The sequence below is a fragment of the Oncorhynchus tshawytscha genome, linkage group LG08 (genome assembly GCF_018296145.1).
Source record: "Oncorhynchus tshawytscha isolate Ot180627B linkage group LG08, Otsh_v2.0, whole genome shotgun sequence".
Lineage (NCBI taxonomy): Eukaryota > Metazoa > Chordata > Actinopteri > Salmoniformes > Salmonidae > Oncorhynchus > Oncorhynchus tshawytscha.
Window position 1 is genome coordinate 42,829,137 of NC_056436.1, and position 144,179 is coordinate 42,973,315.

The 144,179-nt window shown below is 42.9% G+C and overlaps 3 protein-coding genes across 4 annotated transcripts in view; 1 reads left to right on the forward strand and 2 right to left on the reverse strand.

Moving 5' to 3' along the window:
* rps6ka1 (ribosomal protein S6 kinase a, polypeptide 1) overlaps positions 1-1,104 on the reverse strand; it is a 110,955-nt gene extending 109,851 nt beyond the window's left edge. Inside the window, exon 1 of the mRNA XM_024429724.2 lies at positions 427-1,104. Within this exon, the coding sequence (XP_024285492.2) occupies positions 427-489 (63 nt within the window). The 5' untranslated portion in view covers positions 490-1,104. The remainder of the gene's footprint in view (positions 1-426) is intronic.
* A 33,100-nt stretch (positions 1,105-34,204) lies between these two features.
* Positions 34,205-117,485, forward strand: cnksr1 (connector enhancer of kinase suppressor of Ras 1). Of its 2 annotated transcripts, XM_042325564.1 has the most exons (22): positions 34,205-34,474; positions 38,294-38,451; positions 57,956-58,158; positions 58,291-58,375; positions 74,813-74,854; positions 78,207-78,326; positions 88,584-88,643; positions 91,255-91,323; positions 91,402-91,530; positions 93,183-93,280; positions 94,442-94,584; positions 95,312-95,463; positions 95,641-95,674; positions 95,833-96,008; positions 96,934-97,007; positions 102,198-102,269; positions 111,166-111,239; positions 114,527-114,597; positions 114,726-114,740; positions 115,021-115,138; positions 115,818-115,999; positions 116,461-117,485. In XM_042325564.1, the coding sequence occupies exons 1-22, from the start codon at positions 34,423-34,425 to the stop codon at positions 116,896-116,898; spliced, it is 2,565 nt and encodes an 854-aa protein (XP_042181498.1). In that variant the 5' UTR covers positions 34,205-34,422; the 3' UTR covers positions 116,899-117,485. The 2 variants fall into 2 exon arrangements, with proteins under 2 accessions (XP_042181498.1, XP_042181499.1); XM_042325565.1 differs by lacking the exon at positions 114,726-114,740 and having other exon boundaries at positions 34,207-34,474.
* Positions 117,486-127,695: 10,210 nt separating this feature from the next.
* On the reverse strand, positions 127,696-129,744 carry cldn23l (claudin 23-like). Its single transcript, XM_024430682.2, has one exon. The coding sequence runs from the start codon at positions 129,357-129,359 to the stop codon at positions 128,703-128,705; it is 657 nt and encodes a 218-aa protein (XP_024286450.1). The 5' UTR covers positions 129,360-129,744; the 3' UTR covers positions 127,696-128,702.
* Positions 129,745-144,179: the final 14,435 nt, after the last annotated feature.

The following is a 144,179-nucleotide window of genomic DNA, read 5'->3' on the forward strand; positions in this document are numbered from 1 at the left end:
CAAACACTTAATTGAAGAATCCCATCCATGGTTCTCACTCCTACTAGTACTGTTGACCGAACACCGACGGGGCACTACCGAACTTCGACTTGTCTCAACAAAAAATGTAGTGTGCAACCTCACAGGAAAAAAACAACCTTGCCGAACACAAACGTCATAATATATGCGCGAACTGTTTATACTACGAACCATGCGACAGGCTTTGCAAGCAAGTACACCATCCCCAATTTAACCACCAGATTAATGAACAACTGGTCATAATAGTATGTTGCAATTGCCCGTCAAAAACATATTGCATTTTGTGCATTCATTGGCAAATGTATTTCCACGAGCAACAATAATCAGAATGGAAAAGTTTAGCCTACGGATATTTTTGGCACGCGGAATGAAAAGTCATTTTAACAAACTGTTCAATAATGTCCTTACCTCGGAGTCCAGTGTAACTAGCTCCATTTGGGGCCAGGGTTCCGCAAGGTGTGCAAGAGGCATTCTGCAGGTTTTTAGTTTCTCCCTCTGTTGCCGAAATACAAGTTGAGTTTGCCCAGATTTATTGGGTTTTAGATTGAGGTGGCGTTGCCCTGGACAAGGTCTTGTTTATTCACAATTTGAAGTCTGGTCCGTTGAGATGTAGCCTATCACGTCAATCCCCGATGCAAGACATGCATCCAGTCGCACTCCGCAGCCGTCGACTCCAAACTAATATAATCGCTTCAAAATGACGTCGTATAATGACCACCTCTTCAGAAACAAGCAATTCCAACAGCAATAAGCACGATAATAACAAGTTGAGGCTTTGAGTAAAAACGAACCCCTTTTACACGGGTAGCCTACGTTCAGATTTGAAGAGAGGTGCTGGCTGTAGCGCTTAAGCTCCAAGCCGCTTAATAGGCTATCGCTATGCAATTATATTCCTCCGCCGAAATAATTAGCCTTCTCTTGTGTCCATGTAACCTAATTAATCGACGATGCAGCCTATTATATTATAGGCATACAGCTTCTCTTTTCCTCTGTGTTTCTGAGAGATTCTTCGGAGCGGGACTTCGTTCTGTCCGCTGGTTCATCCTCCAGAATGTAGCGTATCAACTCGACCAATTATTGTCAGACTCCAGCCGGATTTCATCCAGCCCCTTCTCGGTCGGTCCGCCCAACCGTATTTTCGCCATCCCCTGGATGCTGGTTGAACTGCAAATTATGCATAGGCCTACGTAATGCGCCAAAAGCCCACCATTTGCGCTTGTTTACATTAATCAAATAAAATGTTGGTAGCGTAATAAGACCTTGAAGAGAATTTTGTTCAGTATGATGCTAAAAAAAAGAAGGGAAAGAAGAGGAAGAGAACAAGAAGAAGAGGGCGATGATGGTGATACATTGTTATGCACAGAGGTATCATGCCAAAAAAATAACCCCAAAACCTAACCTTAATCCTAAACCTAACCCTAATTCTAACCCTAAACGTTGCTTCTCAATTTTACTCATTTATAGCGTCATATAATGAGTTTAAAGATATTGAATTTGTGTATCAATGTCCCTTCAAAAATACATGGTACATGATGCATTTGGGTTTGAAGGAAACCAGATCGATACTTTACATTTAAACATAAAAATTCAATACAATTTCTTTGAGTGTGGTGTATCAATTGATCTGTGCATCGTCGAGGGCCATTGTGTTAATGTATAGGCCTATGTCCATTTGTTTAGGTCTTTGTTTCCCACTGGGCACACTGGTTGAATCAACATTGTTTCCACGTTAATTCAATGAAATTCCGTTGAACCAACGTGGAATAGATGTTGACTTGACTTCTGTGCCCTGTGGGTTCTTTGGAAACCACCAACATTTGCCACAAAGCGTTTTCATACAGAGTGCAGGTCGGAGAGAATAGTGCTCTGCTGTGTTTCCCTTTCCATCTACTCCATTGACTGCTGAGTGGATATTGTTCCTGGTTGAATTTGGTTACTATTGGCAACCAGACAACATCTACCATAGAGGCAGGTGCTGGCTAGATCTACAGTATGACAGAAATTAGGATGAATACTTGCACTATTAATATATTCTCAATTTAAGCCATTCACACACACACACACACACACACACAAACACAGGCTTGTTTTAACTAACCTTGTGGGTACACACAATGAATTCCCATTCAAAATCCTAAAATGCTAGCTTGCCTAATTAAAGTTTGTGAAAAAACAAGGAAGTATAGTGTAGAGAATAATTGAACCATCTAAACCGCTGTGAAATACAGTGGGGAGAACAAATATTTGATACACTGCCGATTTTGCGGGTTTTCCTACTTACAAAGCATGTAGAGGTCTGTAATTTTTATCATAGATACACTTCAACTGTGAGAGACGTAATCTAAAACAAAAATCCAGAAATCACATTGTATGAATTTTATGTAATTAATTAGCATTTTATTGCAGATTGTCCAGTTCTGTTCTGTTATGTCTCAAGAGGCAGCCTAAATGTACAAAACCATTGAACTATAGTTTCCAAAGGATTTTCTTGTATTCAACTCTTTTTACTCTAAGATGTGTCGGAGAGCTTTGGAAGGAAAAAATCACAACAATTGATACAGCATGGTACAAATTATTCAATCATTTGTCAAGGCCTCCTAAATATGACAATCCCCTCCAGGGTTTCCCAAACTCGGTCCTTGGGACCCCAAAGGGGTGCACATCAGAGATGGAAAAGGTAGCAAGACATCTCACTGGCCCCCTTTTTCTGGTTCATATACAGTCAATTAACTAAGTGGATCAGAACCAGCTGCTATCGCATTGGTGTCTGTGGGAGAGCTACCCCTTACAGTTAGTAGACCGGAACTGTGACCATTTCTACCAATAAGTAAGCCATCTTCATTCATCCAACATCTTTGGTGATTGTAATGGATCTGTCTTGTTGGAAGAAAAACAAATTGCTCTTAGCCGGGTTAGGGCACACTAACGCCACTTAGGGGGTGGTCATTCATCACACAGGCTGTATCATATTCAACTTTTTCCCCAAACTCTTATGAACTCATTTGTCCTAGTGATTGATACAGAGCAGAAACAGACGTCAAGGGAATCCCACAGGCACTCCCTCAGTGGTCTACCTTTCCCTTACTACACAACTCTGTTGAAACGGTTACTGTATCAGTCTTTATTTCCCCCTGGTCTGGCATCCAAAGTGCAACACACATGCACACACCTGCCTAAAGGGAGGTGAAGCTGAATGTCACGTCTTGCTCTATGACAACAAGCCAGATAACACCCACTAATCTAATCAAATAAAGTGTCAGTGTGGTTGTGCATTGAGAAGCACACTTTGTAATGAAAAAGAAGTAGGTTTGATTCTTTGATCTATCAGTCTTTACAGTATGAACCAGCAGAGACTATGGCTTTCAATCTCAGAGCTAATCCTAATAAAAAATGCAATTAATTTTCCCGATTAAATTTTGGCTAATTATACATTTTTGTATAACAGCTCGATGAAGGTCATGGTTCATTTTAAAGCAGCATATCTGTGTACAGTGGTAGTAGCCATAAGGGACTATGGGGCCGATTCACACGTAGAAAATCTATTCCTTTAATACATATTTTGATTTAAGCACTTATCAGTATTTGGTATTCAGACTTACCGTATACAGGTGCGTCATGAACTCTTTGGGTGTTGCTCCCTTATGCACACTGAATAAAATGTTATTCAACCTCCGAAAACCTTCCCACCTTTTGGCCGACAGATTTCCTCATAGAGTTTTCATTCAATAGGGGTTTCAGTACATCTTAACCCATCCCTTTAAATATGGTGTATTTATTTTTCTGGAATTTTCTTGACAGATTCACAAGAATATCCTACAGTATATCAAGAGAACAGGTTCTGAATATTAGGGATCAATGAACAATGTATCACCTCTTTTTGTTAGATCAAAAAATGATCTGATATTGTAGATTATCAAGGGTTAGGAAAGTATTTATGAACCTACTTAATAAAAAAACAGGTTTGGAGAGCCATTATGGATTAAATATGTTGGTAAATAATAAATAAAAGTGGTTTAACTCATCCTGAAAGTTGCCATATTCAGCTGTTCAATCCATTACATTTTGGAAGGGGAGAAACGTGTACAATAGTGGTTGAACAATAGTCCTATAAATCTACCCTAATCTGGTCTGATTATGGAACTGTGATGACAACAGTCCAGTCATCGTGAGCCGTGCGCCAGGCTCCAAGTTTAAACTGCCGGGTTTGGTCTGTGTTCCATAATGATTCAAATAAACTACACGTCCCAAATTATTGCACAACTTGTAATGAAATATTATCCCATTTTGCTACCGACCCTCAGCAACAACCACACGGACAAGTCAAAGGAAAGAAAGTTCAACAAAATGAAATGGAAGGATGCAAAACGTAGGCTACAAATTGAAAGAAACCAACACTAAAGTGACAGTTATAAATGTGTGTGGGTATTTCTGAGGGTGGCTACCAATAGTGGCTAATATTAAACATGATACAAATTGTAAAAAACAGAGAAAAGTCCAGGCATATACAGTTGAAGTCGGAAGTTTACATACACTTCATTAAAACTCGTTTTTCAACCACTCCACAAATTTCTTGTTAACAAACTATAGTTTTGGCAAGTCGGTTAGGACATCTACTTTGTGCATGACACAAGTCATTTTTCCAACAATTGTTTACAGGCAGATTATTTTACTTATAATTCACTGTATCACAATTCCAGTGGGTCAGAAGTTTACATACACTAAGTTGACTGTGCCTTTAAACAGCTTGGAAAATTCCAGAAAATTATGTCATGGCTTTAGAAGCTTCTGACAGGCTAATTGACATCATTTGAGTCAATTGGAGTTGTACCTGTGGATGTATTTCAAGGCCTACCTTGAAACAGTGCCTCTTTGCTTGACATCATGGGAAAATCAAAAGAAATCAGCCAAGACCTCAGAAAAAAGTCTGGAAATTGCTCCCAAGGATGAACCAAACGCCTGAAGGTACCACGTTCATCTGTACAAACAATAGTACGCAAGTATGAACACAATGGGATCACGCAGCCGTCATACCGCTCTGGAAGGAGATGAGTTCTTTGGTGCGAAAAGTACAAATCAATCCCAGAACAACAGCAAAGGACCCCGTGAAGATGCTGGAGGAAACAAAAGTACAAAGGTACAAAAGTATCTATATCCACAGTAAAACAAGTCCTATATCAACATAACCTCAAAGGCCGCTCAGCAAGGAAGAAGTCACTGCTCCAAAACCGCCATAAAAAAGCCAGACTACGGTTTGCAACTGCACATGGGGACAAAGATCGTACTTTTTGGAGAAATGTCCTCTGATCTGATGAACCAAAAAAAGAACTGTTTAGCCATAATGACCATCCTTATGTTTGGATGAAAAAGGGGGAGGCTTGTAAGCAGAAGAACACCATCCCACGGGGGTGGCAGCATCATGTTGTGGGGGTTCTTTGCTGCAGGAGGGACTGGTGCACTTCACAAAATATATGGCATCATGAGGAGGGAAAATTGTTGATATTGAAGCAACATCTCAATACATCAGTCAGGAAGTTAAAGCTTGGTCGCAAATGGGTCTTCCAAATGAACAATGACCCTAAGCATTCTTCCAGAGTTGTGACAAAATGGCTTAGGGACAACAAAGTCAAGATATTGGAGTGGCCATCACAAAGCCCTGAACTCAATCCTATAGAAAATGTGTGGGCAGAACTGAAAAAGCATGTGTGAGCAAGGAGGCCTACAAACCTGACTCAGTTACACCAGCTCTGTCAGGAGGAATGGGCCAAAATTCACCCAATTTATTGTGGGAAGCCTGTGGAAGGCTACCCAAAATGTTTGACCCAAGTTAAACAATTTAATGGCAATGCTACCAAATACTAATTGAGTGTATGTAAACTTCTGACCCACTGGGAATGTGATGAACGAAATAAAAGCTGAAGTAAATCATTCTCTCTACTATTATTTTGACATTTCACATTCTTAAAATAAAGTGGTGATCCTAACTGTCCTAAGACAGGGAATTTGGCTAAGGTGTATGTAAGCTTCCAACTTCAACTGTATATAATTAAAACATTCTAGAGCGCACAAATCAACTCAGTAGGTTCGGATGATCATTGCGCAAGGCTTTCCACAGTAGCAAATTTAGCTTGGGTCTCCAAATTCCATCCCCTCAAATTTAGAAGGTCATACAATTACAATTCAGAATAACAGCACAGCTATTTATAGCCTACTTCACTGTGGAAAAGAAGCCGACATATTTACCTGTCATGTTGATAAAATGTTCAGTTTTCTTCCATATGACTGGTTTCACATTCATCTCCATGAATGTGAAAGATAAAGGTTAAAAAAAATGATCATAAGATAATCTAAAGCAATCGCTATGCTTTCTCAGTGTTTCTGAGTATTATCATCCCTGTCGCCAAACTGATTAGAACTAACCATTTACCTAATAGCTCTGATCAAATTATAAATTCTAGTGAATAATGGTGTCATTCTTATCGGACAAAATACGTAGCTCAACCTTATTCATAGTCCCCTCATGTGTAAAGGTGGTGGAATCATGAGGGAATTAAGTCACGGTCAGAATACAACTCTGCCTCACCTCGATTTCTGTGATCTCCACCCCAAACGTATGGCTGGCACGTCTTCCCCATGCTTAAGATCAAGGTCAGAATATGCATAGAAAGAAAACTGCATAAAAAGGGAATTAAGTTCCATTTACTCACACAACTTAGGTCTGAATTGCCCCCCATTGGGATTTCTGTCTCTGCATAGCGGTGGTGACATCACAAGGTGAAGGCCAGTTGTGGCAACCCAGGGGAAACCCTGGTAGGAGGGAGCAGGGGTTGTGTGTGTGTGTGCCTGTGTGTGTTGCTGTGTGTGCATGTGTGAAACAGTGAGAGAGTGTGTGGGTGGCATGTGTGTGTGGATGCGTGTTTGTGTTTGAGATAGTGTGTTTGTGTGCATGCATGTGTGTGTGTGAGAGAGAGAGAGTGTGGCTGCCTTTAGCCCAGATTCTCTGAGACGGGATTAGTGCGTGATGTCTGGACTGAGTACTGAGACAGACTAAAAGTGGCAGGTTTGAGTCCAAAAACAGCGGTCTGCAAATTAGATAGAATGGTAACCGGGACAAAGCTGACATTGTTATTTAACTTCATTTTCAATTGGAGTTGACATTGATGAAAAGCATGGTGGATAGAGACACAGTGATGGGTAGAATAGCAAGAGATAGGAGGAGAGATAGGAGAGAGAGGGTCACTTAAAATGATTGCCAAACAAACACCATTGATTTCAAAGTTTATCGAACCATACAACTCTATGCACAAGAACTACGTTTAACAATTTACACTGACAATTTTTCTGGAAGAACTGTTCAGATGCAAAGTTCGGTAACAGAATTTCACTAAATCACCCTAAATGTTTTGTGTCCACATTTTCCAAAAGCTCTGTTAAATATCTGCTCCAAATTAAGATTCAATGATGTATGCAGAAAGAATGGAGTGACTTCTACGACATGACACATTGACTCTGAAAAAAAAAAAACACTTTTGGTTATTAAACTACAGTAAGTGAAGTTCTTTTTACACCTGGTAACGGAATTGCGGTAACTGAATTTCATCATGGGTCCTTGATCTGTACTACACAGAAATGCATAAATATGGATATAAACGTTATTCTCTTCATAGGGATGTATCCTAAATAAGTACATAAAGGAATAAATATGCAAAATCCTCCTTTGCATACTTGGGTATTATTCTACACACTGGTTATTATTTGAATGACCAAATCTGAACCAATCATAGACGTCTATGTTTCACGTTTGGACATCAATGTACAGCACAATAGAGCTCAGTACAGTACATTATCCCCAGCTTCCAACTGGCCCATTCATCCCCCATCCTCACCCCTGTAACTATTCCCAAGGTTGTTGCTGTAAATGATAAAGTGTTCTCAGTCAACTTACCTAGTAATATAAAAAAATACGTTGTTCTGTGCAGCACAGCACAGTATAGTTTAGTACATACATTACAGTAGAGTTCAGTGTAGGACAGCTGTGGCCAAAAGTTTTGAGAATGACACAAATATTAATTTCCAAAAAGTCTGCTGCTTCAGTGTCTTTAGATATTTTTGTCAGATGCTACTATGGAACACTGAAGTATAATTACAAGCATTTCATAAGTGTCAAAGGCATTTATTGACAATTACATGACGTTGATGCAAAGAGTCAATACTTGCAGTGTTGACCCTTCTTTTTCAAGACCTCCGCAATCCGCCCTGGCATGCTGTCAATTAACTTCCGAACCACAAGTTCTCAATGGGATTAAGGTCTGGGGAGTTTCCTGGCCATGGACCCAAAAAATCAATGTTTTATTCTGAGCCCCTTAGTTATCACTTGTGCCTTATGACAAAGTACTCCATCATGCTGGAAAAGGCATTGTTCGTCACCAAACTGTTCCTGGATGGTTAGGAGAAGTTGCTCTCCGAGGATGTGTTGGTATCATTCTTTATTCATGGCTGTGTTGTACATACAGTGACTGTATATACATACCCCAACCAGAAGCCATGGATTACAGGCAACATTCGCTAAAAGGTAGAGCTGTCTCTTTCAAGGTGCGGGACTCTAAGTTTACAAGAAATCCCGCTCTGCCCTGCGATGAACCATCAAACAGGCAAAGCGTCAATACAGGCCTAAGATTGAATCATACTACACCGGCTCCGACGCTCGTCGGATGTGGCAGGGCTTGCAAACTATTACAGACTACAAAAGGGAAGCACAGCCGCGAGCTGCCCAGTGACACGAGCCTACCAGACGTGCTAAATCACTTCTATGCTCGCTTCGAGGCAAGCAACACTGAGGCATGCATGAGAGCATCAGCTATTCCAGACGACTGTGTGATCACGCTCTCCGTAGCCGACATGAGTAAGACATTTAAACAGGTCAACATACACAAGGCTGCGGGGCTAGATGCATTACCAGGATGTGTGCTCCGGGCATGTGCTGACCAACTGGCAGGTGTCTTTACTGACATTTTCAACATGTCCCTGTTTGAGTCTGTAATACCAACATGCTTCAAGCAGACCACCATAGTCCCTTTGCCCAAGAACACAAAGGAAACCTGCCCAAATGACTACAGACCCATAGCACTCACATCCGTAGCCATGAAGTGCTTTGAAAGGCTGGTAATGGCTCACATCAACACCATTATCCCAGAAACCCTAGACCCACTCCAATTTGCATACCGCCCAAACAGATCCACAGATGATGCAATCTCTATTGCACTACACACTTCCCTTTCCCACCTGGACAAAAGGAACACCTATGTGAGGATGCTATTCATTGACTTCAGCTCAGCGTTCAACATCATAGTACCCTCAAAGCTCATCACCAAGCTAAGGATCCTGGGACTAAATACCTCCCTCTGCAACTGGATCCTGGACTTCCTGACAGGCCGCCCCCAGGTGGTGAGGGTAGGAAGCAACACATCTGCCACGCTGATCCTCAACACTGGAGCTCCCCAGGGGTGCGTGCTCAGTCCCCTCCTGTACTCCCTGTTCACCCACGACTGCATAGCCAGGCACGACTCCAACACCATCATTAAGTTTGCTGACGACACAACAGTGGTAGACCTGATCACCGACAACGATGAGACAGCCTACAGGGAGGAGGTCAGAGACCTGGCCGCGTGGTGCCAGAATGACAACCTATCCCTCAATGTAACCAAGACTAAGGAGCTGATTGTGCACTACAGGAAAAGGAGCACCGAGCACGTCCCCATTCTCATCGACGGGGCTGTAGTGGAGCAGGTTGAGAGCTTCAAATTCCTTGGTGTTCACATCAACAACAAACTAGATTGGTCCGAACACACGAAGACAGTCGTGAAGAGGGCACGACAAAGCCTATTCCCCCTCAGGAAACTAAAAAGATTTGGCATGGGTCCTGAGATCCTCAAAAGGTTCTACAGCTGCAACACCGAGAGCATCCTGACCGTTTGCATCACTGCCTGGTACGGCAATTGCTCGGCCTCCGACCGCAAGGCACATCACTGGGGCAAAGCTGCCTGCCATCCAGAACCTCCACACCAGGCGGTGTCAGAGGAAGGCCCTAAAAATTGTCAATGACCCCAGCCACCCCAGTCATAGACTATTCTCTCTACTACCGCATGGCAAGCGGTACCGGAGTGCCAAGTCTAGGATAAAAAGGTTTCTCAACAGTTTTTACCCCCAAGCCATAAGACTCCTGAACAGGTAACCAATGGTTACCCGGACTATTTGCATTGTGTACCCCCTCCCAACCCCTCTTTTACGCTGCTGCTACTCTCTGTTTATCTTATATGCTTAGTCACTTTAACTATACATTCATGTGCATACCTACATGTACATACTACTTTAATAAGCCTGACTAACAGGTGTCTGTATATAGCCTGACTAACAGCTACTCTTTTTTTCAAATGTCTTTCTACTGTTGTTTTATTTCTTTACTTACACCCCCCCACCTGTTGTATTCGGCGCACGTGACAAATACACTTTGATTTGATTTGTTCTGAGGCAAAATTGTGAGTGGGCCCACTCCCTTGGCTGAGAAGCAACCCCACACATGAATGGTCTCAGGATGCTTTACTGTTGGCATGACACAGAACTGATGGTAGCACTCACCTTGTCTTCTCTGGAAAATATTTTTTCAGGATGCCCCAAACAATCGGAAAGGGGATTCATCAGAGAAAATGACTTTACCCCAGTCCTCAGCAGTCCAATCCCTGTACCTTTTGCAGAATATCAGTCTGTCCCTGATGTTTTTGCTGCCCTTCTTGACACCAGGCCATCCTCCAAAAGTCTTTGCCTCACTGTGCGTGCAGATGCACTCACACCTGCATGCTGCCATTCCTGAGCAAGCTCTGTACTGGTGGTGCCCCGATCATGCAGCTGAATCAACTTTAGGAGACGGTCCTGGCGCTTGCTGGACTTTCTTGGGCGCCCTGAAGCCTTCTTCACAACAATTGAACCACTCCTTAAAGTTCTTGATGATCCGATAAATGGTTGATTTAGGTGCAATCTTACTGGCAGCAATATCCTTGCCTGTGAAGCCCTTTTTGTGCAAAGCAATGATGACGGCACGTGTTTCTTTGCAGGTAACCATGGTTGACAGAGGAAGAACAATGATTCCAAGCACCACCCTCCTTTTGAAGCTTCCAGTCTGTTATTTGAACTCAATCAGCATGACAGAGTGATCTCCAGCCTTGTCCTAGTCAACAGTCACACCTGTGTCAACAAGAGAATCACTGACATGATGTCAGCTGGTCCTTTTGTGGCAGGGCTGAAATGTAGTGGAAATGTTTTTGGGGGATTCAGTTCCTTGCATGGCAAAGAGGGACTTTGGAATTAATTGCAATTCATCTGATCACTCTTCATAACATTCTGGAGCAATATGCAAATTGCCATCATACAAACTGAGGCAGCAGACTTTGTGAAAATGTATATTTGTGTCATTCTCAAAACTTTTGGCCACAACTGTACAGTACAGTCAAGTACAGTAAAGTAGAATATAGTTCAGTACAGTACATTAGTGTACTCAACTATAGTGTCCTCTACTGTGTACTACTCTACATTACTGTACTATACTCTACTTTTCTTTACTGTACTGTACTCTGCTGTGCTGTCCAAACTTGTGAACCCAACTGTGGTTTGTGACTACTGTGATTCCCCATTGTAGCCAATGCAATTGCAGCAATTCCATTACTGATTTTTGGGAAAATACGTTACAGAGGACAACTTGTTGAATAAAATAGAATGATCAACCGTATCAAATGCTTTTGAGAGGTTCACAAACAAGGCAGCACAATTCATTTAACTTCTAAAGCATTGACAATATTATTAACAACTAATGTGGTTGCTGTGATAGTGCTGTGCCCTGGCCAAAACCCAGATTGTTTTATATAACAAATACCATGCTTAAATAAAAATAAAAAGAGTGAAGTTGCCTATTTACCAAAGATTTGAGAATCTTAGCAAGACATGACATCCTGGAGATGGGACGATAATTATCAAGCTCACTATCAGTGGTGACACCAGCACCCCACACCATCACACCTCCTCCTCCATGCTTCACAGTGGGACCTACACGTGCAGAGATCATCTGTTCACCTACTCTGCGTCTCACAAAGACAGCAGTTGGAACCAAAAATCTCAAATTTGGACTCATCAGACCAAAGGACAGATTTCCACCGGTCTAATGTCCATTGCTTGTGTTTCTTGGCCCAAGCAAGTCTCTTCTTCTTATTGGTGTCCTTTAGTGGTTTCTTTGCAGCAATTTGACCATGAAGGCCTGATTCATGCAGTCTCCCCTGAACAGTTGATGTTGAGATGTGTTTGTTACTTGAACTCTGTGAAGCATTTATTTGGGCTGCAATTTCTCAGGTGCAGTTAACTCAAATGAACGTATCCTCTGCAGCAGAGGTAACTGTGAGTCTTCCTTTCCTGTGGCGGTCCTCATGAGAGCCAATTTCATCATAGCGCTGGATGATTTTTGAGGCTGCACTTGAAGAAACTTTCAAAGTTCTTGAAATTTCTGGATTGACTGACCTTCATGTCTTAAAGTAATGATGGACTGTTTCTCTTTGCTTATTTGAGCTGTTCTTACCATAATATTGACTTGGTATTTTACCAAATAGGGCTATGTTCTGTATACCACCCCTACCTTGTCACTGATTGGCTCAATTCCACTATTTGACCTTTAACAAGGCACAACGGTCAATTGAAATGCGTTCCAGGTGACTACCTCATCATTATACCTTTATTTCAACAAGGAACACAGACCAAGGTCTCTTTTAAAGTTGGGCCCTGTGTATACATGTTTACACATACAGTTTAGGTACAATGATTAAGAAATTACACAAGATCACAGATAACACACAAAAATACAGCAGCAGATTGTTACATTTACACACAGGTTATTCCCCTAATTGCACAAGAACTTGCATTACCCAAAGCAGTTACAAGCAATACAAAAATAAAAATCCTCCAAAAAAGTTTTAAAATGGGCGACAAGGGGACAAGAGTCTCAAGTTTAAATTTGGGCTGCAGGCTATTCCATAAGTATGGAGCATAACAGGAACAGGCAGCCATACCCAACTCTTACCTCAACACCAATATTGTTTATGTAGAGAGTGAACAGTAACGGACCAAGTATAGAACCTTGTGGGACTCCTTTAACCAACTCCAACTGGATGCCGTCGACTCGAACAGCCTGACTTCTGTCCTTCAGATGGTTTCATGACTAACGACAGGCATCCGATCCCAGTCCTATTAACGACAGCTTACCCAAAAGTATCGCATGGTCTACAGTGTCAAAAGATTCAGACAAATCTATGAACAAGGCGGCACAGTACTTTCTATTATCTGGGGCATTAGTAATATAATTTACAACACGTACAGTGGTCGTAGTGGTACTGTGTTTAGGTCTGAAGCCATATTGATTGCTAGAAAGAGTATTGTTAACAGTTAAAAATGATTGTGGTTGCCTATTCACCAATGACTAGAATTTTAGCCAAACCGGAGAGCATAGAGATGGGCCAATAACTATCCAAATCACTACCATCACCTCCCTTGAGGAGTGGTAAAACAAAGCTGTTTTCCAAGCTTTAGGAATCTTTCCTTCGACGAATGCTTGATTGAAGATGTGCGTCACTGCACTAGCAATGATAGGTGCCGCACACTTGAGTAAATATGGATCCAGTTTGTCAGCGCCTAACGATTTCTGTGACGTTTTGGAAATTAAAAAACGGCTTACTATTTTCCACATCAGCTGAAGGCCGAGGGGCTGAAACAATCGACCTGTCAGGATCATGTTGGCCATTTTTTCTTTCAAAAAGAAAACCAGCAGAAATAAAGTGCTTATTTAAAAACATCACAAATTTCAGTTCGGTCCCTGATGATCCCAGATTCTGATGTAATTTGCGTCGGCAGGGACGTCGATGAGTGTCCTCATTTAAGTGAGTTAACAGTTTTCCATAATTTAGAGGGATCACCAGCAGACTCTGTCATAGCACTAAGAAAATACCTAGATTTTGCCATTTTTGTTCCTCCGGTCCATTTTTCTCAATTGCCTAAAAAACAGCCAATCAGCTGTTTCACCAAGCTTGATTATTTTGCAGGAAAAGTATTTTCAAATCAGAGGAGAACCAAGGATTAGTTCGATTTTTTTGCCTGTCGCTTTAAACGGGGCGTGTTTATCAGCCGTGGAGGTAAAAATGTATGAAAAGAAAGAACGCTAAAACTGGGTCCATTATGCTGTTCATGGATAAAAGCTCTGAGTAATAAAGGTCATGGATAAAGGCTTGCTCTGAGAAGTGTGTCACGTCGTGTATGTAGGTGGCAGGGAAGTCAGGCGCAGGAGAATCAAACTTGGTATAAATGGAGTATTTTAATAACTTAAAACAAACTCCAAAACCAAAGTCCATAATAAAATAAATGTGGGTACAAGAAACCGTCGCACACCAATCCATGAAACACTAACATAACAATAACCAATCTCTGACAAGGACTTGAGGGGAAACAGAAGGTTAAATAGACAAAATGTAATGAATGGGATTGGAACCAGGTGTGTAAGAAGACGAGACAAAACCAATAGAAAATGAAACATAGATCAATGATGGCTAGAAGACCGGTGACGTCGACCGCGGAGCACCGCCCGAACAAGGAGAGGCATCGACTTCGGAAGAAGTCGTGACAAAGTGTTTATAGTTTCTATTTAGAATTATATGGGGGTCAGGTTTTTTTAGCCTAGTGTCTCTGATACATGCAATAGGGCAGTGGTCACTGATGTAACTTGCAAATAACCCTCGAGCTATATATAGTGGGGAGAACAAGTATTTGATAACCTGCAAAATCGGCAGTGTTTCCTACTTACAAAGCATGTAGAGGTCTGTAATTTTTATCATAGGTACACTTCAACTGTGAGAGACGGAATCCAAAACAAAAATCCAGAAAATTACATTGTATGATTTTTAAGTAATTAATTTGTATTTTATTGCATGACATAAGTATTTGATCACCTACAAACCATTAAGAATTCCGGCTCTCACAGACCTGTTAGTTTTTCTTTAAGAAGCCCTCCTGTTCTCCACTCATTATCTGCATTAACTGCACCTGTTTGAACTCATTACCTGTATAAAAGACACCTGTCCACACACTCAATCAAACAGACTCCAACCTCTTCACAATGGCCAAGACCAGAGAGCTGTGTAAGGACATCATGAATAAAATTGTAGACCTGCACAAGGCTGGGATGGACTACAGGACAATAGGCAAGCAGCTTGGTGAGAAGGCAACAACTGTTGGCACAATTATTAGAAAATGGAAGAAGTTCAAGATGACGGTCAATTACCCTCGGTCTGGGGCTCCATGCAAGATCTCACCTCGTGGGGCATCAATGATCATGAGGAAGGTGAGGAATCAGCCCAGAACTACACGGCAGGACCTGGTCAATGACCTGAAGAGAGCTGAGACCACAGTTTCAAAGAAAACCATTAGTAACACACTACGCCGTCATCCCCCTGCTCAAGCCAGCGCATGTCCAGGTCCGTCTGAAGTTTGCCAATGACCATCTGGATGATCTAGAGGAGGAATGGGAGAAGGTCATGTGGTCTGAGGAGACAAAAATAGAGCTTTTTGGTCTAAACTACACTTGCCGTGTTTGGAGGAAGAAGAAGCATGAGTACAACCCCAAGAACACCATCCCAACTGTGAAGCATGGAAGTGGAAACATCATTCTTTGGAGATGCTTTTCTGCAAAGGGGACAGGAAGACTGCACCGTATTGAGGGGAGGATGGATGGGGCCATGTATCGCAAGATCTTGGGCAACAACCTCCTTCCCTCAGTAAGAGCATTGAAGATGGGTCGTGGCTGGGTCTTCCAGCATAGCAACGACCCGAAACACACAGCCAGGGCAACTAAGGAGTGGCTCCGTAAGAAGCATCTCAAGGTCCTTGAGTGGCCTAGCCAGTCTCCAGACCTGAACCCAATAGAAAATCTTTGGAGGGAGCTGAAAGTCCATATTGCCCAGTGACAGCCCTGAAACCTGAAGGATCTGGAGAAGGTCTGTATGGAGGAGTGGGCCAAAATCCCTGCTGCAGTGTGTGCAAACCTGGTCAAGAACTACAGGAAACGTATGATCTCTGTAATTGCAAACAAAGGTTTCTGTACCAAATATTAAGTTCTGCTTTTCTGATGTATCAAATACTTATGTCATGCAATAAAATGCAAATTAATTACTTAAAAATCATACAATGTGATTTTCTGGATTTTTGTTTTAGATTCCGTCTCTCACAGTTGAAGTGTACCTATGATAAAAATGACAGACCTCTACATGCTTTGTAAGTAGGAAACACTGCCGATTTGGCAGGTTATCAAATAATTGTTCTCCCCACTGTATTTGTGAGGTGCATTTTTTTAAGATAAGTTCTATTTAATGTAGATTTCTTTTTCATATATTTTGGATTAGGACGGGCAGGTATTAGTTGAGTAAGATTTAGTTTGTTACAAATGTCTTTTAATTCAAGCAACGCTGGCATCGGCCAGTCCAGATTGAGATATCCGATAATCAATAATTCAGAGTTTGCATAATTAGACATTAACTCAAAAATTTGCATAGAGCAGATACCAGAGCTGAGGGTGAGCGATAAACTCCTGCTAGCGTTAATAGTGCATTATGACCTAGGACCACATATAGAACAAAGCATTCATACGGTTTCGGAACAGAAGTTGAAATGGACACAGTGACATCTAGGTTGCATTTAACATATATGGCAATACCGCCATGTCTACCCACTCTGTCTGCTCTGTAGATATTGTACCCAGCGAACAGAACCTCTGAGTCTGGAACAGAGACACGGAGCCAGGATTCAGATATAATCAATATGTCAGCATGTGTTTGTGAGACCAGTATTTCAATCAAATCTAACTTTTGGATCAAGCTTCTAGCATTCAAATGAATAATTCCAAGGCCACTGTTGAGAGTTCATATCAGTTGGAGCATTCAAGATAATATTAGATGAGTGACACTTCCTTGTGTAGCTACTGACAGGCCTGAGTTGGATGGAAACGAGATTACTTCTAACAATACCTCTCTGCCTGTGTGAGGAAGTGGCCACACGGTACCTCGACAGTAGTGTAACAATAACAAAGCCCATCAAAAGTTTCATCCATGTTAGCAGCACCTGTAGACCTATGTAAAACTGGGGGGAGAGCAATGAGTATCAACCACCGTGGCAAAATATTGTCAGTTCTCAAATGCTCTTTATGAGGCTATAGTGAGAGCCAGGTTTGAGGAGAGAATGTTTGTAACATACCTATTCAGATGTAATCTATCCCGGAAAAATACATTTGGTCGATGTAGGAAAGCTGTAAAATTGTCCACATATTGTATGCTTATTGAACAACAATAACCTTTAAGCCAGATGTGTAGCTGGTGTATACGACTGAAAGTATTATCCGTAGAGTGTGGAGACGGGAGTGGACCTGAAATAATGCATTTTTTTACCTGATTTAAGTAGAGTATGAATCAATGATTTAAAGTCCTTTTTAAGTTGCTCAGATTGCTGTAGTTTAATATCATTTGACCCTACATGGACAGTGATAGCTGAGGCAGTAGGGTGTTCACTAATGAGTAGCGGTAACATATAGTTAATGTCAGATGGTCTCTGCTTTCCTACTAGAAACATTTTGTATCGTGGATGAGCCCACAATGAGGGCAGTGGGACTGCTGCTTGGTAACATTTTTAAGTTGAGTCTCTCTTGAGTGATCTTCCTCCTAGAAAGTTGTTTGGGGCTAGTTGTAGGGCTGTTTCGTTGTAAATTGTTTAGATGGCAGGGGTCCACTTGCTTCCGGGCAGAGTTGTTTGTTCCGTTGGGGCCAGCAGCAGAAACCTCAGACTCTTCCAATACCCGGTATCGGTTTCCCAGTTCCAAGGCATCACTTTGTCTTGGCGGTTTCCTGCCAAGGTTTTTTGGTTTCTGTACAGTAATCCATGGCTCCTGAGGTGAAGCAGAGGGAGTGGAGCAGAACGGGTGCTTGAGTATAGCTCCCGGTAATGGCCCGGGTTCTTCTAGCGGGATCAAAGTATGTCTCACAGCTGCAGGCTCTTCAGAGGCCGCGGTGACAAGTCGGACTCAAGCATAGAGTCAATCAGCTGTTCATCTTATTTAATCTGATGAAGAATAGACACTCTACCCTCCAATTCAGCAATTTTCTGGGTCAGTTGTTGGCATTTGGCACATCCAGGGGTGAGTATGGTCATTATTCTGAGTCGTTAGCTAGCAACGCTAACTAGCTTTGGTGTGGGGGTAGGCCCAAATCGTGCTAATACGCTAGCCTGCATTACGGCGCTCCCGCGAGTCCAATACTGAGGGTATCTGTTATAAAAAAATGAAATGTAAATGTTTGACACTGAAAAATAAAAAGTTTAATAGTTTTCAATAATCACTGAATGAATTCTAGCCTGCTGATCATTTAGTGTCTACGCTTTTCAGAAGGTTCTCTCGTCTATATCAGTCTATATCAGTCCATTGCTGGTTGAGAGAATGCCAAGAGTGTGCAAAGCTATCATCAAGGCAAAGATTGGCTACTTTGAAGAATCTCAAATATAAAATAAACTTTTTTGGTTACTACATGATTCCATGTGTTACTTCATAGTTTTGATGTCTTCACTATTAGAAAATATGACAAAATATGACAGAAAAACCATTGAATAAGTAGTTGACTGGTACTTTGTATATATATGATTTTTTATTTTATTATTTGTGCCTATTTTGCATGTTATTTTGGCATTAATACGTGTCACATCAGTTTGCAAACGATGTAAAAAAAAATGATAATAATTGCGTTAATAAACCCACATACAAACATGGTCTCTTTTTTGCTTTCTTGAGTTCGGCAGCTCCAAAATGCAGGTGCTCAGTGCTTTCGGTGGTGGTGGGGCAGCCAGCAGAAAATATGGAACGTTGGGATTGGTAATGTTCTCTAGTGGCGCCGTGATTGGCACAGTGCTCTGTCACTCATGGGGACACTACGTCACCGCAAAATCTACAGGGAGAGCTTGAAAATTAAAGCCCCTTGGGTGCTGCCATAGAGTTACATTAGAAGTGCCCATCCAAAAGGGCTCAAGGTCATTGGCCACAGATAAAATGACGTCAAATCACGTTATATCTAAAGTAGCTTTGAATGGACTGATCATCTCAACATCATACTTTCAAAATCTTAGCTAGCAATGATCATGAATCAAGCTGACAATCTACTGGCAAATCCTTTACAATTTTTGTCACATGAAGAGAAATTATACACTTCCGTTCAAAAGTTTAGGGTCACTTAGAAATGTCCTTGTTTTTTAAATAAAGGTGAATTTTTTGTCCATTAAAATAACATCAAATTGATCAGAAATACAGTGTAGACATTGTTAATGTTGTAAATGACTATTGTAGCTGGAAACGGCAGATTTTTTATGGAATATCTACATAGGCGTACAGAGGCCCATTATCAGCAACCATCACTCCTGTGTTCCAATGGCACGTTCAGTTAGCTAATCCAAGTTTATCATTTTAAAAGGCTAATTGATCATTAGAAAATCCTTTTGCAATTATGTTAGCACAGCTGAAAACTGTTGTACTGATTAAAGAAGAAATACAATTGTCCATCTTTAGACTAGTTGAGTATCTGGAGCGTCAGCATTTGTGGGTTCGATTACAGGCTCAATGGCCAGAAACAAAGCACTTTCTTCTGAAACTCGTCAGTCTATTCTTGTTCTGAGAAATGAAGGCTATTCTATGCGAAAAATTGCCAAAAAACTAAAGATTACATACAACGCTGTGTACTACTCCCTTCACAGAACAGCGCAAACTGTCTCTAACCAGAATAGTAGTAAGAGGCCTCGCAAAACTCCAGTCTCAACATTAACCGTGAAGAGGTGATTCCGGGATAATGGCCTTCTAGGCAAAGTTGCAAAGAAAAAGCCATATCTCAGACTGGCCAATAAAAATAAAAGATTAAGATGGGCAAAAGAACACAGAAACTGGGCAGCATCCCGGAGTTGCCTCATCACTGTTGACGTTGAGACTGTTGTAGCTCGCTCATTAATGTCTTAATCGAAATTAAGGATTGCCTCTTATCTGCTCGTCGTCCCCTTTTGCCATAGTTTGTACATCTTAATTAACACTAGAAACCACATTTGTTAAAGCAAGTCAGCCATATCAGCTATGTTTTTTTTAAAGGCAGTAAATGAGGCTGAATTAACTGTTTCGCTGCCAGACAAGGCACTGCTGATAGCCAGGTGTAAGAGCTGTAAGGTGTTGGGACTGCTAACAGTTTGTGGGCACAGTTTGTCACCGTTATAGTCCAATCAATGTATTGTGTAGTGTTGTGTAGTGGCTTTGCTGGCATGCATTAAAAAATAATATATATGTTTGCCCTACCAAGATGTACATGCTAAAATCACCACTATCCCTGACCTTATGGAGTGGAGGCATATAAGCTGTTTTTCGTATTTTAGGAATATTTCTTGATAACGATGTTAGATTTAAGTTATTGAGGGGGGCAGCACACTTTAGCATAAACAGCTCCAATTGGTCAGCCCCTATGCATTTCTTGGTATCTACAGTGGGGAGAAAAAGTATTTGATACACATTTGATTTTGTAGGTTTTCCTTCTTACAAAGCATGTAGAGGTCTGTAATTTTTATCATAGGTACACTTCAACTGGGAGAGACGGAATCTAAACCAAAAATCTAGAAAATCACATTGTATGATTTTTAAGTAATTAATTTGCATTTTATTGCATGACATAAGTATTTGATACATCAAAAAAGCAGAACTTAATATTTGGTACAGAAACCTTTGTTTGCAATTACAGAGATCATATGTTTCCTGTAGTTCTTGACCAGGTTTGCACACACTGCAGCAGGGATTTTGGCCCACTCCTCCATACAGTTTTGGGGCTGTCGCTGGGCAATACGGACTTTCAGCTCCCTCCAAATATTTTCTATTGGGTTCAGGTCTGGAGACTGGCTAGGCCACTCCAGGACCTTGATATGCTTCTTACGGAGCCACTCCTTAGTTGCTCTGGCTGTGTGTTTCGGGTCATTATCATGCTGGAAGACCCAGCCACGACCCATCTTCAATGCTCTTACTGAGGGAAGGATGTTGTTGGCCAAGATCTCGCGATACATGGCCCCATCCATCCTCCCCTCAATACGATGCAGTCGTCCTGTCCCCTTTGCAGAAAAGCATCCCCAAAGAATGATGTTTCCACCTCCATGCTTCACGGTTGGGATGGTGTTTTGGGGTTGTACTCATCCTTCTTCCTCCAAACACGGCGAGTGGAGTTTAGACCAAAAAGCTCTATTTTTGTCTCAACATGACCTTCTCCCATTCCTCCTCTGGATCATCCAGATGGCCATTGGCAAACTTCAGACTGGCCTGGACATGCGCTGGCTTGAGCAGGGGGACCTTGCGTGCACTGCAGGATTTAAATTCATGACGCCGTAGTGTGTTACTTTGAGAATGTGGTCCCAGCTCTCTTTTCTTTTTCTTTTTTTTAAACCTTTATTTAACTAGGCAAGTCAGTTAAGAACAAATTCTTATTTTCAATGACGGCCTAGGAACAGTGGGTTAACTGCCTGTTCAGGGGCAGAACAACAGATTTGTACCTTGTCAGCTCGGGGGTTTGAACTTGCAACCTTCCGGTTACTAGTCCAACGCTCTAACCACTAGGCTACCCTGCCGCCCCAATGACCAGGTCCTGCCGTGTATTTCTGGGCTGATCCCTCACCTTCCTCATGATCATTGATGCCCCACGAGGTGAGATCTTGCATGGAGCCCCAGACGGAGGTTGATTGACCGTCATCTTGAACTTCTTCCATTTTCTAATAATTGTGCCAACAGTTGTTGCCTTCTCACCAAGCTGCTTGCCTATTGTCCTGTAGCCCATCCCAGCCTTGTGCAGGTCTACAATTTTAACCCTGATATCCTTCCACAGCTCTCTGGTCTTGGCCATTGTGGAGAGTGATTTGATTTTGTGATTTTCTGGATTTTTGTTTTAGATTCCGTCTCTCACAGTTGATAAAAATGACAGACCTCTACATGCTTTGTAAGTAGGAAAACCTGCAAAATCGGCAGTGTATCAAATACATGTTCTCCCCACTGTATAAGGCATTGAGGCCTTTTCTTTGTGAATTGCCAAAATGCAAAAACTCAACTACCATTTTCCGAGTTAATCTGCAAAATTCCCAAATCAGCACTTAGCCCACTCTTAGAGATAGTAGGGCTAGATAGTCTTTCAAAAAGATAGCCCGCTGAAATTAAAAGATGATTAAATGCATCAAAGTTTTACACTTGTATCCCGTTCACGTGGCGAATAAACTAACATTTAAAAACACATCACTACCCAAACACATCAATCATATCCAGGAAGTGTACATTCCACTCGTCTGAATCCCACTCAATCAGCAGCAGATGTGTCACGCGGGGCGTCACTGCTCTCTTAAAACTCTTCGATGTAAAGTCCCCTGTTTAGGGGACCATCGTGGTTCTGGTACCGGTCCCGACCAACATTTTCTCTAATGAATCGATCTGTGGACACCGTAGATCAAAATGGCTTGCATTGAGAGGTTTCCCTAATCCTCACGGACACATGAGTATTTCCACAGACAGAACGGGTAACCCAGACACATCACATGGACTATAAAACTGAAGCATCCGTTTAGTACGTTTTCTCACCACCAAATATGGTAGTGAGGGAAGTCCAGTCGCGGGTAGAAGAGAGGATGGAACTACGTGAAACTGGGCCGACATTCTGCTTATTTTCTCATCGATGAAACATCTGATCTCAATAAAATGTTATCTTCCCGAAACTAGAATCTGTTATGAACACAGTGCACAAAAAAAAACATTGTTTGGAAGGAGTGCAAGGTCAAATTGAGTTTGTGCACAGCGCACTTCACAGAGGAGGCATTTCCTAACGGAAATATAAAAATACATGCAACAATGCGCCAATAGGATCTTGCTAGCTCGTGCTTGACTTTGCCCACCTCCTTCCTCGTTCTGCCCACAATGCTTAATTTGCTCCCACTGTAAATGACGCAGATTAACTATCTTGGGTTAGTTAAAAATATCTATGTTTTTTCTCTTCTGCCTGTGTGAAGCGGGATGTGAAATCTGACACCGCTTGAAGCTGGAATGTCCCTCCTACAATTTCATTCGCTCTTCCGACTGTCCATCAACTCCTGGCTGAACCCTACCTCACAGCCACTAACAATGCTTACATACCTGTAATCCGTATATCGTAACGCAGCAGGCGAGAGTGGTTTCGATCAAGAGAGACCTACATTTTTCTCTAACAATAAATATACAAATATGTATTTTACAGATATAAAGGAAGGTGAAATCTTATAGTTAGTCGTTTTATAATGTAGTGAAAACTCGATCCAAAGATTAGGCAGAGACTAATATATAATTATAATAGTGAATATTTTAAATTACATACGAGCATCTGCAAGGTAGATCCCTCTCTGGCTGCAGTCACCTTCCCTGACTGCGACCAGAGGGGTCTACCTATGCAGCTGCTCGCATGCATTAAAAGATTCACAGATTATAATTATAAATTAGTCTCTGCCTAATCTTTGAATCAAGTTTTCCACAATAATACATTGAATATACTATATTGACAAAAAAAAAGTAATTTCAAGCCTTACATCATAAAATATTTCATATTTGTACTGTGTAACTTGAGCTTGTCCTCAAAAGTGACTACATCTCAGAAATGTATAACTAGAGCTTGTCCTCAAAAGTGACTACATCTCAGAAATGTACAACTATTTTTACCAGAAAGGTGAGATTTGAATCTGTCTTGCAGAAGCATTACTAATGATCGTTTATGTCACTCATGATAAACAACTACTTTTGGGGATTATGTAGATTACATTTAAGAGGTTTTTCAGCCGAGAGCAAATTAATGAGCTGCTCAATGGTGGAGAAAGCGCAATCAGCCAACCACCAATGGACTGTGGCAGAGGAGCAGATCACTAATTATGAATAATTCACTATGGCTGGATGCCAATCAATGCTAAAAACCATGAATGTAAACACCAATACAGTTAATGATTGTTTATTAAGGTATAGTGAAAGCAGAAATTGAATGAGTGATGTTGCATTGGGAAATTTCATTAAAGAGAGAGGGGAGAGAGTGAGGGAAGCATGGTCGGACGGCAAGATGATAAGCAACGTTTTTCTTTTACGGTGCGCTCTGTCATTGACTTTCAGCAAGAGAATAATGCCATTAACTTCCACTGAGGCCTGTGGCTGTACTGTAGCGCTTGCTGTGCTCTGCAGCAGAAACAGCATGTTGAGACTTGATGTTGTGTCATAGGCTCGGTAATGGGCGGTCCAATTGGATTGAGGCGTACAGTGCTTTGGATTTTAAATGATATGACTATGAGGTTAAAGTGCAAACTGGCAGCATTCATTTGAGGGTATTTTCATCCATATCGGGTGAACTGTTTAGAAATGACAGAACCCATATTTATAGCACTCAATGACTACATCAAGCTTGTGACTACAACTTTGTTGGATGCATTTGCTGTTTGTTTTGTTTGTCTTTCAGATTATTTTGTGCCTAATAGAAATTAATGGTAAATAATGTATTGTGTAATTTTGGAGTCACTTTTATTGTAAATAAGAATATATTTCTAAACACTTTTAAATTAATGTGGATGCTACCATGATTAAAGACAATCCTGAATGAATCGTGAATAATGATGAGTGAGAAAGTTAGACCCACAAATATCATACCCCCCCCAAAAAACCTCCCCTGTTATTGTAATGGTGAAAGGTTAGCATGTCTTGGGGGTATGATATTTGTGTGTCACTGTCCCAATATTTTGGAGCTCATTGTACATGTACTAGCAGAAAGAAGAGGGTTTGTAGCAGCCTTACATGAGCCAATCAATTTTTATTGGATGTTGAACTGTGCTGGTGCCTGATGACATTTCCAAATCAATAATAGTAAATGAATAGTGCCTGCATGCATTTACCTACCATAAGCGGATGCTAACCTCCTGTGACGGTTGCAGACAAACCCAGGCCAATACATGTTGTGTAACAACATTATGGACAACATTACACTCTTTCACAACAAAACAGTTATACAATGTTGCCTTTTTGTGTTCAAAAATATGACTTACATCATAGGTATTGCAAATTGGGCAAAAGGACAAATAATACCCAGGTCTGAATGATCAAAGCTCCAACTAGACTAGAGCATCTTGAAAGTTATTGGTAGCCAGCTAGCTTCTTAGTTTGGATCCCACGACGCAGTTGGCATCTGTTGCTGGGACTGCTTGTCTCTTTCCAGTGATCCTGCCGACCACGGACGGGTCTGAGGAGCTATTTGGTGTCACAGCTAGCCTGGCTACTAGCTAACTGCATATCAAGCTATTGGGGTTTTCTTGATCACAGCCCGTGACGTGGTTAGCCATTGTGGCTTGGAGCGCGGATTGTCCTGGGTTTGTGGCTGTCTAGATCCCCGATGTTTGTTGTTGTTGTTGTTTTTTTTACCCCTTTCTCTCCCCAATTTTGTGGTATACAATTGTTTTAGTAGCTCCCGTACGGGCTCGGGAGAGACAAAGGTTGAAAGTCATGCGTCCTCCGATACACAACCCAACCAAGCACTGCTTCTTAACACAGCGCGCATCCAACCCGGAAGCCAGCCGCACCAATGTGTCGGAGGAAACACTGTGCACCTGGCAACCTTGGTTAGCGTGCACTGCACCCGGCCCGCCACAGGAGTCGCTGGTGCGCGATGAGACAAGGATATCCCTACCGGCCAAGCCCTCCCTAACCCGGACGACGCTAGGCCAATTGTGCGTCGTCCCACGGACCTCCCGGTCGTGACAGAGCCTGGGTGCGAACCCAGGGTCTCTAGTGGCACAGCTGGCGCTGCAGTACAGCACCCTTAACCACTGCGCCACCCAGGAGGCTTGTTTGTTGTTTTCAATTAAACCTATGACCTGCCCTGTCTGGAACTGTAAGGGGTAACAGCGTAACCTACGTTGCTAGCTACCATGACAAAAACCCAAGCCGGCGGGAGTACCGTTGAGGACAGAGGTGTCTCTCTATCACACGTGAAAGATCTTTTAAAATGAACAAAAAGAGACCAACAAGAAGTTGTTAAAACAACAATAAAATAGCTTAAAGTGTCCAGGACCTGAAGAACAGTTTGCAGTTCTCCCAGTGTCAGCTCGATGAGTTGAAACAGGAGAATGGCAAGATGACAGCAATGAGTAAGTCATTGAGAGAGGACATTAGTTCTGTGTGTGAATCCATGATAACAATGACAGTCTGATTGATTGATCTATCTTGAGGGACAATCAAGTTGGAACAACATGGTTGTGGACGGAATTGCAGAATCTCCACAAGACATGGACAGAGTCTGAGGAGAAAGTGAGGGAAATGATCTCTGAGAAATTGAAGATGGACCACAGGAAGATTGAGGTGGATGGGGCCCACAGGACTGGAAAACCCACCACCGGCCCAGGTGATAGGCCCAGGCCGATAATGGTCAAGTTCCTGAGATTCAAGGACAAGGTAGCTGTTCTGGAAAGAACTTGAGAGGAACATATTTCTTCCTCTCACAGAAACCTGGAAGGGATGAGAGAGCCAAGCCTATGGGTTCGTACAGTAGCTTCAACCCCGCAGCACACACACACACAAAACAATTGATTAATGGACTACTGAATGTATATATTTTTTCTCTTGCTTTGTTTGCTCTTTTCAAAATCTCTATCTATGATAAGCTACCCAGGAAAGGGATGAAAATAGCCCATATTAATATATGTAGCCTTAGAAATAAGGTTCATGAAATCAATAACTTGTTAACTTCAGATAACATTCATATATTAGCCATTTCTGAGACTCACTTAGATAGTTATTTTGATGATACAGCAGTAGCAATACAAGGATGTAACATTTATAGAAGAGACAGAAGTGCTTATGGGGGAGGTGTTGCTGAATATATTCAGAGCCATATCCCTGTAATGCTTAGAGAAGATCTTATGTCAAGTGTTATTGAAGTGTTGTGGTTGCAGGTTCACTTGGCATATCTAAAGCCTTTTCTTTTGGGGTGTTTCTATAGGCCACCAAGTGCTAACAGTCAGTATCTAAATAGTGTGTGTGAAATGGTTGATAGCGTATGTGATGTAAACAGAGAGGTCTACTTTCTTGGGGAGCTGAATATTGACTGGTTTTCATCCAGCTGTCCGCTCAAGAGGAAGCTTCTTACTGTAACCAGTGTCTGTAATCTGGTTCAGGTTATTAATCAACCTACCGGGGTGTTCACAAACACTACAGGAACAAGATCATCCACATGAATCGATCACATTTTTTACTAATGCTGTAGAACTTTGTTCTAAAGCTGTATCCGTACCCATTGGCGGCAGGGTAGCCTAGTGGTTAGAGGGTTGGACTAATAACCGAAAGTTTGCAAGATCGAATCCCCGAGCTGACAAGGTAAAAATCTGTTGTTCTGCCCTTTAACAAGGCAGTTAACCCAATGTTTCTAGGCCGTCATTGAAAATAAGAATTTGTTCTTAACTGACTTGCCTAGTTAAAAAAGGTCAAACTAAAAAATTGCAGTGATCACAATATAGAGGCTATATCCAGGAAAGCCAAAGTTCCAACAGCTGGGCCTAAAATGATGTATCATACAAAAGATTTTGCTGCGACTCTTATGTGGATGATGTTAAAAATATTTGTTGGTCTGATGCGATTAATGAGGAGCATCCAGACGCTTAATGAATTTATAAAATTGCTTCTTCCAATTATTGATAAACATGCACCTGTTAAGAAACGTACTGTTAGAACTGTTAAGGCTCCATGGATTGATGAGGAATTGAAAAACTATATGGTTGAAAGAGATGGGGCAAAAGGTGTGGCTAATAAGTCTGGCTGCACATCTGACTGGCTTACTTACCATTTGATGTTGCCAATTATTCTAATTATTATTTCATTGGCAAAGTGGGCAAACTTAGGCAGGAAATGCCAACAACGAACAGTGAGCAATTGTATTCATGCAAAAAAACACATAATCAAAGAAAAGCATTTGCAAGTTTTAATTTTGTAAAGTTAGTGTGGGAGAGGTGGAAAAATTATTGTTATTGATCAATAATGACCAACCTACTGGCATTGACAACTTAGATGGAAAGCTACTGAGGATGGTAGCTGACTCTTTAGCCACCCCTATCTGTCATATTTTTAGTCTGAGCCTAGAGGAAAGTCTTTGTCCTCAGGCCTGGAGGGAAGCCAAAGTAAATCCGCTACCCAAGAGTGGTAAAGTGGCCTTTACTGGTATGGTGGAAAATTGCAAGATCATCAAATGGTTGTTTTATGCAACAGAATATAGGATTCTTATAACTATTGTGTGTGTGTTCTACTGAGGATGGGCCTATGGGAGATAACTGCCAGGAGATTTACGAAGTCTTTGGGGATACCGCATTCCAGAGCATGAGTTAATGTTTCTGTTGTATACGGTACCAGGGAGACATGGCTCCAGTATGGAGTTGGGGGGCCAGACACTAGTCTCTACACAATGAAAACTGTTGACACAGCAGATACCTATAATTCACAGCAGACAGTATCTTTCACAGAAATCTTAACCTTGTTCGTCATGTAGGTTGAAAGGGGTGTATCTTGGCTATAAAATACATTTGTACTTTTGTCTTAGGGCTCTCACCAATCATCTGAGCGTGATTCGTCAACCAGCCATTATTATCGTAGAGCACTTAATCGATTCACTTTATATGCGAGTTGTATTGACTTGCTCCCTTATTAATAAGTGATTAAAGATTCTGTTTAAGTATTACTCTGACTTGTGTGATAAGTTTGTCTCTCCTCATTTGATAGTAAAGAAATTAACCACCACACTGGTTCTAACAGCAGACCGAAAAGCTTGCTGCCAGCTCTTAGCAAACTGTTGGAAAAAATAGTGTTTGACCAAATACAATGCTATTTCTCTGTAAACAAATTAACAACAGACTTTCAGCATGCTTATAGAGAAGGGCACTCAACATGTACTGTACTGACATAAATGACTGATGATTGGTTGAAAGAAATTGATAATAATAAGATTATGAGAGCTGTAGTGTTAGATTTCAGTGCAGACTTTGATATTATTGGTTTTTCAGCCTCTGCCATATCGTGGATTCAGAGCTTTCCATCTAATAGAACTCAGAGGGTTTTCTTTAATGGAAGCTTCTCTAATGTCAAGTATGTAAAGTGTGGTGTACTACAGGGCAGCTGTCTAGGTCTCTACTCTCTTCTATTTTTACCAATGACCTGCCACTGGCATTAAACAAAGCATGTCTGTCCATGTATGCTGATGATTCAACCATATACACATCAGCAACCACAGCTAATGTAGTCACTGAAACCCTTAACAAGGAGTTGCAGTCTGTTTTGGAATGGATGGCCAGTAATAAACTGGTCCTGAATGTCTCTAAAACTAAGAGCATTGTATTTTGTACAAATCATTTCTTAAGTGGTAGACCTCATCTGAAACTGGTAATGAATGGTGTGGCTGTTGAACAAGTTGAGGAGACTAAAATTAATTGGTGTTGCCTTAGATTGTCAACTGTCATGGTCAAAACATATCGATTCAATGGTTGTAAAGATGGGGAGAGATCTAGCTGTAAAAAAGAGATGCTTTGCTTTTTTGACACCACACTCCAAAAAGCAAGTTCTGCAGGCTCTAGTTTAGTCTAATCTTGATTATTGTCCAGTCATATGGTCCAGTGCTGCAAGGAAATACCTAATTTTACCATTTTTAAATGGAACCTTTATTTTTGGTTTGTTAAATGTGAAACGCCATGTGTAATGTCAATTTGTATAGTTTACTTCGCTACTTGAGTCATCTCTCTCCGCTCATTCTCTCCGTGCCACATTTCACACAGACCTAGCCATGCCCCGTCACTCAAGGAGCGCATTTGATGTTCCTCAACCACGAGACACCTGCATTCAGTCTGCATGGTCAATGCAGCACATCAAATCAAATTTCATTGTGTACACCGAGGAACTTAACTTTCCACCTTCTCCACTACTGTCCCGTTAATGTGGATAGGGGGGTGCTCCCTCTGCTGTTTCCTGAAGTCCACGATCATCTCCTTTGTTTTGTTGACGTTGAGTGTGAAGTTATTTTCCTGACACCACACCCCGAGGGCCCTCACCTCCTCCCTGTAGGCCGTCTTGTACGTGTTGGTAATCAAACCTACCACTGTAGTGTCGTCTACAAACTTGATGACTGAGTTGGAGGCGTGCATGGCCACGCAGTTATGGGTGAACAGGGAGTACAGGAGAGGGCTGAGAACGCACCCTTGTGGGGCCCCAATGTTGAGGATCAGCGGGGTGGAGATGTTGTTACCTACCCGCACCACCTGGGGGTGACCTGTCAGAAAGTCCAGGACCCAGTTTCACAGGGCGGGGTCGAGACCCAGGGTCTCGAGCTTAATGACGAGTTGAGGGTCTGTGGAACTATTGGGGTGGTAAGCAAATTGGAGTGGGTATAGGGTGTCAGGTATGGTGGAGGTGATATGATCCTTGACTAGTCTTTCAAAGCACTTCATGATGACGGAAGTGAGTGCTACGGGGCGATAGTCGTTTAGCTCAGTTACCTTAGCTTTCTTGGGCACAGGAACAATGGCACCGTCTTGAAGCATGTGGGAACAGCAGTCTGGGATAGGGATTGATTGAATATGTCTGTAAACACACCAGTCAGCTGGTCTGCGCATGCTCTGAGGAAGCGGCTAAGGATGCCATTCAGGCCGGCAGCCTGGCAAGGGTTAATACATTTAGATGTTTTACTCACATTGGCTGTGGTGTCTGCAGTGCCGTTTTTTGGGTTGCCTACTGGGATCCGATTCATTGTCCTGGGTGGTGGTCCAAACAGAGGACCCGCTTCGGTAAAGTTGTATTCTTGGTCGTAATGTTGGTAAGTTGACGTTGCTCTTATATCCAATAGTTCTTCCCGGCTGTATGTAATAAGACTTAAGTTTTCCTGGGGTAACAATGTAAGAAGTAATACATAAAAAAAAAAAATACTGCATAGTGACTATCTCTGTCGGCACCATAGTGTCCATGCAACAATGTTGATGACAACAATGCTGTTTTCACTTTGCTTCTAAATATAAATCCACTAGCATTCTATAATGACACTATTAGTTTGTGTTTCTTACATCAGCAACCAGCTAGTTTGTCTTTCCTTTGCAAGTTGCCCTAAATCCTGTGAGACGCTAATTGTTAGCTGCTAATGCTAAAAGCTAGCTAGCTAATAAATGTACTGGGTAAGAGCAAACGTAGCTAGCTAATACAGCCTGATAATACCAGTGATGGTGTAGACCTAAATCAGCATGTTGTTTGTGCAACAGTACCTTCTAAATCAAAGAGGAATTTGCAAAGCAAGAATATGTTAGCTACATGAAGAAGCTAAGAGAAAAAGCTTGTAGGGTACCCTAGGAAACACTTATCAACACTTTATTTCCTACCCTGTCACAATAACACCTCCCTGGCATTTTAATTAGTTGTCATCTCAAACAACTCTGTATTCAAAGTGCCCACTATTATATTCTAACTATAGAATTAGAATAGTCATTCTATTTCCATGATTCCAACAGTTTTGCTCTATTTCGCAAGTCAAATCACAATTGCAACATTTGGTTAAAAATAAGTCCTAGATGATTTTCCCATATCATGCAGTCCTATGTGGCAGTGTGGAAATGATCTCAGTTGAGCAGTGGTGAAAGCACTTAAAGTATTTTTACCTAAGGTACTACTTAAGTACATTTTTTGGGATCTGTACTTTACTATTGTTTATTTTTGACAACTTTTACTTGACTACATTCCTAAAAGAAAATACTGTACTTTTTACTCCATACATTTTCCCTGACACCTAAAAGTACTCATTACATTTGAAATGCTTAGCAGGACAGGAAAATGGTCCAATTCACACACTTGTCAAGAGAACATCCCTGGTCATCTACTTACTCTGATCTGGGGGACTCACTAAACACAAATGAAAGACATCACTTAGAATGTATGTGTTGCCACCCTAGGATCACTCACTACTCATAACGCAAATGTAGAACTTGTATTATTCAAAAACTAAAAATATTGTCAAATACCGTCATACCGTCCAATTTAATAAAAATACTGTGATATAATATTTTGGCCATATCGCCCAGCCCTAAACTGGCCCAGAACAGAGCGGCAGGTTTTGCTCTTAATTGTAATCAGAGGGCTGATATAAATACTATGCATGCCAGTCTCTCTTGGCTAACAGTTGTGGAGAGACTGACTGCAAAACACTTATTTTTATAAGAAACATGAATGTGTTGAAAATCCCAAATTGTTTACAAGACCCTGACACACACACACTTATCCCACCAGACATGCTACCAGGGGTCTTTTCACAGTCCCCAATCTAGAAACAAATTCAAGAAAGTATTATATAGAACCCTTATTGCATGGAACTTCCTTCCACCTCATATTGCTCAAATAAACAGCAAATCTGGTTTCAAAAAACAAATAAAGCAACACACGACGTCTCTCCCCACAACGTCTCTCCCCTATTAGTTTGTGTGTATGCATTGATATGTAGGCTACGTGTGACTTTTAAAAAATGTATGTAGTTCTGTCCTTGAGCTGTTCTTGTCTATTGATGTTCTGTATTACGACATTCTGTATTATGTTTCATGTTTTGTGTGGACCCCAGGAAGAGTAGCTGCTGCTTTTGCAACAGCTAATGGGGATCCTAATAAAATACCAAATCCATTACAGGCCACGCCGACCTGGTCTGTGCTCTGTTACAATCGTAAATCAAGCAGAAGCAATCACTATAGTCTGTCCTTTGAGTAGCCTCTATGCAGACATGAAAGGAAATGTTATTAGGCAAATCAATGTCTTATATCAAATAGTGCGACAAATCCCTCTGCACTGTCGGTTGAGGGACGGTAGTCGCCTAGGTGTGACGCCACCTGTCGGAAGACAATGAGGGCAAATAGCATGAATGGATTGATGAAAACCTAATGTAAACATATTGGTGTGATGCTAATCCAATCTTTTTGATGCAATAAAAATATAAGAACACCTTGGCATTTACTGTGTATGCCGAAGGGGCATTATGGCATTGAGCTTGAAAGGGGCATGCTCTCTCTTGGTCCTCTCTCACTCTATCGTCATGCCTCACTTGAAAGAAACACCAGGGGGTGCCAAATATCAGAGGGAAGTCTTTGATGCCTTGGCCTTTAATCCAGCTTTGATTTCTGAGGTTCATTCAGTACTGTACTTGTTTTGTAATGGTTCCCCAACACATTTCACAACTGTTTCCTTACTATTCCAATTCAAACAGAGTCCAAATATGACCTGACAGGCACCAATAATAAAGTCTACAATACCAGTAAGTTATTTTCTACAGAAATGATTAATTACATTTGACGTTTTATTTATTTAGGAGACGCACTTATCATTATTGGATATGATAGATATATTTTTTGATGTGTTGATCATGTGGATGTTCCTAACAGAAGCATGTCAGTTACTTTATGTATGACCATAAACATGGTGGTTCGAGCCCTGAATGCTGATTGGCTGACCCTATACCACGGGTATGACAAAACATGCATTTGTACTGCTCTAATTACGTTGGAAACCAGTTTATAATAGCAATAAGGCCCCTCGGGGGTTTGTGGTATATGGCCAATATACCACGGCTAAGTGCTGTGTCCAGGCACCATATACCACACCGCCTCGTGCCTTATTGCTTAAATAGCCTATGTTAGTACATAAATAATTAAACAAAACAACTCACATACAATGGTAAACTATATTACAGAGCAGGCCTAATAGCTAGTAGTATAGTTACAGTAGAGTTGCTGCAATACACTTGGCTCTAGCACCGAGGCTAAAATAGGGGAAAAAAACTCCTCACTCCACTCTTGACAAACTAAGCCAATTCCCCAAAGCAACGCACTGTTTTGGGAAAGATTAAGGGATAAGGATTAGGTCGACAAAAAATAAAGACCAGCCTTCACTACTCGTTCCAGTGCTTTCGTTTAATCCTTCATCAAATTATAGTCTAAAATTTGAAGGAATATTTTTTGTTCGACCAATATTATTTAATTCGACCACTCCCACCGCTCCAAACTGTGTGAAGAAAATATGCGCATCTGAATCACGGGCAGACAAGCTTCATGCTATTGGTTCCCCGGGGATTTACCTGGAAATGGGAGTGCCCATCATCATCATCCTCGTCGAGATGAGTTGTTCCTTCTTCTGATCCCTTGTAGAGTCCGTTGAAGAATTCGATTGGGAATAACTGAATCAACGTTCCCAGGACTCCAAGCATGGAGCCTATAACGTCGTGGAGCAAGGAGAGAGTAAGCGACTGGCTCAAAGGTAGGCTATTAACGGCGCCTTTTGTGTTTGTCAGGTGCGTTTAATTCGGTTTGCACGCAGGTAGTCGTAAGTAAAACATCCACAAATCCGCTTGGAAGGGGAGGTGTAGGTGGAATGAGGAAGTGAAGTTGAATGGCCATTTCATAAAGTGATCGTATGTTTTGTACTTTTGTCGACAAGGAGGACACGTTGACCAAAGCGCGAATAGGCCTACAATATTTCACGTCCTACATGTATCAGTTATTGATTATGTGTAACTATTGGAGTGTGCGGTTTTATTAAAGCAGCCAAACGAGTCTAAATTACACCAGATACTGAGCTCTCATTTGCAGCGAGTAGAAACCGGACCTCAACTGTTTCTGGCATTATTAGAAACTACCACCATTTGTTATTACAGTTCAATCCTGTAAAGCTACACGGCTTCAAAGTGTCTTTCATTTGCTTGCACATGTCATGGCAGAACAATCGCCACTTAATTGATGCAAATAATCGCGATAGAGATCTGTCAGGTAAACGTACTTTACTGTTAACATTTTAATCGAGGTTTTTATGGGGAAAGTCTTTGTCTACCCACAAGCGCGGTTATCATTCGTATCGCGAGCTGGCTACATACATAGTAATAGACGTGCGTGCATTTTAACAGACAAACGGGCAATAAAACTGGACATTTGTTTGCAGATATTGTGTAACGTTTGTCTTTTTAATCCAATAGTGTAGTCGCCTACCAGGGGTGGGATATTGTCAATGTGGCTTTGAATGGATAGTACCTGGGAAGCTTGATGTTTAATGACAGTTTGCGATGGAACACATACAATATGTACGTACTTTCAGAATTGATTGGCGGGCTACTGGTAGCTCGCGATCTACCTGTTCCAGATCCCCTGGTGTAGAACATGTGATGATATGCTTGTTGTACCAGGAAACAATGAGAGATCTTTAACACTCCAGATAGTCTTTGACATTTGAAAGCAACTCCTCCTCCAGTGTATGTTGTGTGATTTGTACACTGCTCAAAAAAATAAAGGGAACACTAAAATAAACACATCCTAGATCTGAATGAAATATTCTTATTAAATACTTTTTTCTTTACATAGTTGAATGTGCTGACAACAAAATCGCACAAAAATTATCAATGGAAATCAAATTTATCAACCCATGGAGGTTTGGATTTGGAGTCACACTCAAAATTAAAGTGGAAAACCACACTACAGGCTGATCCAACTGATGTAATGTCAACAAGTCAAAATGAGGCTCAGTAGTGTGTGTGGCCTCCACGTGCCTGTATGACCTCCCTACAATGCCTGGGCATGCTCCTGATGAGGTGGCGGATGGTCTCCTGAGGGATCTCCTCCCAGACCTGGACTAAAGCATCCGCCAACTCCTGGACAGTCTGTGGTGCAACGTGGCGTTGGTGGATGGAGCGAGACATGATGTCCCAGATGTGCTCAATTGGATTCAGGTCTGGGGAACGGGCGGGCCAGTCCATAGCATTAATGCCTTCCTCTTGCAGGAACTGCTGACACTCCAGCCACATGAGGTCTAGCATTGTCTTGCATTAGGCGGAACCCAGGGCCAACCGCACCAGCATATGGTCCCACAAGGCACTACCTGAGCCACTTGTGTGGGTTGTAGACTCCGTCTTATGCTACCACTAGAGTGAAAGCACCGCCAGCATTCAAAAGTGACCAAAACATCAGCCAGGAAGCATAGGAACTGAGAAGTGGTCTGTGGTCCCCACCTGCAGAACCACTCCTTTATTGGGGGTGTCTTGCTAATTGCCTATAATTTCAAACGGCATGTGAAATTTATTGTCAATCAGTGTTGCTTCCTAAGTGGACAGTATGATTTCACAGAAGTGTGATGGACTTGGAGTTACATTGTGTTTAAGTGTTCCCTTTTTTGAGCAGTGTATATCAAACGTTTGGCCTTTGGCTTAACCTCTTTGTCTGCATGGTAAATTGATGCCACCCTATCTTTTTCTAATTTGGGTTCAGATTGGACATTTGTACAGTGTCCTTTGACTTAACTTACCCACTGTTGACTTACCATTATGGCACCTGAGAATGCTGTGCTAATGCTTATTACAATGTAGCATTAGGATAGCTGGCTGCCCCCAGAGCTTGCATCCGTCCACTTAGCTAATTAGACCAAAGCAAGCGAGTGCTGATTGGCGTAAACAACCTGATGTACGACCAGTCATTATGATGGAGTCCCAGGCTGTTTTGAATGGCTGTCCGCCGACCTTTAAGTAACCCCACAGCCTTTTCATTTGATTAGCATTAGCACACCAATTAGCCACCGGCGTGAACAGTTCCTGTTTTACCATGCGTGGAACAGGTAATTATTATAATTGGGTTACTACCGCAATACTGGACTAAGTAAATCATGAGGCAACCTCTCCTCTGTGATGAAAATAATGACAATGCTGATGGCCATGACGATAATGGCGATCAGTTCCGGCCCTGGCCTTTTGGTGGCCCTAAGCAAAATGTTGTTTGGAGGCCCCCCACCTCGCCGGCAAAACATTTTAAATGGCCCCCCTCTTGACGGCAGAGAGGATAATTGAATTTGTAGAGTTTCCGGCAATTCTACACATTTTGCCACGGGGCGCAGAACATTTTTGCAGTTTTAAAGCAAGTTTGCTGACATTCTAAAAAAAGTTGTCATGGGGCAGGAAGAAGATATGGCAATTTTAGAATCAATTTCATGCAATTCTACTCATTTTTTCATGGGGCGGTGAGAAAAATGTGCAGTTTTACAGCTAATTTCCTGCAATTGTACACATTTTGTCATGCAATATGCCATGTTAATATGATATCTGAGTGAGAATGACTAATAAAATCAATGGGGGCCCCCTGGAGGTCAGCGCCCCTAGCGGCCACTTATGACCAGGGCTGGCCCTGACGGTGATGATGAGGATACATATAATGACCCCGATAATGCTGTTGTGATATGGACAGAGATGGGTAACACTTTATTGGAGGGTCTGCTGGCTCATATTAAAAATGTGATTACTAGTTCAGGGCATTTCCATGTAAACGGACCTACGAGCACCAACATTTTAACGTTCGTAAGAGCATGTCAAGTGAAAGCAAAGAGTCTATATTTTTGAGAAATTAAGGCATATATATATATATAATTCATTTTTTTAACCATTTGATTTCTGATCGAACAGATGGAAAAAGGGGTCTTAGAAAACATCTACCACAAAAAGTCTTAAAGTGTATTAGAAATAGATCAAAACAATAATGTTGACGTAAAGACCCCTGGCAACTAATATCAAACACTTATTTTTCGTTTTTGATACATTATTGGTTTCTTAAAAAAGGCAAATCATAGATGTCCGTTTCATAAGTTTGGTCAGCAAAGTACAGTAGGCCTACATTATAAAACAGTAGAGTAAAACACAGGATAGTTGAGTACAGTCCAGTTTAAACAAGTTGATTAGAGTATAGGACAGTCCTGTGCTGTAGAATAGAGTTTAGTACAGAAATGTAGAGCACACTAGAGTTGAGTATAATGTGCTGTACTCTACTGTTCTGTGCTGTACTCTACTGTTCTGTGCTGTACTCTACTGTTCTGTGCTGTACTCTACTGAGCTGTAATGTGCTCTACTTTGATATCCAAGCTCGTGAAACAGACTTGTTCAGATTTGATTTGGTCCGGACCAACTAAAAATTGGTTGATTAGTTGAATCAAGTGTGTTAGTGCTAGGGCAAAAAACTAAAATGTACACTAATGTAACTGCACATGTGTCACTTGCGTTTTTAATAAAAGGTTGAAAAATGATACGATTATCCATGTGTGGTCTCTCTCCAGGTCTGGATGTCCCTCTCCAGCAGTACCCCTTCACAGAGTGGCAGGTGACTGGTTTGGAACTGCTGCAGCTCTCCTCCCAGGACCTGGAGCGTCTGGGCGTCCATAAGATTGGCCACCAGGAGCTCATCCTCGAGGCCGTGGAGAAGCTCTGCTCCCTGGTGAGGCCTGGGCTGTTGCTCTCTAGGGGCTGGATGGCTCATAGTGTGCCTCCATAGGCTAGTTGGTACTGTAGAGTGTGGTGCGTGCAACACCACGATAGTGGCTTCGATTCCCTGGACCACCCAAACATAAAATGTATGCATGCGTGATTAAGTCGCTTTGGGTCAAAGCGTCTGCTAAATGGTATATATTATTGTTATTATATATTGTTAGAGGGCCCAAGACTAACTTGAGATATGCATAGAGGTGATGTCTTGGTCTAAACTAATTCCAAGAGCTAATACAATTGTTTTGACCTTCTTTGCATTTTACATCATTTTAATTAGGCACTAAATTAATCTCCCATTACAGCTCCACTGCTTTCCAGGTGGTAATGGCTATTTGTGGAAGGAGGAGATTGGCAATAAAGTCCTGAACCCTCCCAAATCTGCCATTGACATCCATGCATTGATGTTTCTTCAGTCTAGAAAGGCCATTTGCCATAGGGGATACTACTATACATTATTTTTGGGTTCTATAGTAGGTCAGGGCTGGCGGTGACCATTTTTGTGTTTTTTTTTGCGCTGATCGCTACTTTTTTTTCGTACGTTGAAATCACTAACCTTGACATACTAATCACCCGGGAACCAGGCCCTAATCCCCAACACTCGGAGGTGGAAAAGACGACGATATAGCGGGCGACGTGGGGAACCCTGATGAAACTATGGGGGCGAGTGAGTAAACCGCCTTTGCCCTCTGTTCTGTTGGCAAATGTACAATGTGTACTGGGGAACAAACTAGACAAACTCCGTTTGAGACTATCCTATCAACGGACCTGAAGAACTGTAATATCCTATGATTTGAGTCGTGGCTGGACGAGGACACGGTTAAAAATAAATCTAGACGGGTTTTTCTCTGCATCGGGCAGGATAGAGCGGCAGCGTCTCGTAAACCTACATGTTTCAAGCAGACCACCAATTTAAAAGCTTTGCTACCAAATACTAACTGAGTGTATGTAAACTTCCGACCCACTGGGAATGTGATGAAAGAAATAAAAGCTGAAATCATTTTTCTCTACTATTATTCTGACATTTCACATTCTTAAAATAAAGTGGTGATCCCGGCTGACCTAAGACAGGGCATTTTGACTAGGATTAAATGTCAGGAATTGTGAAACTGAGTTTAGATGTATTTGGCTAAGGTGTTTGTAAACTTCCGACTTCAACGGTAGCCTTGTTACTTTCTACTCCCTATATATAGCCATTTTATTTTTTATTCGTTACTCACTGTGCCACTATTTAAATCTGATCTTTAACTCTGCATTGTTGGAAAAGGACCCCTAAGTAAGCATTTCACTGTTAGTTTATACCTGTTGTCTATGAAGAATGTGACGAGTAAAATTTGATATGACGGGAAGCACTAGAGACCTTGAGCTGAGTGGAGGAGAGCAACACCTGAGAGCTTCACTCTACAGCTCAACTTTATTTGCTTCAAGGGTCCTAAACTGGATCATGAACATTAAGTATCCATGTGAGGCCGTTTTGTTAGGTAAAGCCAAGGTTGTGTTCATTATGGAACACCGTATCTAAACGCTTTACACTGGAAAACGAACACAACCTTGGCTTTACCTAACAAACGGCCTCGTATGGATGTTCAATGTAATTGGACAATTTTAGGTAGTACACTTCGTGCCTACTGAACACCATTCTTCCAAGTATGGCATACAGTGGGGTATTTACAGCGGAACGGCACCATTTTCATTTGGGCAAAAGAAACAGAGCTGTAGCAGCAGCAGAAACACTACTCTGGGCCTGTACCAGACCAAATAAGCAAATGGTTTTATTTTAACCTTACAAGTACTCCTCTGACATTCACCAACTATTTCTAGATTACACCAGAGAGTTGAGTTAAGTTCATGCTCCCTCTGGTGATTTAATATCTTTTCATTATTCTCTGACTTTGCTTGCAGTGAACTGTGTCTAAGCGGGCGCGCTGTGTCTAAGCGGGCGCGCTGTGTCTAAGCGGGCGGTGTAAGTGTGTGTGTGTGTAAGCGGGCGCTGTAAGTGTGTGTGTGTAAGCGAGCGCTGTAAGTGTGTGTGTGTAAGCGAGCGCTGTAAGTGTGTGTGTGTAAGCGAGCGCTGTAAGTGTGTGTGTGTAAGCGAGCGCTGTAAGTGTGTGTGTGTGTGTGTGCGAGCGCTGTAAGTGTGTGTGTGTAGCGGAGCGCTGTAAGTGTGTGTGTGTGTGTGTAGCGGCGCTGTAAGTGTGTGTGTGTAGCGGCGCTGTAAGTGTGTGTGTGTGTAGCGAGCGCTGTAAGTGTGTGTGTGTGTGTGTGTGTGTTGAGCGCTGTAAGTGTGTGTGTGTAAGCGAGCTGTAAGTGTGTGTGTGTAAGTGTGTGTGTAGCGCGCTGTAAGTGTGTGTGTGTGTTTAGCGCGCTGTAAGTGTGTGTGTGTGTGTGTGTGTAGCGGCGCTGTAAGTGTGTGTGTGTGTGTGTGTGTGTCTGCGCTGTAAGTGTGTGTGTGTGTGTGTGTGTGGCGCTGTAAGTGTGTGTGTGTGTGTGCGTGCGCTGTAAGTGTGTGTGTGTGTAGCGAGCGCTGTAAGTGTGTGTGTGTGTGCGCTGTAAGTGCTGTGTAAGTGTGTGTGTGTGTGTAGCGAGCGCTGTAAGTGTGTGTGTGTGTGTGTGCGAGCGCTGTAAGTGTGTGTGTGTGTGCGAGCGCTGTAAGTGTGTGTGTGTGTGTGTGTGTGTGTAGCGAGCGCTGTAAGTGTGTGTGTGTGTGTGTGTGTGTAAGCGGCGCTGTAAGTGTGTGTGTGTGTGTAAGTGTGTGTGTAGCGGCGCTGTAAGTGTGTGTGTGTGTGTGTAAGCGCTGTAAGTGTGTGTGTGTGTGTGTAAGCGGCGCTGTAAGTGTGTGTGTAAGCGCGAGCGCTGTAAGTGTGTGTGTGTGTGTGTAAGCGCGCGCTGTAAGTGTGTGTGTGTGCGAGCGCTGTAAGTGTGTGTGTGTAAGCGGCGCTGTAAGTGTGTGTGTGTGTAGCGAGCGCTGTAAGTGTGTGTGTGTAGCGGCTGTAAGTGTGTGTGTGTGCGAGCGCTGTAAGTGTGTGTGTGTAAGTGTGTAAGTGTGTGTGTGCTGTAGTGTGTGTGTGTGTGCGAGCGCTGTAAGTGTGTGTGTGTAAGTGTGTAAGTGTGTGTGTGTGTGCGAGCGCTGTAAGTGTGTGTGTGTGTGTGCGGCGCTGTAAGTGTGTGTGTGTGTGCGGCTGTAAGTGTGTGTGTGTGTGTAAGCGAGCGCTGTAAGTGTGTGTGTGTGTGTGTGTGCGTGCGCTGTAAGTGTGTGTGTGTAAGTGTGTGTGTGTGTGTGCGAGCGCTGTAAGTGTGTGTGTGTGTGCGTGCGCTGTAAGTGTGTGTGCGTGTGTAGCGGCGCTGTAAGTGTGTGTGTGTAAGCGGCGCTGTAAGTGTGTGTGTGTGTGCGAGCGCTGTAAGTGTGTGTGTGTGTGTGCGTGCGCTGTAAGTGTGTGTGTGTGTGTAAGTGTGCTGTAAGTGTGTGTGTGTGTGTGTGAGCGCTGTAAGTGTGTGTGTGTAAGCGTGTGCGCTGTAAGTGTGTGTGTGTGTGTAAGCGTGTGTAGCGCTGTAAGTGTGTGTGTGTGTGTAAGCGCGCTGTAAGTGTGTGTGTGTAAGTGTGTGTGTGTAGCGCTGTAAGTGTGTGTGTGTAAGCGAGCGCTGTAAGTGTGTGTGTGTAGCGCGCTGTAAGTGTGTGTGTGTAGCGACGCTGTAAGTGTGTGTGTGTAAGTGTGCGCTGTAAGTGTGTGTGTGTAAGCGGCGCTGTAAGTGTGTGTGTGTGTGTGTGTGTGTAAGCGCTGTAAGTGTGTGTGTGTAAGTGTGTGCGCTGTAAGTGTGTGTGTGTAAGCGAGCTGTGTGTAAGTGTGTGTGTGTAAGCGAGCGCTGTGTGTGTGTGTGTAAGCAGCTGCTGTGTGTGTGTAAGCGCGCTGTGTGTGTGTGTAGCGGCGCTGTGTGTGTGTGTGTGTGTAGCGCTGCTGTGTGTGTGTGCTGTAGTGTGTGTGTGTGTGTGTAGCGAGCGCTGTGTGTGTGTGTGTGTAGCGGCGCTGTGTGTGTGTGTGTGCGAGCGCTGTAAGTGTGTGTGTGTGTGTGTGTGTGTACGGCGCTGTAAGTGTGTGTGTGTGTGTGTGTGTGTGTGCGCTGTAAGTGTGTGTGTGTGTGTGTAAGCAAGCGAGCGCTGTAAGTGTGTGTGTGTGTGTGCGGCGCTGTAAGTGTGTGTGTGTGTGTGTGTGCGAGCGCTGTAAGTGTGTGTGTGTGTGTGTGTGTGTGCGGCGCTGTAAGTGTGTGTGTGTGTGTGTGTGCGCTGTAAGTGTGTGTGTGTGTGTGTGTGTAGCGAGCGCTGTAAGTGTGTGTGTGTGTGTGTAAGCAAGCGCGCTGTAAGTGTGTGTGTGTGTAAGCGGCGCTGTAAGTGTGTGTGTGTGTGTGTGTGTGTAAGCGAGCGCTGTAAGTGTGTGTGTGTGTAGCGAGCGCTGTAAGTGTGTGTGTGCGAGCGCTGTAAGTGTGTGTGTAGCGAGCGCTGTAAGTGTGTGTGTGTGCGCGTAAGCGCTGTAAGTGTGTGTGTGTGCGCGCTGCGCTGTAAGTGTGTGTGTGTGCGCGGCGCTGTAAGTGTGTGTGTGTGCGCGAGCGCTGTAAGTGTGTGTGTGTAAGCGGCGCTGTAAGTGTGTGTGTGTGTAGCGCTGTAAGTGTGTGTGTGTGTGCGAGCGCTGTGTGTGTGTGTGTGTAGCGGCGCTGTGTGTGTGTGTGTGTGTGTGCGGCGCTGTAAGTGTGTGTGTGTAAGCGCGCTGTAAGTGTGTGTGTGTGTGTGCGCGCTGTAAGTGTGTGTGTGTAAGCGAGCGCTGTAAGTGTGTGTGTGTAAGCGCGCTGTAAGTGTGTGTGTGTGCGGCGCTGTAAGTGTGTGTGTAAGCGAGCGCTGTAAGTGTGTGTGTGTGTTGTGGCGCTGTAAGTGTGTGTGTGTAGCGGCGCTGTAAGTGTGTGTGTGTGCGAGCGCTGTAAGTGTGTGTGTGTAGCGGCGCTGTAAGTGTGTGTGTGTGTGTGTGTAGCGAGCGCTGTAAGTGTGTGTGTGTGTAAGCGAGCGCTGTAAGTGTGTGTGTGTAAGCGGCGCTGTAAGTGTGTGTGTGTGTAGCGCGCTGTAAGTGTGTGTGTGTGTGTAAGCAAGTGAGCGCTGTAAGTGTGTGTGTGCGAGCGCTGTAAGTGTGTGTGTGTGCGAGCGCTGTAAGTGTGTGTGTGCGAGCGCTGTAAGTGTGTGTGTGTGTGCGAGCGCTGTAAGTGTGTGTGTGTGTGCGAGCGCTGTAAGTGTGTGTGTGCGAGCGCTGTAAGTGTGTGTGTGTGCGGCGCTGTAAGTGTGTGTGTGTGTAAGTGTGCGGCGCTGTAAGTGTGTGTGCTGTAAGTGTGTGTGTGTAAGCAGCGGCGCTGTAAGTGTGTGTGCGGCGCTGTAAGTGTGTGTGTGCGCGCTGTAAGTGTGTGTGTGTGTGTGTGTGCGAGCGCTGTAAGTGTGTGTGTGCGGCGCTGTAAGTGTGTGTGTGTGTGTGTAACGGCGCTGTAATTGTGTGTGTGCGGCGCTGTAAGTGTGTGTGTGTGCGGCGCTGTAAGTGTGTGTGTGTGCGCGCTGTGTGTGTGTGTGTGTGTGCGCGCTGTAAGTGTGTGTGTGCGAGCGCTGTAAGTGTGTGTGTGTGCGAGCGCTGTAAGTGTGTGTGTGTGTGTGTGCGAGCGCTGTAAGTGTGTGTGTGTGTGTGCGCTGTGTGTGTGTGTGTGTGTAAGCAAGCGCTGTAAGTGTGTGTGTGTGTGTAGCGCGGCGCTGTGTGTGTGTGTAGCGGCGCTGTAAGTGTGTGTGTGTAGCGCTGTAAGTGTGTGTGTGTGCGCGCTGTAAGTGTGTGTGTGTAGCGAGCGCTGTAAGTGTGTGTGTAGCGAGCTGTAAGTGTGTGTGTGCGGCGCTGTAGCGCTGTAAGTGTGTGTGTGTAAGCGAGCGCTGTAAGTGTGTGTGTGTAAGCGGCGCTGTAAGTGTGTGTGTGTGTGTGTAGCGGCGCTGTAAGTGTGTGTGTGTAGCGAGCGCTGTAAGTGTGTGTGTGTAGCGCGCGCTGTAAGTGTGTGTGTGTGTAAGCGCGCTGTAAGTGTGTGTGTGTAGCGCTGCTGTAAGTGTGTGTGTGTGTAAGCGTGCGCTGTAAGTGTGTGTGTGTAAGCGGCGCTGTAAGTGTGTGTGTGTAAGCGCGCTGTAAGTGTGTGTGTGTAAGTGTGCGCGCTGTAAGTGTGTGTGTGTAAGCGGCGCTGTAAGTGTGTGTGTGTAAAGCGAGCGCTGTAAGTGTGTGTGTGTGTGTGCGGCGCTGTAAGTGTGTGTGTGTAAGCGGCGCTGTAAGTGTGTGTGTGTGTGTAAGCGGCGCTGTAAGTGTGTGTGTGTGCGAGCGCTGTAAGTGTGTGTGTGTGTGTGCGAGCGCTGTAAGTGTGTGTGTGTAAGTGTGTGCGGCGCTGTAAGTGTGTGTAAGTGTGTGTGTGTGCGAGCGCTGTAAGTGTGTGTGTGTGCGCGCTGTAAGTGTGTGTGTGTGTAAGTGTGTGTGTCGCGCTGTAAGCGTGTGTGTGCGCCGTAAGCGTCGTGTGCGTGCCTGTAAGTGTGCGCCGTAAGCGTGTGTGCGCGCCGTAAGCGTGCGCGCGTGCGCCGTAAGCGTGTGCGCGGCGCTGTAAGCGTGTGTGTGTGTGCGCCCGTAAGCGTGTGTGTGTGCGCGCTGTAAGCGTGTGTGCGGCGCCGTGTGCGTGTGTGCGCGAGCGCTGTAAGTGTGTGTGCGCGCCGTGCGTGTGCGCGAGCGCGTGTAAGCGTGTGTGCGGCGCCCGTAAGCGTGTGTGTGTAAGCGCGCTGCGCTGTAAGCGTGTGTGTGTGTGCGAGCGCCGTAAGCGTGTGTGTAAGCGCTGTGTGAGCGCCCCGTAAGCGTGTGCTGTGTGTGCGCCCGTAAGCGTGTGTGTGTGTGCGCGCTGTAAGCGTGTGTGTGCGCAGCGCCCCGTAAGCGTGTGCGCGGCGCGGCGCTGTAAGCGTGTGTGTGTGGCGCGCCCGTAAGCGTGTGCGTGTGCCGTAGCGCTGTAAGTGTGCGTGTGCGTGTGTGTGTTGCCCGTAGCGTGTGTGCGGCTGTAAGTGCGGCGAGCGCTGTAAGTGCGCCGCTGTAAGTGTGTCTGTGTGTGCGAGCGCGCCCGTAGCGTGTGTGTGCGCGTAGCGCGCTGTAAGTGTGCGTGTGCGAGCGCTGTAAGCGCGCCGTAAGTGTGTGTGTAAGCGGCGCGCTGTAAGTGTGTGTGTGGCGCGTAAGTGTGTGTAGCGTGCGCTGTAAGTGTGCGCGCCCGTAGCGTGTCTTGTAAGCGCGCTGTAAGCGCGCTGTAAGCGTGTGTGTGTGTAGCGCGCCGCTGTAAGTGTGTGTGTGTAGCGCTGTAGCGGCGCTGTAGCGTGTGTGTGAGCGTGAGCGAGCGCTGTAAGTGTGTGTGTGTGTGAGCGAGCGCTGTAAGTGTGTGTGTGTGTGTGTGAGCGAGCGCTGTAAGTGTGTGTGTGTGTGTGTGCGCGCTGTGCGCTGTAAGTGTGTGTGTGTGTGTGAGCGCTGTAAGTGTGTGTGTGTGTGTGTGTGAGCGGCGCTGTAAGTGTGTGTGTGTGAGCGCTGTAAGTGTGTGTGTGTGTGTGTGGCGGCGCTGTAAGTGTGTGTGTGTGTATGCGCGCTGTGTGTGTGTGTGTAAACGCTGTGTGTGTGTAAGCGGCGCTGTGTGTGTAAGCGGCGCTGTGTGTGTGTGTAAGCGGCGCTGTAAGCGCTGTAATGTGTGTGTGTGTAAGCGTGTAAGCGTGTGTAGCGCTGTAAGTGTGTGTGTGTGTAGCGGCGCTGTAGCGCTGTAAGTGTGTGTGTGTAGCGCGCTGTAAGTGTGTGTGTGTAGCGGCGCTCTAAGTGTGTGTGTGTAAGCGCGCTCTAAGTGTGTGTGTGTGTGAGAGCGCTCTAAGTGTGTGTGTGTAGCGCTGCGCTCTAAGTGTGTGTGTGTGTGCGAGCGCTCTAAGTGTGTGTGTGTGCGAGCGCTCTAAGTGTGTGTGTGTGTGCGAGCGCTCTAAGTGTGTGTGTGTAAGTGAGCGCTCTAAGTGTGTGTGTGTAGCGAGCGCTCTAAGTGTGTGTGTGTGTAAGCGGCGCTCTAAGTGTGTGTGTGTAGCGAGCGCTCTAAGTGTGTGTGTGTGTGTAGCGAGCGCTCTAAGTGTGTGTGTGTGTGTGCGAGCGCTCTAAGTGTGTGTGTGTGTGTGCGGCGCTCTAAGTGTGTGTGTGTGTAAGCGCGGCGCTCTAAGTGTGTGTGTGTGTGCGAGCGCTCTAAGTGTGCGCTGTAAGTGTGTGTGTGTGTGTGTGTGTGTGTGTGTAGCGCGCTCTAAGTGTGTGTGTGTGTGTGTGTGTGAGCGAGCGCTGTAAGTGTGTGTGTGTGTGTGTGTGTAGTGAGCGCTGTAAGTGTGTGTGTGTGTGTGTGTGTAGCGAGCGCTGTAAGTGTGTGTGTGTGTGTGTGTGAGCGCGCTGTAAGTGTGTGTGTGTGAGCGAGCGCTGTGTGTGTGTGTGTGTGCGGCGCTGTGTGTGTGTGTGAGCGAGCGCTGTAAGTGTGTGTGTGTGTGTGTGCGTGCGCTGTAAGTGTGTGTGTGTGTAAGCGGCGCTGTAAGTGTGTGTGTGTGTGTGCGGCGCTGTGTGTAGCGAGCGCTGTAAGTGTGTGTGTAGCGAGCGCTGTGTGTGTGTGCGCGCTCTGTGTGTGTAGGCGAGCGCTCTGTGTGTGTAGGCGAGCGCTCTGTGTGTGTGTGCGAGCGCTCTGTGTGTGTGTAGCGCGCGCTCTGTGTGTGTGTGGCGGCGCTCTGTGTGTGTGTAGGCGCTGTGTGTGTGTGCGAGCGCTCTGTGTGTGTGTGTAGCGCGAGCGCTCTGTGTGTGTGTGGCGAGCGCTGTCTGTGTGTGTAGCGAGCTGTGTGTGTGTGTGCGGCGCTGTGTGTGTGTAGCGTAGCGCTCTGTGTGTGTGTGTGCGGTAAGTGTGTGGCGCTCTCTGTGTGTGTGTGTGTGTGTAGCGGCGCTGTGTGTGTGTGTGTGTGTGTGGCGCTCTGTGTGTGTGTGTAGCGCGCTGTGTGTGTGTGTGTAGCGGCGCTGTGTGTGTGTGTGTGTGTGTGTGTGTGTAGCGGCGCTGTGTGTGTGTGTAAGTGGCGCTGTGTGTGTGTGTGTGTGTGTGTAGCGAGCGCTCTGTGTGTGTGTGTAGCGCTGTGTGTGTGTAAGCTAGCGCTGTGTGTGTGTGTGTGACGAGCGCTCTGTGTGAGTGTGTGTGAGCGAGCGCTCTGTGTGAGTGTGTGTGAGCGCGCTCTGTGTGTGTGTGAGCGGCGCTCTGTGTGTGTGTGTGTAAGCGAGCTGCTGTGTGTGTGTGTGTAAGCGAGATGCTGTGTGTGTGTGAGCGGCGCTGTGTGTGTGTGTGAGCGAGCGCTCTGTGTTTGTGTGTGTGTGAGCGCTCTGTGTTTGTGTGTGTGTGCGAGCGCTCTGTGTTTGTGTGTGTGTGTGTGTGTGGCGAGCGCTCTGTGTGTGTGTGTGTGTGTGTGTGTGTGTGTGAGCGCGCTCTGTGTGAGTGAGCGGCGCTCTGTGTGTGTGTGTGTGTGTGTGTGTGGTGTGTGGCGAGCGCTCTGTGTGTGTGTGTGAGCGAGCGCTCTGTGTGTGTGTGTGAAGCGCTCTGTGTGTGTGTGGCGCGCTCTGTGTGTGTGTGTGAGCGAGCGCTCTGTGTGTGTGTGTGTGTGTGCGGCGCTGTGTGTGTGTGTGTGCGCGCTGTGTGTGTGTGTGTGAGCGCGCGCTGTGTGTGTGTGTGAGCGGCGCTGTGTGTATGTGTGTGTGGCGAGCGCTCTGTGTGTGTGTGTGAGCGCGCTCTGTGTGTGAGCGGCGCTCTGTGTGTGCGAGCGCTCTGTGTGTGAGCGAGCGCTCTGTGTGTGTGTAGCGGCGCTGTCTGTGTGTAAGCGCGCTGTGTGTGTGTAAGCGGCGCTGTGTGTGTGTAGCGAGCGCTGTGTGTGTGTATGCAGCGCTCTGTGTGTGTGTGTAGCGAGCGCTCTCTGTGTGTGTGTGTGTGTGTGTGTGCGCTGCTGTGTGTGTGTGTGTAGCGGCGCTCTGTGTGTGTAGCGGCGCTGTGTGTGTGTGTAGCGCGCTGTGTGTGTGTGTGTGTGTGTAGCGGCGCTGTGTGTGTGTGTAAGTGAGCGCTGTGTGTGTGTGTGTGTGTGTAAGCGAGCGCTCTGTGTGTGTGTGTAGCGGCGCTGTGTGTGTGTAAGCGGCGCTGTGTGTGTGTGTGTGTAGCGAGCGCTGTGTGTGTGTGTGTGAGCGAGCGCTCTGTGTGAGTGTGTGTGAGCGAGCGCTCTGTGTGAGTGTGTGTGAGCGAGCGCTCTGTGTGAGTGTGTGTGAGCGAGCGCTCTGTGTGTGTGTGAGCGAGCGCTCTGTGTGTGTGTGTAAGCGAGCGCTGTGTGTGTGAGCGAGCGCTGTGTGTGTGTGTGAGCGAGCGCTCTGTGTTTGTGTGTGTGTGAGCGAGCGCTCTGTGTTTGTGTGTGTGTGTGAGCGAGCGCTCTGTGTGTTTGTGTGTGTGTGTGAGCGAGCGCTCTGTGTGTGTGTGTGTGTGTGTGTGTGTGTGTGAGTGAGCGAGCGCTCTGTGTGAGTGAGCGAGCGCTCTGTGTGTGTGTGTGTGTGTGTGTGTGTGTGAGCGAGCGCTCTGTGTGTGTGTGAGCGAGCGCTCTGTGTGTGTGTGTGAGCGCGCTCTGTGTGTGTGAGCGAGCGCTCTGTGTGTGTGGCGAGCGCTCTATGTGTGTGTGTGTGTGTGCGCGCTGTGTGTGTGTGCGCTGCGCTGTGTGTGTGTGTGTGAGCGAGCGCTGTGTGTGTGTGTGAGCGAGCGCTGTGTGTGTGTGTGTGTGAGCGGCGCTCTGTGTGTGTGTGTGAGCGAGCGCTCTGTGTGTGTGTGTGTGAGCGAGCGCTCTGTGTGTGAGCGAGCGCTCTGTGTGTGAGCGAGCGCTCTGTGTGTGTGTGAGCGAGCGCTCTGTGTGTGTGTGAGCGAGCGCTCTGTGTGTGTGTGAGCGAGCGCTCTGTGTGTGTGTGAGCGAGCGCTCTGTGTGTGTGTGTGTGTGTGAGCAGCCAGGTCACCCGTGATACAAGTCAGTACTCAATGTCCGTCCATGTCTGAGGATTTCGGAAGATGATGTGGAAGCTGGCCACTAGGGGCGACAGTAAGCGCTGTTACTTTCAAGTAGGTTTTCGGTTTTGCTATGGTGTTGTGTATGGGGATGGAGGATGGGCGTAAGCATCTGCCTCTGGTGCCAAAGGTTCGATGTTCAAATCCAGTGATGGAAAGTTGTTTTTTATATGTTATTTTTAAGCCTATCCCAAGCCTTAACCCTTACCTTAACCATTCAGAATGAATGCCTAAACTTAACCTTAAATACTTTGACATATGAAGTTTTGAACAATTTCGAAATGTGATGTTTGAGAAACATGGATGAACGTCTAATTCTGACGTGAGACTGTGAGAGCTTGTTGTGTGTTTGTGTAGACACGCTTCACCTGCCATCAAAGGCGATTATTCCCCGAACACAAAAGAAGCAACCGCTTCATACTTCTCATGCAAATTATGGGGAAAGTTTGTTGTCATTGGCAAACCTTCACTTCCTCCCCTTCTCTCTCTTTTTAAGATGCTCTTCATTCTCTTGCTCTTCAAATGTTGGTATAATGAATTTGGCATTGTCTCCTTCCTCTCTCCATTTCTCGCTTTTTATTTCCGAATACTTTCTGGGGAGTCACTCTCAGGACACTAATGTAAACAGAGTGTGTTGCACCACTTCCAAGCTCCAGCATGCTTTTGTTTCCCCTGGGTGGATTAATTGACAGACGGTGCCAGGGCCTGTGGGTTTGAGTGGCGTAACCACCGATGTCACCGGGGGCTAAGCTGTTGATCTGCTTGTAAAAGTCTGTTGCAGAAATAGGTTTCTGGCCTTCATGTGTTAATGAAGTGGTCTCCGAGAAGGAGTGCTGATCTAGGATCAAGTTCCCCCCCCCCCTGTAACCTTATTATTATGTACATTATTAACTAAAAGGCAAAACTGATCCTAGATCAGCACTCTAGATTCACAGGCCAGGGGCTGTATGTATCAAGCATCTCCGAATAAGAGTGCTTTTCTAGCATCATGTCTCCTCTGTCGTTGTGATGCTATTCATTATTATCTCAAAGGCCAAACTCATCCCAGTTCAGCATTCCTCCTCATTATGAATACAGACCCTGGTCTTTCCTGTGGTCTGAATAAATGGACCCAGCATGTAGTGACTGGGTAAGGTCTGACCAGCTCTTGGCAGGTATTTACTGTAATACTGTTATGGCTTATGGTTAGCCTAATAGAGGTACATTTTATGAACTACAAAGGACTCGTATTGAGATTAACGGCTACTATGTTAACATGTAGTGTGTGTGTGCGCGCGCTTTCTCGCTCTCCACTTTTAGTTTGCATTTGGGAGTCTGGGCTGCATCATGTTAGCTCCTCGCTCATGCTGCACAGAAGTTAACACACTTGACTAATGCGGCAAGGAGAAATGTTTAAACTGTTCATTACTGTTCGTAGAACACCTGTAAAAGCTAAAAGATACCGGCAGCTTACAGCTATCATCAATTCATTACCCTGCTACTTTGTTTTTGATAATATGCAAAATAATACTGATTTTCAAAGCTGATTGCCACCAAAACGGTATTATTCATTAACTTAATCGGTCTCTCTCACACGCCTCTCCCAAACATTTATCTATTGCAACGGTAATTTTCAAGGCTGAAATCTTTAAATGACCGTAGCAATCAGGGCTTTCGAGTTATGGATTGTTTTTAAATGTTTTAATAAGACAGGTGAGGAAACGTAACTTATTTTCCCATTTGCTTTTCCCATTGTAAACAATGTGGATGGAGAAGGAAATGCTTTGCTTTACAATTACCATCCGGGTGTACCCTTTCCATGCATACTACATTGAGTGTACAAAACATTAGGGACACCTTCCTTAAATTGAGTTGCACCCCCTTTTGCCCTCAGAACAGTGCGTGTGTGCGTGCAGTGCATTCGGAAAGTAGTTAGACCCCTTCCCTTTTACCATTATTTTGTTTCGTTTACAGCCCTATTCTAAAATGGATTAAATACATAATCTACACAGTACCTCATAATTACAAAGCGAAAACAGGTTTTTTGAATTATTTGCAAATGTAATAATAAAAAATAGAAAAACGTATTTACATGTATTCATACCCTTGGCTATGAGACTCAAAATTGAGCTCAGGTGTATCTTGTTTCCATTGATCATCCTTGAGAAGTTTCTACACCTTGGGAGTCCACCTGTGGTAAATTAAATTGATTGGACATGATTTGGAAAGGCACACACCTGTCTGTATAAGGTACCACAGTTGACAGTGCATGTCAGAGCAAAAACCAAGCCATGAGGTTGAATGAATTGCCCGTAGAGCTCCGAGACAGGATTGTGACGAGGCACAGATCTGGGGAAGGGTACCAAAATATTTCTGCAGCAGTGGGGACTCTCCCCAAGAACACAGTGGTCTCCATCATTCTTAAATGGAGGAAGTTTTGAACCACTAAGACTCTTCCTAGAACTGGCCCGGCCATACTGAGCAATCGGGGGAGAAGGGCCTTGGTCAGGCAGGTGGAAACAAATATCTCAATTTTGGACTCATCAGACCAAAGGACAGAATTCCACCGGTCTATTGTCCATTGCTTGTGTTTCTTGGCCCAAGCAAGTCTCTTCTTCTTATTGGTGTCCTTTAGTAGTGGTTTCTTTGCAGCAATTTGGGCATGAAGGCCTGATTCACACAGTCTTTTCTGAACAGTTGATGCTACTCTGTGAAGCATTTATTTGGGCTGCAATCTGAGGTGCAGTTAACTCTAATGAACTCATCCTCTGCGCCAGAGGTAACTCTGGGTCTTCCTTTCCTATGGCGGTCCTCATGAGAGCCAGTTTCAACATTGCGCTTGAAGGTTTTTGCGACTGCACTTGAAGAGACTTTCAAAGTTGCTATTATTTTCCGTATTGACTGACCTACATGTCTTAAAGTAATGATGGACTGTCATTTCTCTTTCCTTATTTGAGCTGTTCTTGCCATAATAGACTCTGTCTTTTACCAAATAGGGCTTCTGTATACCTCCCCTACCCTGTCACAACACAACCGATTGGCTCAAACCCATGCATTTGTGAAATGTCTTTCCTTCTTAACTTTTAACAAGACACACTTGTTCATTGAAATGCATTCCAGGTGACTACCTCGTGAAGCTGGTTGAGAGAATGCCACGAGGGTTCAAAGCTATCATCAAGGCAAAGGGTGGCTACTTTGAAGAATCTGAAATATAAAATATATTTTTTATTTAACTTCTTGATGCACCCATCCCGTTAGCGGGATCATTTTCGTCAACCACCGCTGAATTGCAGAGCCACAAATTCAAATTAAATGCCTAAAAATATAAAATGTTCATGAAATCACAAGTGCAATATAGCAAAACACAGCTTAGCTTGTTGTTAATCCACCTGGCATGTCAGATTTCAGTAAAGCTTTTCAGCGAAAGCACACCACAAGCGTTTATGTAAGGACATCTCAGTAGACAAAATATTACAAACAGCTAGCAGCCAAGTAGATTGCTTTTCTGACTTTTGCGACCAATCAATTAAATCGCTTACCTTTGATCTTCGGATGATTGCACTCACGAGACTCCGTTACACAGTAAATGTTCCTTTTGTTCCCTAAAGATTATTTTTATATCCAAAATACCTCCATTTGGTTGGCGCGTTTTGTTCAGAAATCCGCAGACAAAAATTCCAAATAGTAGCCGTAATGTTCGTAGAAACATTTCAAACATTTTTTATAATCAATCCTCAGGTTGTTTTTACAATATATAATCGATAATATATCAACCGGGAATGTAGCTTCTTCAATAGGAGAGAGGGAGAGAAAATGGCTTCTCCAAGCTGTTGTGCATAAAAAACGCTGCTGGCACCCAGCCATACAATGACGCGATGTGATCTTTCTTGCTCATTTTTCAAAATAAAAGCCTAAAACTGTCTAAAGTCTGTTCACACCATGGGGAAGCCATAGGAAAGGAATCTGGTTGATATCCCTTTAAAAGGAGTGAAGGCAGGCTATGGAACATGGAGCTTTCAAAATAGAGGCCACTTCCTGGTTTGATTTTCCTCAGGTTTTCGCCTGCAATATCAGTTCTGTTATACTCAGACAATATTTTGACAGTTTTAGAAACTTTAGAGTGTTTTCTATCCTAATCTGACAATTATATGCACATTCGAGATTCTGGGCCTGAGAAATAGACCGTTTAATTTGGGTACGTTTTTCATCCAAACTTCAAAATACTGCCCCCTACACTCAACAGGTTAACACTTTTTTGTTTACTACATGATTCCATATGTGTTATTTCATCTCATGCAAGACCAATGGAGTAATCTATCTCATCACCTGTTCATGTGGAAAAGCCTATGTAGGACAAACGAAAAGGCCGTTGTATAAATGCATAGCTGAACACTGCAGCTCAATCAGGTGTAAGAACATGGACTATCAAGTAGCAGCTCACTTTGTTGAAGCTAACCATCCCATCTCCTCCCTCAAATACACAGGTATTGAGCATGTTGCTCTACCATGGAGAGGAGGTAACATTGAGATCCTACTACTACAAAGACAGGCTTACTGGATATCCTATCGAAAAACATTGACCCCTAGTGGTCTGAATATTGACTTTGATCCTCAGGCTCGTCTTATGAGCACTTTTTCCCCCTCTTGTTATAAAATGTAAACATTTATTTTCTACAGCTTATTAGCGTACACCTAATATGTTCCCCCTCTTGATGATTCTCATTATACTTTAAGGTTGCACCAAAAGATTAAATGTAACAAAAATGAAATACAAAATTGTGAAATTGAATGAATCAATAATGTATGTTGACGCTAATATAATGTACAGTATTCCATTAAGTTTCTATATGATAACAATAGTATAATATATGTAATATGCCATATATTTTTTACAGTTTCACTAACTTTAATTAACTTAATCATTATGACACACCCTCACCACTGTCATTGGTTACACTAATTGCACTGTGTGTCTACATAACCTGGTTCAAGTATTCATGACATTACCCTGAGGAAGACGCAGTGATGCAGAAACATTGGTGAATACCCATTAAATTGCTGGGAGATTATACATGGAGTGTGCGACTTTCTTCATTTTGATGGTTTATTCGCCGTTAGTCAGCACCTCCACACAAACTATTATTCTGGGTGTGCGCCAGCTTATGTTTTAAATTATTTTTTTTACATAGTTTTGATGCTGTCACTATTATTCTACAATATAAAGAAAAACCCTTGAATGAGTAGGTGTGTCCAAACTTGACTGGTACTGTGCATACATTGAATTCGGAAAGTATTCAGACCACTTACTTTTTCCACATTTTGTTACGTTACAGCGTTATTGTAATTTTGATTTTAAAAAAATTTAAAAAACTCATCAATCTACACACAATACCCCATAGTGACAAAGCAAAAACGTTTTTTATAAATTTGTCACATTTATAAATTTGATCATATTTACAGAAATGTTCACACCCTTTACTCAGTACTTTGTTGAAGCACCTTTTGGCAGCGATTACAGCTTCAAGTCTTCTTCGGTTTGAAGCTACATGCTTGGCACACCTGTATTTGGGGAGTTTTACTCATTCTTCTCTGTAGATCCTCTCAAGCTCTGCCAGGTTGGATGGGGAGCGTAGCTGCACAGCTGTTTTCAGGTCTCCAGAGATGTTCGATCGAGTTCAAGTCCGGGCTCTGGCTGGGCCACTCAAGGACATTCAGAGACTTGTCCCGAAGCCACTTTTGCATTGTCTTGGCTGTGTGCTTAGGGTCATTGTCCTGTTGGAAGGGGAACATTTAGGGTAATTTAATCCATCTAAAAATCAGGCTGTAATGTTACAAAATGCGGTAAAAATGATGGTCTGAGTACTTTCCGAATGCACTGTGTGTGTGCACATACATACAGTTGAAGTAAGAAGTTTACATACACCTTAGCCAAATACATTTAATCTCAGTTTTTCACAATTCCTGACATTTAATCCTAGTAACAATTCACTGTTTTAGGTCAGTTAGGATCACCACTTTACTTTAAGAATGTGAAATAAAAGTAAAGTGATTTATTTAAGCTTTTATTTCTTTCATCACATTCCCAGTGGGTCAGAAGTTTACATACACTCAATTAGTATTTGGTAGCGTTGCCTTTAAATTGTTTAACTTTGGTCATATGTTTCGGGTAGCCTTCCGCAAGCTTCCCACAATAAGTTGGGTGAATTGTGGCCCATTCCTCCTGACAGAGCTGGTGTAACTGAGTCAGGTTTGTAGGCCTCATTGCTTGCACACGCTTTTTCAGTTCTGCCCACAAATCTTCTATGGGATTGAGGTCAGGGTTTTGTGATGGCCACTCCAATACCTTGACTTCGTTGTCCTTAAGCCATTTTGCCACAACTTTGGAAGTATGCTTGGGGTCATTGTCCATTTGGAAGACCCATTTGCAACCAAGCTTTAACTTCCTGACTGATGTCTTGAAATGTTGCTTCAATATATCCACATAATTTTCCACCCTCATGATGCCATCTATTTTGTGAAGTGCACCATTCTCTCCTGCAGCAAAGCACCCCCACAACATGATGCTGCCACCCCCATGCTTCATGGTTGGGATGGTGTTCTTCGGCTTGCAAGCCTCCCCCTTTTCCCTCCAAACATTACGATGGTCATTCTGGCCAAGCAGTTCTATTTTTGTTTCATGAGACCAGAGGACATTTCTCCAAAAAGTACGATCTTTGTCCCCATGTGCAGATGCAAACCGTAGTCTGGCTTTTTTATGGCGGTTTTGGAGCAGTGGCTTCTTCCTTGTTGAGCGGCCTTTCAGGTTATGTCGATATAGGACTCGTTTTACTGTGGATATAGATACTTTTGTACCTGTTACCTCCAGCATTTTCACAAGGCCCTTTGCTATTGTTCTGGGATTGATTTGCACTTTTCGCACCAAAGTACGTTAATCTGTAGGAGACAGAACGCGTCTCCTTCCTGAGTGGTATGACGGCTGCGTGGTCCCATGGTGTTTATAGTTGCGTACTATTGTTTGTACAGATGAACGTGGTACCGTCAGGCGTTTGGAAATTGCTCCCAAGGATGAACCAGACTTGTGGGAGTTCTTCATTTTTGGCATATTTATTTTCTGATTTTCCCATAATGTCAAGCAAAGAGGCACTGGGTTTGAAGGTAGGCCTTGAAATACATCCAGAGGTACACCTCCAATTGACTCAAATGATGTCAATTAGCCTATCAGAAGCTTCTACAGCCATGACATAATCTTCTGGAATTTTCCAAGCTGTTTAAAGGCACAGTCAACCTAGTGTATGTAAACTTCTGACCAACTGGAATTGTGATACAGTTAATTATAAGTGAAATAATCTGTCTGTAAAAAATTGTTGGAAAAATGACTTGTGCCATGCACAAAGTAGATGTCCTAACCCACTTGCCAAAACTATAGTTTGTTAACAAGACATTTGTGGAGTGGTTGAAAAACAAGTTGAAATGACTCCAACCTAAGTGTATATATATTTCCGTCTTGACTTTTACCACATTTTGTTGTGTTACAGTCTGAGTTTAAGATGGATTAAATTGACATTTTGTGTCAATGGCTTACACGCAATACCCAATAATGTCAAAGTGGAATTATGATTTTAGAAATGTTACTAATGTTTTGTACACTCAGTGTAGATGTTTGCACTTTTGGTGACTTGACCTACATTGTATGAGCTATGAAAATGACTAACTCATGATTCATGGCTTTAAAGGTGTGTGGGGGTGATTCTTATTACATTGACAGCAGTAAGATTTCAGTTTGATTTCACCCTAAACTTTGACTGTAGCTTTCAAATTATATTTCACTTTCTATTTTCTGACAAAACAACCACTCAGAGTTCAACAGTATGAGGCCAACAGTATGACTCCATCTGACCATCTATTCTTCTTTCCCAGATCGTATTTTTGGCTTTTGTGGTTTCAGTTGGGCCTCTGTGGATCTTAATGAAGTAGTTTATACAGTGAAAAATGTTTTGGAAGCAGTGTAATATTTTGGCAGCTGTGCAATCTTTTGGAAGTGGCGTGTACCAGCTGTGCGTATGTTTGCCATGTTATTAATGCTATTGCAGGTTGAGTTTACATGTGATCATTTGTGTAGACAGGCACTCTCTCTTAGATGTCATTGTGCATCATGGCTTTACGATAACAGATGCACTAAGACCTACTGTACTAGGCCTACTTTTCAAGTTGAGTAACTGTGTGTGTGACTTGTGCTTGTGCGCAATGCGTGTGCATGTGAACTCCCAGCAAACTTGGCCCCTGGTTGTCTCACTCTCAACAGCCTCCCACTGTTTTCCCCTCCCGGTTTCCCTCCCCAGACATACGGTATGGGTGGAGAGAGCCTGCGCTGCCTGACAGAGAAGCTGCGCATTGTGGTCCACTCCCTGACCATGGGCATCCAGGTCCGCTGGAGGGTGAACCCCTACGACGGGCAGACTGCCACCAGGCTGCCGGCCAGCGTGCTGCAGGTGGTGCTGGAGCTCATCACCTCCGCCAAGGGCCTCTTCTCTCTGCTCAACAGGTACATTAAAAAAACTTTTATATTTGGCCAATTATTGGCAAAAGAGCTGATCTTATTGGTCAAAACACCAATTAGCTGGAAACAATAGACATTAAAGAGACTCATCGTCTTGTGCTCACTGTCTGTGTCCAGGTACCAGTTTACCCAGCTGAGTGCTTACACGACCAGTAGGAACATCATCACCCACTGTAAAGAGCTGGGGACCACAGTACACAAGGTACGTCTACTGCTCCAATAGGCATCAAACAAAACAGACAGAAACCAGGAGAAACACTTGTTTTTATGAAATAAGAAATAGTTGTTTTAGTTTTTGCTACAGACTGTGGCAGCTGCACATGTGATGAGACAACGTTAGTGCCGAAAGCGTCCGTGCAGATAGTCCGGGTAGCTATTTGATCAACTATTTAACTAGCAATTTTGCAGTCTTTCAGGCATGGCTGTTCATGTTTTCTTAGTGTAGGCACTTACTGCTTTATACCAATTTGAGTAATGTCGTTTACCTAATAGGTAGGAGTAAGCTAACCAGGAAAAATTATAGGCCTTATAAACAACATTTTGAAAAATTACACATTGAATGAGTGGCCTAAACCTTCTAGTTTGACCAAACAATACATACCAGAACTTTTTTTGTTTTTAGAGGAAGTGTACACGGGGCAGGCCAACTGCTTGTGGGTTAAAACGCATGCAGCCAACTTCCAAAGAGGAACCACCACTGTTTGTTTGGTTTGCTAGTTTAATCAGCCACCTAACACGGCACGACAACAGTAATCTCACTCCTCTGCTATTGTGGAACTCTTGTATAAGCACCGACCATGCATGCATTCTTTATCTCCAGCATACTTGGAATAGTTTAGGTTCAGGCACCTTGAAGAAGCACGAGTCTCTTGCTGTTGTTGATATTCCGTGTTTGTTATTTTTGTGATGGGAAATGTACGAGTGGGGAAGCTGGATGAATGTGTTAAACTGGTTACTTGTGACTCGTGAGAAAAACAGCCCTGGATCTTTCCGTAGATAGTGCCTGGGGGAGGAGAGAGAGTTGGCGACCGGGGGAGGGAGTGAGAAGCAGGGACAGAGGAGAGAGAGCTGATGGAAAGGTTTACTGAAACTCAACTTGTGTAATTCCCTGTAGTTCACCTGCTGTGGCCTGCAGTGCAGTCGTGAGACACCGATAGATAGACAGACAGAGGGAGAGAAAGAGGACCCCAAGGTATTATATTTAGTGCTCTTACTTATAGCCCTATTTGCAACTCTGGATTGTCTCCAGCCAAGGTAGGTAATTGCTCCTCTCTAGCTGTTTTTGTTTGTTTCTTTATTGCAGTAGCTAACTGGTTTGTCTGCTTTTTTGTGGTGCGCACAGTTTGTGTCAATTTAGACCAGTCTTCCATCATTGTAAGTTTGTTTTCTTGTAGAAAATTGCTTTGCTTTTTGTTTGCTCTCTCACTTTTTTTGCGGTCCTCTTTTAGTTGTTAACATAAGAGACGTGATGATAGACTTGACCTCTTCTTCACAAATCAATACAAAGCTCTTTAAAACGGACTCAAAAGCTTTGCGGTGTGCACACTCATTCGGTATATTCACTGTGCTCCAACGGTAATAATAGCACATTGTTGAAGCCAATTCATGAATATGACTGACTTTCCCTTGAGTAAAGCAGCATAGAAATATAATCGACAGTCTACTCACACTATTTCTATGGTAAGAACCCACTTACCCCTCAGAAGGGAAGGAAGGTGGGAAGTGAGTGTGTGATGGGGTCTGCATTAGAACAATGAAGGCCCTTGAGGGATGCTGATGCTTTCTAAGGGTATTTTGTCCAGCCCAATGCTGGCTTGTTGGTTTTTGTATGAAGTCTGTCCAAACATGAGACTTTTAAAGTAATTAGTGCGTGAAACTTTGTCAGACTTTGTCATTAGGCTGGATTGTTTTGACGGTGGATTGTTCTACGCTGAAGTTACTGGTCATTGTTTGGTTGGTTCCTGTTTTTGGACCCAGTGAGCTACCACTGCCCGCTTCTATTGTGTGTTTTAGGGGTAAGTTGAGCCATCCTTGTTTCTAGGAAACCATACACAAAATGTATAATTTAATTTTAAAAGTACAAAGTGTTGGTTAGGTGTTAAGCCTGTGTTAAAAGATGCTTTAAAATGATTCAGACAAAAAAAAAAGCGATATGCGTTGAATTTTGTTTGGGGAAATAAAGATGGTTTATTACACGTAGACATAGTTTTAAAAGTGACTGGGAATATTTTAATTCCGTATAGAAATGTGTCGGGCAGCTTAACTCACCCTGTCCCACGGCTCTCATTACCCCACACCTGGGGTAAGTTGTGCCTAGAGACTGCTTTTGTTGGACAAGCTATGGTTTTAAAAATGTTTACTTGAATTCTGATTATTTCCAGGGATACACAACCTGATCAAATATATGTACACATTGTTAGAATACTATATTTCCCATGACGGAGTGATGCTAAATGTAAAGAAAAAAAATGTTTTTAAACTTACCCCACTCTCCCCTAAATAATAAATATATAGGCCATTTTAGCAAAAGCTTATATCCAAAGCAACTTACTGTCCACGCATGCATACATTCTAGGTACCAGTGGTACCGGGAATCAAACGCACTATGCTGGTGTTGCAAGAGCCATACTCTACCAACTGAGCGACAGAGGACCTATAGTCATAGGCCTCTATCATAGGTAGGAACATGTGTATCATTGAGAGATGCTGGATATTAAGGGGTCGGGATCCAAGACTCGGGTGCTTGCGGAAGGCAGCTTTGTAAGTGCAATCACTTGAGTCTCAAGGCAAGGTAGCTGAGAGTTAAGACAGAAAGGACCGAGTGATGTCCTTCACAGCAGGTTTTGTACAGCGGTTTTGTTGTTGGGAAAATAAATAAATAAGCGTACAGCATATGTCTGAAGTTTATAAGGAATTTCTATTACACTCAATAAAAATAACGTAGGACATCCAGACAGGTGGGTTGGTCCTCTGTCCATCTCTCAAGGCATCATTTATCAAGTTGATAGCTCTAGTAAGGTCGGCAGAATACACGCTCACACACACCCCATCCCCCTCCTCTGTGTACAACAAAGTTAGCCCTTGGCAACAAACACAAATGCCAAATCTAATGTGACCTTGTTTCAGAGACTGATGCTTTCAATGATTATTACTTTGCTTGTTTCTAGAGAATTGGTTAATCTGTAACAAGAACAAGGGCCAGACAGATTGTCCCAAAAGACACCCAATTCCTATATAATGCACTACTTTTGACCAGAGCCCTATGGGCCATCCTTGTTTCCTTGCTATGTAGGGAATAGGGGTGCCATTTGGGACGCAAACAATGTCTCTCAGGGTCCTCATGGAAAATAAAGGACTCTCTTTCATTTCCGGCATGTATGAAATGTATTTATGGATGTGTGGTGCATTCGTGTGTGTGTGTGTGTGTGTGTGTGTGTGTGTGCGCGCTCGCTCTGTAAGTACGTGTCCACCTGCCTCCCTCACAGGGTTTATTTTCCTTGGTGCCCTGAAGGATTTTGTTGGGCCAGGAGTAAGCTGCTGTGATCCTATAGTGCTCCACTGACTAGTGGCTCTGTAGGAATCTAGTGGATAGGCTCAATCGAGAGAGAGAGAGAGAGAGAGAGAGAGTCAGTTAAACGTGGAGAGAGTGAGTCAGTTAAACGTGGAGAGAGGATCAAGTTGCTTGAAGGAGTCGTATTGAGGTATGTGAGAAGGAGATGGCTAACATAATGCAAAGCCGTTAGTGTTTACGTTTCCAATGGCCTGATGGTAATAATACAGAAGCGTGACAGTATATAGGCTACTGTAGTTTAGAACATTGAGTATGGCTTCTCTAAGATGTTATGCAGCGTGGAGCTTCTTACTACGGGGAAATGGGGATACCTTAGTCAGTTGCACAACTGCATTCAACTGTAATGTATCTTCTGCATTCAACCCAACCCCTCGACATCAGGGAGGTCTGGTTGACATACTACAGAGCATTCGGAAAGTATTCGGACCCCGTGACTTCCTCCACATTTCGTTACTTTACAGCCTTATTCTAAAATGTATAATTTGTCAATCTATACTGTCACAATGACAGTGAAAACAGGTTTCTAGACATTTTAAACAGATACCTTAATTACATAATTATTCAGACCCTCGAAATTAAGCTCAAGTGCATCCTGTTTCCATTGATCATCCGTTGTTTCCACAACTTGATTGTAGTCCACCTGTGGTAAATTCAATTGATTGGATATGATTTGGAAAGACACACACCTGTCTATGTAAGGTCCCGTAGTTGACAGTGCATGTCAGAGCCAAAACCAAGCCATAAAGTCAAAGGAATTGTCTGTAGAGTGCTGAGACAGGATTGTGTCGAGGCCCCGATCTGGGGAAGAGGGCCAAAAAATGTCTGCAGCATTGAAGGTCCCCAAGAACAGTGACCTCCATCATTTCTTAAATGGAAGAAGTTTGTAACCACCAAGACTCTTCCTAGAGGTGGCTGCCTGGCAATCGGGGGAGAAGGGCCTTGGTCAGGGAGGTGACTAGAGTTCCTCTTTGGAGATGGGAGAACCATCCGGAAGGACAATCATCTCTGCAGCACTCCACCAATCAGGCCTTTATGGTAGAGTGGCCAGACGGAAGCCACGGCTCAGTAAAAAGCACATGACAGCCCGCTTGGAGTTTTCCAAAGAGGCACCTAAAGGAATCTCAGACCATGAGAAACAAGATTCTCTGGTCTGATGAAACAAAGATTGAACTTTTCAGCCTGAATTCCAAGTGTCACGTCTGTAGGAAACCAGGCACCATCCCTACAGTGAAGCATGGTGGTGGCAGCATCATGCTGTGGGGATGTTGTTCAGCAGCAGAGCCTGGGAGACTAGTCAGGATCGAGGGAAAGATGAACAGAGCAAAATACAGAGATACTCCTCCAGAGTGTTCAGGACCTCAGACTGGGTTGAAGGTTCACCTTCCAACACGACAATAACCCTAAGCATACAGCCAAGACAACTCGGGATTGGCTTCGGGACAAGTCTCTGAATGTCCTTGAGTGGCCCAGCCGGAGCGCGGACTTGAACCCGATCGAATAGGACTGTGGGCTCTCCTCCGTGGTCGATGTGAGTAAGACATTTAAACATGTTAACCCTCGCAAGGCTGCTGTCCCAGACGTCATCCCTAGCCGTGTCCTCAGAAGCATGCACAGACCAGCTGGCTGGTGTGTTTATGGACATATTCAATCTCTCCTATCCCAGTCTGATGTCCCCACATGCTTCAAGATGGCCACCATTGTTCCTGTACAAAAGAAGGCAAAAGGAACTAAACTAAATGACTATCGCCCCGAAGCACTCTCTTCTGTCATCATGAAGTACTTTGAGAGGCTAGTGAAGGATCATATCACCTCCGCCTTACCTGTCACCCTAGACCCACTTCAATTTGCTTACCGCCCCAATAGGTTAACAGACAATGCAATTGCCATAACACTGCACACTGCTCTACCCCATCTGGACAAGAGGAATAACTATGTCAGAATGCTGTTCATAACACCATAGTACCCTCCAAGCTCATCATTGAGCTCTGGGTCTGACTTCCTGACATACCGCCCCCCAGTTGGTAAAGGTAGGAAACAACACCACTTCTCTGATTCTCAACACAAGGTCCCACAAGGGTGCATGCTCAGCCCCCTCCTGTACTCCCTGTTCACCATGACTGTGTGTCCACGCACGCCTCCAACTCAATCATGAAGTTTGCAGATGATGCAACAGTAGTAGGCTTGATTACCAACAACGACGAGACAGGGAAGAGATGAGGGCCCTGGCGGAATGGTGCCAGGAAAATAACCACTCCCTCAATGTCAACAAAACGAAGGCGCTGATTGTGGACTTCAGGAAACAGCAGAGGGAGCATGCCTCTATCCACATCGACGGGGCCGCAGCGTACACATCACTGACCATCTGAAATGGTCCACCCACACAGACAATGTGGTGCAATAGCACCTCTTCAACCCCAGGAGGCTGAAGAAATTTGGCTTGGCCCCTAAGACCCTCAAACTTTTACAGATGCACAATTGAGAGCATCCTGTTGGGCTGTATCACCGCCTGGTATGGAAACTGCTCCGCCCGCAACCGCAGGGCTCTCCGTAGGGTGGTACGGTCTGCCCAACGTATCACCGGGGGCAAACTGCCTCTCCTCCAGGACACCTACAGCACCCAATGTCACAGGAAGGCCAAAAAGATCATCCAAGGATATCGACCACCCGAGCCACGGCCCGTTCACCCTACTATCATCCCGAAGGCGAGGTCAGCATAGGTGCTTCAAAGCTGGGACTGAGAGAAGCTGTTTTTCTCAAGGCCATCATTAGCCGGCTACCACCCGACTACTCAACCCTGCACCTTAGAGGCTGCTGCACTATAGACATAGACATGGAATCCCTGGCCACTTTAATAGTGACCCAACACTTTAACGAGTCACTCTAATAATGTTTACATGCTGCTTTACTCATCTCATATGTACAGTACCAATCAAAAGTTTGGACACACCTACTCATTCAAGGTTTTTTCTTTATTTTTTAAAATGTTTTACATTGTAGAGTAATAGTGAAGACATCAACTATGAAATAACATATATGGAATCATGTAGTGACCAAAAAAGTGTTAAACAAATCAAAATACATTTTATATTTGAGGTTCTTGAAAGTAGCCACCCTTTGCCTTGATAACTGCTTTGCACACTCTTGGCATTCTCTCAACCAGCTTCATGAGGTGGTCACCTGGAATGCATTTCAATTAACAGGTGTGCCTTGTGGAATTTCTTCCCTTCTTAATGTGTTTGAGCCAATCAGTTGTGTTGTGACAAGGTAGGGGTGGTATACAGAAGACAGCCCTATTTGGCAAAAGGCCAAGTCCATATTATGGCAAGAACAGCTCAAATAAGCAAAGGGAAATGACAGTCCATCATTACTTTAAGACATGAAGGTCGGTCAATACGGAACATTTTTAGAACTTTGAAAGTCTCTTCAAGTGCAGTCGCAAAAACCTTCAAGCGCTATGTTGAAACTGGCTCTCATGAGGACCGCCACAGGAAAGGAAGACCCAGAGTTACCTCTGGCGCAGAGGATAAGTTCATTAGAGTTAACTGCACCTCAGATTGCAGCCCAAATAAATGCTTCACAGAGTAACATCTCAACATCGATTCGGGCCTTTATAATTGAATTACTGCAAAGAAACCACTAAAGGACACCAATACGAAGAAAATACTTGCTTGGGCCAAGAAACATGAGCAATGGACATTAGACCGGTGGGAATCTGTCCTTTGGTCTGATGAGTCCATATTTGAGATTTTTGGTTCCTACCGCTGTGTATTTGTGAGACGCAGAGTGGGGGTGCTTTGCTGCTGACACTCTGTGATTTATTTAGAATTAAAGGCACACTTAATCAGCATGGCAACCACAGTATTCAGCAGCTATACGCCATCCCATCTGGTTTGTGCTTAATGGGACTATAATTTGTTTTTCAACAGGACAATGACCGACCACACCTCCAGGCTGTGTAAGGGCTATTTAACCAAGAAGGAGAGTGATGGAGTGCTACATTTTGGGGCGACAGGTAGCCTAGTGGTTAGAACGTTGGGCCAGTAACTGTAAGGTTGCTAGATCGAACCCCCGAGCTGACGAGGTAAAACATCTGTTGTTCTACCCCTGAACAAGGCAGTTAACCCACTGTTCCTAGGCCGTCATTGTAAATAAGAATTTGTTCTTAACTGACTTGCCTGGTTAAAGGTTAAATAAAAACATACAAAATAAATACAAATCTTAAGACCTGGCCTCCACAATCACCTGACCTCAACCCAATTGAGATGGTTTGGGATGAGTTGGACCGTGGAGTGAAGGAAAAGCAGCCAACAAGTGCCCAGCATATGTGGGGACTCCTTCAAGCTTGTTGGAAGCATTCCAGATGAAGCTGGTGGAGAGAATGCCAAGAGTGTGCAAAGCTGTCATCTAGGCAGCTATGCGCTTCAACGCTTGGCAGTCCAGTTCTGTGAGCTTGTGTGGCCTACCACGTCGCTGCTGAGCCGTTGTTGCTCCTAGATGTTTCCACTTCACAATAACAGCACTTAGTTGACTGGGGCAGCTCTAGCAAGGCAGACATTTTACTAACTGACTTGGTTGAAAGGTTGCATCCTATGACGGTGCCACGTCATGTTAAAGTCACTGAGCTCTTCAGTAAGGCCATTCAACTGCCAATGTTTGTCTATGGAGATTGCATGTCTGTGTGCTTAATTTTATATCTGTCAGCAACGGGTGTGGCTGAAATATCCGAATCCATTAATTTGAAGCGTCCACATATCTTTGTGTGTGTATATATAGTGTGTATGCACCTTAAACTGACGGATTTTAGTGTTTTTTTATTCATTAAGTTACTTAGATTGACGTACATGAGTCAATAGACTCCTAAGCATTTTAAACCGACACCAGTGTCAACGACGACTCCTCACTTTGATCACTCATGCTACAGTATACAATGAAGGGAAATGAGACATTTTGAATTTAAAATATGAATTGTTTCCCGATTTAATGCAAAGCTTTCTAGAGCCTTTGCCTTACATCATAAATTAGCATTTGTAGTTCATTAAGGTGAAAGTTTTATTGTATTTAGTATTTGGAGTAATTATCAAATATAGAGCAAGGAGAAAAGGAACACTTGCTTTTTGTAGTCCCTTCACCATCATTGAAAGAGATATATGCTCCTAATATTTCACATGGGTTGGTTCAGTGCAGACCTGGGTTCAAATACGGTTTGAAATCATTTCAAATGCTTAAGCTGGGCTTGATTGAGCTTGCCTGGCGCAATGGAAGTAAAATAATAGTCGCAAACCCTACCCATCTGTTACTTTAGACAGGCTAAAGCAAACGGTAATTATATATTGGAAATATTTCAAATAGTTGTTGAACCCAGGTCTGGGTTGTTTGGTGTTAGTGTGTTGAAGTGTAATGAGATCCACCCTAGGTATGTCCCTCTGTCTTTTAATAGATTGTTCCTGTCTGCCCTGCTAACAGGGAACACATTCTGTCTTATTTGGTCAAGAGCAAAAATACACACGAAGAGGCACAGTGACAAAGTGAACAGAGGTACATAGAAACACACATTTCTGTATCAAGAAGGGGCTTACAGTGCCTTCAGAAAGTATTCATATCCCTTGATTTATTCCACATTTGTTGTTACAGCCTGAATTCAACATTTATTTAAAAAATACATGTCTTACCCATCTACACACAATACCCATTTTTTTCTTCATATTTTCAAATGTATTGAAAATTAATAGAATAATCTCATACCGTATCAGTCAAAGGTTTGGACACCTACTGATTCAAGGGTTTTTCTTTATTTGTACTATTTGTGTGCAATGCTGTTATCAAGGCAACGGGTGGCTACTTTGAAGAATCTGAAATATAAAATATATTTAGATTTGTTTAACACTTTTGTGGTTACTACATGATTCCATATGTGTTATTTCATAGTTTTGATGTCTTCATTATTATTCTACAATGTAGAAAATAGTAAAAATAAAGAAAACCCTTGAATGAAAAACCAATTCAATACTTTGTAGAAGCAACATTGGCAGTGATTACAGCTGTGAGTCTTTCTGGGAAAGTCTCTAAGAGCTTTCTACACCTGTATTGTGCAACATTTACCCATTTTATTATTTACAAATTCCTCCAAGCTCTATCAAATTGGTTGTTGATCATTGCTAGACAACCATTTTCAGGTCTTGCCATAGATTTGTATGTCTACTGAACAAAAATATAAACAGAACATGCAACAATTCTAAAGATTTTACTGAGTTACAGTTCATAGAGGGAAATTAGTCACTTGAAATGAAGAAATTAGGATGTGGATGTCCTGGGCCGGCGTGGTTACACTTGGTCTGCAGTTGTGAGGCTTGTTGGATGTACTGCCAAATTCTCTAAAACGACGTTGGAGGAGGCTTATGGTCGTGAAATTAACATTAAATGATCTGGCAACAGCTCTGTTGGACATTCCTGCAGTCCGCCTGCCAATTGCACACTCCCTTAAAATTTGAGACATCTGTGGCATTGTTTTGTGTGACAAAACTACCCATTTTAAAGTGGCCTTTTATTGTCCCCAGCACAAGGTGCACCTGTGTAATGAGCTGTTTAATCAGCTTCTTGATATGCCACACCTGTCAGGTGGATGGATTATCTTGGCAAATGAGAAATACTCACTAACAGGGATGTAAACAAATTTGTGCACAACATTTCAGAGGAATATGCTTTTTGTGCATATGCAACATTTCTGGGATCTTTTATTTCAGCTCATGGAAAATGGGGCCAACACTTCACATGTTGCGTTTCATATTTTTGTTCAGTACAGATTTAAGTCAAAACTGTAACTTGGGTTACTCAGGAACATTTACTGTTTTCTTGGTAAGCAACTCCAGTGTAGATTTGGCCTTGTGTTTTAGGTTATTGTTCTGCTGAAAGGTCAATTAATCTCCCAGTTTCTGGTGGAAAGCAGACTTAACCAGGTTTTCCTCTAGGATTTTGCCTGTGCGTAGCTCCATTTTCTTTTCATTTTTTTATCCTGAAAAACTCCCCAGTCCTTAACGATTACAAGCATACCCATAACATTATGCAGCCACCACTATGCTTGAAAATATGGAGAGTGGTATTCAGTAATGTGTTGTATTAGATTTGCCCCAAACACAACACTTTGTATTCAGGACAAAAAGTTCATTTCTTTGCCACTTTGTTTGCAGTATTACTATAGTGCCTTAATGCAAACAGGATGCTATTGGAATATTTTGAATCATGTACAGGCTTCCTTCTTTTCACTCTGTCAATTAGGTTAGTATTGTGGAGTAACAACAATGTTGTTGATCCATCCTCAGTTTTCTCCTGTCAAAGCCATTAAACTCTTAACAGTTTTAAAGTTACAAATGGCATCATGGTGAAATCCAGAAATCCTTCATCCCCGGGAGCTGAGTTAGGAAGGACGCCTGTATCTTTGTAGTGACTGGGTGAATTGAGAACATCCAAAGTGTAAATTAATAACTTCACCATGCTCAAAGGGATATTCAATGTCTGCTACCAATAGGTACTCTTCTTTGTGTGGCATTGGAAAACCTTCCTGTTTGAAATGCATTGCTCGACTGAGGGACCTTACAAATAATTGTATGTGTGGGGTACAGAGAAGGTAGTCATTCAAAAATCATGTTAAACACACTGATTGCACACAGATTGAGTCCCTGCAGTTTATTATGTGACTTGTTAAGCACATTTTTACTTCTGAACTTAGTTGCCACAACAAAGGGATTGAGTACTTTTTTGACTCAAGACATTTCAGCTTTTTATTTTGTATCAATTAGAAAAAGAATCGAGAAAAAAAAGAAAAACATAATTCCAGTTTGACATTATGGGGTATTGTGTGTAAGCCAGTGACCAAAAATCAACATTTTAATCTATTTTAAATTTAGTCTGTAACAACAAAATGTTGAAAAAATCAAGGGGTGTGAATACTTTCTGAAGGCACTGTACGTGGTGAACGTGGCAGGGTACGCGGTTGGCCCTGCTAAGTTTGAGGCCCCCATTTTAGCTGTGTAGAGAAATGTTGGAATTTAAGCTCATTTCTCCAATCAATCAATCGATCAAATGTATTTATAAAGTCATTTTTTACTTAAGCTGATGTCACAAAGTGTGATACAGAAACCTAGCCTAAAACCACAAACAGCAAGCAATGCGGATGTAGAAGCATGGTGGCTCGGAAAAAGATTTGAGATTTAAAAAAAAATAAGAGTTGATTATAACAGTATGTGGCCAAGATGTTCAAAGGGTCAAATAATCAGTGGTTGTAGAGGGTGCAACAGGTCAGCACCTCAGGAGTAAATGTCAGTTGGCTTTTCATAGCTGAGCATTCACAGTTCGAGACAGCAGGTGCGGTAGAGAGAGTCGGAAACAGCAGGTCCGGGACAAGGTAGCACGTCCGGTGAACAGGTCAGGGTTCCAAAGCCGCAGGCTGAACAGTTGAAACTGGAGTAGCAGCACGACCAGGTGGACTGAGGACAGCAAGGAGTCATCAGGCCAGGTAGTCCTGAGGCAAGGTCCCAGGTCCTCCGGGAGGAGAGGGAGAATGCTTAAATTTACCCAGGACACCGGATAAGACAGGAGAAATACTCCAGATATAACAAACTGACCCTAGCCCCCCCCCCCGACACAAACTATTGAAGTATAAATACTGGAGGCAGAAACGAGACGGGAGGGGTTGGGAGACAGGGGCCCTGTCCGAAAATACCCCCAAACCTTGCCAACCAGGCAGGATATAACAGCCCCCACAGGGATATCTTCAAACCACCAACTAAGATGAGGCTGAATACAATGAACCCGAGAGGGGCGCCAACCCAGACAGGAAGATCGTGTCAGTGACTCAACCCACTCATGTGACGCACACCTCCTAGGGATGGCATGGAAGAGCACCAGTAAGCCAGTGACTCAGCCCCCATAATAGGGTTAGAGGCATAATCTCAGTGGAGAGAGGGGAACCGGCCAGGCAGAGACAGCAAGGGCGGTTCGTCTCTCCAGTGCCTTTCCGTTCACCTCCACACCCCTGGGCAAGACTACACTCAATCATAGGACCTACTGAAGAGATGAGACTTCAATAAAGACTTGAAGGTTGAGACCGAGTCTGCGTCTCTCACATGGATAGGCAGACCATTGTAGCATACGTGTAGGTATGTACGACAGGACCAAATCAGAGATATAGGTAGGAGCAAGCCCATGTAATGCTTTGTAGGTTAGCAGTAAAACCTTGAAATTAGCCCTAGCCTTAACAGGAAGTCAGTGTAGAGGCTGGCACTGGAGTAATATGATCAAATTTAGGGGTTCTAGTCAAGATTTTAGCAGCCGTTTAGCACTAACTGAAGTTTATTTAGTGCTTTATCCGGGTAGCCGGAAAGTAGAGCATTGCAGTAGTCTAATCTAGAAGTGATGAAAGCATGGATGAACTTTTCTGCATCATTTTTGCAATGTTACATAGATAGAAAAAAGCTGTCCTTGAAACAGTCTTGATATGTTCGTCAAAAGAGAGATCAGGGTCCAGAGTAACGCCGAGGTCCTTCAGTTTTATTTGAGGAGACTGTACAACCATCAAGATTGTCAGATCCAACAGAAGATCTCTTTGTTTCTTGGGACCTAAAGCTAGCATCTCTGTTTTGGCAGAGTTGAAAAGTTTTAAAAAATTGCCGCTATCCACTTCCTTATGTCTGAAACACAGGCTTCTAGCGAGGGCAATTTTGGGGCTTCACCATGTCTCATCGAAATGTACACCTGTATATCGTCCGCATAGCAGTGAAAGTTAACATTATGTTTCCGAATGACATCACCAAGAGGTAAAATATATAGTGAAAATAATTGTGGTCCTAAAACAGAACCTTGAGGAACATTTGTCAGAGGACAAACCATCCACAGAGACAAACTGATATCTTTCCGAAAGATAAGAACTTATCCGTGTAGACCAATTTGGGTTTCCAATCTCTCCAAAAGAATGTGGTAATTGATGGCATCAAAAGCAGCACTAAGGTCTAGGAGCATGAGGACAGATGCAGAGCCTTGGTCTGACGCCATTAAAAGGTAATTTACCACCTTCATGCATGCAGTCTCAGTGTTATGATGGGGTCTAAAACCAGACTGAAGCGTTTCATATACATTGTTCGTCTTCAGGAAGGCAGTGAGTTGCTGTTGCGCAATAGTCTTTTTCTCCATTTCTTTTGAGGAATGGGAGATTCGATATTGACAGATTTCTATTTTAAAATATTTTTTTATGTATTTAAAAAAAAAAAAGTTTATATATATATATATTTATACCTTAACCCAGAAAATATAAAAACATAAATAATCAAATTTTATATATATATATATATATAATTAGATTATTTATTTTCATTTGTTTTTATATTTAGTATTTATTTTCATTTGTTTTTAGTAGTATTTGGATGAGTAGTAGTAGTAGTAGTAGTAGTAGTAGTATTTGTAGTAGTATTTGGAGTAGTAGTAGTATTTGGAGTAGTAGTAGTATTTGGATGAGTAGTAGTAGTATTTGGATGAGTAGTAGTAGTAGTAGTAGTAGTAGTAGTAGTATTTGGATGAGTAGTAGTAGTAGTATTTGGATGAGTAGTAGTAGTAGTATTTGGATGAGTAGTAGTAGTAGTATTTGGATGAGTAGTAGTAGTAGTATTTGGATGAGTAGTAGTAGTAGTAGTATTTGGATGAGTAGTCGTAGTATTTGGATGAGTAGTGATATTCATGTACCTAATGCATGCAGTGGTGTACAAAGTACCCAATTGTCAATGACTCAAGTAAAAGTCCTTGCGTAAAAGTCTCTAAAAGTATTTGGTTTTAAATATAGTTAAGTATAAATAATTTCAAATTCCTTATATTAAGCAAACCAGATGGCACCATGTTATTGTTTTTTAAATTTACAGATAGCCAGGGACATACTCTGACATCATTTACAAACGAAGCATTTGTATTTAGTGACTCCCCCAGATCAGAGGCAGTAGAGATGACCAGGGATGTTCTCTTGATAAGTGTGTGAATTGGACCATTTTCCTGTCTTGCTTCAAGACATTCAAAATGTAACATACTTTTGGGTGTAAGGGAAAATGTATGGAGTGGGAAATGTATGGAGGGAAAAGTACATTATTATCTTTAGGAATGTAGTGAAGTAAAAGTTGTCAAAAATATAAAAAGTAAAGTACAGATACCCCAAAAAAACAAAAGTATTTTTTTTACTTTTTCCTAACCACATCTGTTTCCTAGACAACTACGAAGCACACACAACATCGATACCACACATGTAGATGAAGCACCGGTGTCCTGGCTAAATTTCAAATCTTGCCCTCATACCATCAAGGCCACCTAATCATCCCCAGCTTCCAATTGGCTCATTCATCTCCTCTCCCCTGTAACTATTCCCCAGGTTGTTGCTTTAAATGAGAAAGTGTTCTCAGTCAACTTACCTGGTAAAATAAGGGTAAAATAAATACATTTGACATAACTATATTGGAGAAGTGAACATAATGTTTGAGTAGTTTTGCCTAACCTTGTGTTGGAGTAGGGGGGACTGTCTGATTTGCTGCAAATTCTCACTCAATCTTTCATTAAATTCCAATGAAGGCTCATTACATGTGTGAGAAGGCACAAAGCCTGAGGCCAAATTTCATGAAGGCTTTATTTATTATAAAAGTAATGGAGGCTTTTATATTCATTCTTCTGCTAAGAAGCAACCACAGTTTGTGTGGAACTCATGTTGAGGAAAAATTGAACATCGAAGTGGAGGGGCCTGTTATGAACAGGGCTGGGTGGTGGATGCTGTGGTGCTTTGGGTCTGGCGTGTATCCGTGCAGTACACAAAGAGGAAGTGACACTGAGAAGTGAGCTTAGATTTACACTTGTGCTTTCTCTCACCATTACCCACCTGATCTAAGAGTAGTTTCAGGGCAGGCAGATTTTCACTCTGGTTGCGTAAATGGCACCGTACTCCCTATGCATGTAGGGAATAGGGTGCCAATTGGGACATAGGCCCAAAGATGTCATATCCTGTTCTGTGGGTTCACAAATACAGAAGAAAAATGTATCATAGAGGAAGTTGTCAATATCAGTCATAGAGCTATGCTACAATGCGTCTAGTCCTACTCCTTCGATGTTATTAACCCATTGCTAGGGTATTGGGTTTTTCCTGGCTGGTGCATGTATACATTGCAAATTGTAGCTATTTGGTCTAAGGTCTTGCCTTTCACTTCTAATTTTAAAGAGGCATTCCGCTACAAAATCAAAGTTTGGATGATATTTTCAGAGCTCAAAAGCGGTCTAATGTAGATCGTCCATGTCCCAGGCCATTTTGTTTTGTAGATGCAGCGATATGCCACAATCCGAAATGAGTAAATGTTTTTCCAGATGTGTGGTTCTTCGGGTTGAGGCATATACAACCAATTGCATGGGGTGTGGACTCGTTATGAAATTAGGCTACCTTTTTGATGTAGGTAACCCGATGTAAATAAATCAAACTCAAGCGACTCTTTCTCTCTCCCTTTATCTCTTGCTTTCCCTCTCACGTCACACAACCTTTAATTAGTTAACTCTAATCCTAGCATTCACTGCTCACAGGAGTTCACAGGATTTACCCTCCCTCACAGGGCAACCCAGTTAAACACACACTCGCACTATCTCAGGGAAAAAATGTACCTCCCACTCGCTCCTCTATGTTGACATAACCTGGTATCCACATTGCGAAACAGTGACTTTGAATACAATTGGTCTGCCTCTCTAAAAAGGTGTTTGTCAATGAAATGACGAGTGAGGTAAATACCGTGAGTGGCCTGGATGGCATGTGTCACAGTTAGTATTAGCAGAGAGGATTGTGGGTGTTGTAGTGTTCCTAGTACTCTTGGATTGTCCACTTCCTGGTCTTTGGGAATGCATCAGGCCTTTTTTATCAGAGAAAGTGGGACATGAAACCATCAGATCGTCCAATTGTCAAATGATACTGCTCTCTGCAAATGGTTTTTCAGTCTCAGCGGTGTTTGTATATTATTTGTAAGGTTTACACCTGTCCCTGATCTTGTTGTTTTCACTGTGCTCTTTTGACAGGATTCAACAGTTTACGAGAAAGAAAAGGACATCATCTCCATCGTGAGTACACTCATAGCCACTGTTTTCTTTCCCTCAACTACTGCCTTTTCTTAAAACTGTTCCTAATTATTAGTTCATTGAAAGAATGTTCTCTATCTCACTGTTGTTTCTTCAATATATCGATGTTTTGATTAAATCTGTCCCTACTCAAATACACTACATGACCAAAAGTATGTGGACACGTGCTCGTCGAACTCTCATTCCAAAATCATGGGCATTCATATGGAGTTGGTCCCCCTTTGCTGCTATAACAGCTTTCACTCTTCTGGAAAGGCTTTCCACTAGATGTTGGGGACTTGCTTCCATTCAGCAACGAGCATTAGTGAAGTCGGGCACTGATGTTAGGCAATTAGGCCTGGCTCGGCAGTTGGCATTCCAATTCATCCCAAAGGTGTTCGATGGGGTTGAGATCAAGCCTCTGTGCAGGCCAGTCAAGTTCTTCCACACCGATCTTGACAAACCATTCCTTTATGGACCTCGCTTTGTGCAGAGGGGAATTGTCATGCTGAAACAGGAAACGGCCTTCCCGAAACTGTTGCCTCAAATTTGGAAGCACAGAATCATCTAGAATGTTCTTGTATGCTGTTGTGTTAAGACTTCCCTTCACTGAAACTAAGGGGCCATGCCCTAACCATTAAAATCAGCCCCAGATCATTTTTCCTCCTCCACCAAACTTTACAGTTGGCACTATGCATTGGGGAAGTAGCGTTCTCCTGGCATCCGCCAAACCCAGATTCGACCGTCGGACTGCCAGATGGTGAAGCGTGATTCAGCACTCCAGAAAGCGCTTTTCCACTGCTCCAGAGTCCAATGGCAGTGAGCAGTGAGTGTTGAAACTGAGGAAAGACTTTTTTTTACATTCTTCAGCACTCAGGGGTCCTGTTCTGTAAACTTGTGTAGCCTCTACCACGTCTCGGCTGAGCCGTTGTTGCGCTTAGATGTTTCCGCTTCACAATAACAGCACTTATAGTTGAATTTTATGAATTTACTTGTTGGAAAGGTGGCATCCTATGACGGTGCCACGTTGAAAGTCACTCTTGCAGGGCAGAATTTTATGAATTTACTTGTTGGAAAGGTGGCATCCTATGACGGTGCCACGTTGAAAGTCACTGAGCTCTTCAGTAAGGCCATTCTACTGCCAATGTTTGTTTATGGAGATTGCATGGCTGTGTGTTCGATTTCACACACCTGCCAGCAACGTGTGTGGCTGAAATAGTCAAATCCAATAATTTGATGGGGTGTCCACATACTTTGGTGTATATATAGTGTGTCTACTAGATGTGCAGTGCAACCCCCCCAAAACTATTTGTATTGTAATTGTTTAATTTTAATGCTAACAGCAACTGGATTTGAAGCATTTGATTTTATATATCAAAATATAGGAATAAAACATGGTGAAAGAAGGTTATATTATAAGTAAGCGTAGATCGTAAGCGGCAGTCATATCAGCGGCAGTCTTGTCAGAGGCGGTCTCTTCACCAAAACAAAGACTTTTCTGGCGAGTTGTTCTGCATAGTTATTCGAGGAAGGAAAAAGAGGAAGGCTGCACATCGCTCTCTCACTTGAGTATATTACCTAATTATTTTCAGATTCTTATTTTACTCTTTTGTAGCTTTGTCAATTGTGTGTTTTCTATCCCTGTTCACTCCTCTTTCTGTAGGCTTTACATGTTCCCCACCCATTGGCTGTCAACCCTTCTAATTTCGTCTACCCTGCGCGCACAGCCCATGTGGAATTCCTAGTATCAGGCAGCGTTTGGAACTGCCAATCTGCGGTCAAGAAGGCTGAGTTCATGTCAGCCTATTTTGCCCTTAAATCCCTCCACTTTTCGGCGCTGAAGGAGACATGGATTACCCCGAAGAACACTGCTACTCCAGCTGCTCTGTCGTTTTCTGACTAAGTGTTCCCTCATAGTCCGAGAGCATCTGGATAGTCGCGCTGGTGGCACAATGCTACTAATTTCTCCAAAGTCACGATTTTTTAAAACATTTCCCCCCCTCTAACCTGTCTGTCTCTCCTCATTTGGATTCCTTGCTGTCACTGTCACTTGTCCACTCAAGCTTTATATTGTTGCCATCTATCACCCAACATTTGCTCTTCCTTAATGAGCTTGACAACTTGATGAGCTAATTTCCCAACAATGCCTCACCACTCATCATACTGGGTGACTTCAACATTGTACCACCTGGCTTCGATGAATTTCTTTCCACATCTTTCTTTCTTTCTTCCTTTCCTTTTTTGACTTCTCCTTTTCCAGTCCCCTCCCACTCACAAGGCAGGCAATGTGCTTGACCTCAACTTTACTAGAGTCTGTTTGCCTACTAATCTCACTACAACCCCCCTCTGTGTCTCTGCTAACTACTTTGTTTATTTTTCTTTCCCTCTCTCCAGCAACCTTACCAACTCAGCTCCTACTCAGACGGCCATGCACCATTGCAATCTCTCTCTCCCATTACTCTCATCTTCTATCCTATCATCTCTACCTTCTGCTAAATCCTTCTCTCCTGTCTCCTAATTCTGACTCTTCAACCTTACTCTCGTCCCTTTCAACATCCTTTGACTCTCACTGTCCCCTTTGCTCCCGACCGTCTCGGCCCTCCACTCCTACTCCGTGACTGAGTGACTCACTGCGAGCTCATAGAATAGGGCTGCGGGCAGCTGAGCAGAAATGGAGGAAAACTAAACGTCCTGAGTACCTATCATCCTTCCACTCCTTCCTCTTTACCTTCTCTTGCTTTGTATGCCCTATGCCCTTCCTCACACAAGAAGCGACGCAGGTCCTAATCCAGGCTCGTGTCATCAGCCTTGTCGAATTCTCCCATGTCGCCCCGCTCCTCTGCTTACATCCACTACAAGACTATGGTGCTTCCCTACAGAGCAGCAAGGGGAACTGCTCCTCCCTACCTTCAGGCTATCCTCAAACCCTACACCCCAACACAAGCACCCGGCTATGCTCAAACCCTATGGTGGTCAGCTCCTGCTCAGCCGAGTCAACGCTCTTCTCTGTCCTGGCACCCCAATGGTGGAACCAGCTTCCTCTTGAAGCTAGGACAGCAGAATCCCTGCCCACCTTTCGAAATGTCTGAAAACCTACCTCTTCAAATAGTACCTTAAATGAATCCTGGAGAACCCCACCGCCCACACACACACACACAAAATTCCTAGTAGTATTGACTTTACTGATAAGTACTTCATTGATACCACTGTGATATGTTGTTGTCTCACCAAGCTATCGTAAGGTAAATGTAAGTCACTCTGGATAAGATCTGTAGAAATCAAATTGTATACCCATATAAGATATCAAATATAAGTGAAACCATTTTTCATATACAACATCTGTCTGTCCCGTCAGTGTCGTCAGTTGGAGGCAGTGTGCGACGAGATCCTGAACTGCAGTCCAGAGGCGCTCCTTTCCCACACTGCCCAGTTGGAGAGTGTTGACCTGGTGCCTGCCTCCCCCGGCGACCACCTGGTAACTGGTCCACTGTCAATGTCAAAAATTTGAACTAACCAATCAGATCTGGGACCGGCTTTGGCTAACCAATCACCTGTTATTGGGCTCTGTCTGTTTCTTCCTTTGCCTCTGCCACGTCGCCCTCTACCTTTTGGTTAGTCAGGTTGGTCAGAGACAGAGAAAATCAGAACACCTTCTATTGAGCGCCTTCTACCTCTAACCTGTCTCTACCTCTATCTTACTAATCTGACATAAGTCCTTTAGGTCAGCTTGGTCATCCTTTAGGGATGACTCATGTTGTCTCCATCTCTCTCTGCTCTACATTTCAAACTTATTACTTCTCTCACTCTCTGTCCTCTTTATTTCCCATCTGTTTAATCATCCTCTCTGATCATTTCTTCAAACTTCTTGTCCACTTTCCTCCAGCTGTCACTCACTCTATGCAATTAGTTCTCACTCGACCTCCATTGTTATACAGTGCCTTCGGAAAGTATTCAGACCCCTTCACTTGTTCCACATTTTGTTACGTTACAGCCTTATTATAAAATGGATTTTTTTAAAAACATTTCCTCAGCAATCTACACACAATACCCCATAATGACAGTGACATTTTGTTTTTTACAAACATGAGATTTGAAATTGAGCTCAGGTGCACCCTGTTTCCATTGATCATCCTTGAGAAAAAACAAATTCTCCGGTCTGATGAAGCCAACTCTTTGGCCTTAATGCCAAGTGTCACGTCTGGAGGAAACCTGGCATTCATCCCTATGCTGAAGCATGTTGGAGGCAGCATCATGCTGTGGGGATGTTGTTCAGTGGTAGGGACTGGGAGACTAGTCAGGATCGAGGAAAAGATGACCGGCGCAAAGTACATCAAAATCCTTGATGATAAACCTGCTCAGGACCTCCGACTGGGGCGAAGGTTCACCTTCCAACAGGACAACGACTCTAAGCACACAGCCAAGACAACGCAGGAGTGGCTTTGGGACAAGTCTCTGAATGTCCTCGAGTGGCCCAGGTATAGCCTGGACTTGAACCCGATCTAACATTTCTGGAGAGACCTGAAAATAGCTGTGCAGCACCACTCCCCATCCAACCTGACAAAGCTTCAGAGGATCTGCAGAGACGAATGGTAGATTCTCCCCAAATACAGGTGTCCCAAGCTTGTAGCGTCATACCCAAGAAGACTCAATGCTGTAATCGCTGCCAAAGGTGCTTCAACAAAAAGTACAGAGTATAGGGTCGGAATACTTATGTAAAGGTAATATTTCATTTTTTAGCAAAAATTTCGAAAAAAAAAAAAATATTTGTCGTCATGTGGTATTGTGTGTAGATTGATGCGAGGGGAAATAATTTAATCACTTTTAGAATAAGGCTGTAACTTAACAAAATGTGGAAAAAGTCGAGGGGTCTGAATACTTTCCGAATGCACTGTAGGTGTCCACTTTTCTCTCTTTGCTGTTCCATTTTCTCTCGCTCTGACTCAGTTTTCCATTTTCACTCCATGTTTCACCAACACCCCACTTTTTTTTATTTTATGTTCCCTGATTCTCTTTCTGTTCACATTTTCAGTTTCCTTCCTCTGACATTTTCGTTGTGCTACAGCATTGTGCAAAGTTATTGCCATGGAGACAGCACAACCCAAGACACATACTGAGTGTGACATATTTCGAGTTACATGAGGGGAAGAAGGCACATTTCCCACTCTGCAAGAAAAAAAATAAGCTTAAGTTAGAAATGTATATTCTTATAAATTATACTTACTTAAATGAGGATTCAAGTATTGACCTTTTCATCAAAATGGTGAAAACCAATGGACAAGCACCTAGGAAAACATATTTCAAGTTATGTGAAGAAACAATATCAATATCTTACCGATTTTTGCTCATTCCATGTGCTCAAGTAAACTGAAAAGGTGGAAATGGGTTAATTTTCCCCCTTTTAGTTGACTGTTGGAGGAAGATTATGGACCTATGCTCACCCAAGTCTAGTCAGTTTACTGTTGGTGTGATGTGACCTGTCAAAGAGTGATTGGTTAGAATGGATCATTGGTATTAGAACTTGGCTGGCATTGAGGATTTACTGCAGTCTGGTGCATGTCACATTGCACTGCAGTGATTTAAAACCCCTGTTGCCTTTTAAATCCAGTCAGAAGAATCTCATAGAAAATTAATATAGAATTTCTTTAAAAATCGTAAATGTTGATCATGAGAAACAGAATATAGAAGCTCTATAATTGATCTGCTCTAGCTGCCCCAACAGTCTTTTTCTCACACAGAGATCTGGGTTCAGATAGTATCTGTATTCTTTCCCATCCTTTTCATTTTTGGTTGAGCCTGCCTGAAGTGCCAAATCTGCAGTTTTTGCAACTTCCATTGGTTCCTTCACGCCAGGCAAGCTCAATTAAGCGCAGCTAAAGCCCCTGAAAGGAAACAAATATGGGTTGTTCCACCAAATGAGTACCGTTTCACACCAATATAGAATTGTAAATGTCAGTTTTATTAAATGAAGTGCCCTTTTAATATAGACCACATGGACAATTCAATAAATATATATTATTTTATATGAAAAAATACTTCCTAAAGTGAAAAATTTGGCATTTTGACATGTCCCTCTGTGCACCTTCTGTGACTTCTAGGAAGATTTTAACCCACTTAACCCCAACATTTTGGCAAGTTTTCACCAACATTGTAAGCCCCTCGTTATTGTTTTGCTTTGACAGTCATTTCTGAAGATGATCATTTATTTCATGTGATTATAATCACATGGAATGCCTGTCCCTAATTTCAAGGTCAACCCTGTTATGTGAATTAAACTTTAAATTTTCATGTGGGGAAACTATTCCTTTTTAAATATATTTTTCAAGTGAAACATTTCACTTCTAATAGTCAAATCAAGTGTTAAAGCACGTGAACTCTTTTTGGTCATTTTTTTCGTGTTTTGTGGCGGAAAACTGAGCGGGTTGACTTTTAACACGTCAACCCTGTTACCCTTAGATAGATAGATAGGTATGTGCGTTGTTGTGGAAATTCTTTCATTCATGTGACTGACCAATACTGGTTCGTAACATGTGACAAACCAACACCTCACGAGGCTTCTTCTCTCTAAGCTGAGACCTTCAAACTGAAATATCTTTCGTTCTCAAAACAAGGTCTGGGCGTACCGTCAAGTTGCAGCTACTTGTAGTGAGGATTCAGCCACATGCATGAACACAGAAATTGGTTTATTGAACAGCACGTGAATAGAACATAGAAATGAGTTATAAGAAAAGAACCAACATTAAAATTCCCATTACGTTCCATCCTCTTATCACTTGTGTGATAATAAGCATTTTATTTTCATGTAAGAGTTTAGATTTTAGCTTCTATATCAAAATATTCTATACTCCTAAGGGAGGGAACTCAACACAGGAAAAAACTCAGACAATTCATAATTTCAAACCCTACATACTGGGTTGTACAATCAAATTAGTATGGTAATAATATAATCATAATAAAGGTTATATTTCTATTAATGGGAGTGAGTATCAAAAATACACACACATGCTCAAGGGATCTCTAGATTCAGAGGTGAATAAATCTTTTGTGTTAACCATTGTTTCCATATCTCTTACCAGAATCGGGTTGGATTGACATGTTTTTTCACGAACTGTCCCTGGGACATCAACTTCGTGAAAATATAAAATCCAGTTGTTTAACAATTCTGCTAAGACCTTCAAAAGGTTGGTGCTTGCTTATCAGCTCAGTGTTCCACATTAATGTAAACAGGTTAAGGGTTTAGATGACCTTACCCTCAACTTGTTAAAATAAAAAAACCTTCAATCATTACCGTCCGTATCTGCAGGGGGAAATAGGAGCTCATCCAGCTCATTAGTTTCATCATCCTCTGGAGGAGCAGAAAACATGTTAGCTGCTGAAATCTTATCAGCCAGAGAGGCACAGATCGCCTTACAGCATGTTAATAACATTTCACAGGGAAGAGAGAACACGTTATAAGTTTCACACCAACCTTGATAAGAATGAGGTTGGGGCATGGTTAGTCCAAGCCTCACCTTTCCTAATTATAACTATTAATAAATGATCAAACCCAAATTAATAATGACAGTCCTTAGTGCTTCATGTTGGTTCTATTACTTTCATTTAAGAACCTCAACTTAGCACACACCAATACTGACAGAATTTACATTTACATTGACATACAGTATATTCATCTTATATTTCTAGCATCAACTTTTCTCATCACTTGTGGTAATGATAGATTGGTATCTCAATGTGTTCTTAGTCTAAATTACTATACATTTCACAGTGTGCAGACCTCCACAATCAACCTGATACCCCAAATAAACCATTTTAGATAAGCCGAAATCAATTACGGGCATTCTTGACCAAAGGCACTCATCCTTCCTGCCATTTCTTCAAGTTCTTCTTCAGATAGGGTTTCAGTTCGTCCTTTTTAATGGCATATGTTCAAAGTGGATGGCCCTTGATAATGTCTCTCACCTGAGCTGCCACTGTCCTTTACAATCCAGTATGTCTTTGTCCATTTTCCAACCAGCAGCATGAGAGAAGTTTGGACTGGATCTCTCTCCAAGGACCCATGTCGCACTCCCGAGAGAAAAAGCATGAGAGAAAAGACAGTTGATAGCTTCGACTGGATGCTGTGTACAGGTTGCTGGCTCGGACTCAGGTCTCACGGTAGACGTGAAGGACCATTTTGAACGCCATTGTCAACCGTTACTTCAGCCAGTTAGAGGGTGTGTTGAGGTTCACACTGTTCTTGGTCAAATTATCTTCCATGCATCTAGATACCATCTATGGTCACCTTCACCATAACCTCGAGAGAGGACAGACCGGAACAACAGTAGTTGAGGGCATTTCTAATTTACTGTATGACAAATTAGTATTACTATCTGATTTAGGAAATCCAGATTTCCTAAAACAAATGTAAAGGAGAATAACACCACACAGCTGGACCCCCTAATCCTTAGGGAGAAATCCAGACACTCCAGCAGACCCAATATGGTAAGACAAAAACGAAGAAGCAAGACAGAAACGTAAACGACAACCGCAATACACATCTTCATATAAAACTAGAGGTGTGGAAAACTTCAATCCATTTGAAATAACTGTCATCCAATACCAACATCTCTTTTGTTCTTTTACAGGCAGGCATGTGAAAAAAATGTTTGCTTATTTACTGAAGGGCCCCAGGGGACCGATAATCCCCCTCTTTGGACACATGACTCACATCTTGATTCATCCGTCCCAAAAAAAACAACACTGCCTGTTAAATCAAAAGTAAACCAATTAGAATAACACAATTTAAATAATTGTATCCCATAAGGTAATGGTAAAACAGACTAAAGACAGGTGTCCCTCATTGAGGTGCAGCGATCTCTCTGTTCTTCTCGTGGTCCGAATCTCACACAGACTATTGATAAATTATACACTTCTTAATTATTTGTTTTTACGTAGCCCATAAACTGTCTCCTGTCTTTCTAGTGAGGGTGATCAGGCCTCACCAGGAAGACCAAACAGATCAGTCAGCCCTATTAAGTGAGTGTTAGTTTTCCTGTACCTCAGACATTTATTTAATTATGCTTCAAACATTTTAAACATTTTTGTTTAACTTCTCTAGGGTAGTGGGCAGCATTTGGAATTTTGGATGAAAAGCATGCCCAAATTAAACTGCCTTCTACTCAGGCCCAGAAGATAGGATATGCATATAATTAGTAGATTTGGATAGAAAACACTCTAAGGTTTCCAAAACTGTTAAAATAATGTCTGTGAGTATAACATAACTGATTTGGCAGGAGAAAACCTATTCTATTCAATGCCATTACATTATCCATTGACTTAGGACTCAAATTGCAGATCCTAAGCCTTCCACTAGATGTCAACAGTCTTCAGCAATTGTTTCAGGCTTGTATTCTTAAAAATGAGGGAGTAAGCGCAGTCTGAATGAGTGGACCCTGCCGTGTCACAGAGCTTTTTCATGCGCGCGACTGAGAGTGCCTTTTCTTTTTTTACCTTTTATATTGACAACGTTATTGTCCGGTTGAAATATTATCGATTATTTAGGCTAAAAACAACCCGAGGGTTGAATATAAACATTGTTTGACATGTTTCTATGAACTTTACGGATACAATTTGGATTTTTTTTGTCTGCCTGTTGTGACTGCGTTTTTAATGGGGGTGAGTATCGGATATAAAGAGACTTTATCGAACAAAAGGAACATTTATTGAATAAATGAATGTCTTCTGAGTGCAAACATATGAAGATCATCAAAGGGAAGTGATTCATTTTGTCTCTATTTCTGACTTAATGATTTGTCTGCTGGGCATGTTCTCAAATAATTGTAAGGTATGCTTTCGCCGTAAAGCATTTTTAAAATCTGACAGTGTGGTTGGGTTTACAAGAAGTTAAACTTTAAACCTATGTAAAATAGTTGTATCTTTTCTGAATTTTTATGAGTATTTCTGTATTTGAATCTCACTGGATGTTGGCCAGGTGGGATGCCACATTCCCTAGAGAGGTTAAAAGGTGTACAGCATCCTTTCTAATCCCTGAAAAACCCACTAAAACCAAATAAATAGACCCCACCCCAGAAACCAATATTAACACCACTAACAAATATTAATTAACAGGTGGGTTGTGTGTGGGTTCTGGCGTGTGTGTGTGTGGCAGAAATCGTAGGGTAAACACAAACCAAATGTCCAGGCCTTGCTTAATTTGGGAGATCCCTTAACAGCTGGATCTGGGAACTTTTAGCTGCTCTCCCAAGGCGCATGCCTCAGGAAGCCTTTCAAAGGGAGAGATACAGAATCATTCATAAACATGAAAAAAGGGTAATAGCAGACATTCCATCAGTCCCAAGAAAGAAAATTCACACGTACTTAGTTTTTACTTTGCATTTTAATCGGTCCTAAAAATTCTTAATCATAAATCGAGTTTACTGCATCTTGGGCAGGAAGTCTTAATTAACACATGCATATACAGAATTAAACTTCATACACATGAGATGATACGGTGTCCTGTAAAGCTGAATAAGGCACATTCTAAAGTAAACCATTCTCTTGTAATCTTAATATTTTTTACCTGTTGCATTGACATACAATTATGTACAAACTGTTCCAAATTTCCACACTGTGTCTGTCACAGCTTGTTTGAGTTCAGTGTGTACTGGCGGCTAACTACTGTTCCACAAAAAGCTTATCTTAAATCACAAACAACAGATGACTTAAACAGTGGCCCAAGCCAAGAAGAGTGAGTGGCCTCTAATTTAAGTCGCAATGCTCAATCCCTCTGTCTTACTACTTCAAATGACTAAAATATTGGATTGCTATCTGAAAGCCAATTACCATTCACGTTGGTACTTTCATTAGTCTCCATAATCTGTTTACTTCAACCTTGACTCCCTTCTTCCCAATAGGAAGACCTTCTCAATCTACTTATACACATGGATCACTCTCAAACAACATTCTGCTTTCCCCAATGGGAAATGTAGGGAGTGACTGGCACACAGACACAGTGGAGCAAAAGATATGTTTACACATGATGATACCTTGACCTCTCCCCTCTCTGCGGCCCATGCAACTTAGTCTTGACATAGAACAGATAACTGCAACCCCGCCACAGTATTATACAAAAATAACATTCTTGATGAGAAGTAACTTACAAACATATGATGAATATAAAACATCTTACCTATGTTACCAACCAATTCTGATTATACCCCAACACATGTTATCCTCGTTACGAACGAGACCTGTTATCCTCTGAGACATTTTACGTATGACATTTCTGAGACATATTATCTCTACCTTTAGATCCTACAGCTGTGTTGGACAGACATCTAGATAACGTTATGATCAACTCACACACAACTGGAAAACACAGCTTACATTCAAATCAAATCAAATCAAATTTATTTATATAGCCCTTCGTACATCAGCTGATATCTCAAAGTGCTGTACAGAAACCCAGCCTAAAACCCCAAACAGCAAGCAATGCAGGTGTAGAAGCACGGTGGCTAGGAAAAACTCCCTAGAAAGGCCATTCACTCCATATTCACACTGGAGCTTGTCCCCTGACAGCTCTCAATCACTCAATTCTTAATAGCTAAATTTCAATCCATGTATTATCCAAATTTCAATCAGCTCTTGTTATCCAAATATCAATATTTCAGCTTATTCCATATCTCACAATCACACAACTTTCACTTAGTACTATTCCCAAACACACTCGGTAATCTCCTCATTACCCCATGTGCATCGTCAATGATTCTCTCTTGTCGTTACTTGCTATGAACCACATGGATCCTCATCAACGGTTCTCTTGCCGCTACCTGCTATACATATAAATAACACCCCTAATTCAAAAATACCTTGTTATTTTGTAGTGGTTGCAGACTACAAAGACATGTCTTCTAAATGCCTATAGATAGCTGTCAGCGGGGCTTTCCATGGTACTGTTACGCCCTCGCTCTAGTCTTCTCATACAACTAGTGAATAGTCTTCTCTCTATAAGACTATGGGTACCTTTTAATGCGTTACAGGCTTTGATTTAAAAATATATATATTATACAGATTCATATAAATTGACTTACTGAAATCAATTGCCGTCCCTCAATTGTTCGCGGATGATGTGTCTCCTCCTGGGCAGCTCACAGTAAGGGTCTGTTCTGGGCGGGTCTCGTCGTCTTTTGGTCAGGTGGGAATTTCCCTCACACTTCATAAAATGTGCCACCGGTTTTCCTCGTAGACCCCCACTGGAAAGCAGAATCAATCATCCTGTTTGTTGACGCCATATTGTTGTGGAAATTCTTACACAGGGACACTCAGTCAATCATCCTGTTTATTGTCAGCGCGCTGGAGAGGTTCCAATCAACTCAATGTACACGTCTATCAGGAGCTCTGCCTAGGCAGTCCCCAGCAGTTGTCTTATATTCAGCTATACACAGACAAGTTATATTTGCATGATTTAGCATAATTAATTCATCATTACCATTTTGTTTCATTCATGTGACTGACCAATACTGGTTCATAACATGTGACAGACCAATACCTCACGAGTCTTCTCTCTAAGCTGAGACCTTGAAACAGATCTTTTGCTCTCAAAACAAGGTCTGGGCATACTGCCAAATTGCAGCTACTGATAGTGAGGATTCGTTCAGTCAGCCACTTGCATGAACACAAAAATGTGTTTTAAAATTCCCAATACAGCATCTTTCCCCTTTAAGACGATTTGATACGTATCTGATATGATACAGGAACGATCCGTTTTAGCTTTAAACAATTTGGTGCGATTCGGTTTGATTAGAGGAACGAATTGATGCAGTTCGATGTCATATGATTCGATGTCATATGATTCGATGCACTAACATTTGTTGCACAAACGCAAACACATCTCAAGAGGGTAAATAAAAGAATCCTATAGTAAGTGCCAAATAAAGTAACAGGGTTGATCGTAACAGGGTATCTTAAACACTACGCAAAAGGTACTACGTTGGTGGAACGACCCAAATAATACCCAGGTCTGTTCAAGTCTCATCTGACCATTAACTCTCCCTTCATTTTCTGTAAACAAGAGCTGGGCCATGTTCATTAGGCACTAAACACATGAAAACATACTGAAAGAGGGAAGGACTACCTGAACATGTCCAATAAGAAAAGCTTGTCTTCGTTTCTATTGCAAAACGTTTTGCTACATTGTACGCACTAATGAATACAACCCTGGAGTCTGAGGGACGTGGCGATGGCCTTTCAGATCTATTTTCTAATCTGCTCCAGTCAAGAAGTCATTATTAGAGGCATGTCTACAAGCCCCAGGAATCATGTTATGTGTATTGATCGTGGCTGGGCCGTGCATGATCATGATCCCCACGGCTCCCCTTAGCGTACCTGCGCAAATATCAAACAGGACCTCAAGGGAGAAATGACATGACATACAGGCAGATCACTATGAATCAGTATGCACCTGTACATACATTAGAGCTAGAGCAGAATGACATGGGAGAGAAGGATTGGAGGTTTGATTGCTGTGTGGGACGTTGAATGACATCAGCACTGCAGGACTAGAAGGTATTGTGATTGTGTTGTTGTGGCAGGTTGATGGATGATGGGTGATTTTTAACTGTAGTACTGACATCAGATTAGCTGGGCACAGAACGCAGGGAATTTCTCCTTATCTAGCGATCTTGTTTTTTGGGTTTTTTTTTTTTCATTCTGTCTGTCTTTTAATGTATTTTACATTACCGTGTTGTCTCCCTTCCAGGGCATTGAGATCACGTCCACTGGCTCCAGTAATCACTACATCACAGGCACCACCGCAGAGGTCAGACTCTTTATTCTCCTGTTCCCCCTCTCAACCCTGTCCTTCAGAGCCCAATGCCATGGGCTCTTACTGATCATTATCATATAAATGCACTTTTACTTTAAGCAAATCCCATAGGACTAATGGTTTGCATTACCTTGACATTTAGAAGGTCTGCTGTACTGTGTGGGTGGGTGTACAATCGGGTCTGAAATTACTGATACCCTTGAAAAAGATGAGCGATAATGACTGTGTTAAAATAAATGATTCAAATACTGAGCTATATTGTATGCTAAATAAAATTGGGAAATTCTATACTTTTATGCTAATACAATTGCTAAGAGAAAGAGATTTTGTTAAGCAAAATTGTTGACCACCCAAAGATTCCTACAAATCAAGTAGTCATAAGTTTAGTATTTGGTTCCACATCCTTCGCATAAAATGACTGCATCAAGCTTGTTACTACAAACTTGTTGCATGCATATGCAGTTAATTTTGATTGTGTTTCAGAATATTTCAGCCCAATATAAATGCATGGTAAATAATGTGGAGTCAATTTAATTTTAAATAAGAATATGTTTCTAAACACTTCTACATTTAATGTGGATGCTACCATGATTACAGATACCCCCAAGACATGCTAACCTCATACTATTACCAATAACAGGAGAGGTTAGAATGTCTGCTATTATCTTGGGGGTATCTGTAATCATGGTAGCATCCACATTAATGTAGAAGTTTATTTACAATAAATTGCGCTCTAAAATGACACACTACATGACCATTATTTTTATTGGGGACAAAATCATCTGAAACAACCAAAACAAACTTCAAATGAGCTTGATTTAGTCATTGTGTGCTAGGAATATGGGACCAAATGCTGAACTTTTGACAACATTATTTATGAGAATCTTTAGGGGTGTTTAGTTTTAGTTTAGTTTTGACCCCTACCTTTTTGATTAAAAAAAAGTATTAATTGTTAAACAAAATCGCTTTCTCTGAGCAATTGTATTATTATAATATAATTTCCCCCATTTTCTTGGTGCATACAATAGCTCAGTATTTGAATTAATTATTTTTGCACATCTTTATCAAGGGTGTCAGTAATTTAGTCGCCACTGTACACACTGTGTGTGTGTTTCTTTGTGTGCACTGTAGATTTCCAAATAACCATTAGTTAATCGAGCTAACATTTTAGTCTGTCATTCTGTAGAGGGACAGTTGCCAAGTGCAAGTACTCTGTTAAAGCCACAAATATCAGGGGATTACCATGGTAGATAGAATCATCAGAAAACACGGACCTCATGGCATCGGCTGTACGCCAGTATAATGATACCACTATTTACTATAAAGGCATAATGTTTATAACAAGCTGCTACAGTGGGAGGATTGTTCACACCACTCTCGTTAAAAATAGTCCACTATCGGGAATCTGGTGCCATTTGGGATGTAACCACTGACCTACAGTATCTAAGACTGGTAATCCAATGTGGTTCTAACCAATCCTACTACGTTCGATACGTTATCTAGGTTGATTGAGGTTTTAGTGTTGTGAAAGAGTGGCACTTTTTAATGGTCATTAGTGGTACGGCTATTTCACCGTACTTGTGCATGACAACTTGAATGGTCGTTCGTGAAATATCTAAGTGAAATGTCTTGCTTAGTTGATGATATTGACTGGTTGAAGCAGGTCACTTTTTATGGCCAGGAGTTTTTCCCTGTCAGTTTAGGTGGTTCACATATGTACTCTGCCCTGACTTGGCTGTGTCTGTCTGCTATTACAGTACATGTACAGAGACGTGACTGGAATGGCTGCAACGATTGTGATAGGCGGTTGTTTTTTCGAACTTACTTGAATGCGCTAATTTCTCTGGATAAGAGCATCTGCTGAATGATACAAATGCACATATAAAATAGAATTCTGATCATTCCTAGGTGATAGGTGGAGCGGCAGGTAGCCTAGTTGGACTAGTAACGGAAAGGTTGCAAGATCGAATCCCCGAGCTGACAATGTAAAAAAAAATAATAATAATCATCTGTCGTTCTGCCCCTGAATAAGGCAGTTAACCCACTGTTCCTAGGCTGTCATTGAAAATAAGATTTTTTTTCTTAACTGACTTGCCTAGTTAAATCAAATCAATAAATAGGTTGGGGGCTTGGCTATTTTATTACTCTCCCAGTTAGATGAAGGCTTGCCAGGGAAAGGATCGAGGGAACCAAGCTTTAGTACAGGATGGTCTCTTCTCTGGGACAGCCTGGGATAGACATGTGTTTTTTCCATGATGTCATGATCAGAATATAGACCGACTCCCCTGGCTACTGCTACTGGAGTTGATCTGAAGCACTCTGTGTATGCATTCTAGAGAGAACAGCACATGCACACTCAGTGCATGCACATGTGCACGTACAGTATGCATGATTTAGTACACAAGCCCACTCAGACTTTTAACCTCTGACCCTAAGTAAGCATTTTGCTGCTGTTTACGAAGCATGTGACAAATAAGATTTGATTTGATTCCTCTTTTAAACCAATTAAGGTCAGACGTCAAGTCCCCGCCACAATGTTACATCTGTCATACATAGTCTATAGTGGTGTGCGTTTGTGTTTTAATTATTGGCTTGTGCATTGCAGTCACCCGCTGAGTTCTGTGAGAAGATACTGGCTGGAGACGAAGTGATCCAAGTCAATGACCAGATTGTGGTGAGTATTTTGTGTGTTACTTAGCGCCAAGCATAACTTTATATGAACTCCAACTCCCATGGTGCTCTGCATTGTCAGGTTGGCTGGAGCAGGAAGAACCTTGTGAAGAAACTGAAGGAGAACCCCAGTGGGGTGACGCTGGTCCTCAAGAAGGTTCCCGTGTCACTGATAAGCAAAGAGACAGCCCAACAGCCCCCCTCGCCACAGGTAGGCTGCTGGAGTACAGTGGGAAGCATACATTGCATGTGTACATACATACACGCATTCACGAGGATGCACACACACACATTTACACTCAGGCATGTACACACACCCACCAGCACATACTGAACCAAGGAAACACATCCATTTAGACCTGTAGGCTTTCGTAGAGCAGATTCTCTCTGGATAACCTCTGGTGACTTGGGTTTAACTGTTTGTTATCTCCACCTTCAAGCCTTCATGCTCTCACCCTGCCCGAGGTCTTGTCTCTGTCTATATAGAAAAACAAATCAAGGACATGCACACACACATATTTTTTCCCTCTCATACACACACTCTTCTGTCATGCACACACAGCTAACTACTCCGCCACCCCTCGTTACATGACTCACCGTGTTAAAGCCAGCCTGTGCTGTAGTCTGAACACTGAGACAGCGAGCCATGTCAGTCAGTCGTGTGTATTGACGCTTGCTCAGGACCTGTGTGTATGTGTGTGCGTGCGGTACTCCAAACGTGGATTTTTTTTATAATCCAATAATTATTATAAGCACATAACATTTTACTGGCATGGACAAATAATGTAATTCAGGTGTTCAATTTGTCAAATGTAAAAAAAAAAAGATATATAAAAAATCTTAGAATGCACTCCTATATAGATGTTCTTACTATATCGGGTATTTAAAAAAATATATATATATTGTGTTAAAATAAAGGTATATGTACCCAATTTGCATAAACACACCTGGTGTATTTCCAAATATGAATATTAACATAAAGGGGTGGAACAGGGCTGTAACCACCAACAACTTGTTCCGTCTACCCTACCTGCACTCAGCTGTGCTGTCTAGACTGCCATCATTAATTGGTGTTGTCACATTCTCTTGCATAATTTAACAAATGTGTCAATAGCAGAATACCATTGGATTAAAAATCAAAACGCTTGGCTCTAGATTATACCTATCGGAACATACTTTACATTGTTTGCGACATCAGACATAATATCACTATAATCCGAGTGTTCATTTTCAGATGTTGCTTTCATTTCAGTGCATCTAATTTATGAACGTTTCAACTAATATTAAATTATTTTTAAAAATTCTAATCCACAAAAACTGTACACCCTTCAAAATAGTTATCTTTCTTGTCTTTCTTGTGATGTCTGGAGACAGTGCATGAAGTCCCCGCTGAAGCTTTACCATTCTTATAGATGCAACGGAAAGACAGTGTATTCCATTGAGCCCATTTCAGCCATTACCGGGGTGTGTTTGACAGGTCATTACAAACATTTCCATGGTCGTAAAGTGTGGAAAAAGTCGCAGGAGTAAAATAAAAGCAATTAATCCAGCAAGATGTAAATGAGAAGTGGATTTTGCACCCCTCAAACACAGGAAATATACGGCTGAAAAAGAGGGGCAGACGCGTTGCTAGTGTGTGTGTGCCACAGGTGAGTGGAGGCTGAAGACTAGGATTTTATGTGGATGATAAAAGCTGCCATTTGTCCTGAGGGCTCGGTCCACATGGCGCGCTGTGGCTCAGCTCACACACACACACACACACACACTATTAAAAGGAACTGAGCAGAGTTCACAACTTCACACCCTATCTCTTAATCTGAAGTGGTTGGGGAGGGTTCACATTTTCTGCTGGCTGGTTTTCAGAAAGAGGAAGAGGAGGAGGAGGAGGAAGAAGAAGAGGGAAACCAGAAACACTCCATATTTGAGAGAGTAGCAGCCTCAGTCAGGTCTCTGTCATTCAGGTGAGAACACACACACCAGACATGAATGCTACTACTTCAGTACTTTCTCTCTCTTTGTGTGTGTGTGTGTGTGTGTACATTTTACACAACCATTTGAACATATTTCTTGTCTTTATCAAATGAAGTCCAGTTTCAATTAAGAGTTGTTGTTTTTTTTCATCCACCTACTTAGGCAGAAACTCTTCAGTTGTTTTGAGCCTAAAGCCTATTTTCTGTCTGTACTGGCTGATTTTAAAAATAAATGTTAGAAGTGTTTCCTCTCGCACAACTTGTCTGTCCTGTCGGCAACAGGCAGCATGATTCTGTAATAGACCAATGGCTGAGGTCATGTTGCAAATGCAATTAAGGCTGTCATAGACGGTCATTGGCCATTTAATATTTTCCCTCCCGCAGAATACTGGAAACCAAGAAAGGCCTGGTGTGTTAGATCAATACATTTATAGTGTGTACTGTGCTACTGTCTGAAAAACATTTGACTCGGTCTCCCTCTCCTATGGGAGTGTAGATGAATTCTGACTTCTGATGAGTTTTTGTTGAAATGATATATCCAAATTGAATTGCACTTTAAAGGGGAAGTTTACCTTAAAATGAAAGTTTGTCAGTTGCTTTCTTAATCTCCACAATGGTCTTACATTGATATTAGTTCATATTCACCACCTCGAAAAAATACCCTAACTTCATGTGTTGCATTTGTATTTCCTGCTTCAGGGTTTGAGAAGTGAAACATTTTTTCTTAGTTGTTAATTTTCTCAAAATCTAAAGGCACAACCTAGATTCGAGCCAAGTAGCTGAACATCTTATTACTCCAACCTCATGAAAGTGACAAACTGACATGTTTTCTTTTTTCGTCAAGAACAATTTTATATCGAAGGAGTGCCTTTTGATTTGATGGCCTGCACATGCGCAGTTCGACCATTACACCCAATGATGTTTTTCTGCGCGTGAGCTTAGTCGCCATGACATCACCTACATGCGCAATGTTGAATTTCTATTAGAAGCAGTTTCTACTTATCTTCATTCTAAACCATCTTTGGTGTTAGTGTGACTAAGTGTGCTCCCTCTTCCCCTCCATCCCATATGTGTGGTGTGCAGGGCTGACATATAGTGTTGTGGATGGATAGTGTGAGTGTGGTAAAGTGTGCCCCCTCTACCTGTATGTAGGGCTGCAGTTCAAGGGCCAGTGGATATCCAGCCTATGGGCCAGGAGAAGTCGGATCTGTCCAGCGACAGGGGATTGGACGGCAGCCTGACATACACCTTATGTCCCAGGGGGTCCCAGGGGGACCTCTCATACCTGTCATCAGGTCGGAACCATAGACATGACCATAAATGGTAGAAGGGTTCCCACTCGATGCTGAAAGGTCAAAATTGGCTAAATTGTAAACATTTATGAAAACAAAATGCAGCTTTTGGTTTATATTTAAGGTTAGGCATAAGATTAGCAGTGAAGTTAAGTTTAGGGTTAGGTTTAATATCAAATTTAAAGAAGAGAAATTGTAGAACAACTAGCCTGGGCATCCGTCTCTGGAACTTGTCCAGATAGTGACCATCTGGTAGAACTAGTGCCGGGGCACATAGGCCAATATGATAAGCTTTAGAAGGAATAGCCGAACTGGCATTGCGGTAAATGGTAATAATAGTTACCTTTTTTATTGATTCCTTTTGTCATTTGAACAAGTGTCACTATTTATCGTTCAAGACAGTTTGAAGTGGTTATCAGACGACACCACTTATCGCCATAACATGTTTCAGTAGATAGCCTACCAGGGCCCTGTTCAGTTACTCTCGGCATCCAAAACCAGTTGGTAAAATAACGAGAGAAAAACATTGAAGAATTAAGCCAATAAAGGGATGAATTTGTCCTTTTTGAAAACTTTTCAAAATATTTTTGCTACTGAACATGACACTAAATTCCAGCTAAAGTAAGACTGTTGGAGACAGAATGTTGGCTGTTAGTAGTGATTGTAATTGTGCTGTGTTGTTGTATAAAAAGTGTTCTCACCTGTGTGTGTGCATGTGTGTGTGTCCTAGGAGAAGCCGAGGGTTTGGAGGGGTCCAGGCTCAGCCCCGGGCCGAACGGAAAGGGCTCTGCACCCTCCAGAAGTCCGTCCCCCCGGGTAATAGAACTAGGCAGAGAGAGTATCAGTTCCATCAGTTCCTGTCCTGAGATGGGCGGACACACGGTGAGAGAGACACACACACTGTTTTTTTTGGTGGTGGTTATGATGGCGATGAGGTTTGTTTCTGGAGAGGCTCTCTACATGTGATGTTTTAATGTGTACATTTGAGCTTTTTGGAAAGACAATTACGTATTTTTTTAGATTGAATTGAGGACAAATTCTCTGCTGTTTTAATTTTAGGAGGATAAAGAACAAAAAAAGGCGTCTACAAAAGGTAAGTTTGGGTTTTAAAAATCAGTTTTCCTTATTTATTTAGAGTACTTTACATGTGCTATACTTATTTTCGCAGCAGGTATTTCGATGTGCATGGAGATTGTGTCACCATAACTTTGACACCCCCCCACCTCCCACACACACACCACAACCCCCCAGGCACGCGTAAAGTGATGAGCAGGCGGCGTGTGTCGTGTCGTGAGCTGTGTCGGCCCGAGTGTGACGGCTGGCTGTGGAAGAAGAGGAAGGAGAGCAGTGTGTTCATGACCCAGAAGTGGCAGCGCTTCTGGTTCGTCCTCAAGGGCCCCTCTCTCTATTGGTACACCAGTCAGCAGGTGAGGTCCTTTTTGTTTTATTTGTTATAAATATGAACTGTTCTATGAACTGTGTAATTGAACGTATTAACTGTTTCATTAGTTAGAACCATGTTACCAGTTGAGCCCCCACCCCAACTCCCCACTCATCCCCTGTTAAAAAACTGTTAAACACTTATACACAAACCTACACAATCACGTAAGGTGCTTTAATATTCCAGGACTTGATAACTGTTCGGGAGGGTGCATGCAGAATTGTGTAGATTGTATGGTATTGTGTAGAACAGATGGGATTGTCTGTCATGAGGAAAATGGTGAGTCGTGGCAGCTTTCTTCACAACGTTTCTATGGAAAGGTTTCACTTCCCTGAATATACCCCCCAAGTGAACACAATCGTACAAGTGCATTCATCTTATTGCGTTGATAGAGACGATGCACATGAATCGGCATTCCACGCCTCACATCAATGTACAGTCGCGCTTGTGTTAGCCATAAAAGTTCATTTTCATCTACAGCAGATAATAGACAATATGCTATTATATCATATTATACACTGTGTCTCATTGGCAGGTTTATGCACGTAATGTGATGGAAGCCCAATAATAACATGGCTGAGATTGTTGCATTTACCAGTATGACTGATAGTATTATTGCATTTGGTTGTGAAACAGGCTTCCACTGTGCAATGTGATTTGGCATTATCTGTATGTATTTTATGCCTGGTAATTGTGATAAGCATGGCCTCTTATGAGGCGGGTCCTTATCAAAATTACCAAGCGCAAAATATGTTCGATAATGTGTTTTTTCAACGTCTTGTGCTCACTGGAATTGCAGTAGCCTGGTTAAAGTGGACTGAACACTCATAGGGTTCATTGTGGAGTAACCAGACTATCATGGCTGCAGTAGTTGTGTTTGATTAACCTATTCCTTTCTTTGTTATCGCCAGGAGGAGAAAGCGGAGGGCCTGGTTAAGATCTCCAGCTACAACATAGAGGGTGCAGGAGAACACAAGAGGAAGTAGTGAGTATTCATGTCAGATGGATTGTCTAGTGTGATAAGACAAGTTATTTAAGGGCGGCAGGTAGATTAGTGGTTAGAGCGCTGGGCCAGTAACCGAAAGGTTGCTAGATCGAATCCCCGAGCTGACAATCGTTCTGCCCCTGAACTAGGCAGTTAACCCAGTATTCCAGGGCTGTCATTGTAAATAAGAATTTGTTCTTACCTGACTTGCCTAGTTAAATAAATAAATAAAAATACAAATTAGGATTCACTGTTTGATGGTACCTGACCTACTTGAATCCCATCTGGGTTTTTGAAATCTGGCGCAATGGAATCATCCTAAATTTGAAAGTCCCATCCATCTGACACGCCAGACAGCCGCAAATTAAGTATTTTGAAAATTATTTTAACCCAGATTTGGACTTAACCTTTATATTATTAGATTGCAATGCAAGCCCAGTGTAATGTACATCAGCAAAAAAGGGAACTGCTATATATGTTTCCAAGAGTGCAGTGTTTCCCCTATATTCATTTAGCTGCTGCTACTCCAAAAAATAAAATAAAAATATATTATTATTTTGTTGAAAATAATTTTCTGAATGGTAAAACATTTTCATTGTATAAGCAATTAAAACCTGGTATAAAGTATGTAGTAAAGATAATGGAGCCACATATATTTTTTTAAAGATCATCTTTGAAACTAACAATCACCAAAATAAACTTAGATTTAGAATCTAAAATATCAAAAATGTCATGTCATAAGGGCCTACATTGATTTTGTTATGTTTGAGTCACTCGGATAGCATAAGAACGGCAAAATTGGAGAATTGCAGCACATTAGCTTTAAAATAGCTACAATTTGTCTCTGCAGCAAAGAGTAGGGCCTCTAAAAATGTGGGTCAGAGGCAAACACTGAAATGTCATATCTACCAAAGGTAAAGAGAATCAATTGAGCAGACCTTCTTACTATACCATTCTGTCAAAGTGTGAGTAAGTAGTAACATCCCCCATCTCTTATTGTAGGGCTAGCTAGCTAGCTTAGGGGTAGCTACCTAGCTAACTTAGGGGTAGCTAGCTACCTAGCTAGCTTAGGGGTAGCTACCTAGCTAGCTTAGGGGTAGCTACCTAGCTAGCTTAGGGGTAGCTACCTAGCTAACTTAGGGGTAGCTACCTAGCTAGCTTAGGGGTAGCTACCTAGCTAGCTTAGGGGTAGCTACCTAGCTAACTTAGGGGTAGCTACCTAGCTAGCTTAGGGGTAGCTACCTAGCTAGCTTAGGGGTAGCTACCTAGCTAGCTTAGGGGTAGCTACCTAGCTAGCTTAGGGGTAGCTACCTAGCTAGCTTAGGGGTAGCTACCTAGCTAACTTAGGGGTAGCTAGCTACCTAGCTAGCTTAGGGGTAGCTACCTAGCTAGCTTAGGGGTAGCTACCTAGCTAGCTTAGGGGTAGCTACCTAGCTAACTTAGGGGTAGCTACCTAGCTAGCTTAGGGGTAGCTACCTAGCTAGCTTAGGGGTAGCTACCTAGCTAACTTAGGGGTAGCTACCTAGCTAACTTAGGGGTAGCTACCTAGCTAACTTAGGGGTAGCTACCTAGCTAACTTAGGGGTAGCTACCTAGCTAACTTAGGGGTAGCTACCTAGCTAACTTAGGGGTAGCTAGCTAGCTAACTTAGGGGTAGCTAGCTAGCTAACTTAGGGGTAGCTAGCTAGCTAACTTAGGGGTAGCTAGCTAGCTAACTTAGGGGTAGCTAGCTAGCTAACTTAGGGGTAGCTAGCTAGCTAACTTAGGGGTAGCTAGCTAGCTAACTTAGGAGTAGCTAGCTAGCTAACTTAGGGGTAGCTAACTTAGGGGTAGCTAGCTAGCTAACTTAGGGGTAGCTAGCGTAGTCTTAACTTTTATTTTATTCATATTTTTCTTTGGTGGGTAGATCAGCTTTAATATTGCACATATATTGTAGCTTCCATCAATGTAATTGTCTGTATAATTTCCAATCGACCATTATATTTTTTGTAAATACATTGTACATGTATTTACATGCATTATACATATATTACAAATATTTTCCTTTATTATGTTCCCCTAAACCTACCAACCCTCCCCTAATTGGAGTAAACTAATGGGCTACAGCACTTAAGCTTCTACTTCCAGGTTATACATACAGGTTATATTTTACGGACACAATATATTTTACAATAGTTATCTTTTTTTAAATGTATTTTTATCCCATCCTTCACTTACCCTCAACCCATTCCATCTATCTCTGAAGACCATCCAGTTTCTATTTTCCACATATTTTTCAAATGTGCTGTGATGTTTCACAAAAGTTCTGAACCTTTTTCTATTCTCGTAGTTTCTACAGATAGTGAATTTTAAAGATAATAATGATTTCAGCAATAATGTTTGTTATTGATCGATTGACTAAAACTTTTCAAATCACCCAGCAGTAACCCTAACCCTAAACAAATTATCGAATGGTTGTCTCTTCGCAGGAAAATCTGCAGAGCTGGGATGATTGTATACCGTGCATATGGAAAGTATTCAGACCCCTTTTCCCACATTTTGTTGCGTTATTCAGACCATTTGCTATGAGACTTGAAATTGAGCTCAGGTGCGTCCTGTTTCCATTGATCATCCTTGATATGTTTCTACAACTTGATTGTAGTCCACCTATGGTAAATTCAATTGATTGGACATGATTTGAAAAGGTCCCACAGTTGACAGTGCATGTCAGCAATAAAACCAGGCCATGAGGTCGAAGGAATTGTCCGTAGAGCTCAGAGACAGAACCTGATGGTCACTCTGACAGAGTTCCTCTGTGGAGATGGTTGTTCTTCTAGTAGGTTCTCCCATCTCTGCAGCACTACACACAATCAGGACTTTATGGTAGAGTGGCCAGATGGAAGACACTCCTCAGTAAAAGGCACATGACAGCCCACTTGGAGTTTGCCAAAATGCACCTAAAGGTCTCCCAGACCATGAGAAACAAGATTTTCTGGTCTGATGAAACCAAAATGGGAACTCTTTGGCCTGAATGCCAATCGTCACGTCTGGAGGAAACCTGGTACCATTCCTACGGTGAAGCATAGTAGTGGCAGCATCATGCTATGGGGATGTTTTTCAGCGGCAGGGACTGGTAGACTAGTCAGGATCGAGGCAAAGATGAATGGAGCAAAGTTCAGAGAGATCCTTGATGAAAACCTGCTCCAGAGTGATCAGGACCTCCGACTGTGGTGAAGGTTCACCTTCCAACAGGACAACGACCCTCCGCACACAGCCAAGACAACGCAGGAATTGCTTCGGGACAAGTCTCTATGTCCTTGAGTGGCCCAGCCAGAGCCCGGACTTGAACCCGATTTTAACATTTCTGGAGAGACCTGAAAATAGCTGTGCAGCGACGCTCCCCATCCAACCTGACAGATTGAGAGAATCTGCAGAGACGAATGGGAGAAACTCCCCAAATACAGGTGTGCCAAGCTTGTAGCGTCATATCCAAGAAAACTCAAGGCTGTAATCACAGCCAAAGGTGCTTCAACAAAGTACTGTACTGAGTAAAGGGTCTGAATACTTATGTAAATATGATATTTCTGTTTTTCTTTTTTTGTAAATTTGCTAAAGTTTCTAAACCTGTTTTTGCTTTGTCATTATGGGGTATTGTGTGTAGATTAATGAAGGGGAAAAAACTATTGAATCCATTTAAAGAACAAGGCTGTAACATAACAAAATGTGGAAAAAGTCAAGGAGTCTGAATACTTTTCAAATGCACTGTATATAACATTCTATTGGTTGCAAGAATTATGTATCATAATGAAATTTGTACGTTTTGAATCCGACGTCGTTTTGTGTATCAGCCTCATAAACCTAAAATCTAAAATATCTATAACTATTATATATTTATATATTATATATATATTATCTATAACTATAATAACTATTTTGCAATCTATATGGCAACAGCTGTCAATTATTTATTTTTTGGTCCTTAAATGAAGCTGGTATACTTTCTCAGTTATCACAATTTTCTTTAACCAATTTTGGTCTTTAATGCACGGCCGACAGACCAGTTTCTTACTATTTCCCCCTTCTACTTACCTCTTTGATTTTTTTGTGTTGATGCTGCAATTAGTTGGTTGAAATTTTGGGTAGAGCAGACATTTCCATATAGTTTTGTTAGCTGCATGTGTGAATTAACGCCATCAGTCCTATTTATGATATAATTTACAAAGATTATACCTTTAAAAAATATATATATTATTATTCCAAAAATGTTTTTTTTTCTGTTTTTTAAATACTTTTTTTAATCAATTAGTATATTTGTGTTTAACCATAATATTTGTTGTATTATTTGTTCTGTCTTTTCTGGTGAACTAAACAGAAATTACAACCAACTTTCTATGGATTGTCTTAAAAACAGGGATATTTTGGAGATTATTTCATTTTCAAGTAACCGAAAGTGAGATGATGTAATCTGAATGAAGGGAAAAAGGCCATTCTTGAACAAGGGGTGAGACATTCTTACTAATCTGCTGGAGAACCAGTTCGGATTTAAGTATAACTGTTGTATGACTGACGCCTTTAGTGAGAGGTCTAATGTTTTAATATTTTATCATTTCTGCCCTCCAAATTCATATTAATGATATAAATAGGCCCCTTCAATTTTGTTTGGTTTTCCGTTCCAAATAAAATGGAATCTTTTTTGCTCATATAATTTAAAAAACATTTTGCTAGGTGTAGGCAAGGTCATAAGCAAATAGGTAAATTGGGATATGATTTTTCCACAAGTGTTTTCCTTTCCATGGTAGCAAGATCTGGTCTATTTTTGCACATTTTCTATAAAAATGTATTGTAGTGAATTGTTTATTTTTTTTCAAGATTTGAATACCGAGTATGTCCACATCACCATCAGACCATTTTATTGGTAAACAACACTGTAATGTAAAACATTTTTTCGGGGGTGATCAATATGTAATATAGTACACTCATCATAATTTGGTTGTAATCCAGAGAGGTTAGAAAAAGTATCTATATCGTCTGAGGCTGTGGGAGCTGTAATTGAATTAGAATTTCTCTCGCTCTCTCTTTCTCTGTCGCTCTCCTTTCTCTCTCTCGCTCTCCCTCTGTTTCTCTACCACTCTCCTTTTTCTCTCTCGCTCTCCCTCCATTTCTCTACCACTCTCCCTCCATTTCTCTACCACTCTCGCTCTCCTTCTCCCAGTGTCTTCCAAATGTGCCACCAGCGCTTCCAGACTTTCTTCTTCGCCGCCGAGAACGTCAATGACATGACCAAGTAAGTGTGACCGATTATGAATACACACATACACACTAGGGATGGGCACGATTAATCAAATATCGAAACGGATGCTAGTATTCAATTGCTTGCGAGAGTATTCATTTTTTTAGGAAAAACAAGGCAACAGTAAACATGTCGTCGCCCACGAATGATGCAGCCCCCCCACCTCCCCCATGCTAACAAGTACATGGAAAAAAACATAGCAAATGCTCATGAGCGCATGCAAACATTTTATACAGTCTCTGACATAAACTATAAACTCATAAAGTTATAAAAGTTAACTCGAAAATGCCACTCACAGTTTGCTGCACGCACAAAACGTATATTAGACAGCAAGGCTCTTGATCCAGGAAGGGATTCTCTGCTCTTACTAAGAGAAGCATGATTCTGCTAGAAGCTTGATTTTGCAAGAAGCTAACCACTTAGCTAGCTAGATAACTAGCTACTAAGTTAGCAAACCAAATGCACAACTGCAGAGCATTTAGGACATTTCTGTGAGCTCCAAAAGTATTGGGACAGTGACACATTTTTTTGTTGTTTTGGCTCTGTACTCAGCACTGTGGATTTGAAATGATACGATGATACCATGACTATGAGGTTAAAGTGCAGACTGACAGCTTTAATTTGAAAGTATTTTCATCCATGTCGGGTGTTAGACGCACAAATATCATACCCCCAAGACATGCTAACTTCTCACCATTTCAATAACCATTTCAATAACAGGAGAGGTTAGCGTTCTTGGGGGGGGTTATGATATTTGTGTGTTCGTAACTTTCTCACACATTATTCATGGTTCATTGAGGATTATCTGTAATTATTCTAGCATCCACATTAATGTGGATTTAGAAACATATATTATATTCTTATTTATAATAAAGGTGACTCCAAAATTACAAAATACATTAATTACCATTCATTTATATTGGGCACAAAATAATCTGAAACACAACCAAAACAAACGTAAAACGCATCCAAGTTTGTAGAGTCACCAGCCTGATGTAGTCATTGTGTGCTGTGAATATGGAACCAAATACTTAACTTTTTACTACTTTAATAAACATAAGTGAATTTGTCCCAATAATTTTGGTCTACTATAATGGGGGGGGAACTATGTACAAAAAGTGCTGTAATTTCTAAATGGTTCACACCATATGGTTGAAAATTCCCTAAAATGAAAGCTGACAGACTAAAGCTGCAGTTTAACATCGTAGTCATTGTATCGTTTCAAATCCAAAGTGCTGGAGTACAGAGCCAAAACAAAACATGTCACTGTCCCCATACTTTTGGAGCTCACTGTATAAGACATCTAGCTGGCAAACATTTACTTGTCATTTCCGTACTGTAGCTAGATCACCTGGTGCGTGCTGCAAAACAGTGAGTGACTTAAGGCTCCGGTCTCTTGTCATTGTGTGCTTGTAAACGTGACTGGGGACTACAGGTAAGCTTTATCATTTTTTAAAAATGTGACCGGTGAAATGCTTGATCTCCTAACGTATTGCACAAGTTGACTGCGGGTATTTTACTTAAAAAGTAGCAACAAATATTCATTATTTATTTTTAAATTAAACGAAACAGTTTCAATGCTATTCATGGTATTGAAAAAGCATGCCATGGCTACTTACAAATACCCCGGTATACAATATATACGGTCTACCTTCCAAGCATACAGCTGAGGATTCCCCATAGAAACGACGATGGAAAAGTCCCAGTGATTTGATTTGCATACTTATTATTCAAATTGCATTGCATTGAAATGATGTAGCGTGGCTAAAGAGACGTCTTCTGATTCTATGGGTTTTTTTTTAGGCAAAGAATGAGTGATGTTGGTCGGTCCGGCAACGTTGTTAGTCTTATAGGTGTGGCAGACCAGGGGGGTGGGTCAAAACGTTTACACAGATCAGACACGGACAGAGTATGATTAGCTCGGTGTCAAGGGTGTTTATTTGAACAACAAGCCAAAAGAAAAGGTCTCCTCTCCGGGATACCGTCTTCTGGGCTCCGGGTCTTGCTGTATCCTGTGGGGAACAAAAACTGAACTCCCTCCTTTTACCTCTGTAACCGTCCCCCAACTATATGGGAGTAACCTTTCTTCCCCCAGTCCTTCCTCCCGTGTGCTGCTCTTCTGGCAGCTTTATTGGGACCTGTCCAGCTGGTGAGCAATCAGCCCTTGATTACTCACCAACCACAATCAGCCCCAATTAGTCCTGGCCGGAGAGCCCGTCGAGACCTGGCACGTCCAGCAGAGGGTGCCATCGCCTCGTGATGTATACTCCGTCTGTCACCATGCCTCGACGAGTCTCCCCCTGGTGGCTGACCTGCTGTACGCTGACCTGCTGTTATTTTGACTATTTAATACATTGTAGAATAATAGTGAAGACATCAAAACTATGAAATAACACATATGGAATCATGTAGTAACCAAAGAAATCTACATATTTGAGATTCTTCAAAGTAGCCACCCTTGGCCTGAATGACAGTATTGCACACGCTTGGCATTCTCTCAAACAGCTTCATGAGGTAGTCACCTGGAATGCATTTCAATTAACAGGTGTGCCTGGTTAAAAGTTCATTTGTGGAATTTATTTTCTTAATGCGTTTGAGCCATTCAGTTGTGTTGTGACAAGGTTAGGGGTGGTATACAGAAGATAACCCTATTTGGGCCAAGTCCATATTATGGCAAGAACAGCTCAAATAAACAAAGAGAAACGACAGTCCATCATTACGTTGAAAGTTTATTCAAGTGCAGTCGCAAAACCATCAAGAGCTATGTTGAAACTGGCTCTCATGATGACCGCCACAAAAGTGGAAGATCCAGAGTTACCTCTGCTGCAGAGGGTAAGTTAGAGTTAACTGCACCTCAGATTGCAGCCCAAATAACTGCTTCACAGAATTCAATTAACAGAGACATCTCAACATCAACTGTTCAGCGGAGACTGTTGAATTGCTGCAAGGAAACCACTACTAAAGGACACCAATATTAATAAGACACTTGCTTGGGTCAAGAAACATGAGCAATGAACATTAGACCGGTGGAAATCTGTCCTTTGGTCTGAGTCCAAATTTGAGATTTTTGGTTCCAACCGCCGTGTCTTTGTAAGACGCAGAGTAGGCGAATGGATGATCTCTGCATGTGTGGTTCCCACTGTGAAGCATGGAGGAGGATGTGTGATGGTTTGATTTATTTAGAATTCAAGGCACACTTAACCAGCATGGGTACAACAGCATTATGCAGTGATACGCCATCCCATCTGGCTTGCACTTAGACTATCATTTGTTTTTCAACAAAACAATGACCCAAAACACATCTCCAGACTGTGTAAGGTCTATTTGACCAAGAAGGAGAGTGATGGTTGACTGCATCAGATGACCTGACCCCACAATCACCTGACTTCAACCCAATTGAGATGGTTTGGGATGAGTTGGACCGTGGAGTGAAGGAAAGCAGCCAACGAGTACCCAGCATATGTGGGAACTGCTTCAAGCTTGTTGGAAAAGCAATACAGGTGAAGCTGGTTGAGAGAATTCCACGAGTGTGCAAAGCTGTCAAGGCAAAAAGGGTGGCTACTTTGACGAATCTCAAATATTTACTTCAACACTTTTTTGGTTACTACATGATTCCGTATGTGTTATTTCATAGTTTTGATGTCTTCACTATTATTCTATAATAGTAAAAATAAAGAAAAATCCTTGAATGAGTAGGTGTGTCCAAACTTTTGACTGGTACTGTATGTTTGATATTAGTTTTGATTTAGAATGGACCATTATCATGCACCTGTCTCGGAACAGGGGCATGGGGAAGAAAATACATGTCATTTATGCACTTAAATAGAGAATGGAGGACGCTTACCCAATATTCATTTTCATGTGCTTTATATTAGGAAATAGGGCTGGGCGATATGATGACATATATTGTGTGACGATAGACGTTTACAGTACGGAGAGAGTCTACGGGTGAGACCCAATAAAGTTACAGTCGAGTGCTCAAAACAAACCCCCGACTCGGACGTTGCAAGAGGCTTTTGCCAACGCCACGCCATATGGCAAAGAATCACGAAGTTGGAAGGAGATAGCAGTTGCCGTTACAACTTACATCTGCAAAGACATGGCCCCAATTTACACGGTCGAGAAACGAGGGTTTCTTGAGTTGGTGGTAACACTCGACCCAAGGTGCCAAATGCAAATTGATATGTGACACATATTAATACCAAAATAACATGCAAAACAGGCAAGCCCCCCAAAATATATATATTTTAGGCCTATATTTATTTTGTTTGCAGCAGTAGTTGAATTGTTTTCTATTTTATTCATTCATATTTTATATTTTGTTATATGCTTAGTTGAACATTTGCACAAAGATTCTAAATAAAAGGAGAAATAATCTAATATGAATAAGTACCTTTTTATTTGTTGAGTATAATTCAAAATGTAATAAGAAATTGGCCTTTACATGTGGTCATTTTATATAAACTATTTATTCATTGAATTTACAGAATGTGCTGTATCGTTATCGGGATATGAGATTTTGGCCATATCGCCCAGTCCTATTAGGAAAGTTGATAAATATAAACTCAGCAAAAAAAGAAACAACCCTTTTTCAGGACCCTGTCTTTCAAAGATAATTCGTAAAAATCCAAATAACTTCACAGATCTTTATTGTAAAGGGTTTAAACACTGTTTCCCATGCTTGTTCAATGAACCATAAACAATGAATGAATATGCACCTGTGGAACGGTCGTTAAGACACTGACAGCTTACAGACCGTAGGCAATTAAGGTCACAGTTATGAAAACTTAGGACACTAAAGAGGCCTTTCCACTGACACTGAAAAACACCGTAAGAAAGGTGCCCAGGGTCCCTGCTCATCTGCGTGAATGTGCCTTAGGCATGCTGCAAGGAGGTATGAGGACTGCAGATGTGGCCAGGGCAATAAATGGAAATGTCCGTACTGTGAGACGCCGAAGACTGTGCTACAGGAAGACATGATTGACAACTGATCATCCTCGCAGTGGCAGACCATGTGTAACAACACCTGCATAGGATCGGTACATCCGAACATCACACCTGAGGGACAGGTCCAGGATGGCAACAACAGCTGCCCGAGTTAAGCCAGGAACGCACAATCCCTCCGTCAGTGGTCAGGCTGTCCGCAATAGGCTGAGAGAGGCTGGACTGAGGGCTTGTAAGCCTGTCCTCACAAGACATCACTGGCAACAATGTCGCCTATGGGCACAAACCCACTGTCGCTGGACCAAACAGGACTGGCAAAAAGTGCTCTTCACTGACGAGTTGCTGTTTTGTCTCACCAGGGGTGATGGTCGGATTCGCGTTTAACATCAAAGGAATGAGCGTTATACCGAGGCCTGTACTCTGGTGCGGGATAGATTTGGAGGTGGAGGGTCCGTCATGGTCTGGGGCAGTGTGTCACAGCATCATCGGACTGAGCTTGTCATTGCAGGCAATTTCAACACTGTGCGTTCCTCCTCCCTCATGTGGTACCCTTCCTGCAGGCTCATCCTGACATGACCCTCCTGCATGACAATGCCACCAGCCATACTGCTCATTCTGTGTGTGATTTCCTGCAAGACAGGAATGTCTGTTCTGCCATGGCCAGCGAAGAGCCCGGATCTCAATCCCATTGAGCACGTCTGGGACCTGTTGGATCGGAGGGTGAGGGCTAGGGCCATTCCCACCCAGAAATGTCCGGGAACTTGCAGGTGCCTTGCTGGAAGAGTGGGGTAACATCTCACAGCAAGAACGGGCAAATCTGGTGCAGTCCATGAGGAGATGCGCTGCAGTACTTAATGCAGTTGGTGCCCACACCAGATACGGACCGTTACTTTTGATTTTGACCCCCCTTTTTTGTTCATGGACACAATATTCCATGTCTGGGGAACTTGTTCAGTTTGTCTCAGTTGTTGAATCTTGTTATGTTCATACAAATATTTACACGTTAAGTTTGCTGAAAATAAACGGAGTTGACAGTGAGAGGACTTTTTTTTTTTTTAGTAGGCCTAGCCTGTAGAAAGCTGATGGGATCCACCTATTTTCAATAGAGGCCTATTCTATTCTACGCAATTGCATAGCCTGAAGAAATATTGCGCAACATTAACTCATGGGCACTCGTGATTTAGATTTTTTATTACATTTGCATTGATGTCCGAGTGATTAGAGGGACAATAGAGTGCTGAGTACCAGACAGTTAGCGAGTTTGGTAGGCTGCTAATGACCACCAGCAGCATCTGAGCTTGGAGAAGCCTAATAACCATGACTAAACAGTCACATGGAATTTGACTGCTGTCATGACTCGTGACCGCCGGTGTGGTGGTAATACGGTCACCGTAACAGCCCTGTATGTCACATTAGGTTTTATTGAACAAACTGGAACATTATGATGGTATATGGGTTGTTTGAATCCACTTCCACTCCTCTATAATCACTGCTGTGTGACAGAATCAACAATAGATTGAATCTCTCCATCCCACTCACTAAGTCTTGCTCTGAAACATTTATACAGCTGTTATCCCTGTCTCTGCCACGGTCTGGTGCTATCTCTCTCTCTCACGCACACACAGGCACATGCTTAAAGCAGAGCCTTTATCTCTCCCGCACAGACCGCACATGGTTTGATCACATGTCGGTAAGGTAAAGCGAGGTATGAGTACTGACTTCTGAGCATATGCTATAGTCTTCGCTGCCACCTTCTAGTGGATTGTTAGTGCTACAGAAATAGGCAGATAATTACGTATGTTTTTTTTTTTTTGTTCCAGTTTAAAATAAAGACTTGTGGGCATTAGCTGAATTTTCTTTTCTGAAATGATCCCAGTGGGGTAGTTGGTTGGTTGCTTGGAGGAAATTCAACGTGCATAACTGTACATTAAGACAAAGTTTTCCCAGTAGCCTGCTTTAGCCTCACAGGCATTCGTTCAACATGTGGTATTTTTCGGAACTCTTCCCTCCAGTGTATTCTCCTCGTTTCTAATGAGTGCTAGAAGCTGCCTGATGGCCCGGTCCGTGTTTATAAAGCTCTCAAAGTAGGAGTGCTGATCTAGGATCAGTTTCCCCCTGTCTGTGTATTCATATTCAATATGATCTTTTAAAAAAAAGCTCCATTTTTTTTTTTTTTACAATACAAAACATCCACATACAGTTGAAGTCGGAAGTTTTGCATGCACTTGGTTGGTGTCATTAAAACTCATGTTTCAACCACTCCACAAATTTCTTGGTAACAAAACTATAGTTTCGGCAAGTCGGTAAGTGCATGACACAAGTAATTTTTCCAACCATTGTTTAGACAGGCTATTTAATTTATAATTCACTGTATCACAATTCCGGTGGGTCAGAAGTTTACATACCCTAAGTTGACTGTGCCTTTAAAAAGCTCTGAAAAATCCAGAAAATCATGTCACAGCTTTAGAAGCTTCTGATAGGCTAATTGACATAATTTGAGTCAATTGGAGGTGTACCTCTGGATGTATTTCAAGGCCTACCTTCAAACTCAGTCCCTCTTTGCTTGACATCATGGGGAAATCAGCCAAGACCTCAGAAAAAAAATTGTAGACCTCCACAAGCCTGGTTCATCCTTGGGAGCAATTTACAAACGCCTGAAGGAACCACGTTCATCTGTACAAACAATAGTACGCAAGTATAAACACCATGGGACCACGCAGTCGTCATACCTCTCAGGAAGGAGACACGTTCTGTCTCCTAGAGATGAACGTACTTTGGTGTGAAAAGTGCAAATCAATCACAGAACAACAGCAAAGGACCTTGTGGAGATGCTGGAGGAAACGGGTACAAAAGTATCTATAACCACAGTAAAACTAGTCCTATATCGACATAACCTGAAAGGCCGCTCAGCAAGGAGAAGCCACTGCTCCAAAACTGCCATAAAAAAGCCAGACTACAGTTTGCAACTGCACATGGGGACAAAGATCATACTTTTAGGAGAAATGTCCTCTGCTCTGATGAAACAAAAATATAACTGTTTGGCCATAATGACCATCATTATGTTTTGGAGGAAAAAGGGGGGTGGGGGTGCTTTGCTGCAGAACGGGCTGGTGTACTTCACAAAATAGACGCTATCATGAGGGAAGAAAATTACGTGGATATATTTAAGCAACATCTCAAGACATCAGTTAGGAAGTTTAAGCATACTTCCAAAGTTGTGGCAAAATGGCTTAAGGACCTCAAAGTCAAGGTATTAGAGTGGCCACAAAGTCCTGACCTCAATCCTAGAAAATAGAGAATTTGTGGGCAGAACTTAAAAAGCTTGTGCGAACAAGGAGGCCTACGAACCTGACTCCGTTACACCAGCTCTGTCAGGAGGAATGGGCCAAAATTCACCCAACTTATTGTGGAAGGCTACCTGAAATGTTTGACCCAAGTTAAACAATTTAAAGGCATTGCTACTAAATACTGAGTATGTAAACTTCTGACCCACTGGGAATGTGATGAAAGAAATAAAAGCTGAAATAAATCATTCTCTACTATTATTCTGACATTTCAGTCTTAAAATGAAGTGATGATCCTAACTGACCTAAGACAGGTAATTTTTACTAGGATTAAATGTCAGGAATTGTGAAAAACTGAGTTTAAATGTATTTGGCTAAGGTGTATGTAAACTTCCGACTTCAACTGTACAACCGACAACATACAGACGCACTCGAACATACACAACATTACCCCTGCCCAGACCCACCTGCTCACACCCCCATCTCCAGCACCGCATCACTCTACACCACTTGGCCTCAAACTACACCATTTTGTTTCTCTCCACCGCCCACACTCACTCAGCATTTAGATAATACAGCAGTTGACCTTTCCATCTAGATCAGTACTCCTAATAGCTTAATGAATACAAGCCCTGGAGTGAATGCTGTCTCTTCCTCTGCAGGTGGATCAACTGTCTGATTTCAGCCATCCAAAAACACAAGAAGTTCCACAAAGGGCCACCGGACAGCGAAGAGGGTAGGAGAAGCTTTACATGAAATCTTGAGATTTTGATTGGATGAAGATATGTATTTTGTCACCATTTTCCATCTTACCGTTGTCCCTGACAGTAGCCAAATCAAAAAATACATTAGAGGCTGGTTTCCCAGCCTACTACTGGACTAGTTTAAATGGAGTTTCTCCATGATTTTGCTTATCTTTGTCAGGGTAACCAAACAAATGTGTTTAAAAAAAAAGAGAGAGATTAGATTTAGATACAGTTGAAGTCGGAAGTTTACATATACCTTAGCCAAATACATTTAAACTCAGTTTTTCACAATTCCTGTCTTAGGTCAGTTAGGATCACCACTTTTATTTTAAGAATGTGAAATGTCAGAATAATAGTTGAGAGAATTATTTATTTCAGCTTTTATTTATTTTATTTTTATTTCCCAGTGGGTCAGAAGTTTGCATACACTCAATTAGTATTTGGTAGCATTGCCTTTAAATTGTTTAACTTGAGTCAAACATTTGGTCAAACATTGGGTGAATATGGGCCCATTCCTCCTGACAGAGCTGGTATAACTGAGTCAGGTTTGTAGGCCTCCTTGCCCGCACATGCTTTTTCAGTTCTGCCCACAATTTTTTTTATAGGATTGAGGTCAGGGCTTTGTGATGGCCACTCCAATACCTTGACTTTGTTGTCTTTAAGCCATTTTGCCACAACTTTGGAAGTATGCTTGGGGTCATTGTTCATTTGGAAGACTCATTTGCGACCAAGCTTTAACTTCCTGACTGATGTCTTGAGATGTTGCTTCAATATATCCACATAATTTTCCTTCCTTGTGAATCCGTCTATTTTGTGAAGTGCACCAGTCCGTCCTGCAGCAAAGCACCCCCACAACATGATGCTTCACGGTTGGGATGGTGTTCTTCGGCTTGCAACCCTCCCCCTTTTTCCTCCAAACATAACGATGGTCATTATGGCCAAACAGTTCTATTTTTGTTTCATCAGAGCAGAGGACATTTCTCCAAAAAGTATGATCTTTGTCCCCATGTGCAGTTGCAAACCATAGGCTGGCTTTTTTATGGCGGTTTTGGAGCAGTGGCATCTTCCTTGCTGAGCGGCCTTTCAGGTTATGTCAATATAGGACTCGTTTTACTGTGCTATTGATACTTTTGTACCGGTTTCCTCCAGCATCTTCACAAGGTCCTTTGCTGTTGTTCTGGGATTGATATGCACTTTTCGCACCAAAGTACGTTCATCTCTAGGAGACAAACCATCTCCTTCCTGAGTGGTATGACGGTTCCCGTGGTCCAATGGTGATTATACTTGCATACTATTGTTTGTACAGATGAACGTGGTACCTTCAGGCGTTTGGAAATTGCTCCCAAGGATGAACCAGACGGAGCTTGTGGAGCTCTGCAATGGAGCTCTACAATTTTTTTCTGAGGTCTTGGCTGATTTCTTTTGATTTCCCCTTGATGTCAAGCAAAGAGGCACTGAGTCTGAAGGTAGAACTTGAAATACATCCACAGGTACACCTCCGATTGACTCAAATGATGTCAATTAGCCTATCAGAAGCTTCTAAAGCCATGACATAATTTTCTGGAATTTTCCAAGCTGTTTAAAGGCACAGTCAACTTAGTGTATGTAAACTTCTGATTTCAACTGTATATATGTATATACAATAATCAAATCAAATGTTATTTGTCACGTGCTAAATACAACAGGTGTAGACCTTAGCGTGAAATGTTTACTTACAAGCGCTTAACCAATGCAGTTTTTAAAAAATAGTTTTGTTTTTACTAAATAAACTAAAGTTAAAAAATTCAATAATAATACTTGTATTATTATTATTATTATTATTATTATTATTAACACAATAAAATAACAATAACGGTACAACAATCTATACTGGTACTGAGTCAATGTGCCGGGGTACAGGTTAGTCGAGGTAATTTCTACATTTAGGTAGGGGTAAACTGACTATGCATAAATAATAAACAGTTAGTAGCAGCAGTGTAAAAACAAAGTGGGGTGTCAATGCAAGTAGTGCGGTTGGCCATTTTGATGAATTGTTCAGCAGTTTTGTGGCTTGGGGGTAAAAGCTGTTAAGGAGCCTTTTGGACCTAGACTTGGTTCTCCGGTACCGCTTGCCGTGCGGTAGGAGAGAGAGAACAGTCTACGACTTTGGGCCTTCCTCTGACACTGCCTAGTATATAGGTCCTGGATGGCAGGAAGCTTGGCCCCAGTGATGTACTGGGCCGTACGCACTACCATCTGTAGCGCCTTACGGTCGAATGCCGAGCAGTTGCCATACTAGGCGGTGATGCAACCGGCCATGATGCTCTCACTGGTGCAGCTGTAGAACTGTTTGAGGATCTAGGGACCCATGCCAAATCTTTTCAGTCTCCTGTGGAGGAAAATGTTTTGTTGTGCCCTCTTCACAACTTTCTTGGTGTGTTTGGACCATGATAGTTTGTTGGTGATGTGGACACCAAGGAACTCTCGACCCGCTCCACCACAGCCCTGTTGATGTGAAAGGGGGCGTGTTCGGCCCTTCATTTCCCGTAGTCCACTATCAGCTCCTTTGTCTTGCTAACGTTGAGGGAGAGGTTGTTGTCCTGGCACCACACTGCCAGGTCTCTGACCTCCTCCCATAGGTCATCTCATCATTGTCTGTTATAAAACAAATACATAGATAAAATAATGTGTATATATATACCTAGTACCAGTCAAAAGGTTTTTTTCTTTATTTGTACTATCTTCTACAGTGTAGAATAATAGTGAAGACATCAAAACTATGACATAACACACATGGAATCATGTAGTAACTGAAATAAGTGTTAAACAAATCTACATTTATTTTATATTTGAGATTCTTCAAAGTACCCTTTGCCTTGACAGCTTTACAGACTGTGGCATTTCATTTTTAATACGTCCATTTTGAAGCATGTTCTAAAAACCTGTTTTTGCGTTGTCGTTATGGGGTATTGTGGGTCGATATATATTTTTTTCAAATCCATTTTAGAGTAGGGCAGTAACGTAACCAAATGTAGAAATAGTCCAGGGATCTGAATACTTTCCGAATGCACCGTATATATTAATAATAATGTATGCCATTTAGCTGACCGTTTGTTATCCAAAGCCACTAACAGTCGTGTGTGCATGCATTGTTTCCCGTATCGGTGTCCCCAGCAGGAATCGAACCCACGACCCGTGGCGTTGTAAGCGCAATTGTCTGGACAGCTGGTATGGACAACTGGAAATAATAATAATAATGCTAAGGTTGATTGATTTATTTTTTTGTCTTTATGGACAGATTGTTACAGTGAGACCGAGTCAGAAGATGAGGGGTCTTCTCCTTCTCCACACAGAAACAAGATCTACACGGTGAGGAGAACCACACACAAACACATGCATTGTTTCTGTCTTTTTGTGTTTTGTTGTCTGTCTTATTCTGCACTGTACTATTCTTCTTCTTATTTGATTTGTTTTTTTTGTCTCTTGTTACTTGCCAGGCCATCATCGTACCGGTAAAATAACAATTTGTTCTTAACCGACTCAGTTTTTTCTCGTCAGAGGACATGCTCAGGAAAAAAATATTGGCTCTAGTAATGCCGTAGAATAGAGGTCCAAGTCAGAACTCTCCCTAAGTCTGCCACACTTACCTGTTCTCTGTTTCTGGTTACTCGTGCTCTCTCGCTCTCTCTATCACTCTCACTCTCTAGCCCTTTCCCTCCCTCCATCCACTCATTAAAAAAAAGCAAGTGATGTTCCATACTAATCTAATGTGTTGTGTTTGATGGACACCAGAAAACCCTGTCTAACACACTGCCTCGGGCCAGGAAGGGCAAGGACAAGGGCAAGGACAAAGAGAAGAAGGACAAGATGCACGTTCCTGGTCCATCCACAGGGCGCAGCAGAAGCCCAGGTACTGTATGGTGGAGCGCAACACTTCTGTTTCACCACAAGGTGGAAGAAGAGAGTCATATAGGCCTATAGGGGGTTCCATTGATGGATACGTTTTCATTTCTACCAGATGGCCCCAATGTTCTGGGGGCTTCGCCAGCTTCATCATGGCTGTTGTCTGCCTGTCTCTCCCCAGTGTCTTCAAATTGTGCCACCAGGGATTCTATAATGTGTTTATTTGTCTGCCTCCTTTGTGTCATGATATATAATAAGCCCCCCTCTTTCTCAATAAGTTTTATTGGTGTCGAAAGCATGACAAAATACAATGCCAAAAGTGTTAGTTTAGCGGTACCCAATGTTTTTTTTTTTTTTTTTTTTTTTTTCAAAGTTAGGCAGGAAAAGGACGGAAGAAGTGGTGAGGTTTTGGATATAGTGATGTGGGATTTTGTTTTGTATCATGAGGTAGAGGGCAAGGTGAGTATGCAGCACAGGGAATATTTGTTTTTAAAGAGGGGTGGGGGTGGGGTGGTGCAGTTTTAATGAAATGAGGATGTATCATTAAAGAAAGACAAAAGGCCTCTCTCTCTCTCTACGTCTCTCTCTCTCTACGTCTCTCTCTCTCTCTACATCTCTCTCTCTCTACATCTCTCTCTCTCTACATCTCTCTCTCTCTACCCCTCTCTCTCCCTCTCTCTCCCCAGGAGCTCCGGAGGATGAGATGGGCGTGCTGTTCCACCGGCTGAATGAGGGTGGCGTGTCCCTGATTGGCAGCGACAAGCTCACAACTCACGACCACTTCCGCAAGTCTTTCATCCGGCGCAACAAGAACCCGGTCATCAACGAGAAGGCCCACACGCTCCGCGTGCTGCAGAGCACCCTCAAGGTTCGGGTCGACCCTCCGAGTTCAGAGCCTCTTCAGCTAAGCAGTGTCCCCTGAACTTGACCCACATCGCTACTTATGTGTACTCCTTATTTGAACGCTTTTGTATAAGTGACCTATATGGGGATTGTATCCACAAGTAGTCTCACTTTTGACCAATGGTATGCTCTTATTGTTGTCTTAATTTGTTCTCTTTCATACAATTTGAGCCGTTTCTAAATTGGGTTGTCTTTGAAAGAAGATCTCTTTCCACAAGTGGTTTTCCCCATGACCTAGAATGTTGTGAAAGGAACAGGCATAGCAGCAGGAGGTATGGCCCGGTCTGTGTGACTTCACCTGGAAAAACTCCTGGCCCCAGTTCACGTAGCCAGGGAAAACTCCTGACCCTCATTATAGTGTACTAATATAAACATTTCATTTACTATTATGATGTGAATGACCGTCTGTTCTGAATGTGCTTCTAGGATAAAGAGGCGGAGCTCCAACTCATTAACAAGGTTCTGGAGGACTCTGATCTGACGTCGCAAAAGTACCGCCATTGGAAAGAACATAACGAAGACCTTCACCTGGTGATCGAGAAACTGGCTGTCCAACGGGCTAAAGCTGTAGCCACGGCAAGGGTGGGGCATAAAGAGGACCAGGACACACCCCCCGAACCGTCGCCCGGGAAGCAGGTCGCTGTGGAGACGGGGGGGTGTGTGTGTGGACTGAGCCTTAGTGACGGGGAGATGCTGGTGGATGCGGAGCCGTTGTTGTCAGGCCCGGTGAAGAATGTGGGTGACTTGGATGTAGAGCCACAGTCCGAACAGTCATCGACTGCTGAGAGCAGCACAGACCAGCAGAGCAGCAACACAGCCGACATAGCTAGTCAAGCTAGCCCAGATAATTACTTCTACATATGAGACACCAATGGACTGATCTGATGATGGTTTTTCTAGTTTCCATCAATGATTATTATAAGGGCCTGGTGTTTTTCCCAACCATATGACCTATGTGTGGCCCCTCAGGATTTTTGCTTGGTTTTTGTTGATAGGAAAGACGGGCTTTGTCTATCCAAACCTGAATTCGGTATTCATATAACAAAAAACGAACAATTTTGCCAAGTATCACTCTATTGATAGATATATATATATATATATATATACTGTATTCATGGGATATTATGGGCTGTCTTAGTTTTCTATTATTGCAGATTTTAAAGGAGATTTTACAGGTAAATGATATCTATGTGCTTTATGCCTGTTATGTACATAGAATTTTAAATGTCATGTAACAAGATGTATTGGCGTTTTTAAACTTAGATTGTATGTATTTTTGCACAGAATAAGGTCCGATCTTGCCACATTATGAAAATTGTTATTATAGATCAAAGACAATTATTCATTTTAATCTGAGGTTAACATTGAAGACTGTTCCAAGATGTGTTCCCAAGTGTGTGTGCGCGTACGTGCTTGTGTTTGTCCAATGCATCTTGAATACACTGATGGTACAAAACATTAGGAACACCTTCCTACTATTGAGTTGCTTCCCTTTTTGCAACAGAACAGACTCAATTCTTCGGCATGGACTTTACAAGGTGTCGAATGCTGGCCCATGTTGACCCCAATGCTTTCCCACAGTTGTCAAGTTGGCTGGATGTCCTTTTGAGTGCTGGACCATTCTTGATACACACTTAGAAACTGTTGGGTGTGAAAACCCCAGCAGCATTGCTGGTCTTGACACACTCAAACCGGTGTGCCTGGCACCTACTACCATACCCTGTTCAAAGGCACTTCAAACTTATGCGCATTCACCCTCTGAATGGCAATACACAATCCATGTCTCTGTTGTCTTGAGGCTTAAAAATCCTTCTTTACCCTGTCTCCTCCCGTTCATCTGAAGTGTATTTGACGAGTGACATCAAGGAGGGATCATGGCTTGCACCTGGATTCACCTGATCAATCCATGTCCTAATGTTTTGTACACTCAGTGTAAATTGATTCAATATATTCTGATGGAGCAATAGCGATCCTCACTGGTGACTGAGCAAGCGACTGCTGTAAAGAACAAATGATGAACGCATACATTTGATAAAAGTTTCATGATCTATTTCAAGTAGCCATTGTCCTACACTCTTAGAACAAAAGGGTTCCAAAAGGGTTAGGTCTCCATAGGAGAACCCATTGTGGTTCCAGGGAGAAAGAGCCCTTTTTGGTTTCAGGTAGAACCCTTTTGGGTTCCATGTCGAACCCTCTGTGGAAAGGGTTCTACATGGATCCAAAAACAGTTCTACCTGTAACCAAAAAGGGTCCTTCAAAGGGTCAAAGACCATCTTCAGTCCACCCCCCCCCACCCCAGCCACCCACCCACCCAGGCAAGTAGAGCGACCCGGCCGGGTGCAGAGTAAGCTGGGGGGCAGCTTATGATGAGGTCTGTTGGGGGGTGTCTTCTCCAGCTGTGTGTGTTGTGATGTCCTATGTGATGATGAAACTGTCAATAAAATGACATTACACTTATTGATGAAATTTGTATTGATATTTGTCTGGGACTTTAGTTTTGCATTCATTGCTGAAAAAAGTGATGAGAAAAGTGTTGACAAGGTTGTGGTAAAACTCTCATTGTATTTGTCACATTCTTTGTAAACCACAGGTGTAGACTAAGAGCTTCCTTATGGGCTCTTCCAAACAATTCAGAAAGAAAAAAAAAGGTAATACCATGAGATATAAATACACAATGAGTACCTTGGCTGTATATACAGGGTATTTGCTAAGAATTTGCATGATAACAGCGGGCACCTTCTGATAATTTCTTTGGAAATCAACACAATTGGAAACAACATTGTTACCTCTAGTATCAAACGATGCCTACTTGTTTTTGGTAATGAACCTCAAACAAACAAGCACTTAATAGGTTGTTGCTGTATACGACATTACCATGTAATTTATCAGTAAATATATTGAACTGAATATCAACGTAACATGAAAAATGTTGGTCCCATGTTTCATGAGCTGAAATAAAAGATCCCAGAATTGTTCCATACACACACAAATCTGAATTCTCAAATTTTGTGCACAAATTTGTTTACATCCCTGTTAGTGAACATGTTATCCTTTGCCAAGATAATCCATCCACCTGACCGGTATTGCATATCAAGAAGCTGATTAAACCACATGATCATTGCACAGGTGCACCTTGTGCTGGGGACAATAAAATGCCACTCTAGCCAGCAGCATACCACCCTGCATACCAGGCAGGGTTGGTCCTGGTCAGTCCCTGGATGGGAGACCAGGTGTTGCTCGAAGTGGTGTTGGAGGGCCAGTAGGAAGCACTCTTTCCTCCGGTCTAAAAAATATTCAAATGCCCCAGGGCAGTGATTGGGGACACTGCACTGTGTATTGTGCCGTCTTTCGGATGGGACGTTAAACGGGTGTCCTGACTCTGAGTTCATTAAAGATCCCATGGCATTTATCGTAAGAGTAGGGGTGTTAACCCCGCAGTCCTGGCTAAATTCCCAATCTGGCCCTCAAACCATCACGGTCACCTAATAATCCCCAGTTTACAATTTGCTCATTCATCCACCTCCTCTCCCCTGTAACTATTCCCCAGGTCGTTGCTGTAAATGAGAACGTGTTCTCAGTTAACTTACCTGGTAAAATAACGGATAAATAAATGTAAAAAATAAAATGAAATGTACAGTTTTGGCACAATGCCACAGATGTCTTAAAATAAAATTAAAATTTGATTAGATTTGAAGTTTTGAGCGAGCATGTAAATGGCATGCTGACTGCAGGAATGTCCATCAGAGTTGTTTCCATAGAATTTAATGTTCATTTCTCCAATGTCGTTTTAGAGAATTTGACAGTACGTCCAACTGGCCTCACAACTGCAGACCACGTGTAAGGACCTGCACATACGGCTTCTTCATCTGTGGGATCGTCTGAGACCGGCCACCCGGACAGCTGAGGAAACAGGAGTATTTCTGTCTGTAATAAAGCCCCTTTGTGGGGAAGACCTAACCCAGGCCCACCCGTGGCTGTGCCCCTGCCCAGTCATGTGAAATCCATAGATTAGGGCCTATTGAATTTATTTCAATTGACTGATTTCCTTACATGAACCGTATATTTTTGTTCAGTATACATTTCTGTGCTGTAAGATCGGTTTTTATCACTGACAGCTATGAATATTGTTTAGTTCCCTACATTTCCTCCTCAAATAGTTCTCCTAGACACTCGCTGCCATGCAGTGGTGTAGTCCAGGGTTTTCTAACTTTCTTCTGGTGTCCCCCTGGGTGCATGTTTAGTTTTTTACCCCTAGCACGACACAACTGATTTCAAATCATCTAAAGCTTGACGATGAGTTGGTTATTTGAATCGGCTGTTGGGGCAAAAAAAACTAAACGTGGCCCCAGGAAAGTTTCTAAAATGCCAATAGGCTCAGCTAGAAATATCCATAGAAATATCCATTCTAAATTTAGAAAGAGTTGAAATAATAGATGCAACAACTATCATGGGTTGCAAATATGACTAGGATAATGCATTTGGCTGCAAGACAATGAAAGAAAGTTCATTTGAAAACCAATAGAACAGAATAGCCATATGAGGAAGTCTTTAAAATAATTGCCTTGGTGTTTCTATGGTGGGATTTTGGCTATAGTCTACTTTGCAGCAAGGTAAGACATGCCTCATAATACGAAGGAAAACATCCAGGTTTCCAACCATTAAGAAACAAATATAATGATAGACCTAACCGTCTTCTGGTAGATGGAAAGGCTTTCACGTTCTGAATTAAATATTAACTAGCTACAAAGTAGCATATGCCTTCCAGGCAGAATGATATCATGATTACTTGCATCGATGTTTGGCCACTTGTTTTGCAAACTCCATCTCGTGCATAGCCGCGGGGAGTAGGGGTGCTGAGGGTGCTGCAGCACCCCCTGAAAAATCGGAATATAATATTTTTTTTATAATGTAAATGCTCATGTGTGTTACACAAACAGTTGTAGGTGCCTGCGCAGTTGAATTGAAGGGTAACTACACCAAAAAAATCGAGTAAATGTATTGGATTTTTCCCAGACCTCAAAAGTCGTCTCCCTGATTGTGGTTTAACTTTGAGAGCGAAAACCTGGACAATTTTGAAAATTAGAAACCTGTGGATTTCTGACTCAGTTGACAGCTTCATTTATCTATATCAATAATAGGCCTACTATTAGCCAACTTGAACAGTATAGATTAGGTTGGCTTGACTGTGAAAGACCAATATGGGATTTATAATTTTAGGTAATCCAGAGTGTATGTCACTTTGTTATAGAATTTTTAACAAGGGGCTACTTTCCTTCGCCGGGTGGGCCATTTGGAAAATTGTTGGCAAAATTAGAGTATAGCCACTTCTCCAGGTACCACTACACCACTGCTGTGATGGTTACCTCCCCGACAAAAACTTGTAAATCTCATTGGACAGGACGGGTGCCAGTGTGTGTGTGTGTGTGTGTGTATGAATTTTGATGAGCAATGTGTTTGGGTTTCTTCTTCCTCATTGTGTGATTTGACAAAATGATCTTTGTGCTGGGCCAAGAACACAAATATTAAGATAAAAGTGGTAGCGCATATCTTTACAAACCCACCCGTTCCATGTGTCTAAATACACTTAAACATATTTAATTGATAATTAACCTCTTTGCAGGTTTCAAAACAGGATGTCCGTATAGGGCTCAATTAACTAGGCTACAATACTTCACAGCCTGTTGAAAGTTAGCCTGCGATTAGCTTTCTTTATCGTTAGTCCCTGAAGGCAGCTTGTGCTTAGAGGATTACATAGCATTTACACTATACAAGCAGCAATCGCCTAGCCATGCTAGCCTCGCCCTCATGTGGGTACTAAGCAAGCTAAGTAGTGCCACATATCAACAGCCATTGTCAGCCAGTCCAGTAGGGATTGGAAGTTATGGTGAGCTTTGATTGGTCGCGCGCGATATCGCGGAGGATTTGAATTATAGTTCCGCTTTCCCCAACTTTAGTCCCGCCCTGTTCAGCTCCCTCGCTCGTGCTCGCATCGCTCAATGGTCCCGGCCCACTCCGCTTCTCCCGCTTTCCTTCCATTGAACGTGAATGGCTCCCGATGTTTCGCCGTGCATTGGCGCTTCCTCGTGTAAATGACCGGTTACACAGCAGGACCTGTGAACATAAAGCATCTCAGAGTAGGAGTGCTGCTCTTTGATAAAGGTCCTGTGGTCTAAAAGTCCACTGTAAACTGATCCTAGATTTGCACTACATGCTTTATGAATACAGGCCCAGGAATCTAGGTGTAGCCTGGCGTAAGTAGGGCTTATCATTGTAAGTACACGCTAGATTCTTCCAAGGTCTTGTCACATGTTTGCTAGTCAGTATCAATGAAATACCCAAGACCCATTCTGTTTCTGTGGGGCGTATTTTGAAATCACTTTTCTCGCAATGGATGTTGATTTCTGTGTCCCATAGGTCAGTGACGTGAGTTCTTCAGATATTTGCTCTGTAATTAAAAAGTCCATAATAGTTCATTCTGTGCATTGCAATTTCTCGTGGACAGACGCATGTAACACAACTGGTATTGTAGGACGTGGGTAGCAATAAGTTCACCACAGGAGTGCACAGGTTTTTCAACACTAATGATTTCAATGCTCTAGCTGCAGACCTCATCTCTCAGCCCCCTCTGTACACTGCCACCTACTGGAGACCTCATCTCTCAGCCCCCTCTGTATACTGCCACCTACTGGAGACCACATCTCTCAGGCCCCTCCCCCTCATCTCTCAGGCGCTCAGTGACGAACTGCCCAGGGAAGACAAATCCCCTCTTTCAATTAGCTCCTGGATGCTTCTCTTTCTATTGGCTTCAAAATCAAATCAAATGTATTTGTCACATACACATGGTTAGCAGATGTTAATGCGAGTGTAGCGAAATGCTTGTGCTTCTAGTTCCGACAATGCAGTAATAACCCATGAGTAATCTAACCTAACAATTCCAAAACTACTACCTTATACACACAAGTGTAAAGTGATAAATAATATGTACATAAAGATATATGAATGAGTGATGGTACAGAACGGCATATGCAGTAGATGGTATCGAGTACAGTACATACATATGAGTTGAGTAATGTAGGGTATGTAAACAAAGTGGCATAGTTTAAAGTGGCTAGTGATACATGTATTACATAAAGATGCAGTAGATGATATAGAGTACAGTATATACAGTGGGGCAAAAAAGTATTTAGTCAGACACCAATTGTGCAAGTTCTCCCACTTAAAAAGATGAGAGAGGCCTGTAATTTTTGGTCTTGGCCATAGTGGAGTTTGGAGTGTGACTGTTTGAGGTTGTGGACAGGTGTCTTTTATACTGATAACAAGTTTAAACAGGTGCCATTAATACAGGTAACGAGTGGAGGACAGAGGAGCCTCTTAAAGAAGAAGTTACAGGTCTGTGAGAGCCAGAAATCTTGCTTGTTTGTAGGTGACCAAATACTTATTTTCCACCATAATTTTCAAATAAATTCTTTAAAAATCCTACAATGTGATTTTCTGGATTTTCTTTTCTCATTTTGTCTGTCATTGTTGAAGTGTACCTATGATGAAAATTACAGGCCTCTCTCGTCTTTTTAAGTGGGAGAACTTGCACAATCGGTGGCTGACTAAATACTTTTTTGCATCACTGTACATCTCATATGAGATGAGTAATGTAGGGTATGTAAACATGTGTTTATGTAAATATGTAAATATATTAAGTAGCATTGTTTAAGGTGGCTAGTGATATATTTTTACATACATTTCCATAAATTTCCATTATTAAAGTGGCTGGAGTTGAGTCAGTGTGTTAGCAGCAGCCCTCCATGTTAGTGGTGGCTGTTTAACAGTCTGATGGCCTTGAGATAGAAGCTGTTTTTCAGTCTCTCGGTCCCTGCTTTGATGCACCTCTACTGACCTCACCTTCTGGATGTTAGCGGGGTGAACAGGCAGTGGCTCGGGTGGTTGTTGTCCTTGATGATCTTTATGGCCTTCCTGTGACATTGGGTGGTATAGGTGTCCTGGAGGGCAGGTAGTTTGCCCCCGGTGATGCGCTGTGCAGACCTCACTACCCTCTGGAGAGCCTAACGGTTGTAGGCAGAGCAGTTGCCGTACCAGGCGGTGATACAGCCCGACAGGATGCTCTTGATTGTGCATCTGTAGAAGTTTGTGAGTGCTTTTGGTAACAAGCCGAATTTCTTCAGCCTCCTGAGGTTGAAGAGGCGCTGCTGCGTATTCTTCACGACGCTGTCTGTGTGGGTGGACCAATTCAGTTTGTCCGTGATGTGTACGCCGAGGAACTTAAAACTTACTACCCTCTCCACTACTGTCCCGTCGATGTGGATAGGGGAGTGCTCCCTCTGCTGTTTGCTGAAGTCCACAATTATCTCCTTTGTTTTGTTGACGTTGAGTGTGAGGTTATTTTCCTGACACCACACTCCGAGGGCCCTCACCTCCTCCCTGTAGGCCGTCTCATCGTTGTTGGTAATCAAGCCTACCACTGTAGTGTCGTCCGCAAACTTGATGATTGAGTTGGAGGCGTGCAAGGCCACGCAGTCGTGGGTGAACAGGCAGTACAGGAGAGGGCTCAGAACACACCCTTGTGGGGCCACAGTGTTGAGGATCAGCGGGGTAGAGATGTTGTTACCTATCCTCACCACCTGGGGGCGGCCTGTCAGGAAGTCCAGTACCCAGTTGCACAGGGCAGGGTCGAGACCCAGGGTCTTGAGCTTGATGACGAGTTTGGAGGGTACTATGGTGTTAAATGCTGAGCTGTAGTTGATGAACAGCATTCTCACATAGGTTTTCTTCTTGTCCAGATGGGTTAGGGCAGTGTGCAGTGTGGTTGAGATTGCGTCATCTGTGGACCTATTTGGGCGGTAAGCAAATTGGAGTGGGTCTAGGGTGTCAGGTAGGGTGGAGGTGATATGGTCCTTGACTAGTCTCTCAAAGCACTTCATGATGACGGAAGTGAGTGCTACGGGGCGGTAGTCGTTTAGCTCAGTTACCTTAGCTTTCTTGAAGCATGTGGGAACAGCAGACTGGGATAAGGATTGATTGAATATGTCCGTAAACACACCAGCCAGCTGGTCTGTGCATGCTCTGAGGACGCGGCTGGGGATGCCGTCTGGGCCTGCAGCCTTGCGAGGGTTAACACGTTTAAATGTTTTACTCACATAGGCTGCAGTGAAGGAGAGTCCTCAGGTTTTGGTTGCGGGCCTTGTCAGTGGCACTGTATTCTCCTCAAAGCGGGCAAAAAGGTTATTTAGTCTGTCTGGGAGCAAGACATCCTGGTCCGCGACGGGGCTGGTTTTCTTTTTGTAATCCGTGATTGACTGTAGACCCTGCCACATACCTCTTGTGTCTGAGCCGTTGAATTGCGACTCTACTTTGTCTCTATACTGACGCTTAGCTTGTTTGAATGCCTTGCGGAGGGAATAGCTACACTGTTTGTATTCGGTCATGTTTCCGGTCACCTTGCCCTGGTTAAAAGCAGTGGTTGGCGCTTTCAGTTTCACGCGAATGCTGCCATCAATCCACGGTTTTTGGTTTGGGAATGTTTTAATCGATGCTATGGGTACGACATCGTCAATGCACTTTCTAATGAACTCGCTCACTGAATCAGCGTATTTGTCAAAGTTGCTGTTGGACGCAATGCGGAACATATCCCAATCCACGTGATCGAAGCAGTCTTGAAGCGTGGAATCAGATTGGTCGGACCAGGGTTGAACAGACCTGAGCGCGGGAGCTTCCTGTTTTAGTCTCTGTCTGTAGGCTGGGAGCAACAAAATGGAGTCGTGGTCAGCTTTTCCGAAAGGAGGGCGGGGGAGGGCCTTATATGCGTCGCGGAAGTTAGAATAACAATGATCCAGGGTTTTACCAGCCCTGGTTGCGCAATCGATATGCTGATACAATTTAGGGAGTCTTATTTTCAGATTAGCCTTGTTAAAATCCCCAGCTACAATGAATGCAGCCTCAGGATATGTGGTTTCCAGTTTGCATAGAGTCAAATAAAGTTTGTTCAGGGCCATCGATGTGTCTGCTTGAGGGGGAATATATACGGCTGTGATTAAAATCGAAGAGAATTCCCTTGGTAGATAATGCGGTCGACATTTGATTGTGAGGAATTCTAAGTCAGGTGAACAGAAGGACTTGAGTTCCTGTATGTTGTTATGATCACACCACGTCTCGTTAATCATAAGGCATACCCTCCCGCCCCTCTTCTTACCAGAACGATGGTTGTTTCTGTCGGCGCGATGCGTGAAGAAATCAGCGTGAGCCATGTTTCCGTGAAGCAAAGAACGTTACAGTCTCTGATGTCTCTCTGGAATGCTACCCTTGCTTAGATTTCATCAACCTTGTTGTCAAGAGACTGGACATTGGCGAGTAGTATGCTAGGGAGTGGTGCGCGATATCTCCGGAGCCTGACCAGAAGACCACTTCGTTTGCCTCTTTTACGACGTCGTTGTTCTGGGTCGCCAGCTGGGATCCGATCCATTGTTCTGGGTGGAAGGCAGAACACAGGTTCCGCTTTGGGAAAGTCATATTCCTGGTCGTAATGATGGTGAGTTGACGTTGCTCTTATATTCAGTAGTTCCTCCCGACTGTATGTAATGAAACCTAAGATGACCTGGGGTACCAATGTAAGAAATAACACGTAAAAAACAAAATACTGCATAGTTTCCTAGGAACGCGAAGCGAGGCGGTCATCTCTGTCGGCGCCGGAAGTGCCTCGTTCTATGGGTCGCAGTAGCAGCCATATTTTTAAAAAACTTAATTTCGATTTGCCTATCTGAATCATAATTTCCTACTGTTCCTGCTTTATATGCTTATAAGTCTTTTAGTTCATGGAAGGCTGTTTGTGTCACTATCTCAATGTTTTTATTGTCTTGTTTATTTCATTATATTTGGGAGATAACGACTTTAACCATATTTTGTATTATTGAAATATTATAGATTATGTTGGATGTTGACAAGGGGAGAGGGGCATGGGAGATGAGGGCGGGGGGCCTGATAGATGTGAGGGGCCTGAAAGATGAGGGGGAGGGGCCTGAGAAATGAGGTCTCCAGAAGGTGTCAGTATAGAGAGAGGCCTGAGAAATGAGGGGCCTGAGAGATGAGGTGGAGCCCTCTCGATCATTTGGAAAAATCAAGATTTCGCAAAGGTTTGCAACTTTGGAATTTCAGAAGGGGAGGTGCAAAGAGAGGGGGTGGAGCTACCACCCTGCTTCCACTTAAATGTTCTAACAAGTCTGCAGTCTGCCCCCAGAACTTAATCGAGCACCTGATGCAATTGCGCAAGATTTTAGTTCCGACCTTCCCAGATGATGTGCATTGTATTCTGTTATATATTCTCTTCTACCTCTGCCAGCTTCTGAATGAATGGAAGGTGTGTGTGTGCGTGTGTGCGCGGGCGTGCGTGCTCGGTCGCTCGCCAGTTCCGTCTTCACACAGACACTGTTATTGTTGGCTTTTCAACCATGGCAGTGCTGACGTGTTGACAGTGTGAGTTGTGAATATTACAGTTTCACAAAATAATCATTACAAACTCCGATGACAGTGTTTGTTGCACAGTTATCAAACCTGTTTATTCACAGTAGAATCATAGTAACAATACATTACATACTGACAACTACTATACAGTTTCAATTGACATAGAAATAATATGTTTTCCCCATACATTATCTCTACACTACAAACAGTATAAACATCTTGATAAAATCTTCACAGTCATCAATAGGATTTGGCATCTGTAATGTATGCCTGACTTAAAATTCTATACAATCCGCAATTTCATTCTTTGAGGTATTGTCAAAAATGGTCAACAACTAACACGGCTTCTAAAGCTTAAGTCCTAAATATGCCCTTAGATCTAAGATTATCCCTAAATCATATACATTTAGTTTGACACAGAAGTAGTAGGGTCTGCTGTATGCTCAAATATTGTGTCTGACAGAAACCATGACTTAATGAAAATCAGGACAGAAAGAGAAAGTATTAGACAAAGGGCAAAGAGTTTGCAAAGGCATGGGTAGTAGGCTACCTACAAGGCTGACATCAAAACGTTGCTTTGTGACAGTTCTATATATTTTTTTGCAGTTAAAGGCAACATGAATACTTAATTTTTTTAAGGTTATCATCTCCAAGTTAAACACCACAGTGCCATACAGCTTCCTTTACAAAAGTTCAAGTTCATCATCCTTCATACACCCTCTGTGCCAAATGAACAAAAGACTCCCACCACTGAACCCAAACCATCCACAAACACCCTTTTCACACTGTTGTGTTAACCAGGGGCAGAATGGCCAGCTGGCATTTCGGGTACATTTTTAGACCAGTATCCCTTTCTAGCTTGGGTTTTTGCAGAAATTGATCATTATTTAGCTAATAATGGGGGCTTCAAGGGAAAAAAATTGTCCGGTTTGGGGGCCTCGAGGAAAATCAATGGCCAGTGTTTTAGAAATGCCAGTGCCAATTTCTGGTCCCAGTCTGCCCCTGGTGTCGACCTGAACCTTACTGTGTTGGCTTAGATATGTTCTTTTCACAATGCCCTTTCCAGCATTGTTCTAGCAACTATGGTGGAAACATACCAAGCAATTGCAGTACAGCTTGTTTCGGCTTTTGCTTGGCTTTGTAGTGTTAAGGGTAAATCCAATTCATCATCTTCACTCACAGTAACTCTCCCCCAGTCTCCACTAACAGCTGACGTCGTACACCTCTGTGTCCTGCTTGTTCTTCAGCTGTGAGCAGGAGGGACATCTGGGCCGAATCTTGAAGCTGAGCAGTAGCGCCACCCCCCCCACCACCTGTACACATCCCCCCACCCAGCCGAAGTAGAGCGACCCGGCCGGGTGGAGAGTGAGCTGTGGCAGCCTATGATGAGGTCTGTGGGGGGGTGTCTGCTCCATCCCCAGTATTCCAAGGTTGTGTGTGTACACCCCCAGGGCGGTTAGACTCAGCAGGCCTGACAGCGCCACTAGAAGGCCTCCCGCCGCCACCACGCTTCTCAGAGGCAGGTCGGTCCAGCACCTCACCCCCACACTGGCCAGCACAATGCCGGCACCACACAGGAACAAGGAGCTGAGCACAAGGCCTTGCGCCAGCCTCACCTGTGGGTCGCTCTGGTAGGCGCCTTCTACTGGCCAGCACTGCTTCAATTCCGAGTGGGCCACCTGTAGGCAGCTCTCCCATAGGCCATCGGTGCGCAGGAGGAGGCGGGGCTCAGCCCCGGCCACACCCACTAGCTGGGTCTGCCCCTCCCTCCACTGGGGCGTGATGGCTGCCATGAAGACCAGCACCAGGCCCAGAGGGGCGAACACGATGCCCATTACCATGGAGGCCGGGGTTTGCATGCTGCTGCAGGGTAATTTTGGAGGAATTTCTGGGTAATGGAGTTCTGAATGGGCTTCTGGATAATGTTCGACTCTAAGTGATGGTGTTTATGAAGGTCGACCTGTGGTGTAGGTTGACCTTGTTCAGAGACAAAGGATGGATGGTGGATCTGAGATCGTGGCCAGGTGAGTCACAGACAGTAGACGTCAGTCACACCTTGAGGTAGGACACCGTCAAGCTACAAGGAGGAAAGAGGAGACATAAGACATTACCTCACCCAGTACAAAACCTTCGACTGACGCAAATATGACTGACTGTCCTCTGACCACAAACTCCAATTGACCTGATTTGGAATGTGCTGGATTTCATCCCCGTCTCTGAGAGATTTAACGGTCTTATATCTGGTGTAACTGTCTACGTGACAGATCTAAATGGTTCCCTTCACCTTGCTGTGGTCTTCTAAGCATCCTTCACTCCTCACTGGGCTGAGAGAGAATATGTACATTGTTACGTCATGCCAATAAAGCGAGAGAGAGTGAGAGAGAATATGGCTTCAGTGGTCTGCTGGAGGCTAGGAGAATCTAGATGCCCCTGTTGCTAAGATACACTAACCTGGCCAGTCTCACAGCCGCTTTATTACACTTGGAGACGTCGGACTGAAAGATACATTAGTCAATGAGTGTGTGTGAGTGCGTGTATATTCATACAGTTGAAGTCGGAAGTTTACATACACTTAGGTTGGAGTCATTAAAACTCGTTTTTCAACCACTCCACACATTTCTTGTTAACAAACTATAGTTTTGGAAAGTCAGTTAGGACATCCACTTTGTGCATGACACAAGTAATTTTTCCAACAATGGTTTACAGACAGATTATTTCACTTATGATTCACTGGATCACAATTCCAGTGGGTCAGAAGTTTACATATACTAAGTTAACTGTGCCTTAATTAAACAGCTTGGAAAATTCCAGAAAACGATGTGTCATGGCTTTAGAAGCTTCTGTTTGGCTAATTTACATCATTTGAGTCAATTGGAGGTGTATCTGTCAATGTATTTCAAGGCCTAGCTTCAAACTCAGTGCCTCTTTGCTTTACATCATGGGAAAATCAAAAGAAATCAGCCAAGACCTCAGAAAAAAAAGTGTAGATCTCCACAAATCTGGTTCATCCTTGGCAGCAATTTCCAAACGTCTGGAGGTACCACGTTCATCTGTACAAACAATAGTACGCATGTATAAACACCATGGGATCAAGCAGCCGTCATACACTCAGGAAGGAGATGCGTTCTGTCTCCTAGAGATGAATGTACTTTGGTGCGAAAAGTGCAAATCAATCCCAGAACAACAGTAAAGGGCATTGTGAAGAAGCTGGAGGAAACAGGTACAAAAGTATCTATATCCACAGTAAAACAAGTCCTATAGCGACATAACCTGAAAGGCTGCTCAGCAAGGAAGAAGCCACTACTCCAAAACCGCCATAAAAATGGACAATGACCCTAAGCATACTTCCAACGTTGTGGCAAAATGGCTTAGGGACAACAATGTCAAGGTATTGGAGTGGCCATCACAAAGCCCTGACCTCAATCCTACAGAAAATGTGTGGGCAGAACTGAAAAAGCGTGTGTGAGCAAGGAGGCCTACAAACCTGACTCAGTTACACCAGCTCTGTCAGGAGGAATGGGCCAAAATTCACACAATTTATTGTGGGAAGCTTGTGGAAAGCTTTGACCCAAGTTAAACAATTTAAAGGCAATGCTACCAAATACTAACTCAGTGTATGTAAACTTCTGACCCACTGGGAATGTGATGAAAGAAATAAAAGCTGAAAGAAATAATTCTCTCTACTCTTATTCTGACATTTCACATTCTTAAAATAAAGTGGTGATCCTAACTGACCTAAAACAGGGATTTTTTACTAGGATTAAATCCCAGGAATTGTGAAAAACTGAGTTTAAATGTATTTGGCTAAGGTGTATGTAAACTTCCGACTTTGTGCGTGTGTGTGTGTGTGTGTGTGTGTGTGTGTGTGTGTGTGTTACTTTATGGTAGGGATAGGTAGGAACAGTGAGTAGTGACCTTGGTTTTATTGAGGCTAGGATGTAATTGGGTTGTTCTACTGTCTGAATGCTGAATGAGTTGATCAGTGACAAGAATACTCAGGGGGCACACCTAGGCACACACACGGAAAATCCAGGAACAAACATCCCCCGGGTACAAACAACATCAGTCACCATCAGAGGGCTGCATGACAAACGTGTCCTTATAAAGGGATGTTCTCATCAAAGACATCAAGGCCATGTTCAGTAGGGCACACCATATTGAAGTGTTTTGAAATTGAAAATAAAAATGAGCATTTCTTATTAGTCAAGTCCATGTAGTCCCTCCCTATTTTTTCTCAACTTGGTGCCTGATAACACAACCCAGTTGTTTGATCCCAGTTTTGTGACAGTGTTTTATCCACCCCAAGATAATTACCCTCTTAGTTAATAGCAATCTAAAAGTATTCCCTTCATGATTTGCCACATAATAGCAATTACCACGCATGCATTAGACATTTGATACATTGTGTGAAGTGTTACAAGGCATCAATTAATTGCCTTGTGTGTGACAACATCATATTAGCATCTAAGTGGCTGCCATCATAGAAATAGAATTACTAGAAGGGACATTCCCATTCAAGCCAATTATGCCATAATGGTTGGACTGGTAATTATTTTTCTATGATGGCCATACAGCAGATAAAGATGCTGCTAGGCTGCAGCATAGAGCGTTAGAAACAGTTGCTCAGTCTGTATCTCTTTGATTCTTCACTGTTTCTGGTGATTTATTTATTGAAGGAGTCCTACTGAGCCCCTTCCCACTGGTAGGGTGTGTGTTTATGAATTTGTGATTGCGTATGTGCACGTGTGTGTGCATTCACGCATGTGTGTGTTTGTAGCATTTTTCACTCCCGCTACTTTGAAATAACCTTGTTGTGTATTTCTATTTCCCCTAACGCTGCCGTGTGTGTCTATATGCGGATCAGACTAATTACAGACAACATGGGGAGATTGCAATGGGAGTTTGTCTGCAGCCTCCTAGGCAGATTGTTGATCTGTGGGTTTGGATGCAGGGTGGATGCGAGTACATTGATGCTCTGGGGAGATTATATAATAATTGTTAATTAAAAAATTGTTACTCAATTGCATACGCCTCTCTCCTCGGGTTATCACTAGTTAACACAGCCAAAAGTCCAAATTGGCTGTATTGTAAAAAAAAATCATGAAAACAAAAATTCACTTTTTGGTGTTAATTTAAGGTTAGGGTTGGGCATAAGGTTAGCATTGTGGTTAAGGTTAGGGTTAATTTTAGGTTCAAAATTGCATTTTAAGATGAGTAATTGTAGAAATAGGCACGGTTTAACACTTTGTGGCTGTGGTAACTAGTGACGACCGTGCACAGTTCCTCCATGCTGTTTATTCTCTCAGCATGCTGTCAACTCATGCACAACAGATTCTTACAAAACAAGAATGATGTTGCTTTCCACATTGCTTGCAAAAATAAATCTCTATTATAGGCTCTATTATATCTCTATTATAGGCTGCTATTAGTTTCTGTATATTTTCTTTGCAAAATGTGACATGATCCAAACATAATGCTAATCGCTATTATGGCTGGCTAGCTAAATGCCATTTAGCTATTTGTGCAACGGCATGTTCTGAATCAAATAGCCTATTTTAAAATCTTTGTTTGAAAGTAACACCTATTCAAATGTGATTAGGGTCCCCTGGGAACCATTGACCAACACTTTGGTTCCTACCCTGTCATTACTGCAACCTGGCTTTTTCATTAGTTGTCATGCCAAATAACAAATAACATGCCAATATGGCCAATAATCATGGCAATAATAATTCTATTTTTATGATTCTGTCACGTCTACTCCCGCTCCCCCTCTGGCGTTCTACGTTGCCGGTTTACTAATCACTGGCTCTGACAGCGTTCATTACGCACACCGAGCACCATCATTATGCGCACCTGCGCCTCATCATGAGACACACCTGGAATCCACCATTTCACTGATTACCTCCCCTATATCTGTCACTCCCTTAGTTCCATTCCCCAGGTAGTATTGGTTATGTGTTCCATGTCCAGATGCGACTCTTGGTTTGTATCGTTCCATGTATTATTAAATTCACCACCTGCTTCTCGACTCCGAGCGTCTCTGTCACCGAATACTGCCTCAACAAATGGAAGCAGCAGGGAATCAGAACATCTCCCAGACGGTCGACGAACAGGGATATCTACTTCATCTGCACCACGACCAGCTGGCACAACTGGGACGGCTATGGAGGTCCTTTGCGTTCTTCGATGTCTCGAACATACCCAGAAGGTGTTACCTTCAACTACCGGAAGATACTCTACCACCAGTCAAACCAGCAAGCCAGGACACCAGTCCATTCAGCAGTCAGCCCAGGTTAGTAATTCCCGTTTGTACCTCCCGGACAAATGACGGAACCCCATCTAAATGCTGTGGCTTCCTACTCCAGTCCTCCCTCTATTTTACACACCAGACGGACCTCTCGGTGGTGGGAGCTCCCAAGGTTTCCAAGGTTATTTCTCTGCTGGCTGGGCAGGCCTTGGAGTGGGCTATGGCCATCTGGGAAAGAGGAGGGGTTCATGGCTCTGTTCAGAGGTATCTTTGATCATCCACCGGAGGGCAGAGAGGGGGGTGAGCACTTATTCCAACTACGGCAGCATCCAGTGGATGGAATGAGCCAGCGGGCCAGACGGAACTGGCATGTCGTGATGACAACCTCTCCTTGGATGCACTCATTGCGATGGCCATCCGTCTGGATAACTTACTTAAGGAGCGTCGGTACCCTCATCGCTGCTCTCCCTCCCTCAGTGACCACTCTGGATCAGAGCCTGAACCCATGGAGGTAGGGGTCACACGCCTCCTCGCAGCTGAGCGACGCAGGCGGAAACAGCTGGGGCTCTGTCCCTATTGTGGTCAAGGGGGGCACCAGCTTCAGCAGTGTCTGGTACGTCACAACTCGGGATACACAAGAGCAGAAGGATAGTCTTGTGATCTTCCACCTCCTGGGGCAGGTGTGAGTATCCTTCATCATTTTCTGCCAAACCCTTTTTAGTGTCGCTCACATTAGCTAGCTGTCCCTCATGTACTGTTTCTACAGTGTTAGTGGATTATGGTGCCCTGGGGAACTTTATTGACCAGACCCTTGCCTCTCTGAACATCACCTCATACCCCCTCTCCGTTTCCGATTTCAGCCCTTGATAATTGGCCACTAGGATCTGGCACCATCACACACCACCACATCACTCACCTTCACCGTGGAGTCCATTAATCATGAAAACATTCCCTTCCTCATTAGTGCACCAGCTCACAAGATCATCATTGGCCTCCCATGGCTCTGAAGCCATAATCTCACCATCTCAAGGTCGAGGATGTGAATCACGGCCTGGGCAACTGAATGCCGGAGGACCTGCTTTCCCATCCCCTCTCGAGTCATAGCCCATGTGGTCTGGTATGTAGATATTCTCCAGGCTCTGGAGAGGGAACACACACCCACTACCTGACCTCCTGAGCGCATCTACATTTCCACAGGGACAAGGGATCGGCTGCTGACCTGGGTGCACACAGCTGTTGTTGCTGGCCATCCAGGGATCACCCGTACTATTCAAGCTCTCTCCGAAAAGTATTGGTGGCCCACCTTGGCCCTGTTCTATGTGTGACAAACTAAATCCCTATGGCATGCTCCAGCAAGGAAACTCCTTCCCGTGCCTCAGCGTCCCTGGTGTCATGCCCTGACCTTAGTTATCTTTGTTTTCTTTGTTATTTTGGTTAGGTCAGGGGGTGACGAGGGTGGTATGTGTATTTTTGTTTTGTCTAGGGTCTTTTGTATTCTATGGGGTTTTGGTATTCTAGGTATATGTAGGTCTATGGTGACCTGAATTGGTTCCCAATCAGAGACAGCTGTTTATCGTTGTCTCTGATTGGGGATCCTATTTAGGTTGCCATTTTCCATTTGGGTATTGTGGGTTATTTTCTATGTGTAGTTGCCTGTCAGCACTCTTGTTATGTAGCTTCACGTTCGTGGTTTATATAGTTTTGTTCAGTGTTCGTTCTTTATTAAAGTAGTATTTACGCCTATCACGCTGCGCCTTGGTCTCATCAATATGACGAACGTGACACCTGGTCTCGTCTATCCATTGATTTGGTCACTGATCTCCCCTCTGACAGATTCACCACCATTTTGGTGGTTGTGGCTAGATTCTACAAATCCTGTTTTATCCCTCTCTCTGGTCTCCCTACTGCTCTCCAGGTCACTGAGGCACTGTTCCAGCAGGTCTTTCGGCATTAAGGCCTTCCGGAGGACATCATCGTCTCCGACCGTGGCCCCCAATTCACATCACGTGTATGGAGAACCTTCATGGAGATGATTGGGGTCACGGTCAGCCTCACTTCCAGGGATAGGCCTCAGTCTAACGGGCAAGTGGAGAGGATGAACCAGGAGCTGGGAAGGTTCCTGAGAAGCCACTGCCAGGACCAGCAAGGGGAGTGGGCCCGATTCCTTCCCTGGGCGGAGTATGCCCAGAATTCATTATGTCACTCCTCCAACGAGCTGACTCCCTTCCAGTCTGTTATGGGTTATCAAGCCAGCCCTGGCTCCGTGGACCCTGGGCCCGACCAAAGCTCCTGCGGTGGATGAGTGGTTAAGACACGCAGAAGTGTGGAGCGATGCCCTCCGCCTTCAAGGTTACTTCAAGGTTCTCCGGAGGGTCAACAAGGTGATGTATAGATTACAGCTCAATAGTGACTACTGTATCTAACCTTCCTTTCATGTCTCCCTTCTCAGGCCAGTGGTTCCTAGTCCCCTGGCCGAGTCTGTCCCCCACGACACCTCTCCGCACCCTTTGGACATCGAGGGAGGTCCCGCCTATGCCATCAGATCCATACTGGACTCCCGACGTTATGGGGGGCGGCTCCAGTACCTGGTGGACTGGGTGGGGCACAGTCCAGAGGAGCGGTGTTGGGTTCCGGTGGAGGACATTCTGGATGCCAACCTCATCCGTGATCTTCGCCGCCTGCTCCTTGCCCTCGAGGCCGTCCCCCTGGCCAGAGTGTGTGTGTGTGTGTGTGTGGGGGGGGGGTGGGGGGGGTGTTACTATCACATCTACTTCGGCTCCCCCTTCGACAGTTTACTAATCATTGGCTCTGACAACCTTCATTATGCACACCTGGCACCATCGTTACGCGCACCTGCACCTCATGAGACACACCTGGACTCCACCATTTCACAGATTATCTGTCACTCCCTTAGTTCCATTCCCCAGGGAGTATTGGATGTGTGTCATGTCCAGTCCAGATGCTACTCTTGTTTTGTATCGTTACATGTTTCTTGTATTATTACGCACCTGCTTCTCGTTTCCCAGCATCTCTGTTACAGATTCCAACTTTTGACCGAAGTGTGTTGCTCTACACTGAGTGTACAAAACATTACTAATATTGCGTTGCACTCCCTGTTGCCCTCAGAGAAGACTAAATTTATCGGCATGGACTCTATGAGGTGTCGAAAGCGTTCCACAGGGATACTGGCCCATGTTGACTCCAATGCTTCCCACAGTTGTGTCAAGTTGGCTGGATGTCCTTGGGTGGTGGACCATTCTTGATACACATGGGAAACTGTTAAGTGTGGAAACCCCCAGCAGAATTGCAGTTCTGGACAGGCACATACTACCATACCCCGTTCAAAGGTCCTTAAATATTGTGTGGTGTTCATAACTCTTATGAGTGCTCAACTTTCAATGCGGAGCACCAGTGATACCAATGAAAAATATGAATTTAGAGCTGTGCCTGTGACTGGCTTCGATTCCATCAGATTGAGTGTTAACCTGCATTGTCATTCGTCCGCATAGTGGATGTTTTGGTGGGGTTGGAGGTGTAACTGTGGTATGAGCAGACAATAGGTGAGCGGCTGCTCTCGTGTCAAGACACTCCCTTATTATTCCTACCACGTTAGACGTTTGAAATGGCGATAGAAAGTGAAGGCTAATGCATGTTTTCATGTTTAGTTGATGGGGGATTTATAGCCCATCAGTCTTAAACAATAGAGCATCGTGCTTGTAAGTGTTTGAACTTGTAGCGCAGCTGCATGAAATTCTAATGAGGCTGCATGAGATTTGTCGGATTATAAAGTCAGTGGTTTTGTTGCATCCAATAGCCGTGTTCACGGTAAACTAGCGTAAGGAGCCGCTTGTGGATTTGACAGCTCTAAATCTAGGTCCAACTCAGACATGGCCAAAACAACCTGTACGCGGGTGTCGGCTAGCTCGGATCTGATAGAATCTAGCCCTGAGTGAACATGGGCACTTGGGCAGTGACATTTTCACTATCAGCATCTGTCTTTATCGTTGTTGTTTATTTTTTGATCCTGGCATTATCACTGAATAATGGATGATATACCACAAATTCATTGCATACAGTATGACCGCTGTTGACCAATTAAAGTAGCTGTCCAGTGTTCCAGATATCTGTGAAATATGACTTAAAGGCCCAATGCAGCGGTTTTTATATCAACATCAAATAATTTCTGGGTAACAATGGAATAATATATTTGCAATAAAAAAAATGTTTTTGCTAAAATGTATCAAGAATTTTGCTAGGACTGTTTGGGAGTGGTGGGGAGGGGGAAATGTGAAACTAGCTGTTATTGGCAGAGAGATTTGGAAATCTCTTTGTTAGTGGTCTAATTTACCGCATGATAATCTTACAAATACCAAAACTCTTGCCCATGCAAACCTGCCGATTAGAATGTCTTGTGTAGATTGTATTTTCAAGGAAATATCACTGTTAAAAAACATCGGATGTTTTCAGGGTTCGTATCATCAGCTTTTGTACAATATGATACAAAACACAGGAAAACTGAATTTTGACTGCACTGGGTCTTTAAAATGAATTACAATATTAATTAAGTCGATTTTCCAGAACAGCATCAATGCGCCTTGGCATAAATTCTACAAGTGTCTGGAAATCTATGGGTGTTTTGTTGATGGTGGTGGAAAACACTGTCTCGGTATTCAATTGGATTGAGATCTGGTGAGTGAGACACACACACCCTTTAAATCCCCTATGCTCCTTTGAGATCCCTCTTTAAAAGTCACTGAGATCTCTTCTGCTAGCCATGCCATCCAAAATAATGGGCAACTGGGCATGATTATACATGACCCTAAGCATGATGGTTTGTTTGAATTTCTAAATGAACTCAGGAACCACACCTGTGTGGAAGCAGCTGCTTTCAATAGACTTTGTATCCCTCACTTACTCAAGTGTTTCTTTTATTTTGGCAGTCAGCAACAGCTAAATAGGTTTCATCTTGACATCCAACTTTTAGCTACAAACCATAGGATTTGAAATAGAAGGGAATGGCGAGATGGCTGTGTGGAGGATTTGCCTTGCTTTCTTGTTGGCTAGCCAGCTAAACTGAACAAAAATATCAACTCAACATGCGACAAATAAAAATATTTTAGTGAGTCATGTAAGGAAATCAGTCTATTTAAATAAATTCATTAGGCCCTAATATATAGATATCACATGAGTGGGAATACAGATATGCATCTGTTGGTCACAGATACCTAAAAAAAGGTAGGGGTGTGGATCAGAAAACCTGTCAGTATCTGCCTCATGCAGAATGACACATTTCCTTCGCATGGGCTTCATCAGACTGTTTATTGTGGCCTGTGGAATGTTGTACCACTCCTCTTCAATGGCTGTGCGAAGTTGCTGGATATTGGCGGGAACTGGAACACATTGTTGTACATATTGATCCAGAGCATCCCATTTACACAGCATGCCCACCACTTTTAAGATGCAAAATAGTTTTTATTGTGAAACAAACAAGAAATAAGACAAAAAAACAGAACTTGAGCGTGCATAACTATTCACCCCCCCCCCCCCAAATTCAATACTTTGTAGAGCCACCTTTTGCAGCAATTACAGCTGCAAGTCTCTTGGGGTATGTCTCTATAAGCTTGGCACATCTAGCCACTGGGATTTTTGCCCATTCTTCAAGGCAAAACTGCTCCAGCTCCTTCAAGTTGGATGGGTTCCACTGGTGTACGGCAATCTTTAAGTCATACCACAGATTCTCAATTGGATTGAGGTCTGGGCTTTGACTAGGCCATTACAAGACATTTAAATGTTTTCCCCTTAAACCACTCAAGTGTTGCTTTAGCAGTATTCTTAGGGTCATTGTCCTGCTGGAAGGTGAACCTCATCCCAGTCTCAAAACTTTCTTTTTTTTCACTTTTATTTAACGAGGTAGGCAAGTTGAGAACAAGTTCTCATTTTCATTTGCGACCTGGCCAAGATAAAGCAAAGCAGGTCGACACATAAAACAACACAGAGTTACACATGGAGTAAAACAAACATACAGTCAATATTACAGTAGACAAATAAGTCTATATACAATGTGAGCAAATGAGGTGAGATAAGGGAGGTAAAGGCAAAAAAAGGACATGGTGGCGAAGTAAATACAATATAGCAAGTAAAAAACTGGAATGGTAGATTTGCAGTAGAAGAATGTGCAAAGTAGAGATAGAAATAATGGGGTGCAAAGGAGCAAAATAAATAAATACAGTAGGGGAAGAGTTAGTTGTTTGAGCAAAATTATAGATGAGCTATGTACAGGTGCAGTAATTTGTGAGCTGCTCTGACAGCTGGTGCTCAAAGCTAGTGAGCTAGATAAGGGTTTCAAGTTTCAGAGATTATTGTAGTTCGTTCCAGTCATTGGCAGCAGAGAACTGGAAGGAGAGGAAGAATTTGTTTTGGGGGTGACCAGAGAGATATACCTGCTGGAGCGCGTGCTACAGGTGGGTGCTGCTATGGTGACCAGCGAGCTGAGATAAGGGGGACTTCACTTAGCAGGGTCTTGTAGATGACCTGGAGCCAGTGGGTTTGGCGACGAGTATAAAGCCAACGGCCAGCCAACGAGAGCGTACAGATCTCAGTGGTGGGTAGTATATGGGGCTTTGGTGACAAAACAGATGGCACTGTGATAGACTGCGTCCAGTTTATTCTATAGGATATTGGAGGCTATTTTGTAAATGACATCGCCGAAGTCGAGGATCGGTAGGATGGTCAGTTTTACGAGGGTATGTTTGGCAGCATGAGTGAAGGATGCTTTGTTGCGAAATAGGAAGCCAATTCTAGATTTAACTTTGGATTGGACATGTTTGATGTGAGTCTGGAAGGAGAGTTTACAGTCTAATCAGACACCTAGGTATTTGTAGTTGTCCACATATTCTAAGTCAGAACCGTCCAGAGTAGTGATGCTGGACGGGCAAGCAGGTGCAGGCAGCGATCGGTTGAAGAGCATGCATTTAGTTTTACTTGGATTTAAGAGCAGTTGGAGGCCACGGAAGGAGAGTTGTATGGTATTGAAGCTCATCTGGAGGGTTGTTAACACAGTGTCCAAAGAAGGGCCAGAAGTATACAGAATGGTGTCGTCTGCATAGAGGTGGATCAGAGATTCACCAGCAGCAAGAGCGACATCATTGGTGTATACAGAGAAGAGAGTCGGCCCAAGAATTGAACCCTGTGGCACCCCCATAGAGACTTCCAGAGGCCCGGACAACAGGCCCTCCAATTTGACACACTGAACTCTATCAGAGAAGTAGTTGGTCTACCAGGCGAGCCAATCATTTGAGAAACCAAGGCTATCAAGTTTTCCGATGAGAATGTGGTGATTGACAGAGTTGAAAGCCTTGGCCAGGTCAATGAATACGGCTGCACAGTATTGTTTCTTATCGATGGCGGTTAAGATATCGTTTAGGACCTTGAGCGTGGCTGAGGTGCACCAATGACCAGCTCTGAAACCAGATTGCATAGCAGAGAAGGTGCGGTGGGATTCTAAATGGTCGGTAATCTTTTTGTTGATTTGGCTTTCGAAGACTTTAGTAAGGCAGGGTAAGATTGAAATACAGTGGGGAGAACAAGTATTTGACTTGTTTTCCTACTTACAAAGCATGTAGAGGTCTGTAATTTTCATCATAGGTACACTTCAACTGTGAGAGACGGAATCTAAAACAAAAATCCAGAAAATCACATTGTATGATTTTTAAGTAATTAATTTGCATTTTATTGCATGACATAACTATTTGATACATCAGAAAATCTGGACTTAATATTTGGTACAGAAACCTTTGTTTGCAATTACAGAGATCATACGTTTCCTGTAGTTCTTGACCAGGTTTGCACACACTGCAGCAGGGATTTTGGCCCACTCCTCCATACAGACCTTCAAGTTTCGGGGCTGTCGCTGGGCAAAACGGACTTTCAGCTCCCTCCAAAGATTTTCTATAGGGTTCAGGTCTGGAGACTGGCTAGGCCACTCCAGGACCTTGAGATGCTTCTTACGGAGCCACTCCTTAGTTGCCCTGGCTGTGTGTTTTGGGTCGTTGTCATGCTGGAAGACCCAGCCACGACCCATCTTCAATGCTCTTACTGAGGGAAGGAGGTTGTTGGCCAAGATCTCGCGATACATGGCCCCATCCATCCTCCCCTCAATACGGTACAGTCGTCCTGTCCCCTTTGCAGAAAAGCATCCCCAAAGAATGATGTTTCCACCTCCATGCTTCATGGTTGGGATGGTGTTCTTGGGGTTGTACTCATCCTTCTTCTTCCTCCAAACACGGCGAGTGGAGTTCAGACCAAAAAGCTCTATTTTCGTCTCATCAGACCACATGACCTTCTCCCATTCCTCCTCTGGATCATCCAGATGGTCATTGGAAAACTTCAGACGGGCCTGGACATGCGCTGGCTTGAGCAGGGGGACCTTGCGTGCGCTGCAGGATTTTAATCCATGACGGCGTAGTGTGTTATTAATGGTTTTCTTTGAGAATGTGGTCCCATGAGGTCCTGAATGAGGTCCTGCCGTGTAGTTCTGGGCTGATCCCTCACCTTCCTCATGATCATTGATGCCCCACGAGGTGAGCTCTTGCATGGAGCCCCAGACCGAGGGTGATTGACCATCATCTTGAACTTCTTCCATTTTCGAATAATTGTCCCAACATTTGTTGCCTTCTCACCAAGCTGCTTGCCTATTGTCTGTTGTCTGTCAACATGCCTTTTGGTGAACACCAAACGTGTTTGCTTATTTTTTTCTTTAAGCAATGGCATTTTTCTGGCCACTCTTCCGTGAAGCCCAACTCTGGAGTGTCCGGCTTAAAGTGGTCCTATGGACAGATACTCCAATCTCCACTGTGGAGCTTTGCAGCTCCTTCAGTGTTATCTTTGATCTCTTTGTTGCCTCAGAATAATGCCCTCCTTGCCTGGTCCGTGAGTGTTGGTGTACGGCTCTCTCTTGGCAGGTTTGTTGTGGTGCCATATTCTTACCATTTTTTAATAATGGATGGGAAACTTCAAAGTTTCAGATATTTTTTTATAACCCAACACTGATCTGTACTTCTCCACAACTTTGTCCCTGACCTGTTTGGAGAGCTCCTTGGTCTTCATGATGCCACTTGCTTGGTGGAGCCCCTTGCTTAGTGGTGTTGCAGATTCTGGGGACTTTCAGAACAGGTGTATATATACTGAGATCACGTGACATATCATGTGACACTTAGATTGCACACAGGTGGACTTTATTTAACTAATTACATGACTTCTGAAGGTAATTGGTCGCACGAGATCTTATTTAGTTATTTTGTCCATTACATGAAATCCAAATAAAAATCCATTTAAATTACAGGTTGTAATGCCACAAAATTGGAAAAATGCCAAGGAGGATGAAAACTTTTGCAAGGCACTGTAATTTACTATTTTGAATCATAGAAAAGTAATTTATATCATTTTCCCTCTCATTCTTTTAACATGCTCACCTTCATGGCCACCCAAAGATGATCAAGTACAAATGAGCAAATGCGGCCCCTGATGACACCTGTGTCTCTAAGGCTGTGTTTAAACAGGCAGCCCCATTCGGATATTCTGCCAAAAGATCAGAGTTGGGCTGTCTGTGTAATTGCTGTCTGTGTAAATGCAGCCTAAGACATTGAGCAGCAGGACACATTTTACATAAGATACAGAAGTTGGCATACAACTTTCAGAATAATAATCAGGGGAAACTATTAGAAATGCGATTAAGGTTTGAATTGAAAGATGACAACCAGGGAGGAAGAGGTGAAGCGAAAAGGGTAACTCGGTCCACAATCGGTCTCCTCCAGAAAAAAATTGCCCACCAAGCGAGTCGTTTTTGTATGGAGGTCCATGAGAGAATGTTGAATTTGGTCCCCAGAAACTGTAATAGCTTATTTGCTATGTGAGGCTTATTTGATTGAATAGAAGTGTTGTGATGTGTAGGTTGTTACGAATGTACTAATATAAGTACACACACGTGGCATACCGGCAACTTTTAGAAAAACTATTTTATATGGTGTTGTGCCTGTTTTTCACACTATCTTCCTTCTCATTGGCTAGAATGGTCCCACATGGTATTCACTTCGTCTCTCCTGCCTCTTCCTCTCCGAGGACAGCGAATCCCATTGTTAGACATGAGACTTGACCATCTCGTCATTATATACGTATCATTGTGACGACTCAATACTCTCTCTAAGCGTGTTTAGTTTCTCACAAAATGTTCTATGATTCACAGACATCCTACATCCACACACACTCTTTCCCTCATTAGCTGTCATATTGATTGCACTGTAAGCCAAACCGAATTAGAAGGACACACGTACCATTCAGGTGAGGTAGTAGCGGGCTCCACGTCTTGCCTGCTCATCCTCTGTCCGTCTGTACTCCTTACGTTATTCCTTCTAGTAGGATCCTATGATTGCCCTAT

Coding starts and splice junctions, on each gene's coding strand:
- cnksr1 (XM_042325564.1), top strand. CDS start 34,423: ATGGAGCCTATAACGTCGTGGAGCAAGGAGAGAGTAAGCGACTGGCTC. Junction 58,159..58,290: donor CTCTTCTCTCTGCTCAACAG/GTACATTAAAAA, acceptor GTCTGTGTCCAG/GTACCAGTTTACCCAGCTGA. Junction 95,675..95,832: donor AAAAAAGGCGTCTACAAAAG/GTAAGTTTGGGT, acceptor ACAACCCCCCAG/GCACGCGTAAAGTGATGAGC.
- cldn23l (XM_024430682.2), bottom strand. CDS start 129,359: ATGCAAACCCCGGCCTCCATGGTAATGGGCATCGTGTTCGCCCCTCTG.